This window comes from Hippoglossus hippoglossus, chromosome 14, assembly GCF_009819705.1.
Source record: "Hippoglossus hippoglossus isolate fHipHip1 chromosome 14, fHipHip1.pri, whole genome shotgun sequence".
Classification (NCBI taxonomy): Eukaryota; Metazoa; Chordata; class Actinopteri; order Pleuronectiformes; family Pleuronectidae; genus Hippoglossus; species Hippoglossus hippoglossus.
In genome coordinates this window covers 16,371,186-16,481,131 of record NC_047164.1, presented here as the reverse complement: position 1 = coordinate 16,481,131, position 109,946 = coordinate 16,371,186, and the positions used below count along the sequence as shown (strand labels likewise).

General features: G+C 42.1%; 3 protein-coding genes across 13 annotated transcripts; 1 reads left to right on the top strand and 2 right to left on the bottom strand.

Annotated features, from left to right (window-relative positions):
* Positions 1-10,700: 10,700 nt before the first annotated feature.
* On the bottom strand, positions 10,701-88,576 carry LOC117773948 (unconventional myosin-XVIIIa-like). Of its 10 annotated transcripts, none has more exons than XM_034605871.1 (48): positions 75,382-75,510; positions 74,527-74,593; positions 74,364-74,387; positions 72,187-72,972; positions 69,527-69,619; positions 69,282-69,359; positions 67,736-67,762; positions 65,526-65,585; positions 64,272-64,359; positions 63,771-63,877; positions 63,508-63,684; positions 63,171-63,381; positions 62,649-62,791; positions 61,948-62,048; positions 61,671-61,734; positions 61,004-61,148; positions 58,095-58,265; positions 57,171-57,261; positions 56,480-56,672; positions 52,799-52,885; positions 48,405-48,543; positions 46,860-47,019; positions 46,555-46,741; positions 44,779-45,004; positions 44,048-44,157; positions 42,972-43,037; positions 41,388-41,516; positions 36,419-36,562; positions 36,108-36,197; positions 35,614-35,733; positions 35,384-35,498; positions 34,041-34,168; positions 33,713-33,867; positions 32,402-32,525; positions 32,061-32,261; positions 30,692-30,802; positions 29,673-29,777; positions 29,318-29,464; positions 29,014-29,127; positions 27,961-28,077; positions 26,918-27,001; positions 23,896-24,033; positions 22,545-22,730; positions 22,302-22,441; positions 21,600-21,644; positions 15,861-15,983; positions 13,960-15,369; positions 10,701-11,945 (listed from the first exon to the last, which is right to left on the bottom strand). In XM_034605871.1, exons 2-47 carry the CDS (start codon positions 74,563-74,565, stop codon positions 13,968-13,970), a joined length of 7,491 nt encoding a protein of 2,496 aa, XP_034461762.1. In that variant the 5' UTR covers positions 74,566-74,593; positions 75,382-75,510; the 3' UTR covers positions 10,701-11,945; positions 13,960-13,967. The 10 variants fall into 10 exon arrangements, with proteins under 10 accessions (XP_034461762.1, XP_034461769.1, XP_034461766.1 ...); XM_034605873.1 differs by having other exon boundaries at positions 11,809-11,945; positions 13,955-15,369; XM_034605872.1 differs by having other exon boundaries at positions 11,823-11,955.
* On the top strand, positions 75,738-107,844 carry LOC117773949 (vascular endothelial zinc finger 1-like). 2 transcript variants are annotated; one of them, XM_034605883.1, is made up of 5 exons: positions 75,738-75,927; positions 100,540-101,291; positions 104,271-104,340; positions 104,435-104,597; positions 105,435-107,844. In XM_034605883.1, the coding sequence occupies exons 2-5, from the start codon at positions 100,579-100,581 to the stop codon at positions 105,797-105,799; spliced, it is 1,311 nt and encodes a 436-aa protein (XP_034461774.1). In that variant the 5' UTR covers positions 75,738-75,927; positions 100,540-100,578; the 3' UTR covers positions 105,800-107,844. The 2 variants fall into 2 exon arrangements, with proteins under 2 accessions (XP_034461774.1, XP_034461773.1); XM_034605882.1 differs by lacking the exon at positions 75,738-75,927 and adding an exon at positions 94,387-94,519.
* Positions 89,567-93,460, bottom strand: LOC117773950 (gap junction delta-2 protein-like). The gene is made up of 2 exons (XM_034605884.1): positions 91,377-93,460; positions 89,567-91,307 (listed from the first exon to the last, which is right to left on the bottom strand). Exon 2 carries the CDS (start codon positions 90,993-90,995, stop codon positions 89,901-89,903), a length of 1,095 nt encoding a protein of 364 aa, XP_034461775.1. The 5' UTR covers positions 90,996-91,307; positions 91,377-93,460; the 3' UTR covers positions 89,567-89,900.
* Positions 107,845-109,946: the final 2,102 nt, after the last annotated feature.

Here is a 109,946-nt window from a genome sequence, read left to right as displayed (position 1 = left end):
TGTTCACAATTCAAGGATAGATTCCCTCACCTACTTTTGGATTAGTGGGTAATGTTTTAGTATTCAGCTCCCGTCATTGCCTTCTAATATTTGAAGAGGTTAGAGGAAATGGTCAAATCTGCAAACTGCTCAGAGGATTTCAGGTGAACAGTTTATTTTAAGCCGAAAAAAGTGGAAGAAAAAAAAAACACTGCAGTCACAAAGTTGCAGATCCCCAGGGGGAGAGTTGAATGACCTGCCAAATCTAATTTCTCAGAGTGTGTATTTACCAGAGTTGCTATAGCGGGGGGGGGGGAAATGTATTGTGTCAGCGCCTGGCAGTTCTCTATGTTATGAAAGTTCAGTGACCCATTATTTAGTGGTGTGGTATGCACTGCAGTGCATGGCAGTGAAAGTAAGAATCATATGATGGCAGACTGAGAAATGACACATTTGCTATGGTGCAAGCCGGCCGCTCAGCCACAATAAAGGCTAATGCTTTAAAAAGGATTTTACGTGGACTATTGTGCAGTTTATGGATTAGTTTTTTTGTGACTGAACGTTCCCATTACCCCCCGGTCTTAAAAAATTTAATATAATTGTTCTGCAACAAAAGATATTAAACCCAGGTTTATACATGTAGGTACACAGAGCCAAATAAAGGTAAATGCTCTCTGAATAAATGAGGTATTAACCTTCATTATGAGCATGTAAATAGACTTTTAAATAATAATTTTGGGCACTGATCACTGTCATCAATCTCTTAGCAGGCTCAGGCAGAAATAAAGGTTCACTATATATATATCTATAATATATATATATATATTGTTGCATTGCTCTTTTACTTAATAGGTTTATTTATCCTGTAAACACGTGTATTCTGCATGACACTGATCTATGCACTACACTAATTCTGTTCAACTTAACACTGTATCACTCACCGACCAAATATAAAGGCAGTGAATCCCTGGTGCACTGAGGAGCGCAAAAGGCTGCTGGGACAAAGCCGGGAGAATCTGATTTCCGTCCCCCGGACAATGAGGCCCATCACTCAGCAGCTCCTGTGTAGAACCCATGGATCATATTTACACCCGGACAGCCAATCTGGGCTCCAGGGACGAGCGGCGATGCACAGGAAGCGGAGGTCACTTGACCAAACACAACCCATGCGGCCCTGTGGGGAGAATGCAACGGCTATACATCATGCCAGAGGCCATCCATCAGCCGGCGCCGCTCGATTTGAGGCAGCCTCTCTGAGATTTGCAGCCGCCTCTGGTCCTTGAGGGACTGGCTGTGGTGACAGAGCCTACACACTATATACCTCTCACAGGCCGTACTCTTAATACACAGGTCAAAAATATCTGGGGGTAAACTGTCCCCACACACGTTTAATTGAGATGGTTGTTTGTTCATGTTATTCTGTGGTCATGGGAAGATAGTAAAAACCGAAAAATATGACCTAAACTTTGACATTAAAATTACACATGATGCATTAACCCACAAAAAAGTGGTGTTTTTATTCCCACATGGGAAACTATAGGTAGGTCCGGTTGACAAATAACATTGTATAAATAGTGACTGTAGCAGTGAACCAATCAGGAAGAACCTGGCCGGGGTTACGAAAATTTTATTTTTGGATGAATGGAGATGAATCAGTGAGTGAAAACAATGTTCCCAAAAGGCATTGTGATAAAATCCAGCAGACATCCTCCTGCGCTTCGACATTGAAGGTGCTTGTGTGTTTTAAACATCAGTCAATTATTCATTTTCTCTAATGATATTTCAGCACCGATTTCTAGCTTTCGTTTGTGGCAATTACAACGGTAGTGTTACTGTGTCTCTCTCTGGCAAAATGAGGATTTTGCTAGAAGCCAGAAACAGAAAATGTTTTATGCCTCTGCTGGTTCAACAGCAGCCCACATTTTTTACTTCTGTCTGGTTTGGTGAAATAAAATACGCTGCAAATATCCTGCAAAATCCAATAGATGCCCTACAAAGTGAAATCCAGCCAAATGTCGTAGCGTGCTATAGTAAAAAGCTCTAAACAGAATGTGAAACTCAATTTAGTCGTCATGTTATGAGTCATATGAAAGAATGTCTCCACCAAACAAAATCTGTGTTAAAATGAACTGAAACGGAGGTATCATGTTTTCACTGCACTGATAGTAATATTGATTATAATGTGGCAACAGAAATAGAAGTGCAATACATCCAATTTAAAAGTCAGTGGAAATCTTCATGTGTAAACTCAAAATACACAAATTTAAATTTAAGTCTAAAATTTGTCTCCTGTTAGTACTCCTGTTATACCAACACAATACATTTTAATGGGAAAACCTACAACCTATGGTTGATAATGAGCAGAAAAGGGATACTAACCAAACTGGTGCTGCTGCTGTTGCTGGTCCTGCATGGTGCAGGTGCTGAATCTTGCTGGTCCTGCATAATGGTGCTGCATGGTGTTGCAAGCTACTGCTGCTGCAAGGTGCTGGTGCTGCATGATGCTGCATGTTGCTAGTGCTGCATACTGGTGATGCATGGTACTGCAAGGAGCTGGACCTGCATGCTGGTGCTCCATGCTGGTGCTGCATGGTGCTAGTGCTGCATGGTGCTGGTGCTTGTGCTGCAAGGTGCCGATGCTGAATCTTGCTGGTCCTGCATGCTGGTGCCGCATAGTGTTGCAAGGTACTGCTGCTGCAAGGTGCTGGTGCTGCATGTTGCTGTTGCTGCATACTGGTGATGCATGGTGATGCAAGGTGCTGCATGTTGCTGGTCCTGCATGCTGGTGCTGCATGGTGCTGATGGTAGTGCTGCAAGGTGCTGGTGCTGCATGTTGCTGGTCCTGCATGCTGGTGCTGCATGGTGCTGGTGCTACAAGGTGCTGGTGCTGCATGGTGCTGGTCTTGCCTAGTGCTGCATGTTGCTGGTGCTGTACGGAGCTGGTGCTGCATGGTGCTGGTGCTGTACGGAGCTGGTGCTTCATGGCACTGGTGGAGCCATTTTTGACCAAGGAGAAAAATTGGCACTGGTGCTGTGTTGGTGCAAGAGCTGACTTTGTTGGTCGGTTCAACTTGCAAACCTTTTAAGACCCATTTTGCTTTTCAATGGGCAAGCTCAAGCCACGATGACTATTATTACATCACTGTATACGTCTATACATCTAAACATGTTTTACCAGCAACATTATCACCGACTTCGTGCTCAACAATCAACAATAGCCGATTATAGTCTCTCCTTTATTGCAAACTAAGCACGACACAAGCTCTGTTTATTTGAAAATGTTTGGAGATTTGGCACTGGCTCCGGCCCTTGAACTGCCTCGGTGAAGAAAGGCTGCACGGTGCTGGTGTTGTGGCTGGTGATGATGCTGATGCTGGTGAATTTGAGTTGTTTTGTCAAATGCATGTCTGTCACTGATGAAACTACAGTGGAATGGGAAAATGGAAAGCAGCAATCAACTAGTTTAGCTGTACTGGGAGCATGCCATCGCTCCAGCCCACCATATAGTTCTGCCTCTTCAACAAATCCCTTCACCACTTTGTTTTGTCTGTACATAGTGATACTGCCTTAATATAATAACCACTTAAAGGCTTTTGTGAACCTTGAAGAGTCCTTCAAGCTGTAGTTTTGAAATGGTCTGTATTTATATAGGGGTTTTCTAGTCTTGATGACTCAAAGCGTTTTACAGTACAGTTATTTGCCATTCACACACACACATTCATACAGTGCATCTATGGGCAGCACTTTTTCTATGAGGGGCAATTTAGGGTTCAGTGTCTTGCCCAAGGACACTTCAGCATACAGATGGGGAAGACTGGGATCAATCCAAACCTTCTGGTTAGAGGACGACCGCTCTACCCCCTCGGCCGCCCCGACATGTCTGCCTTTTCTTATTTTCCTGAGCAAGGCCACAAGCAAGTTACCACATAGAGAATATACTGTTGCTGCCACATGACATCAATAGGACAGGTACTTCTACTCATCCAATAATTTCTAATGTTGAAGATTTATAGAAACATCTTGTAACGCTTCATGAAACCAGCTTTCTCACACATGGGGAACAGTGCATAAAGAGGATAGGTAAGTGCTTACTCCTCATTGAAACGCTGTATTGTTTAGACAAGGAAACAGCCGGCAGTGAGAGGGGACAGCTTTAAACTATACATCTCTGTACGTTTGGCCCCCGCAGGAAGAAGTGAAATAAATGCATGTCCTTGCCCTGTATAAGGCTCGTCGCAGATGGACAGGCACTGTGGATTAATTTGTGCTACTTGAATATGGGAAGGTTTTGTGCTCAGTAAAACTTAAGCAGCGGTCTGTAAAAAAGAGAAAAACACAGAATAACTCCTGACTGCGTGCCCTTCGATGAGCGCAGCAAAAGATGAAGGTGAGGAAATTATACATGACTGGACTCGGCTGAACTTCCAATGACGCGGCTCATTTTTACCCTTGCAAAGGTCTTGGGGAGAAAATAGACCTTCCATGCGGGTTCACTGTTGTTAACAGCGTCACCTCCAGTACTGTTTTTGAATAATTCAGCGCCTATTAGTCGACCATTTACCTGGACACAAAGTATCCTAGCAACGTCGGTCCGTGGTCAGGTAGGTGTTATGTCACAAAGAACACAGGTTTTGGGAGGACATGCTCGTGTATAGTCCCAGAGAAAAGTCTGTAGTGACACTCCTGAGTGTCCACAGGTTTGTGATCGGATAGTCAATATCATTTCATAGCATGTTATATAATTTAATTTATAAAACTATTATGCCGTCATTATAGGGTAGAATTACTGACATATAATTTTGTTAAATTTGCTTCATGATGCCAACACAAACATTTAAATATACATGTAAATTACTATAACCATGTATTTCTCTGTATAAATGTGATAGCTCGTATCAGCACTATAGAGCTTGCTAGACTTCATTTTCGGTTTTATTTTGTTAAATCCTCCCTTAATGCAGTTCTACTTCCTGTTATTGTTCATTTTCCTGTCAGTTTTTGTCTGTTCACCTGTTTTCAATCAACCTATCAGATACCCTTGTATTTATACCACCTGTGTTCCACTTCCTGTTTGCCAGATTGTCTTTGTTCTACCAGTAGACATGCATTCCAGACCACTTTTTATTTTTTGAGTATTTCCTAGTGCATGACCTCTGATTTTAGCCCTAAGTCCTTTTGTTTGCAAGTAAACTTTGGAATGTATCCTCCTTTTCCTTTCCTTTCTTCTTTTCTTTTTCTTTGCTACTGAATCCGATTCTGTATTTTTGTCATCACGATAAATAGCCCATAATTAATGCTGCGTCGGGTTTGACCCATAACAAAAGAGATATAACTTTTGGGCATTAAAAGTGAAGAGAATTATAAAATATCTTTACATTATTATGTAAATCAATGTTGATCAAGTAATGAACTCATGTTTGGTCAGAAATCTGTGTATAAATATGTGTGTATGTGTGCATGTTTCTGAATTTGAAAATTGAACACTTTTGACCCTAACACAATAAGATTACTATTATTCGACTATTTTCATATCTCCACCATTAAAATGCTGTTTGTTTCACAGACTTCATTCCTGGTCCTTGAGGTATCCTTACTGGCTCAAACACTTGAATGTCAGGGTGACAGCTACATGGAGTAATATGCTTCTTTTTTATTTACTGTATTTTATCTATATCTGCTCAAATCATTCTTCTCTGACGACCAATGAATTAATCCGACTGAGAGCACAAGGCAATGAGCCCAATATGAAAAATATCAACAGAGAATAATAAACGAGCCACAAAATTATGATGTATGTGCATAATGTATGAAAATTCACAGATGATGTGTCCGACCATCCACTGCACTCGCATTTGGAAACGGCCAAGCTTTTCCCACACTTTGAGGGCGAGAGATTGTAAATGTCAGCGGCTTGTCACTCAGACTCAGTTCCACATGAGCAGTGAGATGGACCCTGCTAAAAAGGGAGGACGGGACGACAGAAGAGACATTAGTATCGTGTCCGACTCGCTCACTGTCCGACTGTCAATCACTAGACATGTTTGAGGGACCACTTTATCACTTTATGCATTTTTTTTTTTAATTATTCAGCCCCTGACCATCTCCATTCAGTGCCTCGTGGCTGGTTGTTGATTGGTTCTCCCCCCCCCCTCTTGAATAACTGTTTAAGCTCATCCAATTGGCTGCGGCCTCAAATTGCTTTCCCCCTATTTCGGCGAGGTTAAGTTGAAATGGAAAAGAAATTATGTTTTCGATTCAGGGATCAGATGGGAGTGAAAATTACTTTCTTTCAGTCGCTGCAGAAAGGACACAATTAAACCTTCAAAAAAACATAACTCCAAATATCAGACACCCTGATATATAGCTATTCAGATGGCTACATATAAAAACACTACACTTGATGTCTGAACTAGATTTTGACACTTAAATCTGATGATTCTAAGACTTCACTGTTTACTGGGTTGAAAATATGTCACATTATTTGTTGTTGTGCAGAACTTGACAGCACAAAATTGTTAAAATACCCTTCATTAGAATTCAGTTACAGAGAATTATACTGTAGAATGACACTATAAGGGTAAAGATGTCTCCGCCACCTGACATCGGTGATATGCAGATGGTCTTCGACAGCCATCCGACTCTGCTGTAGATTCCAGCAGAGCATTTCCACCCCGCACATGCCAGGCACAATGGCCCAACACCGGTTCAGAGCCAAATGGCCACTGGGCTTTTGTGTTTGTTGAAAATAAATCTCACTTTGGAGAGGAGCATGCTCCTCTGGACACTGATGCAGTGCGGTATCCTGAGGTTTAAATAAAGTGACTCGAAAATGCTCTAACGACTTCCATCTGCTCACTGAGTTATGCTTATAAATTCTGCAATCAAATGCATAGTTAATTCCGGCTATTTATCAGTTTATTGGTGTGGCGTTGGTGAGTTTTGTAGTAAAGACCACCAAGCTGTCGGTTGCTGGCACCAAGACGAGAACATTTTATCTCCCGGCGCAACGACTTGTGGAGTGACAGACCTGAGGAATTTATTAAGTGCCTGGTAAAGTCACAATGATGCATCGTTTTTTTCCAACTTTAAGACCTCGGCATTCTAGAGGATGAATTAATCTTAAGAAAAATGCTCTTGCAGTGAATGAGTGTCTGGAATACTCAGCGCAGGGATCTTTTGGGACAGGGACATGCTCATGTGCAGAACGTGATGACCATGAAGTGGAGCGGCACAGCTTGGCAGCAGGAAGCAACATGGCCTCCTGGCTGGAAGTAGGACCTGGAGATTCAAGGATCATTAGAAATGGACCGTTATACATGAACATAGCTGCAGGGAGAACGGGGAGCGGCCTCGGTCAATAAAATCTGCAGCAAATGCAGGAGTGCGGTTCTTTGCAAAATGCAGCTGCAAGCCTCCTACGCAAGTCTCTGTCACCAACCCCGCCCATGTCAGCCCTCCCATCTGTTTGGCCGCTAATTGATATGGACAATAAAGTTGCATTTTCTCAATAGAGATGAGCTGAGCAGAAATCAGAGCGATGCAAAAAATACTGTTGTTATAAAACTACTTTCTTGTATTTTTGATTTGGCAGCGGATATATTCTCTCGCTTGTGCCGAGCTGAAAACAGAAGTAGGCCTCACAGTGGGTGGGTTTCGAAACAGGTGGGGTATCTGTCATTCCAAATCTGAGAGTAATCAGCCAAATCTATAAATCTCAGCATATGACATCACAGCTGATTATCTGTATGTATATACTGTATGTATGTATGTATATATATATATATATAATATCCTGTCTATAACCATATAGCAAGGGAAAGTCAAAGTCGTGAATGAGATTGCAGCAAAGTGCAGTAGCGAGCGCTAGAGGCGTTTGCGAAACAGGTAAATGATCTTTCCAACACTTTCCCACTGAGAGAGGCCAGGGGGAAAGACCATTTACACCCCTTTCAAATCCCTTAGATTTCGCCGACTGCCGTAGAGTACATCCTAAGTCCTCATTTCCCCCTCACACACACACACACCTAAACACACACACACACTAACCAGTGACAGAAACTCTCCTTTGGCAGGACACTAAGCACTGAACAGCTCTGCGCACAGCAGGGCGTCTTTGGCCACCTGCATACTCTGGAGAGGAGATAGAGACAACATCGAAGTCGCTGATGGACACTACAACGTTTTCATTTTTCCACTCCTAAGCTTTTAGCAATTTTTTTTAAAGCTTAACTATGTTTGCTTTATAGGCACGGAATGGCATGAAATATAATAAATCAAAGATGTCCCTTCCTTCTGCTGAGTGCTCAAAACTGATATACTTTAATAGCAAGTCCCACACGGGAAGAGCGAAAAAATGCTTTCATTGTTCACCAGGCCCCCGCAAAGACCTATGCAAAATGTAAACAATGTTTGAGTCTACCTTTGAGCTTTGTTACAAGGGCCCACCACTGTGCAGTTTTCAATACAGTGGAAATGATATGTGCAAACAAAGAGAGGCGCCCAAGTAGCAAACTCTGCTGCGTCTTCTCATCTCAGAATTGCAAATGAACGCTGCCTCCTCACCTGGTCCCTGCAGGCAGTGTCCCAGCGCCTCCAATCAGTGCTTCATTGACAGCAGGCATCCAACAGAAAACTGGGCGTGCTAATAGCTGCAGATGATGCCTGATAAACAGGTTCTCCCCGTCTAACTGCACCCCCTCATACTTCACTGCCTGGCAGGGTGGCCTCCAGCCAAGGTCAATATGTGCAGTTGCTCGGTGAACGGAGCTGCTTATGCGAAAAAAACAAAAAAAACACTGGCACACAGTCTTATTTAAGAGTCAGCTCTGACTCAGTTTGGCTATTCTCAATCTGCTTTGTAATTTTAAGAGGTGCATCTTCGTCCATACTGGCGCATGAAATTGATGAAAAAACCTTAGGATGCTTAAACCTAAGGATATGCGGAAGCAACATATTCTACTCAATAAGCAAATGGACCATGCACTAATGGTAAGCCTATGGGCATTCTGAATTATTGTGCAGGGCAGTGTTGTCCATGGAAACGCAGCATTAAACTTCCAGTGCAGCGAATTTCTGTGGCCAAACCCATTCTGTCTAACTAACAGGGAGGGTGGCACCGTAAACACAGACTTGCTTGGCTTTGTCGAGCTAATGACTTCCTGCTCCAGTGGCTTGTGAAACAGTGTTAGAGCCAAAATAAGTAAAATCGGGAGCAGAATTTAATCTGTCACTCAATGGAAAGCCTTTAAGCAGAAGCATACAGCCACCCAGAGGATGCACGCAGGCGAGGTGAAATTACAGCAAAAGCTCCCTGGCAGAGAGTGAAGTACCAGAGCAGGTTGTGTGTAGGAATGAGGATTACAGATTGGTTGGATAAATAGGGGGGGGGATTCTTTGAAGAAAAACACACTGAGTGTGAATGTCAACCAAGGTGGTAATCTAAAACCATCAATCCTTCTGAATCTAGGTAAGCTTCACCTATGTAGAATAGAGATTGATGTGGAGAGGAAGAGTGCACTTGCTCTCACCTTTTGATCTCCCTGAATTTTGCCCCCAGCTTGGTTTTGAACTGCGTAGCTGTGCTGCAGTCATATTAACAACCCAAGTGTTGCAAGGTAGCGTGCTCAACCTTCAGTCTGTTCTTTTTTCAACCACCCAGAATTAATCAGTCCTATGAATTGTTTGTTCCCTCTGTCGTCTCCCGGGAACCCTGGATGGGTTTGATGAGACGCTTCTCTGGGGTAGATGAGCTAAAATTAATCAAAAACATCAATGAGTTGTTTTGCTCAAACCGTCCTGCCTCTTTTCTAACCTCCTGTTCTCCAGCTGTTTGTCTGCTGGTGGCGAATATGAAACAAAGCTGCGTCCAATTCATACCTCGGTGCAATTACACCGAGCCAACACTGACTCAGTGAGCAAACGGCTGAATTTATTTACGAAAAAAAAACTCCAAAATCACTGATATTACGATTTCACCAATAATGAAAATAGACAAGCTTTTCCAAAAGATATAACAACATGTAGAAACTTCTAATGCCAGCAACTCCTACTCAGAGGCAATGAAACTTGCGATAATTTTTTTGTTCTCATTTAACAAGTTGAGTCTGAATCACTGACATCAAAGTTTCCTGTGTTCCACATTAATATTCATGTCTGAAGCAAAGAAAAAAACTGAGAAAAATAAGACGTGAAATGCAGATTAGCCTCTTCTGAGAAGATATGCAAATGGAGTGAGCCAGACACTTGGAGCCTTTCTTTGCACATGAGCCGACAGTCCACATGCACATATACTTTATATGCTCCCTTATTCAAATCTATATGCGTAATTATCATTCTGTACGGCTAAATATAGAAAATATCCAGCAAGTTTCCGGACGGCAACATGCTGAAAGTCTAGCTGTTACTGCCACTTCTGCTCTGAAGAAGTACATAAAGGTATTTTATTATAATAGTAGACTGGCGTTAATACAGAGTGCACAGGTATCTGAATAAAATAAACCAGTGTCTGGGGGGGGGGGGGAATTATCTACATAATACCTCTGCATAAAACATCATATTTAACATATCTATTCTATATCAAAATATGATTCTGAGGGCTGCCTATTGTTTTGAATAAATTAATTAAGTAAAGGAAAAGATCTGCCTCCATATATGAATTTTTGCGATCTGCAATAACAACTAAATCTGCAACTGAACCATCAAAATGAACTTATTGTACAATATGATGTTTGAAGGAGCTTTAATTTCACAAACACAGAAAAAAAATCCAGTGCATTTGAAAAAAACAAACAAACAAAAAAACACCATACATTTCTGCATCTCTCAGATGCTCAAAAGAAAAGGCTCCTTTATAAACAGCAAAAACATAAATTCCCTTTGAACCTTCAGAAATATGACACAAGTGGACCAGCCTCCAAACAGCCAAACCCATTCCATCATGCACTCCACTTAAAGTTAAAAATAAAACATGAACATGACATAAATCTTATCTTAATAAAATCTCCCTCTTGATAGCTTTAGAAAATCTTATTTTGTCTGAATATTGTGTTCATGTAAAGGCTTTGATTCCACATATGTTACGCAGACTATAAATATATATATATATATATATATATAAACTCTTAGATCAGAATTATCTTAAACCCATTTCAAAGCATTTCAAAGATATAAAGCCTTCAACGTTTAACATCATGCGTATAGAAACATGTTTCCTGATATTGTTTTACTATCATGTCTGCAATCATGAGCGAGCATCACTTCACTCAAGCGATGGGTATCGCATATGTGGAACAAGAGCCACATGTAAACTTACAGCGAGATAACGAATTGAAAATGGGTTAATTCCTCCCAGCACGGCCGTCCACATTAATGGGGGGAAGAGATAAGAACAGTCTTAATAGTTGGTCGGACCTTCTTGGAGAAGTCCAGCCAGAGTGGGCTTATCTAAATCCTCTTGGCAGAGATATCTGACTCGTCGGAGGAGAGTGCAGGGGAGTGCTTAAATTTGCCTGAAAAGCAGCTCTTAGAAATAAAGGAGCAGCAAGAAGTTCCCCAGAAAGTGCTTAACTTTACTGTCCTGCGTTGACTGACTTATTCAATATGTTCTATCATTAAAAAAAGGAAATAGAAAAAGCACAATCTAACCATCAAAGCAAAACCACGTCATAATGCGAGCTATAATAAGTTAAGTAAGATAAAAGCGGCCAGACTAAACTAATCAAAAAGGTTGTGTTCGCTTTACAGCGTGTTTTGTTTTTGTCCTTGGCAGCTGGGAAGCGGCGGTGGTCCCTCCTCTGCGTTCAGTGCCACCGAAAGCACAAGGTCGCCCGCCTCCGGGTTACGTCGCGCTCTCTGCCAATAAGCCATCACTGTCTCTCTGCCTCAGCGACTGCCTGCTGGAGCCTCTGTCTGCCTCATCTTCTCCATCAGATCTGCCAGCGCCCAGGTGTCTCCGGTACACGGGAGGGCTACAGGGGTCAACACACACATGGACACACCCTCAAATCATTACTATAGAAGAAAGTGTGATGGGTGTAAAGATGGCAAAATGGGTTTCATGCAGATATGGGAAACTACAAGCAAATTACACATCACAATGTTCTCCAGGCAGAATCCCCTAATGCATGCATAGTGTGTGTGTACATTGTTGTCAGGGTTGCTTCCAATTTTTATTTCAAATTAGTGAAGTGATATGAGAAAATTAATATCTCAGGTGGATGACCCCATGATGAAACAGGGTTACTTGGGTTAACACTCATATTAGTAAATCAAACTAAAAGTACAGCTGCGGCCTGGACTGTACCTTCTGTCTGTGCATAAAAAATACTCAAAAAGGCTGCCACCCTCTACGCTCTAACAAACTGCTGCTCGTCACCCTTTTGGAAGGTTCTGATATCTCTGAATTGGTGTCATGAGATGTGCAGACAGATAAAAATCTAAATTTACAGTCAAACACTCAACCACTTTGATATAATTTAAGGCTATAATTGAGACAAAGGTGTCCCAATAATGGGGGTAAAGTGTGATTTTAGAAGTACGAATAAAAGACCCTGTCCAAATGAATGTGAATGTTACAGACAGGGTAGTGGTTTCCGTTTCTAGTTTGACCAATCACGCTTGAGCAGGCTTTGGTTGCCGGCATGTGAACAGTTTGTGTGGAACACGTTGACCAAAATGCATTGGCTGTCTGCTTTTTAATTTGTCTGCATTCATGCAGATCGCTATTTACAGAGATGAGCCAAAATGTGTCTGGACCTAAAACACCTGCGAAAAGCATCACTGTTTGTTTTGTGTGGAGAATCGTTTGACTGAAAACTAATCCGTGGTCAGATGATAGCTATTGGGCTCCGAGATTGACACATAAACAAGACATCAATATTTACTGTAATGGTTTTCAGTTACTTGTGTCACCCTGGTTCTCTGAGGTATCCCAATGTGGAACATCAAAATGCATCTTTGAATGAAAACTAAAATGTTGTAGTTTGGGTTAAGCTGTTGATGTCAACTGTGTGCTAAAGAGCAGCTCTCTTGGCAAGTGTAGATGCTTTTAAAAGTGGTCTTGGGTGAAACTTTCAATAGAGACTGAAAATTGAAAGCACTTATTTTGTTAACATGCACACATATGAGCTAGTGCCATGTTCATCCCACTTAACTGGCCTTAATTCAAGAGTTCACACAAGAGCTAGTGTGCAAGTGGAAAGGCCTATTCACATTCTAGTAGAACAACCAACCAGCAGCTGTCTTACTGTTTTTTCTAATCACACAGGAAAAAGATGCTGTCAGTGAAACTACTCTGAAGCTAATTTTAGCGTTTTAATTAGGATGCAAAGTGTCACGTCTCTTTAAACTCCTCTCAGTTTACACATGGAGGCAAAAAATGATGTAATTTAGTTTTTCCTCTCATTGCCAACATCTGTTTGTTGTGAAGGAGCGGCCACAGACAGACAACTCTCTCTCAACACTATGGCAACATCAAACACAACATTAGGAGAAGCACTTGCGTTTGCGGAGATGTAATCCATCTTTACAGAGACGGAAGTGAAAAAGCAACACTGCTTTACAACACTCGCAACTCCGATGACACGTAATTACAATAATGGATTACTTTGTACAAGAACTGTATCAGCAGTTGTTTATAATGGAATTTAGAAATAAAATAGAGAAACCCGAAGAGTGTCAGGAATGCAGACTAGAGGCAAACTACAGTGTACTGTAATAAATTGGTGATCTTTTAAATGAAGACAGATGTTGGCAAGAGCAAAGAAAAACAAATAGCCGCGTGCTCTTATTAGCCAGTGTGACATTTGAAAAATGCAGCTATGGCCGATCCAGTACAAGTCGACATTAGTGTATCCTAGAGATTATTCAGTGTCACAATAAACAAAAACATTCATACTAAGTTAGTACATTAGGTAAAGGATCCTGAATCAGTTTCACTTATTCCAAGCTCCTGGGTTATTTTCACACCGAGCATCACCTTACTGTTGGTATCAGTCACTGTCAGGCTTGTAGAGATACTTCATCACCATGTTATCCACCTTCTTCTGCTTCTTCTTGGATTCCTTCTTGCCAGATGGCCCGCGACCTGCCGCCTCCTTTTCATCATCATCAGACGGGTGTTTTGGGGCCCTTTTGACACTGCTGGAGCTGCGGTAGGAGATGGTTGAGTCGGAGGAGGAGGATTCCGATGACTCTGAGGAAGAAGAGGAATCCTCGGACTCGCTTTTCTTCCTACTCGATCTCTTCTTGGACTTCTTGTCCTTCTTCCTCCTTGAACTCTTTCTGCTGTGACGATCGTCTGAGGAGGAGTCATCTGATGGAGAGGCTCTACTCTTTTTGTCTTTGCGACTGCGGGTTCTGCTGGTACTCAGGGTACTGGAAGGCCGGTTGCCGTAGTCCAGAGCAGAGCCTGATGCCGAGCGCCGCACGCTGGATGAGCTGCAGCCGAGCCCCTCTTCTTCTCCCCTCTCACTTCCTGGCGCCTTCTTCTCATCCTCCTCCTCCTCACCGCTTGAGTCATCAAGTTTGCTGCGCTTGAATTTAATGGGTTTGAAGCTCAGCACCTCATTGATCGCAGCCTCCAAGTCGGGATCTAAGTAGTTGCGGTGGGTGACTGTTTTAATGTCGGATAGATCTGTTGGGTTGCTGCTTGACGATCGTGGCTGAGCCGGGGTAGAACAGCTGCGACTTATGGATCGAGGACTGTACGCTGAAGTTCCCCCTTCACTAAAAGCTACACTCTTGGCATCATCATCGTCATCTTCACCATCACGAACATTCAGACCAAATTCACTGAGGCCGCAGCTGCGGGCCAGGGACAAGCGGGAGCTACTCCGCCTGTCTTCTTTCCAAGAAGTGCTGCGATGTAGTGATCTGGGGCTAGTGCGGCTCACACTACTGATAGTCGATTTATTGTCATCGTCCATGTCCAACATGCTCCTCCTGGTGGACATCCTGCTGGGAACCACAGATGACACCATGGAATCCTTATCAAACTCTGGGCTGGTCCGGGAGGTCCAGCGGGACTCCAGGCCCTTCCTGGCTCTGCTGGTCGCCTCCGAATAGGCCATGGAGATGACAGAGCCTTTGTCGTCCAAGTCTTCCTGCGCCTGGCTCTTCCTCCTATCGTCCTGTAGCTCTCCAGACTTAGACTTGGCTTTACGGATTGAGGCGTGGTCTGGCGCGTCAGGCTGTTCTTTGAGAGTGCTAAACAGGAAGTTCTCGTCACCTGTTCCCCCAATGGAGTCTTTCAGGTTGGCGCGCTTCCTGTAGCTCAGGGAACTCATGACAGACACAGATCTGCTCTGCTCTACTTCTTTCCCATCTTTACCGATGTCACTCATCTTCTCCTTACCTTCTTTTACTTCCTTGGCATCTGCATTTGCGGAATATCTGAAGGGTTATGAAGTAAAAATTGACACCGGACACCACAGAGGACAAAAGGAAAATATCTGAAACTACCATTAAGTGGAAACTCATTCGTTTTGTCCTTGGAAACAGTCAAGAGTCAGGGAACATACAGTTTTCAATACCTTTGCCCATTGCTGTTATGTACAGTAGCCATTGTAGAAAGTGAGGCAATCAACCGGTGAGAAAATCTAGCTGTGGCAGAGGCGTCATTTAGCAGGGGTGCCAACTGGCCAGGGGCCACCTCAATAAATTTGACAGCAGCCGTTTCCCCATTCCGCCTCCTGTCATTAGACAGATTACTGGGAGAGAGGGATGACACCTAATCACACAAAATACCCATCCTTCTGTTGCAAACGGCCCTGGGTAATCCTGGGCCTTTTTTACGGTCGGGGATTGTGGGTCGTTTTATCGCTATGTTGCCACAGGGACATACATGGTAATCTGTCATGATGCAAAAGGATGAGACCGCTAACCTGGTACTTTTCAGGCTTCCCTCGTCTGACAGCGTCTTGGTGGAGCCTTTGTTCTTCGAAAGCCAAGACTTAACTCCATCCACACGGTCCTCCACCTCCGAATCTGTGTCTGTCTCATCCCCACTGTGATGAAACAGAATCGGCGAGAGAGTTTGTGACACTCCAACATTACACAGTGACAAAATATTCCCCGTAACAAGTCATTTTTACATTCAGAGCGAAAAACTATCAAGTGCAGTAATTTCCTTAGTTTTCAATACAAGTCAATTTCTTTTCTCAGCCTCTTGATACTTTCCCCTAATCTGCCTTGTGCGACAATTCCGACAAATTTTCAGACGAGAAATTGCACCAAATGACTTGTTATGAGAATATTTTATGTGGTGTAGCATCACAGTCCTTCCAGGGGCAAAATAATAATTAGTTTTCACATCTCAGAAGTGTTTTGTTAGTCATTTCAAAATTGAAGCTTTTTGTTAGTAATTGTATCCGTGCTCCCGTAATAACGGGGGTCAGTATGATGCACAGCAATCCAGGCAGGCCACACATGAGCATGAATGTGTTATACAATGATATATACAGACTCAAAAGGTTTTTCAACAGCTGTAGATGAGCGAAGCAAAAAAAAAAAAGCATCATCTAGCCAGAATGTAGATGAGGCTCTTGGAGGCATAATTAACTTGTTTGGCTGGATCCGGGGCTGCTCGCATCTGTGTGGCATGTCACCTGCTCCTGGTGATTGTTATTGGAGAAGAGCCATGAGGGCCCAGTGGCCCTGCGCTTGACATAACAATCAATATACAAAGACCCGCGGATCACAATGAAAAAGCACGCTGGATCCCACCTGCACGGCCTCTAAATCTACAGTGCGTTTACTGAATTATAAGCCCCATTGTCCCAGAAGCTTAATGTGACAGGGCCACGGCGGGGAAGAGGAGGGGGGAGAGTGGCACAACCTCAATGCTGGCAGTCGATGCTGCCATCATGGTCAAAATGCAATGTGAAAAATTCTCTGTTTTGCCTGAAACAAAAGCTTCTGCAGCTGCATGACATGGGGAAATAAATGTTCTGCTTTCACGTGGACAGATTCAAAAGTGCACAGAGGCACATACTGTATGTTCTGAAGATATATACTACACTTAACCTGTGTTGCCATGGCAAGCTCTGTCAGAGAAAATTACACTGTCCGTGAAATAGTTTATGGTCTCAGAGCGAGACAATGCACTGTATATTAATATCAGAGATGACAGGGTTGTTGAGGATGAGGCGAATATTTCAATTCCTCTTGATTTAGAGCAGACTGACTTTCATCTCCGCTGTTATTCATAGCCTCACTTTCGGTAACTTTCAAAGAGCCGCGCTTCATCAATCTGAGATGTTCGCCTTGTATATCACTGAAACGCAGATATATTTCATCGAGTGTCCACGGGGGAGCTGACTGTCATTAAAAATGAAAAACAGGGAGGCAGGTAACAGCTCTTGCTTCTTGGACAAGCTTATCCATCTAAACCTTGGAGCGCGTTGAAAAATGCTGGGAACTAGCAAACGCGGGAAGGTGTGAGATGACAGACACACTGCTGAGCTCGATCATTTGTCCACATTCCACATATCCATCTATGTAGGTCTCCCAGTGAGCAGTGTACAGTCGCTTTTGTCACCAAAGCTTTGTGTCACATTTCCCCAGAGAACACGGTGTCCTCTCGCCTCTTTTTTTGGTAATCTGCCTAAAAGCATTTTACTTTTTTTTAAAATGATAAAGGTGGTGGCGGAGCTGAGAGCGAGCGAGCACAGGCAGAAACGAGCCTTAGATTCTCGGACTAAGCAATAATCAGGCTTTTAAGGCCTTTTAAGAGCATTTACATGTACTTAACATTCTCGCCATCAACCTTACAGCCAGGTTTTCTTAAGGGAGGGTGATAACAATGATCATCGCAGAGAGAATAAATGGCCTGAATACGTGATGTTCCACACAAAAGCCTTTAAATTGTACAGTTTAAGAGGTGTTTCATGAGGCGGCGAGCTAAAACTGTGAGTCCAACTTCATGCTGTTATATGCCACCGCTTTATTTTCCACTCCCTCTCTTCTCTACCGCATGCTTTAATACAACTGATAAAAGCTCACCGGCAAAAAATAGAAATAAAAAAGATAATAGGTTCATTAACACAAGCGAGTTGATTACACATGCTGCCCATTTGTCAGCTCTGGTGATGCTTTGACTTTTTAACATGATCTATTACACAACAGAACACTGACGCCAGCCCACAGCGATATCATCACCCCCTACCTCTCGTCACACACACACACACACACATATAAACACACAAGCATGAAATAAAAGGTGGCTCGCAATTGAGTGCTGTGCAAATGATGTCACAAACAATTTGTCCTTGGCCCCACACTACTAGCTAACCAGTCCTGAGGCTCGCAGATACAAACAACCCCCAAGAATTTAGAAGTGAACATTAATCGCTTCTGACAATCGGCCTGCGCTGGTTGTAAATCTTTGTCAGAAACGCTCAGAATCAATGTATATATGGCTCGGTTCTATCACTTTAGCACTCGTGGTCACAAAAAGCATATTTTTATGGCGTCTGTTCGACATGAGCTGATTGCATAAGGGCTAAAATGTGCATATAGGCTCTCAATTAATGTTATTGAAACAGTGTGCACTATACAAACTGTGATGTAATTCATAATCAAGGATAATCAGCACCTTGTGCTACAGATATGTAGAACATTCCAACCCTTATGGTCAGTCCACTGATGAAAGCATTTTCATAGTTTGCTTTAAAGCAGCTGTCGGTACTTGAAAAAGGCTCGACCTTTGTTATTTTACATTATAAAGATCCAAAAACAATACTGATCCAACTATTGTAACATCTGTTTTGAAGCAACCAGTACAAAAATATTGAATAATGATGCAAATCAATTGGAAAATCCCCTTCATAATTAGAACTAAAATCACCTCCTCGGTTATTGCTCATCCATGCTGCTAATGCAATGATGTCGAAGGAGGGAAAAATGCAATTAAGTAAACACGGCGTGTCATTGTTCTTTTCCTTGAGTTGCACAAAAAGAAAGGCAGGGCACTGATACACACACAGGTTTCCTGATGACAAACGGATAACAAACTGCATGGTGATAAACACGGGTGGTGCTGTGTGTCTCCGAAGAAGCGATCAGATGTTAAAGTGGGGAATGTCGGCTGGGTATATGTGCGGAAGACAACATTTCTTTATTATGCTCTGATGAAGGTTTAAATGATTTAACATGCCACAAAGATTCTTTTCATTGTTAAAAAAACGCAATAAAATGGGGATTTAGTCAAATCAACATATTTTACATTCGCAATCACACATTTAACAAGCAGGACAACACTATGAAATGAGATTGGATTAGTGGAGCATTTGCATGCATGGAAATCAGCAGCAGAGCTCTGGGTGAAAACGTGTTTCCGTGCACTGCTTGCTGACTGTGCAGCCGTGGAGTCACAGGGCGCTGCAGCCATTTCATCGTCACAAGCATCGCTCACACAGTTGCACTTGAGTATGGAGCTCAATTCATGCCAAAACTTAAACAACCAAAACACGTTTCACAAATTCCCTACATTTCACTTGCAAACACAGTTTGGTTTGCAAATACAAAACCCCACTAACAAACTAATGCATTTTGTTTCCCGAATACAAAACGCACCTGACAAACAAATACACTACATGTTACTAATAAATAACGCTTCAGAAACAAAAAGCCTTCCCCATTTCATACAAGTACAAAAAAATAAATCAGGTACCAAAAACGTATTCACTTTTGGCATGAATGTAGCTCCATACTTAAGGCCTTCCAAAGCACATGCAAATGACTTCCACAATGCTAAGAGTCTCTTCATGTGATACTTAAAAAATCTATACAAGAACAAGTTTCACTTTACTCCAGATATTGGCACATTTTCAACACTATTTTCAACTGTTCATTGAGCAAAGTGCAAGAAATCCCTTATTCTAAATAGCCCCATCCACTTTCACTGCACTTCATTTCATCTCTCTCCTCTATTAATGTCCTATGGGTGTAAAGTTGTTCTTTGTTTTTCTTATTATTCTGAGTTATTCTTAGTTTGAAATATGAAAACAACTTATTACCTCAGCCAAGGACATTATGTTTTCGTCTGCGTTTGTCTCTGTTAATTAGCAGGATTATGGACGGATTACCACCAAACTTGGTGGAACGTTGCAGAATGAGTCGGCGAAGAACCCCTTAAATGTAAGTGCGTATCCGGATTGGATTCTTTCACTTTCTTAAACATTGCAAAACAGGGCTTTTTTTCAACATTTTCGTTGATTTCTCAGAGTATAATTCATGGATCTTGATGAAGAAATGTATGAGTGTGTGCAATTTGGCGCAGATCCAAATTAAAATTGTGGTGGTTTTATGCTGTTTGTCCATCTGTCAGCAGGACTAGGCAAAAACCAAATAAACAATTTTAATGAAACTGTGTGTAAGGGTTGGACACGGGCCACAGAAGAACTCATTATAACTTTTGGAGTGATTCCGATTAAAGTGGCAGATCCACGATTTTTTGTGAGATATGACGTCTTTCGACATTTTTGTGAATTTCTTAAGAAATAATGCAGAGATCTTGATTAAAAAAATATCACACAAACATATTTATACAGATATTTTTGAGTGTCGGCAACTTGGTGCGGCTTGATTTACCTAAAGGGACTGTTGTGCCTTGGCGGAGGCAAACACTCTACTGAGTCACATTCTAGTTGTAATTGCTTTTGACAAAATCATTTAGTGAATTTTCTGCTTTAAACTGTTAATAGAGATATGTTTCAGATTATTGCTGTGGCACACCTACGTGAAATTGTTAAGGGGCTTTGATATTGAAATTTAATTAGTGCAAAAGTAAACAGTATCCATGAACGTATCAAAATTCATAACTTTTATTTTATTTAAGTTTTACTTTCAGGCTGTAATGATAAAAAGTTTCGAATTAAATCAAAAATAAATCTCAGACTCAAGTCTCATCAGAAAAAACTCAGACAGAAATAGATTTGATTCGTTCCAAACTGCCAAGAAAAATTATATTGGAAATATTGGAATGTCTGTAGAGAAGGTTCAGGAGATTAACTCAGTGAGTGGGATGACGAACAAGTGATTTGGAGACGCCACACAGAAAAACTGAAGTTCAGTGAAACCAGCTTTTAACCCGAGATCCAAACCAGTGCATGGTGGTTTATGATGAGGCTTCAAATGATAGCAGAGGATGGTGTTAGACACAGAGCATTCGTGGAGACAATGATGCAGTATTACCAGGGGTCTGTGACGCTTCGTCGTGTTTCAGGTTGAATCACATTTACTGAAGCAGCGAGTAGAGAGCGTTGTGCTCTATTTATCAATCTCCAGTTTACGTTGTGCAAAGCATCTTGTGCACCATCAGATTTTTTTTCTCCTTGTTTCTCTCGGGAAGAAAAACAAGCACTGAAACCTCCAATAAGTGCGAAGGTGTCCAGACGCAAAATAAAATTAAACTGAATGAAACATCAGGGCTTTTAAGCATAGGTCTTTTTTTTTATCAGAGATCTATACCACAGACATGAATTTCCATTCTTTTTTTAAATTGCTTCTCCTCACTGTGTCAGTGTGAACAACACAAACTGAGCGGTGAGGGAATACTGCATCATTCTCTCCTGCTGGTCCAAATGGGACGAAAACAAAGGATGCATTTTTCCCATTCTCACGTTTTGTTCTTTCTTTTCTGATATTTTGTCACCATGTCTTGCAAACTGTGGAAAGTGTGGGAAACACCAACAAACGGAGAGGAGAAAGAGAGAAGGTGAGATACACAAATAACAGTGTAAAAAGAGGACAAAATGAGATATCAGCAAATAAGTCGTTTTTTACACCTTCTTCCACACACACACAAACACGGAATTACTATCCTTTGCAAATCCGTGGCTTGATAAATCAACCCGTGCTGCTGCCGGCATTCTTCTCAAGCGGAGCCGCTGTGTGAAATGTCTTCCTTTTAGAGATCTGAATTACTGCAGTCAGTGTTTACCTCAGTGGGCTCAGAGCTAGTCTAACCCTCAACCCCGCTGCAAAGAGGGAAGGGGGGGTAAACCAAACAGGGAAAACCAGCGCTGAGACAAAAAGATCAGAAGCAGGGAGCTAAATTAAACCGTGTGAGAGGTATCTGGGGAACACAGTGTAGTATGACTCACAGGGTAACAAAAGACGTGAGAGAGGAATTGATGTCGGGAGATGTGGGAGACTGCGAAGACCGAAAAGACACGAGTTGTGATTGACAGACTCAAACTCTTTTTGGTAACTTCTCTCGCAACTTATGACGAGAACACGCTCGCGCAAAACACACATTACAGATCAAGTGAAGCAAAGGTAATTGTACCGTCTATTGCAGGAATTCTAAATCCGTCAGGTACCTGTTGATTAAGTCGTCATTGTCATCGCTCTCCATCTCGTCCTCGATCGCAGCCTGCAGGTCGCCTATCCTCTTGAAGGCCAGCTTAAGGTCCACTTGTAAGCTCTGATTCGCCGCCTCCAAGCTCTCGATGTCCATTTCCTGGCGAACGGATCGGAGCACAGAAGAAGTGGGAAGTTAATCTTCTCTAGAGCGTAAAACTCCAGCGAACCGCTACGACTCTCCCCGCAGCCAAAGGTCTCACCAGCTCGTGCTTCTTCCGGCTCGCCTCGCCCTCCTTCTTGGACAGCTCGGCCATTTCCTCCTTCATGTCCCGCACCTGCCGCTGCATTCGCTTGTTCTGGTCCTTCTCCCTGTTTTCTGCGGCGACGTACTGGGTTCTCTCCTCCGCCATCTTTTCGAGGTTCTCCTTCAGACGACCCGTCAGGCTCTGGGGAGGAAACCAGGTGAACTGGGTGAACTTGTCCTTACAAAAGGCCACATAAGGACAAATGACATATGTGCACAGCTCTTAGTTCTAAAACTGTATTGATGCAAGTGCTGTGCACAAGGGATATCACAGGTAGGACTGCTGGAGTACACAGCACCAAGAACCCAATAAAACAAACTCCAAGCCTGTTTCCCCCCCTAAAATACATTAATAAATAAAGTACATAAGGCCAATGTTAAGGTAGTTAATTACGACAACGTACACATATTTTGACTAGTGGACACACCTGTTCAAACCAAACCTATTTCCCCATAGGTAGTTTATTTTTAACCAAGATTGTTCATAAAGATGGATGACATGACAGCTTCCCAAAAGTGAAGCCAAAGCCTCCCAATCGACCCTAGTGGCTGCCTGCAGTATAGGTCATAAACCCTGCCTCCTCCGTGTTAATGGATAGGACATGGACCAGACAAAAAAATCAAAGTACATAACAAATACATGTTTTCTTGTATTATTTGAGGTAGTCTGGTCTTTTCATTCTGATATTTGTTTAATTGCTCAATTTCAGGTCATTTTGGTTTCAATTAGTCATTAAAATCCAGTGAAGCATTATGATTGACAGCTGAAACTGGAGGAAGCGTAATCACGTCCCCATCGTTATATAAAGTCTTAAGATTTCTAACCATTTCGTATCAAGAGTGGTGTAACAACTGCATACGAGTTTCAAGCACTACGTAAAAAATGTAACCATCCATCTATTTTCTATTCAAAATAGGCCCAGCCAAACCTGAAATAACAAAGCCTGCTATAAATTTACGGTCTAGAAGGTGATCTTCAGCAGCAAATGTATACACACACTGCTGAGGTGCAGTCATTTTGACCACTTCATGTGGTCAAGAATTTGCCTTCAATGCATGTAAAAACATCAATTTTTTACATGCTTCTATCTTCAATTATTAATCAAAAAATACACTTATAGTGGTTGATGGATGCTTTTCTTAACCAGCACCTCAATGATGCGGAGCTTTGCAAGCAACACCATACTGTTCCCTCACTTTATATTATCCCCCTCTCTTGATCAATAGAATATTAAATACCAAATTTGCATTTATAGGCTCACAAAGCCTGTCTTTTAAATTTTGTGAAGCACGGAGGATTAAGTCACCTCCAGGCGTTTGATCTGTGTCCTCTCGTACTCCAGCTTGGTCTCCAGCTCACGGATCTTGGCCTCCTGGCGGCTCACCAGGGACTTCTCCACCATGGACTGCTCTTGGAACTCGAGCTGGCTCTGCACGGAGTGAAGCTGGGGGAAGGACGCACACATAACATGCACGTTAACAAACCCAGGAGCGGTACCCACACGCAAGCTTCTTGACTCGACTTTCCCACCTCTTCTTCGGAGAGAACTTGGATACATTTTTTTACCTCTGCCAGGAAGGTTCTATTTTCATCTGCGTTTGTTTGTCTGTTTGTTAATTAGTAGGATTATGCAAAAACTACAGGGCGGATTACCTGGAAACTCGGTGGAAGGATGCTGTATGGATCAGAAAGAAACCATCTAATTTGGTGTGGATCCGGATCAGGGGGTGGATGTATGTTGTTTTTTTCTGCTTATTTTAATGTTGCAACATAGGGCGTTTTTCAACATGGATCTTGATTTAAAAAAAAAACAAATTACATGTTCAGGGGACTGATATTTATGAATGTTTGCAATTTGGCGCAAATCCAAATAAAAATCTGGATCTACTGAATTTAAATGTTGTTTTATAAGGAGGCTGTTGGGCCTTGGTGGAGGTACGTGCTCTCCCGAGTGCCATTCGAGCTGCTGATGTTGTATCTATGTAAGAACACTAAATTAGCCTTCAGCTTTTCACCCTTCATCCTGCTACATGTAAATATTGTGTATGCAGTCTCAATAATGAGATCTAGATAAGCCCTCGGTCCACAAATAGTCAGGGGAAGATCAGGCTGAGGTACATCGCAGGGCTGAGCTTCATGCAACGCACGTTCGCGCCATCCAAATCTTTTTTCTGCTGACTGATAAAAAGAAAGAAAGATACGTCACAACATCACCAGCCCACAAGGCAGCGTGGCACCTAATGAGGGAGTTTGCATCTAAGACATGGAGGATTTGGAGTTCTCCTTTGATATTACTACAAAAGCCAACTTTCCCTCCCTTCTGGTGATGAGATAACCACTTCAAGGTCAGACGCTTTAGATGGCTATCGCTACCTTCTCTGGCAGGTTTTAACAATGCCTCGCAGCTTGTGTGTGTCTCTCGTGCGGCCAAAAATATTCAGATGGGTGAGTGGACCGGAGCGTTGGCACATGGGGAGCTTAATATAATAGATCCAGACTCTGCTGTTAGGGAAGTGGTGAGAGATCATGCTGAATTATATTTGAAATAAATTCTGTTCAATGTCAGATAAAATCCCGCACATCAGCACCTGCAAATTAAAGTGTGTGTAATGTGCCACAGCTTCAGAGTCATTTAGCACGCAAATGCATCACAAAAAAAATGGCCATACATTAATATGTGACACACGACATGTTAGATGTTATTCTCTAAACAAACAGCGGTCCATCAGAAAAAAAAACACTTATCATAAAAGCATTATTATTTTCACTATTATTATCCCGAGGCTTAAATCAGGTGCATTAACCTCTTTACATAATGAACACACTTTTATTCTGAGCCTCAACCATTTAGCTGACAACTCAAACACAGCCCACAGTAACTACACCCATCTCCCCAGAAACATGATGATGATTTGTCGGTTTGACCACATTTGCAAAAGATTGAACTAAACACAATGGACAGCTGATGGTACGACGGAGCACAAGGCCCACATTGAGTAGAATAATTTAGTAATATAATGAGAATAGAGTCGTAATTGTGAAGAAAGTCGTAATATTACCAGAATAAAGTCTAAATTTAAAGAGAAAAGAGTCACATTATTACTAGAATAAAGTTTTTAAAAAATTTGGGGGGGGTTAAGAAGCAAGGACAACCAAAATCTTTAACCAATCTAAATCTAAATCCCTCTGAATATCACACAGATGTAAGTCCACCACCACCCCCGCTACCAAACATTTCCTCCTCCACAAAAGATACAATTTCCTGATACTTATGATAATGTGGTTCTGATGTGACAAAATATTAACATTTCTTTATTTGTAAAGCCTGACGAATGTAAAGTTACAACTTTATTCTCGTAATATTATAACTTTATTCTTGTAGTTCCGACTTTATTCTCATGATAGTTCGACTTTATTCTCCCTTCAAGGGTATGATGGTGATAGCACCTAAGTTGGTCATGAACCAAAGTTAAATTCAAGTTAAAAATTAGAGCTAAGTAAAAATGTTGAACAATGAATTTCAGATTAACTTGTAGCTGTAGGTTAAGCAATGGCAATGGGTCAATTTTAAAATGTGGATAATGATTCTGTGCATCGTGTACTTGGTCAAACACACAAAGGGCACGCCCATCTCTACACTGTAGTGTTCTGGGTGTGTGTGAGTGAACAAGGCAACTAGCAGGTACAATAGTCACAAAGAGCAGGAGGTTGACTGACTCCATTATACTGTTCATGTGTGAGAGTTAAATTCCTACAGGGTCTTTCACTTGATTGTTCCAATCGTGCAGAAAATGCTCAGCGTGCAGCTAGACCAATCACGTTTTATCACATTAATAGAGGAGTCATCTGTTGAATTAACAAACCTCACCACGTGACACTGTTTTTATACTTATTTTCAACTATCACCCTGTTCATTTACCTGAATTTGTTCTGATCTTTTGAAATAAAATGATGTGTTGGCTTTGGAATGTCCACACATCAGATAAATAACTGAGACAGAAGCTGCTGCATCGAAAGAGGGCTTTCATTTCATCTAAATGCTTAAACCATGGAGTGGGACTGCTGAGTTCATGTACATAACCCTTCCTTTATGGTACGAGTAATAAAAGGCTAAAGAACTATTTCTTTCCTTGACTCTAAATCATCTATTACTATTCAAATGCAAAAAAAAAAAAAAGAAAACCCCCACGGAAGTTATATATATATATTTTTTTTCTTTTTGTTGGAATAATCAGAGGGAGTCCAAGGTCTGATCAGAGAGCAGTGTCGAGGCAGCGAGCAGGTTTCTGATGTAGCCGCTGTAAAATCCGCTGCTTTTTAAAATCTACCTTCTCTTGGATCTCCTGCTTCTCCTTTGTGGCCTCTTCCAGCTGGGCCTGCAGGTCAGTGATCTGGCTCAAGTCCCTGGCAGACTAGTACACAAAGAAACACAATCACCAGACAATTAGATAAAGAATTACACATTTTATCTTGTGGTTGAAGTGATACTGCCCACCTGTGTTTCTTAACCTTTAAACTAAACTATATGACTGTTCTTTGATGAAATACATTAATGCTGGTTTTAATATCCCATCTATCAACACATTTTCTTTTAATATCTCAAAGCTCTCAAGCTCCAAAGGCCACCTAGTGTTTCAAACCGTATTACAGGGCCAATGTCTACGTAGAGTTAACTGTTTGGGACGTCTCTACGTCATGGTATTTACATACCGCCACCAGCCAGTGCTCGTGAGTGAGAATCTGGAAAGCTGCGCACATTGTCAAGTCTATGCTGAAACTAAACACATAAACCGCCACACTGTCTACCATTCAGAGACGAATGAACCTCAGCTGTCTCTCTCTCTCTCACACACACACACACACACACACACAGACACACAAAAGTACCCTTTTCTATTCTTTTGCGATTGAATTTGTGTGTGTGTGTGAGAGAGAGGGGGAGGAAGGAAGTGTGATTGTCAATGCATGCTTCAATTATCAGGAAAAATATCACATTCTTTGTAAATGGTTACTGAACCAAACGTGTTTGTGCCAAATACTTTGTCATGTGATCCGCTGTAGAACAGATTGCATCTCCCTGACTGCAGCGCGCACACTGTGTTCAGAGGAGACTTTGTCCTCCAAACCGAAAAGCCACAACACTTTCCACACGCAGAGAAGAACAGAATATTAATGTCCATGTTAGAGGTGGTTTCCCACAATTTTTCAGCCTCATTAGGAATAAAGAAATACAAATATTCAAAGGTCTTATGGACAGTGTTGCCTATTTCCTTCATATGGCTCCTGGTTAGAGCTTCCTACCTGAAGGGGGGAAGTGTTAGTATTGATAACGGAGGGACTAATGACCGAGGCGTCAGGCAGGATGAGTTACCTGGGCGACTGAAGCCTTGTGTTTTTTCATCAGCTCATTCATGTCCTCCTGATCCTCCTCCATGCGAGACTGCAGGTCGTTCTTCTCCCTCTGCAGCCGGCTGAGCTGCTCCTCCAGCTGAGGGACGGCGAGTGAAGAGAGAGCGAGAAGGAAACACACACACGCGCATTAGTTTAGAATGACAGGATTTATTCATGAGCTATTGAATATGATAAATGGTCATTAGCCGGCCAGGCCGAAGCAGTCCTGGAATCTCATCTAATGGCGATGAAACACAATCTGGACAGGGTTCTGGCTGGAGGACGAGACCAATTGAAGATAATCAATTGGCTCATTTAGGCTGGAGGAAAAGTGCAGCCAGTGCAGCATACTGGTGATGTCCTATTTAGAGTTCATCCTCCTGTGTTCAGGGGAGGCGGAGGGGGAGGCGGGGGCCGGGGCCCTCAATATGCATTCTCTAATCTAAGACATTTACGAGACCTTCCCTTGCCATAAATGCAGCAATTAACAAGCAACACCCAGGCACACAGCACTCCCATCATCCCAGGAGACACAAACATCCCCCAGCCAACGAATCTGAAATGCAGGCGGCGCTCTCATGAGACAGCCATTAATGAGCAGACATTTTTTCGACAAAGCTTATTTATCCATTAGTGCAAAATGTTGAAATCAGACATATGCCAAAGGCCATTTATTATTTTAATACCTCACCACGGCTTGATGATGTATGCATATTGATATTAGAGCCCCCCGCTGCATTTTGAAGAGTGGGACATTTTGATAGGCACAATCCAACATTAATTAAATACTGTTTGTTGCTTCTGGTTTCATTTGCTCACCAAGGGAGGGCTATAGAAACATTTCCACAAACAATTTCCCCCTTATCAATGATGTGAAATGAAACAGGCGCAAAGGTATATTTCATTATTCATAAATGCGTGTCATTACACACGCTTTTTTATTGTGGCGCAGACAAACAAGCACACACAGAACGATCGAACCCACTCGAGTGAATAATTGGAACACGCAGCTCAACAGATGTCAGAAACTCACCGACATCTTAGCTTTGACCACATCCTCCATTTGGATGTGCAGGTCCTCTATTTCCAGCTCCATGCTCTTTCGAGCCTTCACCGCCGCCGCGCACGTGAACTCTGACTCCTCCAGCTGTGAGAAACAGGAACGGGAAGAAAAGTGGCAAACGTAAGTAGGCCAAGATTAAGAATCTCTCCTGGATATGCAGAGGAGTGAGGATTTATCAACCCGTGCATGTTTTCATTTTGCCAAAAAGATGTGTTTTGTATGTGTTGAATCGTATCATAGATTTATCTGCTGGAGCACAGCGGTGTGTTCGTACTTGATTTTTGAGCTGGGCGATCTCTCTCTTGCTCGGGGCGTTGCTCTTCAGGTGGTCCAACATAATCTGTGCATCAGCCAGAAGGACTTTGGTTCTCTTCAGGTCTTTCCTCAGCCTCTTCTCAGTCTCCACGTCCCTCTGGCTCACCTGAACGAAAAAAAACACTCCTCTCTAGCCTCAGTTGTTACACACACACACACACACTTGTTTTTCCGCCCTCCTTCAAAAACTCAGAGCGCCCTTCGAGACCCGAAAGCCGTTTCTTTCCAATCAAAAGGAAGTGGCCCTGCACTAAATCGCACACACTTAGCTGCACTGCACTGACAGGGACCAGAGGGCGGAGTGATGGGACTACCTGGTCCTGGGCGGTGAGCAGTTTGGACTCCAGCTCTCGTCTCTCGCGCAGCACTTTCTGCTTGTCTTCGTACTCCTCCTCCAGCTGCACCTCCATCTGCTTCAGCTGCAGGACACACGCACGGTGTGTTGGGACGCACAGGCAGATGATCAGTGGCAGACAAAGTCAGACATAACACACCGTCAAGCATCCTGTTCGACATGGCTGCTCTCACACATCAAAAACAAATGGTTCCCCTCCTGAGTGGTTGTGCCAGCCTCACAACACAGCTTTGAAAATCCATTCAATGTCATTATCTATATTCAAAATACAGAGACCAACGTTGCAACATGTTGTCCTGTTTCAGTGTGGTGGCTGATAGATATGACTGCAAACACTGCTCGGATTCTAATTTGTATTTATTTTGTTTTTAAGATGCATCTGCTCGCAACCTTAGCGGTGCATAAACCATCATTTATACTGTGTTAAAATGAATACAGTGTTTATGTAAACTGAAGGACAAAATTATAAAATCAAAAATAAATGCAGGAATTAAATATATATATTTTTTTACATGTATTGATTTATTTATACAACACACGTTTTTTTTTTTTGTATTTCTGTGTCCAGAGGTTAATTAGTTAGGTGGGCGTATGTCCCTCTAAGGAGTTGGTTGTAGCGCTATGATCATCGGATCTACTACTTCTGTCTCGAGTTGACTTGTACACTGTATACAATAAATGTAGAAATACAGAAAAAGCCTACACACACTTTGAATTTATTTATATACTTAATTATTTATTTCTGCATTCATTTATTTATATGTATTTTACATTCATGGGACTGAGCATGGGATACATTCAACAAACTCAAAGCCTTAAAAAAATGGACTATGCATTCACATTGAACCCCAGCACTCATATCAGAACTCTACAGTGTCTTTCAGTGATCCCTGACCAGGCCTGATTAGCTGTTAGTTCAGGATAGCAAGGCGATGTAAAGGAACATGTTGGACTAATCAACTAATAAGCAGTGCCTACCTTCTTACTGCAGGATCGCCTGATCTCATCCACTTCTTCGTCCTTACTCTCGATGTCTTTGGAGTGGGTCTGCCGCTGTCTCTCCATCTCCATCTCCAGCCGCAGCTTTGCCTGAGAACACGATGGAGACACATTTCAAACGTATTGGATTGTACGTCATTTTTGTTTGATATTTACTATCTGTCTAAAATGAGAGAAAGGTCCTTATGATATTAAATTTTGTACTTTTGTAGGATGTTAGGGTAGATGGAGGATGTTTGTGGAGTTTTGGGACTTACAGAATTACAATTTAGGCATCAGAATGTTGGGTTAGCATTACATAGTATTAATAATAATAGCTTGAATTTATATAGCGCCTTTCAAGAGACCCAAAGACGCTTTGGATGTGTCAGTGGGGACAAAAAGAAAAAAAAACAGGACAGAAATAAACAGCGCTAATGGCAGCGTGGAGCGTTAAAAGAGGTTTGAAGTTTTTTAAGTGAACAGGTGGTGTTTGAGGACATTTTTGAAGATGTCCAGAGATGCAGGTTTGCGAATTGCAGCGGGGGATAGAGTTCCAGAGGGTGGGGGCTGCAACACAGAAGGCTCTTTCTCCAAAGGTTCGCAGTTTGGTGTTGGGGATGGATAATAAACCTGTGTTTGAGCACCGCAGCCTTCTGAGTGGAGTGTAGGGATTGAAGAGGTCAGTTAGATTTGGTGGGGCTAGGGCAAGGAGGGATTTATAGGTGAGAAGGAGGAGTTTGTAGTTGACGCGGGCCTTGATGCGGGAGCCAGTGGAGGTGGATGAGGGTCGGGGTGATGTGCTGCCAGGGCTTAATGCAGGTGAGAACCCTCGCGGCAGAGTTCTGCACATACTGGAGTCTATATAGGACATTGTCTGGTACACCGGACAGGACTAAATTGCACTAATCCAGGCGGGAGGTGATGAAGGCATGAATGAGGGTTTCTCTCAGTCTGGAGATGTTTATGAGATGAAAGAAGACTGATTTGATGAAGGATTGGAAAGAGAGGGCGGAGTCAAGAATGACACCCAGGTTGCGGACCTCGCGGGATGGGAAGATGGAGCAGCTGTCAACGTCGCGGAGGAGATCTCCAACCTTCCAGAGCAACATAGGCTGCTACATAGGCAGCTTTCAGTAAGAACCACACTGCGGTTGTATCCCTACGCCGAACAGTGCAGTTCCACACTATATCATTTTTGATACACTGAACTTGTATACCAAATTTAAAGAAATTCACTCAAGGCGTTCTATGGGATGGATGGAACAACTGAAAACATAATGTCCCCAGCTACTGGCTACTGTAGGCACGGAGGCATACTAATTTTATCCAGACGCATATAAAATACAACATTTGCAGCACCCAGTACCTGCTCCAGCATCTGGATGGTTCCGGCCTGTTCGTCCAGCTCCTCCTCCTGGTCTTTCATCTTTGCCTCAAGGTCGCGAAGCTGCTTCTTGACCTTGGACAGAGAGGCTTCATCCTTGGACTCCTGGGAGGACACGTCCTGAAGCTCAGCCTCCAGCTGCTGCACCTTCATATTTGTGGCGCACAACTCGCCGTCCTTGTCCTGCAGGCCGGAGGAGACACGGTAAAGGAACACATCTGGACCAGCCCAGTTATGTCATACAGAGAGCAGGGAGACCTGACGTGTCGTCCCCTGGAGAGGACATCACAGTATCTGGAGTGTGGCTCTGTGCGGTGGCTCACCTGCAGCTGCTGGCGGAGGTTAAACATCTCACCAGCCATTATGTCTTTCTCTCGAGCCAGTTTCTCCCTCTGGCTCCTTTCTCTTTGTACCTCGGCCTGAGACTGGTTCTGCTCCATGTCAAACCTGGAAAACACACACACACACACACACAGAGAGAGAGAGAGACAGTAGAAAAGCTCAGCAAAAATGTTACTTTCACATAAGACTAATATTTCATATAGCTCTTCTAAAATTGCAGGTATATGCAAGTTTTTTAAAAGGGAATTGGCTCCTTCCCTGTTACCAGCAGAGGAGAGGAAACCTAACTTCTTAACTTCGGTCTTGCCAAATTAGAGTGTTCACCCAGGTGTTACGTTTCAATCAATGCCGATCAGAGCACGGAGGATAAAAGCATAAAAAAAAGAAGCATAAATACAGAGATCTACTGCAGAGACATTTGACCCGGGAATGAACTCAGATTGTATCCATTCTGACTGCAGACAAAAGCCAGATGTTAGTGGGTGCGTTTCTTTGACCAGTGGATAAGGGCCTATGTATTATAATAGTAAACTGTGCGGGATCTGTTATTGCCAATTGACAAAAGGCTGCAAAAGATAAAGTTTACCAGCAACAGCAAAGTGTAATGGTCTTGTGTATTGATACAGTGTAGTTACTCTATGTATAAGGGTTAGGGTTAGAATAATAATAAATAATAAAATAATACAATTCTGAGCCTGTTAACTAAATATCTAACCAACATGCAACTTTAGTTACTTTCTATTTTCCGCTTAGAGCCCAGCATCAGCTCAAAACTGCCTCTATTACAGTCTCTACTGTTATCCGCTGCCATTAGCCTTCAATTTACAATTGGGTTGTAATAATGTACAAAATGTTTTCTTCAATTGTCTAGGTCAGAAGCACTTATGGTTAGTGAACTTAATAGCTAAGTGTTTCATGCTGTCAGCTCGTTGTAATTCCCTTTCTTTCTTTTTTTCCTTCTTCTTCTCTCTGAAGCGAAGCCGAAAATAATTTCACCCACAGAGCATCTTCAATTAACCACAGGGGAGAGATCACATTCTGCCACAGCGATAGCTTCTCAAGTGCTTAAAGTCTGAGTCATTTTCTCAGCTAATGCAATTCCGCAGATTACAGAACATCTCAGTCACTATTTGAATTAAACGGAAACTTTTGTGTTCCTGCCAAGTGGCAGCAAAGACACTGAGGAGAGGGCAATATGTTCCCTATAGTGTGAGTATACGAGGGACAGAAGGACAGATAGGACGGATCAAACATGTGGACAGACAGGGGGACAGAGTGCAGCTGAGACTGACTTCCTCTGCTTCTTCTCCAGATCGTGGTTGCGGCTGTGCAGTCCCTCCAGGTGAAGCTTGGTATCCTGCAGCTCCGCCGTCAGTTTCTGGCACTTCTTCTTCAGCTGCTGCACAGAGCGCTGCACATCCTCATTATCTGTCTGCAGATCAGCCAACTGCAGAGCACACACACACACACACACACACACACACACACACACTTATTATTATTTTTTATGGCAGTTTAATGCATATCATTATCGCATTTATGCAACTAACAGGCTACAAGTGTGTCGTATATTAAATAGACCATTTTTTAAGCGATTGAATATTATAAAAAGTGTCTTGCCCTCCTCTCAGCATGTCTCTTGCTCTGCTGCTCCGTCTCCAGCTTGTCATCAAACTCCTGCTGGAGTTTCTTCTTGGTGAACTCCATTTCCCGAACGGCTCTGTTGTATTTTATCTGCCACTCGCCTCCTGCAGGAGAAGACACAGAATACAGAGGGAAAAGCCTGTGTGTGACATTCTGGTGTCTCCTGCCTTTAATGCAGGCCGAGCAATGGCATACAGGCTCAACAGCTCAGGGATGATGGATGCTGTGGATTATGAGGCCCACTGCACTGGTTGCAGTGGTTATCACACTCACGGACCAAAATAATATAATCTTTTGGAGGGAACAAACCAACTTCTTCTGTCAAATCCTGAACTTATGAGGTCAAAAAAGAAAATGACAGGAAACTACAAAACAGCCATTACTTTTCAACCCTAATCTTGGATAAACCGGAGGTAAGAATTCCGAGCACACCACAATAGTAGTTAGAGAAGGACATGTCTAAGTGGCACTTTCCACAGTTCTTAGCCGACCCTAATTCTGGAGCTGTCAGAGGCTATCAGAAGTATAACAGCGGCCGGGCGGACATTCAGGTTCAGGTTCATTTCCAAGCCTTATCATTTTAGAGGCTGTCCATTTCTCCTTCACATTCCAACACCGGCTCTTCCATCAGTGCCGCTCATTAGCATATATATAGCATAATGACAACTTGCAGGGCCACCGGCTCTGATCCCAACGATTATTTTCTCGTTCGTCTAAGAATTCTGAGATGCTCTGTAATGGCCTGTCTGGCTGAGGTGGGTTGAAGGGGGTAGGAACACAGGGAAAAGAAGAAGAAGAAAAAAAAAAGAAGCCTCATGGACAATATGCTCGAGGCGGGAGCTCTCTCTCCCAGCAGGGGGAGACCAGTCAACAACAGGCTTTAGTTGTATGCCCGAGAGCAAACATCTTAATCCCCTCGTTGTACATTGCAAACTTGGACCAAGTCTTACTGCCACGTCTCCTCCTGGAGCAGTCAAACTAAGACAATCATCCCTGCCGCTACGCTTAGTATGGGGGAGATTTTTATAAACCGTGCACATAATGCTGATATGAGTGGTTCAGGGAATTATGCTTCCGACCTGAAATGACATACCCATCAGGCATGCTTAGGAAAGTTGCTGCAGGTGTCGTAAGGTGCAAAGAATTCTGGAATTTAATGCAAACGTTAAGAAGGATCCTAACAAGTGAGTAAAGGTCACAGGAAGTCACGTTATCAACATCCCCTTTTGTTTGGTTCTTAATTTTCGGTGTAGAATTAAATTATTGTGAAAAAGAGATTCTCTGGTGGCTGCGGTGTCACAAATGATAACTCAACCAACCAGCATCATCGTCGCTGTCCATCTCCCCGTTGAGATCGGCCGTTTTCATGAGTCGAGCTTCCATCACCTCCATTTCCTGCGACTCTAATTGCTTCTTCATGGCGTCAAACTTGGCCTGGAACCACGGATTTACCCACCACACAAACACAGAAGATGTGAGTCTTATTAGAATCCGAATTTTTGAAATGCGAAACGATGATTTTAAATTCATTTTTAGTGTGTGCATTTGCCTGCAGATCCTTCATGTCCTTCTCCAGGTGGAGTCTCTCTGAAGTCTCCGTCTCCAGCAACTGCGATGCCGACTCACTCGTGCTCCTCTCATCTGCGAGCTCCGCCAACAAGTCTGCAATCTGGACAAAAGCACAGAAAGCAAAAGTAGTTTGTAAAGCAAAACAACAAAATACTCCCACCACATTTCTAGTGCGAGTAAGCAAAACAAATCTTGAAGTGAAATCCATTACACTGGATATATTCTGCTCACACTGCACAAATTTCACACTGTATATTTTATTATATTTTTACATTTCCTTGTGTTAATATTCCGTGTTTACTTATGATGTCTATCTTTTGACTGTCCTTGCTGCTGCAACCCAACACATTTCCCCGATGTTTCTAGTAAAAGATTATCTTGTCTCTTATCTTAACAAAAATAAAGGGTGCAACTCCAATGCCAATCTCGAACACCATCCTCCCAGCATGCATTGCCACATGCAAAGGGACCCACCCTGCTCTCCAATCGATCCGTGTTCAGCCTCAGCTCATTTCGCTCTTTCTCCACCCTCTCGAGCTTGGACTTCTGCAGCTGCATCTCCTCCTGCAGGACAGAATATGGCGACATGTACTCTAAGTTTCATGTTGTGTCACAGGTAAAAGTGTAAAATATTCAGTTTTACAAGAAATATTAAGCATTGATGACAGGGAGTGTCATGCTGCCGCGGCCAGGAGTGAATTCTGAACGTGGATTAGAGGTTGTCTATCTGAGTGGAATCTGTAAGGAGGGGGGGGGGGACATCAGACAGAGAGAGGTCTGCTCACGTCTTTGCTTCGCATCTGCTCCTCGGTGAGCTGGACCTTAATAAGTGGCTGGACTGTGGTGAAGAGCTTCCACCAGGGCCAGTGCTTCACACCGCGGTTCTTCTGGATGTTCTTCTGGATGCAGCGGATTGCTAGATCCTGAACCTGAGCACACGGTCGAGACAGAGGAGCAGTCAAAATATGTGCGCACACTCTAACTATATTAAGGTTATTACTTGTAACTAGATTGGCAGATACGAGCCCTTCAAAGAAATATCATAATCATGGTTTATTTCATTTGTGGATATGGGCCGATATGAACTGTTTTAGTTTACAGAATAATCAATGCAGAAATGACTTTACAGTAAAACAATATTTTCAAACAGGTGCTTCATAAAAAGACAGAGAACAATAATTTTCCTGCAGCGATATGTTCAATACATGGTTTTAAATGCAGTACATAGAAAGAGATTGTGGTACAGTGCACAGGTATCATAGGGTGGCAGTGTTCAGAGATCCCTGGAACGATCTTAATCACTAACTGGAATCGATGTTCTACAGAACTCGTCTACTGTCACCGTATCATCCTCACCACTGATGAAAGGCATGTGAAAAATGCTGCATTTCTCAGTTTGGTGTTGTATCGCTTTTAGACGAGCGAACAGCAATCCCTCCTCTGGAGACTTTCTGCAGACTGCGTTCCAAGGCTGGGAGCAAATTTTTGATTAATTAAATCAAACATGTTGGCAGCTAATTCCGAGTATTACACGATTTCCGTGGCGCTTATGCATGAGGCTCTCTCGAAGCAGCAGATTATGGGCAAACCCAATTAGAGCGACACAATTCTCAGCATCAGGTACATTTCGCCCTGAAGGTACTCTCTATGACCAATTAGGATTTGTCACACAGTGAAAGCCTCAACGTGGACCGGAATGCAGCGAGTGTGTAACCGAAGATTTAAGCAGGTCTCACTTGTCATATTTAGTCTTAAATGAAAAGGGAACAAACAAAAGATCGTGCTGCATGAGCGGCGTGGATAAACATGTTGCTATTCATTTCACATTGAGAGCGTGTGACAACAGTAAGACAGCCCGGCGTGAATGAAGACTCATCTCACACACACCTCAGGTTCTGGGGATTTCCTCGACATGAAATCTTGGCTCTGACAGCAGCCCCCGATTACATGTATGATCTCAGCAGGAACAGAATGGTCGGTCATGCCTGGCTAATATCATTATCACACGTAAATACAAATATATTTCCAGGAGCTATAATAGGAGAAGACGTGCGATAAAGAGAAATCAACCTCATCCCAATGCGGAGCCTATATACGCTTTCACAGTGGGAGGTTTTAATGTTTTCTTGAGATGGAACTTTGGGATTGCATGTTTTAAAAGGAATAAAGTTACTTTTGTAAGAGTGTGGCAAGAGAAAAGCTAGATGCTTGCTTCTTGTTGACTTCAGTGATAATGCAGATAACTAAAAACAACAGCTATCTGAAGGACACAACTCCCAATGTGGTAAATGCCTGCTGAGCCAAAACAACAGACTTTTAAAATGCCAGGGTTGTCCCCTTGAGGAGACATTTGAAAGAGAGAGAAAAAAAGAAAAAAAAAGAATAGAAAATTCTGCTTTTGTCATTTAATGTCACATGGGCTTGGCGCAGCATCACAAGGTTAACATGCCAGGGTGTATCAATCAAAGGAACTTGTGACTTTCTGTCACATCCATATATATCACCCAGCAAGTGTCTGAGAGGCTTTGCCACAACTCACCCGCACTGATCCACAGGCAAATTGCCACGTATCTGCTAAGACTGGATACTTCATGTGCAAGAGGCGATGGAACAGGGTAAAGTCAAGGACACAGTAGATATTATTGTTATATGTTGATTATAGCAATACACTCTAAATCTTCCCCTGTGGAGAGAGAGAGAGGGAGCCGTGTTCACATATCCAACACGGCCCTGCTACTGCTGTATAACTCTGGTGTTGAATAATATATATAAAAATATAAACATAAATAAGGTTCAGTGGGGAAAATGCCTTCCAATTTAATTGTAGTAATGAATCTAATATGCACATCTCAATCTCACCTGTGACTGCAGACGCTGACCTAACACAGTTAAAAGCTTTGATACAGTATATACATCTGTATATATTTTAGAATTGCACGATAAAGTAATTTTGTAGTTGTGTCCAAAAATATGATTTCTATGATTTGACACAACTCATCATCAAATTATTCAATAATTGAAGGGACTGGAGTTTGGCGATGACCGGACCGATGGTACTGTAGTGACTCTCTGCACCAAACTGCACCAGGGGCCGTGCACTGTATGTTTAGAAGCACACGACATCGTAGCTCAGCCCAAATGACTTTTCATAAGCTGTTTCAACTACTTTTTGGAAAACCTGATATCTAATATATTCAATACAAAAACGTTTTAATTTGCCTTTGCAGTAAATGGCCTCCAAACTCTGTATGAATAGCTGGGATCAGGAATGCTCCATCTGTTATAGCTTTTAAAATTGCTCGAAAACATATATTCATATATCTGTGTGTCTTATCTATCTTGTATGTCACTTTCTGTTGTCACCATTTCACAAATAAAAAATGAATTGCTTTATAAAATGTTGTTTTAAAAAAAGCTTTCATCTCAGGGTGAAATGTAATTAATTTTGTCCTTATTTTATCCTCTTGTGAAGCAATTTGTACATTTGTTAAGAAAAGTGCAATACAAATAAAGCTAATACAAGTACAGTTATTAATTATTGCCAAGGGTGAGATGAGAAGATCGATTCCACTCTTCTATCTTTCTATTTAGTGTTACATTACACTAAGACGTTAGCTAGCTTAGCTTAGCTCAAACACGTTTTTGTCTTGCTGCTAACCTAAGCCCCTGAAGGTTTTATATACACCACACAGACATTACAGTGGTATTGATCTGATCATCTAACTCTCAGTCAATTGTTTTACATGTTTCCAAAATATTAAAGTATACTTTCTCTTAAGTATAACTATTGGTCCTTGAATTTGGAGCTTCATTTGTGTTATATTGAGTGTATACGTGTTTGTGTGTGTGTGTGTGTGTGTGTGTGTGTGTGTGTGTGTGTGTGTGTGTGTGTGTGTGTGTGTGAACAGTTTGAAAACGCCTCTACACCGGATCGTCCTGTCCCGCTGACTCGACAGAATCTCTGCTGGACCTCATCACTATCATAATTGCATGTCACACCTTCCATCATATCCCTAAATAGAGTGTAAGCACAATGAAATTACAAGATAATGTAAAAAATAAAGTCTTACCGTTCTATTATAGATACATTTGCAAAAGATAGGGGGTATGAGAGTGCAGAGGGAAATAAATGCCTCTTCGCTAATGGATTTAGTAATTGCGCAGTTGCCTAGCAATTTTGAAAGGCTCCTCGCTGTTGATTCATCTTAAGTTCTTGCACATAATGAAGCATCAGGCTTTTAGTCCGCTTCACTGTATGAATAATGAACTTTGAACCCAATATATAAATATCTTCCCCCATTTTCAGCCAATATCCATTTCTAAACCTCTTATGGGAAGAACCGTTATAGCAGAGGAGAGCGAGAAGTCCAGCGATATAAAAAGGTCATATTGATTTACCCTATAGCAAAGATGACAATTTAATAGTTTTACCGACATTACACACAAGTGAACAAGATATCTGCTCACTAACAGTATGTCACAGCGGATGGATACCAGCAACATTGATTCTGTTTCTGCGGGTTCATCCCTGGCCGACTGAGGCGACACATTCACTTAAACAGTAATTGCAGAGCGGGAGAGGGACGGCATGGCTCCATACATCAGAAGGGGGATGTATGAGGTCCAGAGAGATGGACCCATCACACGCTGCAAGAAAACTGGGTGATGGAAGATGGGTGCGGCGGCGGATGTGTGTGTGTGTGAGTCAGCAGCACGTTTGATACGGCTGAATTTAAGGGGGGGAGCGGTTTGATGAAATGCAACAGGAGTGGACGTATCAAATATCCCCCTGGGAAAGCTGACTGGATGGATTACAGTACAGGCGGACAGGGGGAAAGGGGCAATAGATTTAGAGAACACATTTGTAATTAGCTGAAGATTTACAGCAGAGAGTGTTAGATCTACCCCTGGAGCAGAGCAAACAGGCACTAAAATGAGCTCAGAACAGGGAACTCTCAACTCCTAGTGGACTGCGAGGCAGCAAGACCTATGGAGCTCCCATTCTTCAAATGAAATTTTTTCTTCGCAAGTATAACATTTATTTTTCAATAACAATATGTCTTTTTTCTCATTCAAATGATAATTTGGATAGAAATTGTGACGGATAAATATTCGTACTCAGTTTTGATGAGTATTTCTTTGGTGTTTTGAAACCATAACCTGTACCATAATACGCATCCCCTCCCATTGTACAAAAACTCAACTAAAATACCCTGGATACTGCACAGTAGTGATCGTGGCGCGGAGCCGTGGTATTGAGGTCCTGTGCTCAACCAATCAGTCAGTCTCAGCTGTCAATCATGACGTCTCACCCGATTTTTATAGCATCAAATAATTAACTAGAAAATCCAACAGTCTCCTTGAAAAACCACGTTTAAATTCACTAGATCCAGATTTTTATTTGGATCACCAAATTGCACAAACTAAATATCAGTCCCCTAAACATGCCTGTTTTTTTTTTTTTAAGTAATGTTGATTAAAAACCCCATACTTAACAATGTTAACAAAAGTGATGAATAAAAAGTCATGGATCTGCTTCTTTATCCTGATCCACACCAAAATCTTTCGGAAAAATGTATTTGATGTGTTCTTTTGTTTATGAGCTTTACTGCAACCAGCCACCAGGGGGTGATCAAGATGATTTGGCTACACTTTGGGGGAGCTTTGATGTCATCCATCTTTACATACAGTCTATGATTGAACCTCCATTAACTTTGGACAAAACCGTTCGCCTCAGTGAGACGTCTTGCCTACCTTTCTCTTCTTGAAGGCCTGCCGTGCCAGGTATCCTCGACAGGACGCTTGGAACAGGGTCAGATTGCGCTTGGTCTGCTCATCCCTCTGTTCCTCCAGTTTAGCCAGAGTGCCAGCTCTGAAGAACAACTGGAGCGAAAAACACACACACACGCACACACACACACAAGATCAAATTAATTTATTACTAAAGGATAAAATCATTGAGAGATCATGTCATGCTAATTTTAGCCGTGGGGGAAATTAGATTTAGAGGCTGTGCTTTAATGTGAAGCAGGGCAACGAAATAAAGAAGACGAGATGGAAAGTAAATAAAAACGCAGTGAAGCAGTAAATCAATGGGAAAAAGTGTAATCCTCGGACAAGTAGTCTTATCTAAGTGAGAAAGCTGTGATTAAGTTATTATCTCAGACAATCAGCCTGCTCTGTTTCTAATCTGGGCCAAAGGTAAAACACAGGTAAACAGTAAGCAGCTCACGTCACGGCCCATCTATACCTCAGCGGGATTAGGTGCTGCGAACACATTCAAGATATGACGGCAGCGAGCTATAAAAATGGATGGATGATGACAGGAAAACTGTCTCCAGCCCAGGTCTGCCTACATGGGTCTTTATAATTTACCAAATCCATATGTGATCTGTTAACAAAGCGCGAGATGGAAACGATCAAACAGCTTTAGCGGGAAAAATCTGCGAAACCATCAGGGAGGAGTGATGCATTCGGCAACGTCAGGGGATATTACTTTTAAAAAAAAATGTCTCACGAAGGCTTGGGTAGAAGCTTTATGTCTTTCATCATCATCAGGTAGTGTTTTCTAAAAGGTATAACGCTGTGCTATTTTCAGACATAGCTAATGGCATATTTTATCTCGAGCTTTGAATCCATCACCATAAGGTTATTTGGGGTTGGTGTAATTGGCATGCAAGGGAGGCAGGTTGCTAAGACGCCACTGGAATGCTTTGAGAATGGCCAAATGTGCTCGTCGACTCTGAGCCCATTTCACACCCCAGAGTGTGGCTCCACGCGAAGCTGCCTTCAAACCGTTCCCTCGTCATGTGTTCTGCGCTGCACGTATCTGAGAGCATGAGTCCCACTCTTTTCTACGTTATTGTTTCCCTTCTTGGCGGATGGCCACTTTTTTTACGACTGATAGGATTAGACATCGGCGTGCCAGCCAGTCTTTACTCTGATTACTTTACGATGGCTGTGGCGGAAAACAACGAGGGCCATCAGTTGTGAGAATTTGCTCTAATTACCTGAAAAGAAAAATTACGCTCACGTAGCCGGGCGGGATAGAGACATGCTTCTCAGGTAGTCACTGGCTAAGAAAGAAGACTGGAAGAAGGGGAAAGGCTTGGCCGCTCTCCAAAAGGATGGTAAACAAACTTCAAGGAGGGACAAGTGTAATGAAAGACACACTCCCCCCAGACAGCAAGTGTCCTCTCAGAATACAGAAGAATAAAAAAGAGCTGTGCACCGCAGCAGCTCCGTGAAGAGGAGAGGAACTGGCAGCGATTCACAGGAACGGTTTATTTAATCATTTTAAAGCCGTTTGTTTATTTGAGTTGCGGCAGCGATACTCACCCTGCTCAGACCCATGTGGTGGCTGCTCTTCTCCAAATCCAAGGACTCGAGGAGCTCCTCCACAGCCTGGGCAGAGGCACACATACACACAAACACATCTGTCAACTGCTGGATCCAGTGTGAACTTCTATCAAGCAGTTCATTAGTCCACAGTTCCCCCGAGATGCCATGTGGAACTGACGGCCCAGTGACGTTTTTCCTTTTCCCTCTCATCCATTCCTGACTCCGCAGTGGGCGCGGGGAAAAAGTTTGGCTCTCCGGAACCTCCCAACCCCAACAAAAAAACCAATTACAACTAAAATCAACTTGCTTCTGGCTTATTCCTCGTGATCCCCCACTGCAGCGTATGTGAAGGTTCACCGCCATCCATTGGGAGCCTCTCCTCTCCCTATCCGTCTATCAGCCTGGGTACACTGTAGGCGTGTCATCGTCTTAGCCTCGTCTTTCTACTTGAGCCTCCAGCCTGAAACACTACGCCGAGAATACACCACGAGAGGTTTTGCCGCGAGAGCACTGAGGGGCTTTTGTTTGCCGTGTGTTTCCACAGAAACTCAGCCCCCAATATACGGACACAGGGGGAAAGAGCTTTTCTTCCCCTTAACCCCATTCTTTCACTCTTTCTCTCATTTCAATACAGTTCGTTTCTCTCTCCATCAATACACCCTCCGTGCTAGTTGACTCCTACGAATAAATCTCCCACCAGCTTCATCCACAGGTCTTTCACAGTCATGTTTTTAAGACAAAAGCCCTGAAGTGGTAAAGCACCAGTGCTGTCGAGGGGAAAACACTGAGTATGTCAACTTGGATGTTATTTGTGTAGCTTTAGATGCAAGGAAGATTTTTCGGAGCCGCAGAACCGATCTGCCTCCTTCCCGAGCATGATACTGATGAGGTTAAGTTGATTGGGTCATTACAATGGCTCTGATGAATGGAGGTTTATTTCTCTGTCAGCCGACTGCTGACAAATCAGAGGCAGATGTAATGAAACTGCCTCCTCACGACATTAATCTTCACCGTGCTCGGCCACTGGTGGAGCTGTGTTTTTTTCCACCTCCCTCTCTCGCTGATTTACTTACTCTCCTCTCGTCCTTCACTATGTAGTTTCGGCCGTGCTTCTTGGTGAGGTGCGGCGCCAGCACGTCGAATCGTCGCCGGAACTCGGAGAACACCATGTGATCGGGGTAACCTGTGAAGGTCAGAATTGGATAACAACATTATATTCGACAAATACTTATACAGAGTCATGGGTGTTTTGCTGCGGATGTCTCTGATACACATTGAGAAAGTTTGTGCTTTTGTAGCTGCGTCTCAATTCAGGGGCTGCATCCTTCGGAGGCTGCATTTGAAAACTGATTACGCCACAGATGTCCTTTCATCCCAGAGAAACAAAGGTCTACAAAGTGTGTCCCTCCCAGACCAACCTATCCCGGGATTCATTGCGCTTTTGTGATGAAGAGGTAATGGCGAAGGCAAGCGGTGAGACCCATGTGTAAGTCTCATGCTTCAAGTTAACCTAACATGTGACAGTACAGACGTTAAAAAAGCAAGGGCCATTAAAACCTTCTCGTCATGTCCAAATTCAGCTATGTTGCTAGGCAACAGCAATAAGGGGTGGGACACGCTGGTGATGCCAGTCAAGGAAAGCCTCTGTAGACCACAGCCTCTCATTTCGGTTCCACCTTTGCAGTCTACGCGTCCCACAAAGACCGCCTCCTTCTTTGTGGCCCGGGTGGACCGCATCCTTGTCCCCTGAATTGAGACACAGCCTTTACCTGTCTTCGGTTTGTTATTGAAGCAGCTACCTCACCTTGCCTGTAGATCCGGAGAGAATCAAGCAGCTTGGAGCCGCGCAGCTGAGCGCGCAGCAAGGCCACATCGAGCTGCATTAGGCCCGGATCTCCACTCTCTCCTTGAGCCTCACTTTCCCCTGCTTTGTACAGGGATCCGCTCAGAGCCTTCAGGGCATCGGCCTTGGGCAATATGCAGTGAACAAAGTGAATCCTGGACCTCCGCACCATGTCAAGAAGAGCATCCTGCAGAAGGGACAGGGAACGCTGGTTGGAACCGGCCAAACAGCCAAAGCAATATCTTCTATCGGTGTTTCTACATGCAATCGGCAGCTTAGCGTCCTTACTTGAAACAGACAAACGCATGTACATCTCACGATATTACACAAACAATTTCTTTAACAAGTTAAATCTGTTCTGTTCAGTCTCTCTCTCTCTTCCTACTCCCCCCACTCTCTCCTCTTTCGCCCCTTTCCACCCACCTCTCCTCTCGCCGCAATGGGCAGATGGCCGCCCACACTGAGTCTGGCTCTGGTCGTGGTTTCTCCCCGATAAAAGGGAGTTTTGTTCTTTCCACAGTCGCCAATTGTCTATATTTTCACTATAATATTGTTAGGTCTCAACCTCACGATGTAAAATGCTTGAGATAATGTATGTTGTGATAGAGTGCCATACAAATATAATTGAATTCAAATCAATTGGATTAAATCTACAATTTACTCTGACAACGCTGGAAGAGAATACAAAAATGTTCTATCATCTTAAATGTACAGCCTACCCTTTAAGTGAATATATTTTTCTATAAACTTTGTGAGCTTCATATGGATTCATTAGGCAAATTTCCATTTGAGGCTCATGGCTTTAAGCTTTGATCAATCGCTATTTGAAAAACACCAATCTTTACAATACAATCTGAAACAGTACTCTGCATGTTGGATAAGTGCCACTCCTATTTCTGTATTATGGGTTATTAAGGTATTATTTGATACCTCTTACTTTTTCCTCTCTCTTGGTTATTGCCACTTAAACCTAAACAACCTCAATTGGGTATTAAAGAGCCCAATATCCCTTTTAATTATGTTCACACCTCACAGTTTACATCCCTAACCACACAATATTTCACCCTAATGTATTTGCCATGACTATGCAGTGTGTTAGTATTGGAGTAAGCAAAAAACTTTTTTAATGGCATTGTACCGGATTTAAAGTTATCTGGGCTTTTGCAGAACTATTCAATATCGACATTTTCGTCGAGCAATGGGGTTGGAAGCAGAAAAGCAGCAGAGCTGTTCTTATAAAGCACACTAACACCAGGCCCTAATATCATTTTCAGATTGATTTTATTCTCTGGCTGCAGCTCAAACACCGGCCTTCATCCCATCCATTTTCTTTATAAAGCTGCATCGAGCTATTTGCGACCGCTACGTAGATTTCAAAAACAAATTTACAGCTATGAGCCCTCATATATTCCATCAGCCTGTCAAGCTTCTGGAGCTGAACTGTTAGCAAACAAGAAACTGAAGACTCAGGGGTTGACTCTCAGTGGGTCTTGGCAGTGCTACTACATCACAAGGACTAAATTAATGTTTAACATCAACAATGTTGACAACAGCAATGGTGATGTCTTCATTTTCCTTCCATTTTCATATTAAAGATGGAGTAACTCGTTTTTGTTCCGGTGCCCAGTTGCCGTCCCAGGTCCCCAAATACGCTTCCAGCTCACTGCCTTTGAAACGTGGACGAACACATACAAAATAAATTCTGACAGGCTGATATGTCCCATCCTCTCCTCTCACCACTTGAAGCTTTATCTGGATGCACAAGGACTTCTTCTTGATGGCGGCCACCCCTGTGGTGAAGGTCTTTCTCATGCTGGTGGCCCGTCGCAAGGACAGCTGGGAAACGCCCTCGAGGCCGGCGATGGAACCCGACAAAACAGTGGCTCCACCTGATCGGCCCATTACCAGCGAGTTGATGATCTTCCTGCAAAAAAACAAACAAAAACGAAAAAACACCTTCGCATCTAGTATAGATCTTTTGCAATACTCCACTAAAGTGACAGTTTATGCCACAAAACTCCTCGTGCGTGTGTGCCGCTCACTTCTGGGAGTCCTGCAGGAGGCTGGTGGCGTTGGTCGAGGCAGGATTCTGTTTGGCGTAGTTGAGCCACCCGCAGACGTTGTACTCCACCCAGTCCGTCCCATGACTGTGCCCCAGCAGGAAATGGTTGTCCTTCTCACTCTTCAAGAGGAAAGTGTGACCTGATACAGATGTAGGATATGAGAGATCCACTGGTTGGTTGTGAATACAAAGAGATGAGAAATAGAGTCTGCATAGGGTTGATCCAACCGTCCGTTAGCCTGTCCATGCAGTTTTCATATGAAATTATACATCCATGAAACTGTACTCTCATAAATAACACTGATGTGGGTGGTAAACCAGAGAGGAGAGCTCACATCTGCTCTGCTGCATCTGCAATGTTAAAACCTGAAGCTTTCAGCTGTCGTTTTAAAGACTAAAATGGCCCTTATGTTTTCCTGAATAATATATGGGGGATGTTTTTTTTATTAAGTGAGGTAAGTGTGGATAGAGATGGCACTGGTCAATTTGTCATATAGTGCTAAGTGCACAACAATTTACATTGATATGAGGAGTCCTTTGTCTATAATACAATACAGTGTACAGTGTCCCCTCCTGTTTGCCACTGCCTTTTATTGAGTCAAATAATTACACATTTCTTACACCGCACCGATATTTTCACTCTCTTATTTCTTATTTTATTCTCTATCTAACTTTTAATTTCTGTTTAAATGCTCCTTTTTTGTATTGTCTTATGTTGTTTTTACAATTTGTTATGATGCCTTTTATATTTTATGTAAAGCACTTACAAATAAACTTAACTTGCCGACTGATGTTAAATGGTCAAATATCTCAAATCAAGCCTATAGGCAGAGTTGGTAAATTCTGTAAGAGTATCGTGTATAGAGTGCAAAATAAATTAGAATGGTACTCAGTAGAGCGTTTACCTAACAGTCCCCTAAACTATGTTTAAATTATATGATATCATATGATATCGATGTGAATCAGCACCAACTTGTACACACAAATGTGCCTGATATTTCTCATCAAGATCCATGAATTACTTTCTGAGAAATTGACAAAAATGTTGAAAAATGTCTTGCAATGTTAAAGAAAGTGAAAAATAATTTGTGAATCCACCCCTTGATCCAGATCCACACCAGATTATTTGGTTCTTCCCTGACCCACGTTACATCCTTCAACTAAGTTTTGTGGTAATCTGTTCAGTTGTTTTTGTGTAATCATGCTTACAAAACAAACAAACCACTAAACAAATTGACAGGGGTGAAAACACAACCTCTTCGGTCGAGGTAAGAATGTCTCTTCTCTAACAAATGACCAATACTAACACATTTAAAGCCACAACAACAGAGATGAAAGCTACAAACATCAATATATTAATATAATATGCTTATTTGGATCAAATATTCATATTGGGTTGTTTACTCTGTCAGTTTCTTTAAAAACCATTAGGGAAATGCTTGCCATACTTAATATTAGCTTTAACTGTGAGGTTAGGTGTAAGTGTGTGTGTGTGTGTGTCTGTGTGTGTTTGTCCTCTCCTTGCCTTTACTCTCCCCCTCGGCAGGTCCATAGTAGCTAAAGAGACGTCCCAGCAGCGTTTCCTCTGATCCCCCGGGCTGCACCGCCTCCTCCTCCATCAGCCACAACAGGCCCCGCGCCTCGTCTGTTCGAACTGTCCGTACCTGTCATATAACGGCATATGAACAAATACACATAGACACACATGCACAAAGGTCATAGGTCATTAGTGTGATCCTAATGAGGACAGAAGATGCTCAGTTTTACCTTCAGTCCTTAAAGAAGAATAGTATGTAAGAAGAAATGACTATCTAGTCCTGACTTCAAGCATCAGTGTTACTTTAGCTGACTTCCTATTTTATCTATTTACTATTAGGCCCCCTGTCATGATCCCGCTCCAGTTAAGGACTTTTGTAAAGCCCCTTTTCCACTGGTCAAAAAAACACTTTCACCCGCTAACATCTGGCTTTTGTCCGCAATGGGAATGGATAAAGTCGGATAACTCCCAGGTCAAATGACTCTGCACTAGACACTGGTGTTTATCGACTCTGGTTCTGATCAACAGTGATGGAAATCCACAAGAACGCGTTAATTTGGCAAGACAGAGGGAAAGGGTGCCTCAGTTGTCGTCCATGATGGCCAACATGAAGCCAAGAGAGAGGACAAAGATCCACCAAGGGCCAAGAATCTTGGTGTAAAACAGGTATAAGACTTTTGCTATCAGTTGTGTTTTTTTTGCTGTTTCCCTGTGGACTCTGAATAGCATGTATTCTTATTCTGTTATCTTTTGCGGACTTTGCATTTTCTTGAAAGACACTTTGGGGTTCTTCTAATGGACTCTTGTGTTACCATCCATGTGTGCCCCTGACTGTTTAGTTATGTTATCCCTCATTTTGTCTCACTTCTTATTTTATTTTGAAGCCCCCGTCCTTATGTCTTTTATTTGCTTCACTTCCTTTTGTTTGTCTTGTTTCCCCTTGACGTTGTCTGAACCTGTTCCTGATGTGTTTCACCTGTGTCTAATAAGCCCCGCCTCCTTTGTGTATTTATTCTCGTTGCTCCCAGTCCTCCGTTTCGTTCGGCTTCAGTTCAGTTCGGTTTTGTTCGTGCGCTGATTCCCGGTTTTTCCTGTTCATGTTTCTGAGTTTTACGGATGTTTTGATGTTTGAGTTTTTAGTTTTAAGTTTTAAGTTATCTGAGTTTATTTTTTTGTACCAGCCAGAGCCACTATCAAACACTCATTTTTCTGCACAACCTGCCTTGTTCTGTGCCTCGCTGTGGCTGCATTTGTCTCAAACGTGACGCCCTAACACATAAAACCCACCACATCAGAAGAAACAGCCTTGCGACCAGGACAGTCGAGTTGCTATTAGATGAAAACAAACTGCTGAATCCGAGGATATCCGCGCTTCAGTGTTTATCCACCTCGGGATAAAAAAAACAAGATATTGCTCCTCATAAAAGATTCAGAAAATGATCAGACAAATGCGGAGGGCTGTCTTCCAGAGTCAGCGTCTCATGAAATATTAGCCACTCTCCAAAATGTCAGTAAAAGCAGTTTGGTGAATGTTTCCACAGCGAGAGCCAGTTGTGACAGGCCTAATATAAATATTAGCGTCGGAAATTAAAGTTCCAAAAGCATTTGTAGTCTCTGTGCCCTTCAGCAGTTGCCGCCATAATAGCATCATCAATTTAGCGTTTCCTTATAATCTAAATGGAAATGCAGAAAGAAGGAGTTCATGAGTATGAGGAGTAGCAGGGGAGAAGGAATTAAAAAGTAATACAATTAGTATTTTAATTAGCGTGAACGAGGGGAAGAAAATAAAACCCACTCCAGCACTTGTGATGCTGAGAAAAGGCTTTGGTTGCTTTCTTTCATGATTCCAACAACAATAATGTGACTTTATTGGACAGTGCAGCGCAAATATTCTCACCTTTTACCATATGTTTAACCTTCCTACACAAGACGTGTGCTAATATTCACCATAATATAATCATAAGGGTTCTATTCTCCAATCCTTTGGTCTCCTTTGAAAGAGATTTAGGACCAAAAAGTCAGAATGGGTGAAAGAGATACTGAACCAAAGCTACAGACAAACGTGGTAAAAATACAAACTACTTTTTGGCATTAAAATGGAACATAAGATCTCTAGTACTGGTTCTGAGAAGTGCTTTTGTTAGAGCCATTTGTAAAATACTTGTGTTTTTTGACTTATTTGATTTCATAGCTACAATGCAGCTTAATTAGGACCAATAATTACTACAGTCAGCCCCGGCCTCTGATTGGTTACAAGCTATAATGCGCTGCCTGTGCTAGTTAGATAATTTAGTTGAAGCTACAGAGCTTTGAGAGCACACTAGTCTTTGACCATGCTTATATTACTACCCGCGGTTCTTGATGTGTACTTATTGTGCTTGTGTATTTTGCATTTGAAGAAATAATTTTCAGTTACATTTTGAAACAAAGTACCTGGAATACAAAGTTTTGTCGAAGCACACGTCAGCTACATGTGTGGACTCTATAGCTTAACTGGGCATTTTCAAGGAATAGACGGAGCCACACTAACAGTTTTTGGAGCCACAAGTCTGAACACGTTCTGTTTCCACAGCTGCTGCAGGAGCATGTAATCCTCAGCTCCTTTACACATATAGAATCAGGAGACTAGCAGCTTTCAAACAATGTATGATTGGCCGAGGTTGTGAGGAGACTGTATGACGTATTACGTCAATATGGAAGAAAAAAAATCAGATACTTCAAGGATAGAGTTGTAATTAAGAAGCAAGTCTTAATATCACGAGAATAAAGTTGTAAATTAATGAGTAAAAAAGTCATACGCATGAGATTAAAGAAAAAAACTATTTAGGAAATAAACAGCGAGTAGAACCCATGCTCTGCAGATTTCCTCTTCGTCTGGATCCAAAAACCTGATAACCAATCTCATGATTTCTTGAGAAACCACAAAACCCTTTTGAAGATCACGCAGATGTAACGACAGCCACAAAGTCAAATTCCTCCAGGTCCATGTGGCTTTTCTTCAGACTTTTCAAAGTCCTCAAACTTATGATAATTTGGTGCTGATGAGCAAAAGATGAAGTATTCCATTTTTTTCTGAAACTTATACAAAAGTCAAACTTAACATGAATGCTCCACATATCTCATTTTAACCCACTGGCGACAGGCTGATCTTTTGATATTCCCCCTGCAGAATGACATGTAGCCTAAATTATGAATTCACTCTCATAAAATTATGACTTTATCCTCAGAAAAACGTAATTTAAGTCTCGGAAAATTACGACTTTATTCCCAAAATATCTCCTTTTTTTCTGATCGATTAGCCCAAATACTCAAGAGTCCACTACAGACCAAAATACATCTTGACCAAAGAGTGCCATGGTCGGAGAAGTGCATTTCAAATGTTTAGTTTATGTTTACAGCATACTTACACATACACACACACATAACTACCAGGGTCAAAGTTTCATTGGTAAACTTTTTGGCCAGCGACATTTAGAAAAGGTCACAATTATTTTGTGGATTACAACAAGCTCCAGAGAAAACCACCCCAACATGAAGGTGTCCAGCTGGGTTAACATGGCTAAAGCCTGAAGCCACCCTGGGAAACCCTTGGCTGAGGAACCAAACCCACAAAACTAAAAACGGTTTCAGCAGCTGTATGGAAGTTCCACTGGAGACGCGCTTATCAGCAGCACACACTACACTGGCTGCGAATACAACAACACACAGTATCAGTATGGAGGAGATATATACGACGGCCATGAGGCCTGCAATGAATTGAGCATTAAGCCTGTTTGTGATAATGGACATCAGGGCTGCAGCAGGAAAGAAAAATATGAGAAAAGAAAGGACGTCAGTGGAATCCGTGTTTCTTCCCCTTTTGGTTTTTAGTGTGATGTAGTACAGTTCACTGCTTCGGATGCCATTCCCATTAGAGCGGGGGACCATTTTAAAAGTAAAGCACTCAAACCAAACACACTGGAATTATACCAAAGTGATCTATGACTCTCTAAACTCTGCCATTTCTGTTTCCATGGTGCAGTTCACGGGCTGCAAAGGCCAAACATTGATTTTCTTTCTCGAAGTCAATTTTATAACCTTTCTTTTCCTGCTGCTTCCCTCTCTTTCTATAGCCTCGCCTAAAAGATGAGAACAAAAAAATCACAATTCGATATTTGAAAACGCTGCTTAAAAAGCGATATTCATCGTCCGAATACAAAAAGGGCGTCCCGAGAATAGCGTGTGAAAATAGATCACGAAAAGGAATGCAAGTCCCTTGGGTGGTGATTTATACATGAAAAAAACAGGAATAAAATGTGTATAAGTGGGGGTGCAGTTAAACAGGTAACTTAAAAAACTGAAATGAAATGAAGAGCACAGACACAAAAAGGGATTGATCTTACCAGTGCTTGGCTGGAGGCTTGGTCGACCACTGATACGGAGAGAGATGTGCTGGGCTCCGTGTCATCTAAAGCGAGCTCTATGTTCTCCTACAGGAAGACAGACGAGCAAAGTGACAGGGTCAGAGTATGAATATTGTTCCTTCTATTGGGGGGGGGGACAAAGACATGATTCAGTGTCTACTATAGACTTCAGCACAGAAGATAGTTTGGAATCTTTCCATGGCCACGGACAAATGTATTTGATTGAGAAGAATGGTCATGTAGAAGATAGTTACATGTGTAACCATGTTTCTCTGAGTGAGGAGTCGACTGCCACTTTTTCAAGCATGGGACCTTTTCCCAGTAAACCCAGGAAACTGTAGCTGCTTTCATTCATGCGGACATTTTCCTGACATTTTCTGAAAGTGCTGTATGTGAGAATGCAAATTTCCACTGAGAGTGAGGCCGTAAGAGAATACAGCAGGAAAATTCACAGTCAGCGAGCGGGTGGGCGTGTTGATGTTTCTAACATGTGACGGACAGGCAGCTGGAGGAATACAACTATCTGAGGGCGAAAAAAAGATGAAGATGTCTACTCGGAAAGACAACGAGAATCAAGAGCTTTTGGCGATAAGGGCCGACTCCAGTGTCTGTGCTGTAAACCAACACACTGCTTTCCTCAGCAGAATATATACATCATGTGCTGCCTCCTGCATGCTCTACTCAGGGGACAACCCTTACATTCTTTTCCTGGACGACCTCCTGCTGCATTCATCACACAAGAAAAGCTACCAGAAAATGTCATTTTCTGGTTCATGTAAAAAAAAAAAAAACAGTTTATGGATCAACAGTTTGATCACAAGAAGCCAGTTCCTGCTTCTTTTCCTCAAACAAATCCATGGTCTTCTCTTCGTAGTTCCAGATTATCAAAGAACGATGGTGTTTGTGGGACTGAACATTGTTGACTTGTCCAACACAAGTTGTTTTTCCAGCTTCTCAAATTGAAGGATTTAGTTTGCGTCCGTGCCCTATAATGGAGTCGCAGGCAGCTTGAATTACTCCCAAGGATTTTTATGGATATTGAAAAAAAACAAAAAAACAATTGCATATTAAATGTAAGAAAAGCAAAAGCATCAACAAATCTATTATAATAACAAGGGAAGCTTGGCGTTTACTGAGGCTTTTTTTTCCCTGTGAGTAAATCGAAAAAGCTAAAAGATTTCATTACTGCTGAAGATAACATTTCGAGAATAAAGTGGAAATAAATACAGAAAATTACCTCCACCGGAGCAAAACAGGCATATGGCAGCTCACGGTGACAAAGTGCGCGGCGCACTGGAAATGTGGGTAAATGTTGGCGGTGCTAATGGTGCGGCCGTGACAGATGCCACTGTTCGAGTCGACTGTGTATGAGAAGTGGCCTAAATGATTTTTGTTCTCTGCCGCGGAGAGTCACCATGCGGAGGAAATGCAAAAATCCCATATCCACACAGAGCTGCAGCACACGGCGGCGTTTAATTTGAAAACACAAAGCGTGCGCCTGCTGTTGTGTATCACACTTTCACCTGCCTGTCACTGCCGTTGTTGATACTGTGTGCCGTTTCAAATGAGTTTGACCCAGTTTTCAAATGACACTTTCCCAGACTCTCATATTTCCAGGATGCACCGAAAAGAGAGAACTACACCGCGCCGATTTTATGCAAAATTTCCTTTAGCTCAAAATCTCTGCCTCCCAGGCGGAGGATGTGGGTGGGAACGTGGGCGGGAAAATCCCAAGATCCGTCTGCACTGTATTAAAAGTAATATGATCGGGATTTCTGCTTAACCTAATTGTATAAACAGCCGTGTTTTGAATAAGAAGAATGCTTCCAAGGATTAGAGAAATCAAATCGGATTGTTTCAAAAGAAAATTATCGAATATTAATCACAACAGTCTTAAACTCTCACAATAGCCAGTTATTGTGGTCCGTCGACGCTCGACAGAGAGGGAGGACAGAAGAAGAAGAATGGCTCCTTCATCACGGAGCAGCACCACCGCTGTGCATGTGGGTGTGTCTCCCGACGGCGGCAGTGAGTGACTCGACTTTGATCTCGGCAGAGGAGGTGAAGACTGGCATCGCTAATGAGAAAGTCTAACACATGAACTAGTTTGGCTTGTCACAGCCTGTGACAGGTGGGAGGGATAGTGCATCTGATGTGCGAACACATACAGTATCGAAGTTGATAGATTGGTGAGAAAGCCGCAGACAAAAGGGGGAGAGAGAGAGAGAGAGAGACACAGAGGTGGGAGGAAGAGAAGAGACGGTGAGGATGACACTGCAGTGCTTTCAGAAAGTATTCACACCCCTTGTACCAGATACTCGAATCATTCAATTAAATGTATTAGTCTTCAGACTGGCTTTTGGCAGCAATAACAGCCCACAGACTACATCCCTACTACTTCGTTTTAGTTTAAAATGGCGTTTTTCAAACTAACACAATCTCTGTCCACACGACCATTTTGGCTCCGAATCAGTTTTAATCCCCGTCTGTACTAACAAGCCTGAAAACGTACATCACGTGACAACCCCCCGTACACTGGGCATGTGTGTGCCGGTTTAAGAAGGATTTGCATGAATAACAGCTCGTCTCCTACACATTTAAGAGGTTGTATCATTGTGAAATGCAGAATTTGAATGTACAACAGCTGTTTGCAAAGACAACGGGGTCAGCAACGCTTGTAATTCATTATCCATGTTGCGTTCTACACTGGTAGCCGAGGATAACGCCGGTTGTTTTCTTCCGGAAGGGCAAATCAACGTTAGTGACCGAAAAGACAAGATGTTATGAACTAAAACAGAGCCCGCTGCCTTTCCAAACTTTTCCATTGTAGCACCTCTAAAACTTTATAGTAGTGTGGCTGATAGGTTGATGCATTTTCAAACAAAAACATAGTAGTAGGGATGTAGCATCTGGATTTGGGAATTTTCTGCCATTGCCCTCTGAAGATCCTATCAGGCTCTGTCAGGTTGTACAGGGACATTCATTTTCAGTGGACGTTTGTTTTCAGGTCTCTATAAAGATGTTCAATAGAATTCAGTTCAGGGCTCTGGCTGGGCAGAGATAGGGACGACACCAGCAAAGTACAGAGATTTTCCTTAAATGAAAACCTGGTCCAAAGCACTCGGGGCCAGAGACCGGGCCAAGGGTTCACCTTGCATCAGGACAATAACCTTTGTCCTTGAGTGGCCCAGCCAGAGCCCGGACATGATCCCAGTCCAACAATCGTCTCTGAAGAGACCCTGAAAGACCGTCCACCGACTGTCCGCATCCAACCTGACAGAGCCTGAGAGGATCTGCAGAGGAGAGCGTCAGAAAATCCCAGAATCCAGGCGTGCAAAGCCTGTCGCGTCAAACCAGAGAAGGCTCAGGGCTGTAATCGTTGTCAAAGGTGCTTCAACTAAGGACTGAGTAAAGGGTCTGAATACTTAGGTCTATGTGATGTTTCAGTTTCTCCTTTTAAATAAATGTGCTAAAAGCTTGCAAATGGTTTGTTTTTGCTTTGTCATTATGAAGTGCAGAGAGATGACATCAATTTAAATTTAAATAACTTGTGCGTACGGCTGCAACAGAACAAATAATGAAAAAAGGTGAAGGGTTCTGAACACGTTCTGAATCCACTGTTTTTGCGTGCACGCTGCATTATGGTTCACATATCGTCACCTCCTTGTATCTCTCCAGCTCCTGGACGAAGGTGCGTTGGTAGAAGAGAGCTTGCAGACGTTCCTGAGTGTAGTTGTGACAGAGGTCCTCAAAGGTTGCGCCGCACTCACGCTTCGCCAGCCTGGGGTTTTGAAAGCCTGGTGTGTCCACAATGAGCAGAGAGCACAGGGAGTTCTGGCTGCATTTCAAGGCCCTGAAGCACACGAGACAGGCGCACACACACACACGCACACGCACACGCACACACACGCACACACACGCACACACACAAACATTAGCACTGTTGATACTTGAGGTAACGTTTCCTCGATCACATTCACTGCACATAACCCCTGGCTTTAACCTTAGCTCTCTCCACTTCCATCCATTACTTCAACCTTCACCACACATAATACAAATTCTGTCCTAAAAACTAAACTCAAATTCCAAAAATTGAAATAGCCTCTCATACCCCATTACATCAATTAGAAAAAATAACATTGTCTCGACAGTGTTGACCTCCCAGAAATTACAGTAATGTAAAAAGATGTAGAAAGAAAAGGTTTTGTTTTGTTTCATATTAAAAAGAAATGGATAAAATGTTGTGCAAGGCCTCTACTTTTGTCCATTAAACTGAATAATACCAGCCGAAATGAGGACACATCTTCAATTTGACACGGCTTAAGTAAACAACTGGAAGAGAAACACTCACCGGTTTATTAGAGAAATGAGGATGGTGAAAAGTTCAGAGTAAAGCCCAGATGCCAGAGCCTCCAAACACTCCATGGCTGTAGCCTTGGATCCTGGGATGAGAGCACAGAACCAATCAGAAACAGGCAGCTCACAACAATCTCCTTCGTGAGACCAGATGAATTAAAAAAAGGACATTCTATGTGTTTGGGCTGTACAAGTGACAATAAAACAAAGGTCACTGAATGGGCTTCGAAAGGACGCACAACATTTGAATTTGAAGTATTCGAACTGGGTCGGAAATTGTCTCGGTAAAGCAATGTCATTTAGGGACTCAGGTGTTTCCGAATTTGTCAGATCAGACAGCGCATACTTATGTCCGTGCCCGGCAGCGATGGCCACCTGTTAAGCTCACCTAATTCATTCCGTGTGTGTGTATGGCGCTCAGGGGGATTTTCACGTGTGCACACACATCTATGACAGTAAATTCATGTGTAAGGGGGGGGGGGCGATATAGAAGGAGGGTGAAACAGAGGTCAATTCTGTCCATCGCTGCATGTGATAGTTTTAACTGTATCCCCCTGCCCTTCAAAGTATGTTTAGATGGCAGGGAGAGGACGCGCACATGTGAAAAATCAATGTGAGGCAATTATGATTTCAAGGACAATGAATGAAGAGTGGATCCAAAATTGCTTGTCCCTACATAGCGTGTGTACTTATCTATCAAAAGCCATTGTGAAGCTGTGGTATTCATTACTAAGATAAGCTTTACTTTCTCCCGAGCATGCAATTTCCCTCAGGTGATGAGCGGAGGCGAATGTGCATGCATGCGTGTGTGGAAACAAGAGGGGAAGTGACAAAGAGAGAGAGAGAGAGAGAGAGAGGAGGGGGCGTGGGGCTGTGAGGAGTGAATGAAGAGGAGAGGATGTTGGTAAATGCAGAGTACCTGCATCTGCTGTGCCATTTTCGTCAGAAGCCTGGCGGGCGGCGCTGGCTCTGGGCAGGGTGCCCTTGGCCTGGTGCTTGAAGATGGAGGACGAGAGCTCCTCCAGGGTGCAGCCCAGCAGGTAGGCCGCCTTCTGGGCCCACTCGTGACGTGCAAATTGTCTCCTGCCAGCTGAGACACGAGAATGAAAACGTCCATTAGCCCCGCTGCCAACTAACCCCCGGGCACATGGCTATTATATGTAGCTGTGTGGGGAAACGCTGACAGGGTAGAATTACGTCTCTGGTCAAGCTGACACTGACACAGAGAACATGCAGTAAAAGCATTCTGAAAGGAATTGTGACGTGAATACATAAAATTATTGTTGGGGGGGGGGGGGGGGGGGCCCTACTAAGTAAAAGTTTCTATTTTATCGTCTTGAGAATGAAAGCAAGAACTTATCACGAGTGGAGACAATTAATTTATTTACATAAAAACCTCTGTTCTTTCTCTCTGGGGAAAGACAGGCTCCTCTTTAATCTATTGGCTGACTGATGGAAACACGCAGATATGAGGGCAAACTTGTGTTTTAATCCACCATGAAGTGGTATCTTCTGAGACTTAAGAGAGAACCTGGGGGATTTCTCTCACACTCACACACACACACACACACACACACACACACACACACACACACACACACACACACAGAGTGGGCTCTATCTGTTTCATCAGCGCTGCAGAGGCCCTGCATACTTCTCATGATGATAAGCTGTGCAGAACGCTTGTTAAGACGAGCAAAGACATTCAAATATTTGCTTTGATAGATATTTGCCACCACAATTATTCTAGTAAAACATCAAAAAGAGGAAATTGGGTTCGCCAATACGACTGGATATGATTAATTCAAACATTGAGTGTGTGACTCACACGGGTTTATATATATATATATATATATATATTTTTTTTTTTAAAACATATGTACAAAATTTGAACTTGAAAAGCATCCAGACTTTTTTTGTCTTCACTTATCAGATATTAGTTTGGACAGCAGAAAGCAAGTTCATTTCAAATGGCTCCTGTAATTAGTTCTGGTGGATAAGAGATCACTGCTGCCCTCTTGTGGTTTGCTACGGAGCTGCACTGCCAATCAGCATCTTTTACACGCTTCTTTTATTTTGTAGGTGGAAGCCAAAGCACAAAGTAAATCCTGGCAGAGGAGGCATCATTTCAAGTCAAAGGGTATTTTCTTGAATGAATACTCTATGTGCCTGTCTCTTGGTTGTGACTTGTATTCCCATAATGCACTGTTTCTTCCACTTTGTATGTCAAAGCGTCCGCAAGTCCATAAGTCACCCGGTAATTCACCGACGGACAAAAGTTGTTTGGCGCCGGTATTCCCAACAGCAGATGTTGCGCAGGACAATAGTCGTAGCAGAAAACTGTTCCTGGATGCTGTTATACTGCCATCAAAAAAGATTGGCAGCCAGCTGGAGGGGATCACGGTAAAATAATTTGGCAAGAAAAGAATTCTGCACAAGTGACTGGCAATTACAATGCAGCCTGAGAGCAGGAAGTGAACAAATGTACGAAAAAAATACAGAGATCCTGTCACTGCTGCCGCACAGTCATTAAAAATGTTATGTTATAAGTTATTCTAGTATGGTGGTGTTGTCAACGGCATCCAAGAACAGAGGAAGTGAGACGCCACGTTAACTAATTTGCTTCGCAGTGTCACTCAGATGAAGATACTTTTTTTTCCTATCCTTAGTTTGATTTTGTTGAATTTTAAAATCTTAAACCCACTGAAGCACCTGAAAGACAAACAACGAGCTTTACATCTCTGTTTAGAAACACGTTTATTTGAACAATATAAATAATTCCATCCTTAAAAAGCCAAACTGCCTCAACATTCAGGGATAAAATATGACTACCACGAACCCTCGCTGATTATAAAAATCCTTTTGACGGTGTCAGCCCGTTTTAAATGGAAGACATCTAATTTTAAAATGAAAATCGTATGCTGCGAAAGGCAGATCTATTACTTCAGAGCTAAAAAAAAAACAATCAAACACTCTTACGGGAGGTTTCATCACGCTGCTTCAAAGGCAGGAACAAATCCTCGTGTTTAAGGGAACAGTTGTTAAGTGCTTTGATACATTCTTATGACGGGACAAAACTTTTATCAGACATTAGGGTCAGAATGAAACCTCGTCCCCGAGTGTTTCCAAACAATGACTCAGCTAATTTATCAGTGTTTTCAGGTACACAAGCAGTGCTTTGTTTATTTTAATATGATTTTTCTGTGAGGATTAATAAAGTGAACAAAAGAGCCAGTCCAAACTATAATAATATGATAATTTCAGTCAGTTAGTTTTCATTTGCATGTCCTATCACTTCTAAAGTCGAACTCTTAATATATGCAGTTGTTCTTTTATATGTTATTGTTAATTCTTATAATTTTTAATAATTAATATTATTGGAAGAAGTAGTAGTATTGTTATTAGAATTATCTGTAATGACCAGAAAAATGTCCTGGATACTGATCAACACATCGTTCCCTCCTTTATTTGTATTTTACAGCTCCGTGTGGTGGAGCAGTCCAACAACCTATGAGCTGACTCCTTTGTGCAAATGCATAATTCAGTTATCCGACTTACAGCTGCCTTGCATCACACCGAGGATGTTACCTGCGGTGACATAATCCAGGCTTTACGCGTCATTAAATTGATTTCCGCTAACGAGGGGAATATTTGGCCAATTTATCAGCCGCGGGGTGAGCGTGTTATTCTCAGTGGTTTAAACAAATCGAAAAGATTATCCTTTTGCATCCTTTGTGACCGGTATGTGTTCTATGAATAACATTAGCCACACCGATAACTGGTGCAGATCTAACATTGTAAACCATGTGACGGGTTCAGTAATCTCACCCTTGGTAGCTCCTGCAGCTCCGAGATGGCAAATGGCCCCGAGGACGAGCCAGAAGGCCCTTTGCTCGTCGCCGCTGATCCCCAGAACCTTCATGGCTGCCTGCAGCTTGGAGAACTGCTGCGAGGCCCGCTGCTTGTCCTCAGTCTGACAGATGGCACACATTTTCTAAATTAAATTTCCTTTTTCAACTATTAATAATAAGATTTCCTCAAGTTTTTTTTGACCGACCTGTCAAAAAAATAAGCTAAAACAAGTTTAGAAAAACTATTTGTAATGGTTCAGCAAATTTCAGAACACAATTGTGTTGTGACCTATTTTCATATCTACTGTGAAAATGCTATTTTAGCATCTCCCTGTAACAAGCCACGGCAAATTGTGCCAAAGTTTGCCGGTTGATGTCATGGCCTCTGGAAGCTAAAGGTTGCTTCACGCTCTTTATAAGGATGATCAACAGATCAGGAAAGGTTAATCAACCTTTCTTGGTACTTTTCATGCCACTAAATCCATCATGATTGGAAGTGACAAGCATTATGCACAGTCGAAGGACCAATCACAGAGTTACAGAGTGTTTGTGAATTTAAAAAATAAAATACATTTAATAAAACAACTTTTTAATGTCTAGATGTGGAAGAACTGGCGAATCTCTCATCACCAGGCAGCGTTTACCTTTGTCTGAGGCATGATTCCAAATGCATTGTTTTCAGCAAAGTGGTTGAGGTGCAGCTCGGTCCTGATGAAAGGAGAACGACAAAAGACGACATCAACATCTCTCGTGTCTGTTTCTATCTGCATCATTAGAACTACAGTATATAGGTAAGAAATCGGCTGCATTATCCAAAATCATGAATATATCATTGTGACCTATCAGCATAATAATCCAGTGGTTAACAGTTTAGCTTTGGTGTATTGTGTATTGAATTGGTTTAACATGATTGATCCTGACCTAAGAGAGCTGTCAACTCCGGCCATCAGATAGTAGAAGACGTTAAAAGTGGACTCTCCCTCTGGTCTTCTTGTCACCCTCATCTTCTCCAGAAGCATTGTCTGCAAGGCCAAGGCAGGACAGGATATGTGCACGGTAGACAATAACTAATATTGGCAATACTGTGATTGTGTATTCACGTGGTGTCGGAAAAATCCATAATTACCATTTACCATAATTTCACAATCGGCTTATGATGTAAACTTGTCAACTGTTACACTATTGTCATTTGCAAACTGCATGTGTATCTCTCACCAGCACCAAACACCACTTTTTAGCCAATACAGACGTTTTTTTGATTAATGCAATTTAGATTTTTTTTTTATATTTATGTCTGGGACACACAATCCTTTTCCTTAGCTCTTCATTATTTTGCAAATATTTGAAAGATGTGTCAAATTTGTTTATAGCGTCCATCTTGGTTTTTTCCTCCTTCCGACTTCAGAGCACATGAATACACCGAAGTCAGACTCAGAACGACTTTAGAACTTAGGAAATAGGATCCTCTGAGGAGCATGTGAAGATATGGTGAAAAAAAATATTTCAAAACCTATATTAGTTTATGACACATTGTCTGAGATCGTTGCAGATGTGAACACATGATAGCTTTAGCCATGGAGTTCCACTTACCTAAATAAATGCATAAAAGTGTTCATGTGTACCTGGATAGAGGCGGAGGTCACCAGGCCCGCCTGGTCAAAGTCCAAGGAAACAATGTGAGAGAAGCGACTGGCATTCCCATTCATACACGTCGAGGCATTTCCAAACGCTTCCAAAACTGTGTAGACTGCCTGCCACTTCTCCGCTACGGAAAAAGAGAGAGAAACACGGTCGTTTGGAGGAACCAGCACGAAATTGCAATTATTTTTAATAATTGAACTCTTAATATACCCTGTCCGTTTGTTTGTTTGTCTGCTAGTTAGCAGGATTAAGCAAAAACTACTGGAAAGATTAGGATGGAAAGATGTGCTATGTGTCAGGAAATAACTTTTTTCAACATTTTCCTTGATTACTCAGAATAATTCATGGATCTTAAAGACAAAAAACAGGCATGTTTAAGTGACTGATATTTATGACTGTGTGAAAAAAGGTGCAGATAGAAATAATAATCTGTATCTATGGAGTTTAGATGAGGTTTCATAATGGGACTGTTGGGCCTTGGCGGAGGAATGCACTCTACCTACTGGAAAAGGTTTTGTTGGCGCTGCCAGCGACGGTAACCAGATATTGGATGATGTGCTGACAGTTGGTGGTCTTGCCACTGCCACTCTTGCCCAGCAACACAATGGACTGATCCTGGCGAGTTGTCAGCAGGCTCCTATAAGCGGCCTGGGCCATGCTGTAAATGTGAGGGGCGGTGTCCTCCCTCCTGCAGCCCTTGAACATTTGCATCACCTGGAGTAGAGAAGCGGTTATACATATCAGCTGCAGTCATCACGAGCTTATTTCATTCTGATTGCACTCTCACACTCTAATGTCCTGTGGGAGATGTGTGATTTTATGCACCGGCTGCAGCCTCACCTTCTCCGAGTACATGGAGGGGTTGCTAATGGGGTTAACGACCACCATGTTCGGCCCGGCATGGGTGTGCACCAGGTTGCCGCCGTAGCGCTGCCGCAGGGAGTGCATCACGCTCGACTCGTTCAAATACTGCAGCGAGGCCAGGTCTTCCACTCGGTCAAACATCGGCGGGTTTGCCTGAGGTTCAAAGTCAGATCACAAAACTCGCCCCGGCGCCGTCGGTAATTGATGAGGGGATCAGATTTGATTTGATGATTAAATACCTTCTCCACATCGTCTTCATCCACGTCCAATAAAGATCCATCACTCTCCAGGCGGATTTTCACCTTCCCCTCTGGCAGACTGCCCGCCTCTGTCTTCAGGAGAGTCGCTGCGTCGCCAACAAAGCGTGCAGAGTTAATTTATCGTGACATGTGATCTCACCCGGTGTGCAGCCGACTCATCTTATCTCACATGTCTGATCATGTGTGGCAGTTGCATCTTTTTTAATACTGTCTCGGATTCATTAAAACTACACAAGCACGCAGCCCGAGGTAGGACGGAGCAGTCTAATTCAGGTGTAAACATTTCGAAAGCATTTTCTAAAAGCTGCAAACGTCCACTTCTATGGGTTTGTAATAAAATATCAAATATCAAATATAATATATAATAAAATATTCATAATATAATCAAGAAAGACATAACAGCACCAGCAAGAGACAGGGTTGATGATTCATTTTAAAATACATATGAACAGGTACAAAAACACTGAAGTTTTTACTGACCCAATGAAAATCCATCCTTGTGGACGAGCCATACTTTCTCTGTGTTGTACCAGACTCTCTCTGCTGTTATCTGCTCCTCGGTCTTTCCCTGTTAGAGAAGGAACAGTCAGTATGATGATATACAGACACTTTATAATTATAATTAACTTTTTTTTTCCTCACAAGCGGTGGATTTGCAGGCACATTCACATGAGACATATTAGGGGGACTGGAGTCATTCAGGTAGGGGTCTTCTCTCACTGTGAAAACGTGCATGATTTTGCATGAAGTGGTTCTTTTTTTTTTCGTAAATCACGTCCAGCATAGAACCAAAGCTCCCACGCTTCCTCTTTTAATGCGTCTCTCCGGGGATCACTAAGTGTGGACTGAACTCGCTGTGGGTGCGAGTAATGTGCACACTAAAAAGATGTCACGGATGGAAGGTGAGAGCGTGGGGGGGGGTTTCATCACAGCCGAGCAAATCACACACACAAAAACACAACGCGTATAAAAGTGTCTGCAGAGGGATGCAACAGCTACTTTTAAATGTTAACATTAAGTTAAAGGTTAAAGAGAAGGGCCACGCCTCAACCACACCTCTAATCACCATCAAGCCTACATCTACCCACTCAACCTAGCACGTCTCAGATTTTAGGTCCCACCCTTAACCCTCCCTGGAGAAAGAGAAAAAAAGATGAGAACAAGCAGAGAGAAAAAGAAGAAACGAAAGAAACAAAGAGAAATAAACATACCCACTTCCCTTCATCCTCACTTCACTCATCCCTTCATTCTCCCTCCCTCATCCCGATACTGCATCCCTGTCCTTCATCCTCTCTTTCCTCATTCCTATCCACATCCCCTCATCCTCTCTTCCCTCATCCCTATACCTGAGTGATGCCTGAAACCAAGTCCCCACACTGCGTCTCCCTGCATCCTCTCAGACCAGCCCATCAGATGCATATTGACCTCAACCCCTTCCCTCAGCGTCCATACATTTTCCCTGAACATCCAATATGTAAATTTCCATTCTAGTCTTTAAATTACATATTGCTGAGACGTGGTCCTTGCTGGTGAAACACAGCATAATAAAGACTCTAAAAACGGTTTCTCCACATGGTATAGAGCTGCAGGGAGGGTACGCCCTGGGCTCTTCTTGGGCCCCACGTGTCTTCATTAGTCCATCACACATGGAAAAACCACAACACAACACATTCACACTGTGAAACACGAGAGGGATGCAAGCAGAACTGCAATCATTTGTAGCCATGGCCAGACCTTTGCTGCAGCCGAGTGCGCTGCCTGAAGGATGGCCACGGGGTCTTCCACCAGCTTGGACTGGGGAAGGGAAGAAGCAGAAGTCAGCTGAGACCTTTAGCATCTTTCCGACTGATTGGATTTAACAGCTTAACATTGCATTTAACTGACATTTCAAACCGAAACAATGCAAATTACGGCACGATGGCGAGACAGTGCAAGTCACAAATTATTTCAAGTAAAAAAAAAAAACTTATCAAACATTGACACCAGCCACTTTAGGGAACGATGCACCAGTGAGTCAAGCATTTGCAGCAGGAGTGAGCCGTTTGAGTAATTCACCATAAAATAATTATAACACAAATGCATTAATGAGCCAGGATTACAAGGTGCCTTTAAGAACAGTGTGTAGGTCTGTGAGCACAAAATCCATGTTCTGCCATATTAGCAGTCACAGTTAACAAGATCTTTAGCGCACAGCGAGGTAGAAATGCCGTGCACCGTGCAGCCAAGTGTGACAAATGTAATAGTCAGTGCTAATTAATTCAGCTATAGAGGTGATACGGTACAGCATGCACACAATGGTAGAATGTAGTACAAGTAGATACTGTATGACTAGTGGTTGTTAAAGTACATTTAATTCATTACGGTACATTTTTCATGTATCTGTACTTTATTTTCAGGTACTTTTCTCTTTTACTCCCACATATATATCAGCAAATATCTACTTTGCATTCCTCTACATTTTTACAATGCAGTAAGCTACATTTTCACTTAGTTTTTTTATGTTTTCAGAAATTATTAATAGCGAGAGGAGAATTGTTCCACTGGTCCAATCAGAGAAGGGAGGCAACATTAGACCCCTCCTCCTGCAAAAAAAAAATGGATTCAGAAGAGGCCACCGCTGAGAATAATGATGCAGTAGACTATTGCATTGTCATTACATTATGACACCTAATGTATTAGGATACACTTTTACTTTTAATATTTTAAGTATATTTAAAATGAAGTACACTCAACATTAATGTGACCCTTTACATTAAACTTATGTGATAAAGTTACATGGAAATGTAATATGTAATTTAAATACATAAAGTCATTTTTTTTGTATTTGAATATTAGTATTATGATTAATATAGTATAAGTACTTTGAGTACTGTCACTGCATACAAAGTCAGGGGTTCCTGGAGTTTTTTAAGTCACTCACACTTTTTTTAAGTGCATGGTATTTAAGAAACTGTAGATACAAAATCAGCTCAGCATCTATATGTGGCTGTGGGGCTAAAAAGCAGCAGAACCATTGCAGAGCTGCACATTGTATTCGAGGAGACATGTGATGCTATGATTAGAGTTAAAAAAGGTTTCCTTGCTCTAATAATGATTTGGCAACTGGTTCACTCGTGTGACGACGTCTCAAAGCAGGCCTCTCTCTGCAGGAGCCTGATGGGAGGAGCTTGGTCGTCAGGGAGATTCATCTCACTTGGTTTGGCTGCAGCATATAAGCTGGTGACATTCAGCCAGTGTCTCTCTCCCCAATGGCTTCCACAGCATTTGGTTTTGGTTGTATATTGATTTCTACATTTACATTTCCTGTTCATTTCTTTAAATAAACGTTTTTAGGTTAAGCTTGTGTGTGGCCTTCACTACTTTGTCCAGCTTTGAGCCAGGTTGTGACAACTCGGTTGTGATTGCTTAGCCGCTCATGGTACCATGTAGGAAATGTTGCTCTCCACTCTCACTTTACCGGGCTTTGTTAGTAGGCGTGCCGGACTAGCCAGTAGGTAGGCATTATGCGAATGCATCATGTGACACATCACAATGGGGCAGAAGCATCGGCTGGACTTCCAACAAGGCAGCTTCAGGGGCTTCAGGTGCAGCATTTTCTGTTCAGCTCTCTTAACAGCTAATTTTGAGCTTTTTGACTTTGCAGACTTTTATTATGTTAAAAAAACATAGCACACTATAAAGGAGATAAGGGAAATACTTAAAGTTAATTAAATGAATGCAGCATTATTAAAACAAAACTTTTTCTCCATTTTGCCAAGGACCTCTAAAGTTGCCCTCGCATGAACCCAGACTCAACCGCAGGGAGCAGCGAGAGGACAAAGACAAACCAGGCAAGCACAGACAAAGTAGGGCAGAGAGGGGTCAGTAGACGAGAACAGGCTTAAACTCCAGCTCTCTACAGGCAAGAGAAGGTGCGGTGAAACCCACGACAGAGCAGGCTGTACCTGACGGGATTTGTGGCCTCTGGCACGCTAGCCATGCAAGCGGGCAAAGAAGACAGCAGCGGGTCAGGATCCAGTGACCCACACAGAAGCACGAGGAGAAACACAGGACGTTAGATTTCAGACAACAGGACGTAGGAGCGAGGAGAGGGAATAAGAAGAGGAGCCTTTCAGTAACCAGACATAATCCAACACTGCCAAAATAATCACAAAATGCCAGCGGGGTAAAGTGCAGTGTCGTACAGTGGGGGCTCCTCTCGACCTGATAAAAAAGCAATTAAAATACTACAGATTGAATGAGAGGAAGGCAATAAGCAGGAGAGACACTGAAGATAAAGCTGTCTCTATAAGGCTGTGTGAATTCTTTATCAGAGGGGCACAAGTCAGCTGCAGGTTACCAATAAATCACAGCATGCAGCCTAATCCATACATATATATATATATACAGTTATGGTTCGGAGAGATTATAATCAAGCCGAGCATAAACTGTGCGATTTCAGCTCGACTTTGAGCCGATTACTAGGTCTCGCATGTTGGGGTCGGACTGAATTTCAGCTTTATCCGGCGTCGTTTGCCATGGAGTGTACAGGCAGGTGGGGGGGAGCGATCAGATGCTTCCAACCGCTAGTTGACCAACATGTCCATTTTGGTCGGCCTTCGTCAAGCTCTCCCACAGGTGAAGCACAGTCACAATTCGATTTCTTTTTCCTCACTGTGTCAGCGCGAAATGGCAAAACACAATAGTAGGAAATGTAGTTTACGGCTGGAGGCAGTTGCACATCAAGTAAGAAAAACGGGGAGAGAAAGGGGTTCAAAAATCAAAGTGGAGCTAGGGATCAATTTATATCAATTTTAACGAAGTAGCTTCAAAAGTACTTCTTCTTTCTGCGAAACAGCCAAACCAAAATGCCCACGTCTATAAATCCACCTACGTGTCCATTTGGCAAACGCCTCATCTTTGGACGAGCTGACACACGGATCATGGCAGCATGTTTCTCCCTCGTTAGCATCGTTAGCAAACAAACTTTGACTTCTTCTTCTTTGACAGAAAACCCCCGAGCTGAGGAGCCGACCCGACGCACAGTGTGAGCAGTCAGGTCACGTCCGACAATTAGAGCGTACAAATAAATCGTGAGCTTTGGCCCCCTTGGAAGATTTACTTGTAAAGTGTGAGCTGGAATTTAACAACATTTCTAAGTTAGCACAGTGTGTGCCCGGCTTCATTTTGATCAAACTATCCACATAATACATACACAATAGTTTCCTCGGCCACAAGCTGTGTTCACTCCAGCTTTCCAAGAAAACCTTTATTTTCTGCTGAACTAACTCTGCAACGGTCTCTGTGGCCTCAGAGTTTCAGATTTCAGGGGGCCCGACAACCCAGGGGACTGGACGTCCATTGGCAGTGTGGAAGCTTGGGACAGCCCCGTCGAGGACATGGTTATAATAATTGGATGCATTTCCTCTCTCTTGGGATCGGAACACTGGACTCAGGCTTTGTAACGCATGACAGGTGCAAACAAAACAAACTGAGGGAGAGACATGTTACATCGTTGCCGGTGGCAGTGGCGGTGAAGATCCTCCTCACACGCTTGTAATCTTGCTCAGTGGGAATCAGCTCTGGGACCTACAGTCGGAAAGTGGACCCAGCGATTTAGCAAAATGGGAAGCAAGAAAGTAAAATCAATGAACCGGAGGTTGTCGCTAACCTGAAAACTGAAGAGGCACACAGAAGCTTTTTAATGAAGTAAAAACAAAGTCGACTGTTTCTGAATGTGAGAATCATGCCAGTACCTTCACGTCATTTGGTGCAGACTGGGCCTGAGGCACAGCAACAGGGGACGGTTTACCAGTGGGGGCCACAGGGGGAGGGGATGTCTCAGTTACCTTCACACAATGTACGTAAATATCCACAAACACACACACACACACACACACACACACATAGAAGAAATGGAATGAAATGGTGATGACGATGAGCATGAAATGTGTTTTCACACATCCACAAATGCAGCCAACTTCAAGGGATGATTGCTCGCATTAATTTAATTTTCCAGTTAATTCAATCAGGAAATGAGTAAAGGAAAATTATCGTTTAAGAAAATTGAGGATCATTAAGCTCTGCAGGAAAAGAGCAGCAGCTTGAGTCCGTGTTTTTATGTAAGCAACAATGAGTTTTAAATTATTTGAAAGCAATTAAATAATTTGGCACAGCTGAACTGACGTACGACAAAAAAAACAACATGCAGGGAATCTGAGAGAGAAGCTGAAATTAAACCATCAAATGTTCTGAGGCATTGTTTCGCGGCTGTGGGACTTCAGTTCGATTTAAGTACGAGTTTTCATCTGATTAAAAGTTCAGGTTGTGGTGCTAAAAACATTTTTAATCATGATAAAATGAATCTGTGCCTGATTTATTTTCTATTTTTTAAAATGATAGTCAGGCCCAGAAGGACTGAAGTGCAGGGTTTATCTTCACCTTTTCTCTGATATGTAACATGTTAGAAGTCCAAATTTAACACACTTCAATGAAACAAAATATGAATCACATCACACTTTATTTATTCAGGGATAATATTGTGGTTATTCGTCCGTTTCGATCTCTGTTTGCTTGTTTGTTTGTTTGTTTGTTTGTTTGTGGGCAAGATTACACCAAAATTACAGAAAGGATTTCCACAAAAGTGGTGGAAGGATGTGTTCAGGGAAGAATCAATAAAATGTTGGTGCAGATATGGATCCAGGAATTTGTTATCATTTTGCTAACATTGTGAAATAAGGCGTTTTTTTAGACGTCTTCGCTGATCTCCCAGGGAACAAATCATGGATCCTGAAAAAAAAAAATCTGAAACATTTATAGGGAACTGACTTCTTTGAATTTGTGCATTGAATTTAAGGAGACTATCTGGCCTTGAGTGACATTGTAGTTTATAATGGTACAGGCTGATGTCTGCCATGTCTACAACAGACAGATAGATATAATTGTAGCTCCTGTGACTGCTGAGAAAACAGGAGCGTGAAAGAACTCCCCAGTATAATCCTCCAGGAACACTTAGTCACACATACTGTAAAGCTACATTTCCAAGTTCAGCTGAAATCTTGATCCTGCCCAGAGCAGTTAAACACATATTGTCCCTCAGCAAAAAAAGTCTCTAAAAATCGAATCCCTTTCTCTTTTTTCCTAAAACCCGACCGCTCCCCCGATGTCACAGACATCTGTAGATAACATTTTCACATTTTCAGACGACCTGCTGACAGACATGATGTCAGGGAAACTAAATACGGGAGAAAAACATAACCTTGTCCGAGGTACAAACTGAAACACAGAAAATGAAAGTATACAAAGGTTTAAAAGTGCAACAAACAAACGTGTATTGTATAAGTTCAAATATAATGTATATGCAGTGTAGCTAGCCGATACGTCCAAAATGTATGTACAGCTCTTGTTCACAAACCTTCACGCTCATCCACACTTGTGCATCTAAGCTGAACAAGACCTTTCTCCCTAGTTCCCCCTCTTGTTTTTTGCTGTTTCTTTGTGTTGTACTATAATACATTATATTACTGATGTACTATAAGTAATAAGGGAAGTAAAAACTATCATATAAGTTAATATTGATACTCATCACCATAAATGTCACATTATTTCTTTTAAGTTTAAAGAAAACATTTTACAAATCTGAGGTCGATCAGTTATGTGTTATTCCTCCTCACTGCACAATGTATAAGCATTGTATTGATATATATTTGATATTATTGCAATATTTAATGATATTGTTTTATATCCTAGGCCTACCTGAAGCTGATTTTAATTTTTTTTTATGCATCTGCATGACAAACCTGGATTCCGGTTCTCAGATCTACTGTTTTTGGAGAAAAGGATGTTTAACTGATAAAGAACCAGTTTCATGGTTAGTTTCTGAATTCCCATTCTGATTCTTTTTTCTTTAACAGCTTCCAAGAAGATCCTTAAAGCTGCCGCCTCAGTGGTCTACGGCAGGAACAGACGGAGCACAACTTCAAAGCTCTGTCTGCAGAAAGTGACAGTAATGAGTCCCAGCTCGGTGCTCGTAGGACGACTCCAACTGTGCAGACGAACAGAGTGCGGGCCATGAGCACGCTCTTATACCCACTGATGGAGTCTGATCATGAGGCTGGTGCAGGCACCCCACTTCACTTCACTTCACTCATGCAGGCTGGCTTCATTGTATAAAGACTTTTTTTTTTCTGTCCGAAATCACGGTGCACTGGTGCTTTGGAGAAAATGCACTGAGTTCCATTCATTTTACAGAAATTAGTCGTAGCCTAATAATATTCCCAGTTGTGTTTTAAAAAGAAAAATATAACATTTGTCATGAGGAGGTTTTATGGACATGAAGGGATGTGTGTGTTGTTATCACTCAGCATGCTCCACCCCCGGGGTTAAGTAGCACACATGCACTTCTTTCACACGGTACCTCCGGTTTCTTCACAGCCACTATACGAGGCTTTGGGATGAACCCCGCAGGAGGAGCCAGGGGGTCCGTCTTTGTGATGGGGATGAATCCCGGAGCTCTCGGCAGGGGAGTCTGTCTCTGCGGCACCGGACTGGGCTTTCTTGCAGGAATGAACCCCGGCGGAGGAGACAAGAGATTCTGCCTGGAGACGGGGATGAAACCGGCCGGCGGGGCCAAAGGGTCCGGCTTGGGTGCAGGGATGAACCCAGCTGGAGGGGTGAGGGGGTTCCACTTTGGCGGTGCAGGGTTTGGTGCTGGAGCAGTGGGTGCAGATGTGGGTGCCGTGGCCTCCTCTGGTCTTTCCACTGTAGGTTTCTCCTCCTCTTCCTCCACCTTTCCTTTCTCATCCTCCTGCGCCACCTCTTCCTTCTCGTCCTCTTTGCGGTCTTGGGTGCGGGTGCGAGGCCGGTGCTCCTTGGTTCGACTTCGGCCCATGAGGCTGGTCAGGCCCATGGAGATATCATCCTTATCCACCCCAGCAGCTTTGCTGGTTTTGGGCACAGCCCTGGCCGACACGGGAACAGCCGGCTGGTTCTGCTCTTCGGTCCCGGCAGGAACCACACGTCTAACGACCCTTCTCACCACCCTCATCACCTTTTTACCGCTGGAACTCTGCTCCTCGTCTGGGCCGACCATGGTAACGTTACTGTTGGACGCTTCAGCTGTTGATGCGGTCAACTGTGGACCACTTCCTGTGTCCAGCCCAGGTTTAGTGTCTGCCTGAGGCTGACTACTCTCCGCATCAGACTGGATACAAACAGAGCGAGGCAGACAACAGTGCGGATTATTCTTGTGGTCGATGCAGATAAACACTCGAAGATTTCAACAGCAGGTTCTGGGCTCAGAAACTCCGGCTGGAAGATTATTCAAATATGTATTCTATGAGCTTATGTATGTTAGTGTATGCAATCAGGTCATGAACACTGGAGCACATCCCGACTCCTTGTGGAGGAGTAGGAGGAGGACTGAGCTTAATTAGTTAGGCTGCGGAAAAAACGAGCGTGCATCTAAAATCTGTAATGATTCTATCGTAGAGCCAGTCTGAGGTCAAATTAGAAACTGAAGTCTTACTATGGAGCAATGTATTTTTATGTTATGTAAATATGGATGCCGTGATGCTTACAGTATCTTGCCACTGGCTTAGTGCTATTCTGATTATCGATAGCTGGCGGCAGTATAAAGTAGATCCCAAGCTACCACCATTTCAATCTTTAATTACCTGGGTCACATTTGATTACCCGGGTGATTTGATCAATAGTGTCCAGCATCAGCCGAAGTCAGCAAGTCTCAAAGACACAGGCACAGCAAGCAACTTGTTATGTGTAGTACAAACATGCCAGAAGGCTGAGTAGGTTGCTCCTGCTCTGGCCACGACTACCAACTGCTACCATCCACTGTCTCCAAATGGTCTCTGTGCAATGAGACCATTTGGAGACAAACTCTGGTATTTTGTCCTGACTCTCAGACATTTGGCGTCGATGTCTGCGCAACATAATCAGTTTTCATCGTGTCTCTTCCGATCACTCTCGCTTGGCTGGCTAGGCAGCATTAAGCGTTAATGTTGCACATTTGATATGGTGTTGGCTCTATTATTATTGTTATTAATAATAGATTTTAATAATACCACAATAATACTGATAACATGAACATTTTGGTCACTATAATCGTGATATCAAATGTTCACACCATTTCATCTCTAATCCCAATAAAGTCATAAAAATAGGTTAGCAAACATATGGATATAAAGTATGTTTTAACTATTGGCTTTGCTATCATTTGAAAATGAACACGATGCATTTTAGTAACACTGAATGTCTATATATATATATATAAGAAAACTTAACAGGATGCCATTAAGACTTAAAGTATCGAATCTAAATTGCGAACATTAAATATATTTTCTTATATATTTGTTTATATATATTATATCTTAAGCTCTGTCAGCCTAAACTTTAATAACCATTAAGAACTGTACTTGTCATCGACTATTCCAATATTTACTTGCTAACTTTCTGGGACGCGGTGAAATAAACTAACTAAATCTTGCAGAAGGTCGTGACCATGATTAGTAGAGAAGTTTGTTTCCGCACACAAAACTGTTTATATCATTGTTCAAGATCATGCAGGTGAAAACTTACATCTGGCTTGTTCTCAACTTTAACCTACACAACAAAAAAGCAACACAAAAGAAAATCAAACCACATATTCAGACCAAAGCTTTTCTATATCAACATAAAAATACCAAGCAACGAGATGCAGATATGAACTAGAGTAAAGAAATCCCGAAAAAATAAGACTTCCCTTAGTCTCCCAGAATGAAAAGCGTGATCTGTATGCCATGGTGACGGGCCCGAAGTCATGGAACAAGCTGTGCGACGTGGAGAATAAGAATATATGGAATAATGAGAGAGAGAGAGAGAGAGAGAGAGAGAGAGAGGAAAAGAAAAAAACAAAACAAGACAGCCAGCAATGGATGAAGAATGGGAATTAATGTACGAGCGGTGGGATAAAGTGAAGCTGCGTTCTGCCCACAACAGGTCAGACACCTACAGGTTAGTTGGACCATGCGGCACAGAGGACGGAACAAGTTAGCAACATCATGAAATGGAAGGATAGTTTGCTTTCTCAACATGACCAGAGACAAGAAGAAAAGTCCTACACTCTGGAAACAGGACTATAGATATGTTTTATGTATACTTGGAATAATGTCTGTAGTTTTAAATCAGTTATTATAACTTTGTATGAAGAGCTACGCTTTACCTCAAACAACACACAAAACATTATTTCGTAGAGGTGACACAAAATTCCATCGCAAAACATGTAACACACCACAAAAGGTTTTGCCATGAGCTAAAAACAAACATACACATCATCACTACATTTAACTATGAGTCAAACATGCAACTTGCTAAACTTCATAGAACCCCATGACATGACTTTTCTTCAACAGGCCTTTTACTCAGTGAGCAATGTTTCACTATCTCTAACCCTGCTTTCATCAGTCAGGAGACCACTCCTATAAATAGTTTCAGCAGGAGGCCATTCTGAGACGCCATCAGAGCCCCAATGGATGTGCTAACCAGAGCATGTACACCTCTAGCAGATCACGCCGCTCGCCACACACCGAGTCCAGCGGTGGCCCCCGGAGCCCATTACCTTCTCTCTAAGCCTGGTTAACCTTCCAATCTTCCGAGCTCTGCCGCCGGAGCACGGTACGACCCGGGATCTGCAGCACGGAGCACACACACTCACTAGTCCTGAGTGAGTGGGACAGCAACACGCGAGGGAGGGGTCACAGTGGGAACAGCATGGTAAAGCTGGGGTGGAGGGGGGGTGAGAATGTGAGAGGGGCTGGGCAGGGAGATAGATGAGGGACAGCTGCAGAAATACACAGAGGCTATAAATAGGATCTGCACAGCCACATTAATTACGACCGGCACTTTCCCCTCCCCGCTCCTGTCGGGATCAGAGAGGGGGGGCTCCCCCATCAGGTGATCAACAAACTTTTGTGCATTTTATTTTATATGAACACAATAACCAGAGTCATTCAATTTAAAGATTGAGAGATGATCTGTGGCTCAGTGCAACATTTTTTTCTCCATAAAACAGATCACAATTTGTAGTAGAATGCAGACCTCCACCAAGACCCAGGGTGATTTCGTCCGGGTCTGTCTCTTTAACTCTGGAAGATAAGCCAAATCTGTGAGTAAAATACTGAATTAGCATCACGTCAGTTGCACACAGGTATTTAACTGTAATGAAATGAGCAAAATTTTTTTGATTTTTTGAAAATAATGCTGATTATAGAGTATTTTCTTCTTTTGAAATGGGAAATCGCACATGGGGACCCCCAATGCTTAGTGGCTCAAAATAAACCATGAAGGCAGTACTGTAATTCATTTCTCTGAGGTAAAAGAAAATCTGAGAACAAGCTTTGTGGATGCAAATCTTATCACAAAACATTTGTGTCGTCTTTCAGCACCTTATATTTGTTGTAGTAGATATTTTTCCATAACTATCAGAGATACTAAAGAAAACATTCATACCTTGCTGAATTCACATTATCGCAGCTACACATTGGTCATAGTTGTAGGTTTCTAGCCCTGTTTTGTTTGTTTTTTTTCATTAAAATCCATGCATCACTCCCTGAGAAAATAACGAAAATGCTGAATAACAAAATCTCGCAGTGTTAACAGAAGTCCCTTGATCCGGGTCCGCACCAAAATCTTACGGGTTGTTTCCTGACCCATACATCATCCCTCCACAGAGTTTAGTTGTAATCTGTCCATTTATTTCTGCTTAATCCTGCTAACTATCAGACAAACAAACAAATAAACATAGGGGTGAAAACATAACCTTCTTGACTGAGGTGATAAAATCTTATTTAATCTTCCATTCACCTCCATAATGACAGAGTGAGAAATCTGTGTCCGTGTGAAGATGACACTTTAACCTGCACATCAAACAAGATACCAGTATTTCAGTACTGACCTAAGGCCACACCATGTTTTTTAATATTTGTGGACGTTATGATCGTCACCATGAGTTTTACACCACAAGATGGCGCTGTTGAACAATGTATTTCATCAGTCTAGTTCACAGACACTTCCTCTACTGACCTAAATTCAAAATGTTGTATTGTGTGATGGCAATCCATTACATGAGCATATATCACCAGCAGTGGTGCAAGGTACAGCAATATACACTCATTTCATGTAGATCTGCAGTAACATTGTAAATTGACACACAGAATTTCAAATATTTTCCCTATTGAAACAAAATGTTGTTTTTTTACAAGGCTGAAAATGAAAGAGTTGTCATGCTGTAAAACCAGTTGGATATAAACACATGTTACTGTGAGTTATCTTTAGGTATCGGCATTCAGCTCACTGCTCCAAGGAGGAGCATCACAAAGAAAACACATGAAAGTAGCAACAGGCCTGGCTGGGAGGGGAGGAGTTAATCGAATCCTGGGAGGGACGCTCTCTTCCTTGATAGATTTAATTATTAAACAAACACCTCTTGTGTACAAGGTATCCTGTGATAGTTTGTCTGTTGGACTATTTTAATCATAAACTAAAAGGCATCCCAGACTTTTAAATTTTACTTCAAATGTTCAAATATTTTGCCTTTCTAAACAAAAAATAAAACCCCACAGTCTGATATAAGGCTCACACCACGAGGTCACGTATGAGCACACACACACTAAGCAAGTTCCAGCCAAACACAGGGCCGAGCTGATCTGTCTAGCACAGTCGGCTAATCCCCAGCGTCAGTTACTGGGACACATCATCACGTCGACTGTTGGTCCACACAGTGCAGACCAAAGATTAAGGACTCTATACATTCTAAACACTGATGATTGTGACCCAGTTAAATGCTTCCATAAATAAATCATACTGTGAATTGTTGTGTACTATAAACAAGAGTTTATTTTGAGCTTGATACGCAGTTTTAAGAAAATACACAATGCAGGATGGTTTCATCGATTCCCTAAAACCACAGCTAATATTTTCCTATTTACTTTTCTAAAAGCATCTTTTATTTGTTCAATCTTGGAATAAAAGTCGAACATTTATTCTGAGACGCTCAACATCTCAGATCTTTACTGTGTATGCGCAAAAAGAAGGGTCACAAAAGGACTGATCCATACTCTGGGACCAGGGAGCGGATGAAATGAATCCTGGGATCCCACTCCTTTGCCTTCCTCGGCAAATTCCAGGATGTGACCCAGATTTTATTCAGTGCGATTAAATGGGCCTGAAAATCAGAACTTCTCCCTGAAAGTAGGACTCGGGATTCAGGAGAAGGAGCAACATTTAAACTCTTACAGGTGCATGATCACCTGCGTCTTCTGTGGTTTATATGGAAGCAGAAAATAATGTAATGAAATGAAAAATATGTATAACAGCCAAGGACAAGTTCCAGCTCAAACAAAAACCACATGTGCAGACACCAGGAGTGACACTGGGTGTGTAGATGAAGAAACTAACCACCCATTGATATGAATACACTAGCATTGAGCACCAAGGACACAGCTAAAATGCATCATGTATTTAAAACAGCATAATAAACATATAGTGTATGTGACACAGATATATATAGTATCATGAAACGAGTATCAATGCACAGGTAAAGCAGCCCATCCTGTTGGCTGACATGCTATCAGTGACACACCCAGGAATGTCAAGTATGACCGGCCTTAAAAAAACACTGTCAAAATATTTACAGGTCCTCATGTCAGCTGACAACGTTACATGAGACAAGCTCAGACACTCCGTGGGCCAGAGTATCGAATGATGAAATATACACGTAGAGAATGGAGGAAAAGGAAAAATAACATCCCAAGCGTAGCCGCTATCAAAAACCAAGCCGCTTAATCCTCCGAGGCCCCGCCTCTTTCTAATCCACCCCTGTGCTAATACTCTCTGCTCCTGTAGAGTCACCCCACTGGAAATGAGGATGATGTAATTTCACCGGGCATCTTGGAGGGAGGAGGCGATTACAGCATTTGCTAATTTGCTGATAAAACTGCATCTGGTCAGAAGACAGACAGGAAGTGTATGAGACAAGTAAATGGCCTGTATTGATGACCACTCAAAGCCCTTTACAGAAACAGTTTTGCCACTCACACACATTTATACACTGCCTCTATGTACGGCACTTTGACTATCATCGCTCTGATAACACTGCTGGCACAGTCGCAATTTTGGGTTCAGTATCTTGCCAAAAGACACTAAGGCACATGGAATGAGGAAGATTGGGATCTAACCGCCAACCATGGATGACCCGCTCTACCTCCCGAGGGTGATGCAGGGAGGTTAGATGAAACATTTGACTACATTTAGGTTGCCATGGGAGAATTCAGGCTCCTTTTCTTATTGTAGAAATAAGAAAATCCGCTCCCGGAGGGTACGACCTGGGATATTTGCTGATGGGATTTAAACGATGTTTTCAAAATGAAAAAGTGGTGCTGCAATCTTGGGTGATTCATCTTCAGCCAAAACAGGCAAATGAGATGAGTTATAAAATCTTTGCAGATAAGAGTCTAAACACTTCCTTATTAAATATAAAAATTTGACTGTCATTTAATGAAAGTCATGTTTAAATGGAGGGGTCAGAATTTCTCAGTTGTTTTACATTGTGGACATTGGCAGCCACCAGTGGAAAAAAAAGGGTGCTCAACTATGCATATATACCACAATGAGAAATGTCATGTAACAGCACATTTAAGCTTATTTTTTTCCCCACAACTGACCTTTAGAATAGCAAATAATCAAATATTTGACAATGTATTCATTTAGGGCCAAAGACCTTTACACTGGTAATTACTTTTTTATGCGACCAAGACAGAATCAGAATGTAAAAGAGAGGGGGCCTACTTAACAGCCTCAGAGCCAACCACCTGACAGTATTGTAATCAGATCCCATCAAAAAACACAGCCACAGGCAGATGGAGAGCAGGTGTTTAACTGATACAATACCTTTTTGTTCAGTAACACACTCCTGTGTATTGATGTACTCTATTGTACTCACTGCCATTAGACAGATCTCTTGCTTTGACAAAGTGCTCTATAAAGTCATTGCCCAAGGCCAAGAAATAGTGCAGCACGTGAACTCCTGTAAAACCATGACTTTTAAAGGTTTAGTTACATTAGTGTTTAGTTCATTAGTGAGCTTTAGTGGTGTTGAAAGAAGGATTTTGCTTTTTCTTTGGACGGAGTTAATCTTTATGTTAAGCTAAGCTAACGTCATGCAGGAGCATGGAGAGGCATGAGAGTAACGGCGACTCTCTTACAGCAAACGTATTCTGAACACATGTCCGGTTATTGCTTAGTTCAAGTAAATTCTTAATCTTGCACCACACATGATGTCCAACTGTGTTGCGGAGCTCTAGATCTAGAATCCAGACCTTATTATAACCACCTATAAATAGTGCGGCAGCTTCTAGGTCAGCCTCACTCTCACATTTTCTGCTTTTTCAAAATGGCCTGTTTTATGATGATGATCAAGGTTAGGGGAATGTAGGACAAAGTAAGATGATGAGACGAGGGTCTCCTCTGGGGAACCAAATGAACTGTGTCCCCGGCCGAGTACACATTCATTCCCACCATTCGGTGGAATTCTAAATTACAGTTTTATGGGTAAAAAGTTTAGATGGAGGATACATACATCACACCTGATGTTTCACCGTGCACTGCGCATCACACCCTTTGTGATGGATCCATTGTTTACGGCCTGTTCCGGCACACATAACACAGAGCCACACATGTAAAGCATTCCTCCTTCATTTCTTGTCTGTCGGTGATCGGTATCATCAAAAATGGATGAGTGATTTTCTGATAACCATATAAGCCCACAAAAGACCAGTGAGCCTCACAGAATGACGCTTGGTAACACCAGTAATGTTAGCGTCTCCTTTTCCACTGATGTCTCAGGTTTACAGGCCTCGCACAGTGCAGCTTTTACATCTTACTCATCAACCAGAGCAACAAGTAAAGCCCAGAACTTTCACATCCAACTACATCTGACCCAGGTCTGAGAGAATGGAGAGAATCTCCTTCAATACACGTAACATTAGTTAGTTTAGGACATCTTCTAAATAATTCTGTATCCGACAACTGACCCCCTGTTTATATTATTATTACCATTATTAATATTGTTGTTGTTGTTATTATTATGATATACACAAACCATAATTATACAAGGGGGTGTAAATAGGCAAAAATACTGGGTCATGACATTTTCTTAAATCCATGGTCCAGTGATATCTTTTCATATTCAAATTTAAACACACACTGACGTGCGGCCCTTTGCACTTCTTATTCTATCCTTAAAATTTAGCTAATATGATATATCGTATGATGAGAGAATTAAGCCTACATCTCAGAGTTGAGGACATTTTTTTCTGTGAAGACACTGTACTCATGCCTCAAATAACCGTTTACTTCTATCTCACCCCCTCTGTATACCACAAAGGCTGTATAAAGAAATACAGGTGTTTGTTGTGCAGGCTAATAAACACTTCAACTTGATGCTCCTCAACTTGTTGCACTTGATTATCCGAGCGAGAGAGAACTGAATGAGCAGCCAGCACAGTCTCACACGACCATATGGCCGGGAGCCGCGGTGGCGTTTGGGCCATTGTTTCCTCCAGCATCCCTTTGTTTACTGTCAAAGGACGGGGGGTTGAGGGGTGGGGATTATATACACCCCAGAACACATTCTCTTTTTCAAAACACACACTCCCCCATACATGCAAACACAAAAGCACTATGTATGAGTGAAAAAGAAGAAAGAAAAACCCCAATGTTACCAAAATACTGGCATGTAGAGAAGATTTAGGAGATAACGTTTAAATTCTAAACCCACGTCTGTGTGAAAACCCAAATAACAAAGATACAGAAATGCCTATTCATCAGCAATACAGATATGGAGAAAGAGTTAAAAAAATCTGAAATTTTCACAAGATCCATTAAAAAAAGCAGCATTTAAGATGTAGGCACTTCTAAGTATGAGATTATCGATCTACTAACTCCAGAAATCGATTTCTGTATGTGGAACATATATCTCGACAAGCATTCATCTTACCGCCTTCACACAGGATCCAAAGAAATGCAGCGCTGACTTTGGTTTGATTTGGACACGCGATACATTCAATATTAGTAAACTTTAAAAAGTAGCGACCAGCGCTCTGTCGATCACGACAACAGCACATTCACAACAACAGCGATAACTGATTCTCCAGTTCGGGTTTCTGCGTAATGAGTCGAGCTTCACCCAACTTTGAAAAAACAGCTGCTCTTTATTTGCCGCAGAGACAGAAAGCTACAACCAGCATCACCACAGGCCAAAGAAACAGCCCATTCCAAACAGGCAGGTTTAAAACTGGCACAATGAAGAAACCGAACAAGTAGAGGTAGAATGTGTCTCTCTAAGTTTGAATCTGTCCACCCGATGGACTGAAAATGATTCAACAGTGCTACTTACGTCAAAGACCTCTTTCTGCAGGCCTTGAGTTGTCCTCAGCCAGCTGCGGTTCAACTCACTCAGCTCCAGAATCGGCTGCACCTTCAGCCGCACCGACTCTCCAGACTGACGGATCATCTCCACAATCTCATCCCTGCTCTTCTTCTCCACGTTGGTCCCGTTAATCTCCACCAGCCTGTCTCCTGGCACCAGGCCCAGGGCCCGATCCTTGGTCCCGGCGCCTGGTTCGGCAAAGTGCACCACGTGCCGCCGCACTCCTCCGTCGGGGTGCCTGTCCAGCATGGTGGTCCTCCGCAAAGAGAAGCCGAAGTCCCCAGTGTTGCGCCGCTGTATTTCGAGCTCTCTTGGATCCGGTATCGGCGGAGCAGCAAGCACGGGCAACTGTAGGTCAGCCCCAGGGAAGGTCTTCTCCACCATCTCGGGAATATGAACCATGATTTTTGTGTTGGGGTGGGACCTCAGAGATGATGTATTCCAATTCCACCCAGAGGCCTCCAAAGCATTGTCCTCTTTGCTCCTCTGGGAAAAAGACGTTTGCCTCTGGCCCGTCATTGAATTCAACCTGGCCAACTCCCCAAACTTAGCTGCTCTCTCCTTCACGGAGCTGTGGTGATGCTCCAGCTCATCTCCCTGAACGTCTTCACCAGAGACGCTTGCACTTAGTTGCCCCACGTCCTGCTGTGTGCTGTGGAGGCACTCGGCCTCCAGGTCCGTCAGGCTGAGCTCTGTGCTGCTGGCCACCTTGATGGGGATGGGACCAGAGATCTCCAGCTTGCTCCTCGTGTCCCTCTTAGAGCTCCCTCGATTGAGGTGGAAAAAGCCTCGGCGTATGCTCATCTCTTCCAGGCTCCTGAGCTCCGCCTGAGACATGCGCTCCTTCTTCTCCTTCTTGTCTTTCTTTTCTTTCTTTCCCAAGTCCTTCTCCTTCTCCTTGTCTTTCTTAATTAGGTTAAACATGCTTGCTTTCTGGAGTCTTTAACCAGAATGACTTGATTAGAACAAAAAGGGAAGTTTTATATAAACTTTTATGAGAATTGTTTTTTCAAAAGCACCAGGGAGCAGGAAGAGCAGATGGGGTCCAGTGATGTCATCTGTAGGGAAGAGATAAAAAAAGAATAACACATTTAATTTCACAATACAATCGGATCTTAACTGAAAACCCACCAAGCTGATTATTTGCCATTATATCTTTACTCACATCTGTATTGGGAAGCAGTAAGTTGACAGATGTAGAAAAATAAAATTCAGCTGACCAGTGAATGGAATATATGGTATATAAGCTTCATTTTTGCTTGTTTCAAGCTTCATATATTTTTGCTACAATACCAGATTCAGATTCCATAAAATACTATTGAACTACTGACAACTTTATCTAAATACTTCACTCCAATATCACACAGTATCACAAGCAAGCATACATACTTGTGTCTTTTGATAGAAGAGGACAGTCATTGTGAATTCCCAACCCCTTACCCTCACCTAATCTTTGTGTTGTTTGTTGGGTTGTGTCGTTTTAAGATGTTAGCAGTTATTTTATTCAAAGCACTTTGAATTAATCCCTTATTTATTAAATAAATGACATAGTATTTCATATAACCAAATATGTATTTACAATTTTTTTAGATTTCCCTTCTTTCCAAATTAAAACTATCTTCTCTCGTGAATTTTAAAAAAGGCCTCAATCTGGCTTTGCTCAAATTTATCAAGGGAACAGTCAGACAGGGCCCTTTGGAAATCTGGTGATATTAATAAAGCCATAACTTCCCTTTTGCCCCATCTGGGTCTGTGTCATTTAGCAGCTTCTACTCTACCATTTTTTTCACTGTTCTTTAATGCCAAATGAACATGGTTTTCATAAAGAAGCCTTTCAAAGTATTATTACACTTCCTCCTCTTATGCCCATGCCCCTAACTCGGACTGTCACTCAGAGAGTTACATTTAAATCACACCTAATAGTCCTATACAACCGAGTCTTAACTCTCAAAAAGCCCATTAAAGTTGTGAGGACTGGAATAAATGTCCTCACAACCATAGATTTCTCGCAAAACTCTGCAGCAGGAAAGAAACCAGCAGCCTGAGATCTCGATCAGTAGCACCAAAACACCAAAGTGTTAGAAACACCAAAGTATACAGCACGCACATACTATGGTCATTATCTACGGTGTGGTGTCTGATAATAATATGTGTCTACATGGGCGATGCACCGTACACACAGTATTTGAGATTTGTCATAAACGTGGACAGACTGTTGTGATACTGTGGGCACGTCAGGGTGAAACTGTGACGTCTGTGCCGTCTTTGTTTCTTGTAAAGCTGACGTTTCCTCATAGTGATGTGGGGAATTCTCCTTATCAGGTTTTTTGGGGGGGTATTTTCAGAATCATCAAAGATTAACCTGTTGCCCAAGTTGCAACTCCAAGCAGCCATCAAATGGCTCTCTTTTAGTTTTGGACTCCGAAACATTTACTATTGTCAAATTATTTAAGAGAGACTGAAATTCAAGCGACAAGGGTCTGCACCAACAACACCATAACAAGCCCATCGACAGTGTGAACAAAATCCCACTGACCTTCACACACTGAGGGAACGTGGAAGAAACATAAGCAGAGATTTTACCGTGCACAACAAATTCACAAGAGTTATATTTTCGGTGTAGAGTTACTTATACTCTGGACAGAGTCAAAACTCTTATATTTAACTCTCAGTTGACAAATAGTTGGTGTCAAAATGAAGTGTCTTTCAATCAAATCTCTAAGGGTAAATGTGAAAACTCTTTACTTTCCACTCTGAACTCTGAACCTGGCTGTGACACCTCAGGAGTGAATTTCAGTAAATTAACTCCGCCCCCCATCATCGGACACAGACACACACCGAGTGAAGCAGAGACAGAGAGAATCCTTGACTTGAGTGTTAGAGTGAAGTGTTAAATTTTAACTACGAAAATAATTATACTAAACTAGTGTTACGGTACTTACTCTCCAAAAAGAGTTAAATTACCACCTTGTGGTTTGGACCCATGCAGACACTTCAAAAGAGTAGAAATCGAATCTGACAGAGTTAATTTGGGTATGCTGATTTTGCTGTGTGGGTTTAAGGCCTTGACAACATAAAATAAAATTCCTGTTCTCATGTGAAAATACAAGGGTCACATGGAGGTGGATAGATTTTCTTTTTTTAAATATTCACATTAGTGTGGACCAAAGGCCTAAGTCTCCTGGGATCTGAGCGTGTAAGGATATTATATTTTCAACATAACATTAACAACTGTAAAAGACAATACAATCCGTTGGTATAAACAAAGCTGTGTCAGCACTTCTCCAAAACAAATTCAATAATACCTGCACATTATAACCTTCATGAATAAGGATTTACTGCGGGATTGTTGGATTAGTGCTGCATTAGTTTCAGCTTCGTGCTGCTAATAAATTCCTAACTGGGATTCAGGCTCAGCTCAATCTGATTCGATGCAGCGGGAGCCACAAGAGAAGGAGTTGAAGAACCTCTTCCGACGTGAAGGCCTCTTCTTTCTCAGTGGGTCGTCCACAGCTCCTGGTTCACTTCCTCCCTCTCCTCCTCATCCACCTCCTCCTTCTTGACCTCCTTAACCTCCACACACTAACGGTTAGGAGTTGCAGAGCAGCCATATTTGCAAAATGTATCTTGTCGATGGTTGAATCAACTCCCTCTTCTCATATTGCAAAGCTTTCATTTTGTCCGTATGCTGTTAGCTGCTCTGTGTTTTGTTATCTGTCTGATCTTCTCCGCCTGACTCTCTGCTTTTTCTTTGAGGTGGTGGATCTTCACCCGAAGGGCACTTTGATTTGCTCTCACACTTCTGGAGTCCTTTCTGCTCAGTGGACCTCAGCTGAAGCTCCTCAACGAAAAACTTCTGCTTTGTGATCCTATAACGACTCCATGGTCTCGATCCCCACCTTGAGCATCTCATTCAACCTCACTTCTTTTGTGATGAGCATTTTTCTCATCCTCTCTTGTCCCTTCCCTGAAATACTCCTTATTCTTTGCCCTCAGATTTTCTTTTGTTCGAGAGGTATAGTGTTAGGAATGCGGCCGTTTTTACTCTGAATGTGTGTTATTTTCTAACATTTTGATTTCTTTCAGCTTCATTTTCCTCTGCTTCACGTCTTTCCCCGGCTGTGAAGCCTGCACTTACAGGTCTTTCTTTGTTGCTTTACCATCATTACTTCAGCTTGCAATGTTTTTCAGCCATTTATGTTTCCCTTAACCAACTCTGCCCCTGCTTTGTCTACCCTCACAGTTAATATCCATCTTGTGAAGCATGAACTGCTTCTTTTTCCCCCCAGTGTGCTTCAATACGACGAGCACCAGTGAACTGATTGCAGCTCATTAAACACTCGAGAGCCTCTCTTGAACTTTGTATGCATCAAATCAATATTTGGAGCTCATTACGCCCTGAGAAGTTGGATCAAGTAGTTTGTGAGGAATTAGGTGCGAGAGTCATTTTGTTCCAGCAGTTATTTCACTGTGTCACAACAACCGATAATCAATATTTCAGATGCGCTGCCGCTGGGCTCAGATTGTCACCACTCATTAGTCTGTGTAAATGTTGATTAATTTAGTAGTTGTAAGTAACAACTGTAGGGTTCTGGCTTCAGCTGATCACAGATGTGAGCTGAATCTGTTACATATTTCATAATAACTGACCCATGACAAAATATGAACTTGATGATCTTTGATTTTTTTTTTTTTAATTAAATTTATTGACTTGTTTTTGATTATTGTGCACTTTTATGATAATCGTCTTAAAATATCAAGCATCAGTCATGTTCCTCTGACAAATTCATACATCAATTCTCATAGGGCGGTTGTGAATAGAGCGGGTCGTCCACTAACCAAAGGGTCGGTGGTTCAATCCCAAGCTCCTCCAAAGTGTCCAAAGCGGAGGATACTAAATGCCAAATTGTGAATGCTCAGCGCTGTATGAAAGTATGGGTGTGGCTTGAACTGTAAAGTGCTTTGAGTGGTCAATAAGACTAGAAAAGCAATATATAAAATACACAAGCCATGACACATCATCAGCATAAGTTCACCCTAAAATAATGATATCCATAATCCATATCTTCCTAGATGTTGTTTTTCGCAAAACGTATTTAAAAAGTGGCTGGGCTATAAAATTCTTCCATTTTGTAAATTCATCAAAATACATTTTGTTTGCTCTGGGGGAAAAAAATCGAATATATTAAAGTACATCTGATGAAGTATGATTCTTGTATTATTCTTGAACAGAAAATAGCAGGATTATGGTCGATATGGTAATCACGGTTGTTTTTATCAATATTGAGATGATTATTTAAGATGATTATTAGTACAGTATTCTTACTGCACACTTACATAACAGAGCATTGATCTCCCTTTAATGTTGTGCTACGTTCCTGCTAATGTGCAAATCCGGCTGTAGGCCTCTGAGGTTTTGCTAAATCTTTAGACGGGGCTCAAGTCTCAAGAAGTTTGGGAAGCTCTGAAATAGTTTATTGCATGACAACAGCTCATGGTTCTTCTTCTAAAATGTAAGTTTTCTTAATCTGAATCTGAATTTTCTCAAGCAAAATCAATTAAAATCAGAGGGACACTACTTTGTCAGCAGTGTGTCGGGGAATTGACAACACCTATCGATGCATTATAAAAGAAATAGCCTAAAACCATAAATACTACATACTTGATTTGGATTGTGTCCACTTGGTCCTTTACACTGACACGTGTGACATTGCCCTGCGCACTGGAGGAGCTCTGACCTCACCTGCTTTGCTGCCACACGTTCAGCATCACCATTACACCCGTGCACCTGCTACATCTCAACACCGGTGCATGGCAATCTCCATTGAACGTGCACAGCCATATTAACCCTGCTTTGTTGTGGAAGCCATCAATTCGCACTTAATCCTCACGTGTCCTGAGTTGAGAGAGGCAATGAAACAGCCCGAAAGCAAATTGCAGTCGCTTCCCATCCAATGCATATTCTCATGGTAACTTGTTTTTCTGCAGGAAAGCGTTGAAAACCACCTTGTCTTTCTGCTTCAGTGAAGTCACTTCACAGCACAGCTACGTTATATGTGCTCCTAACCCACAGCTTGACCATAATGCTCTGGCTTTAAGCTGCTTTGCCCTCATTCTCCAGCACCTCAGGGAACAGCACAGGCAGTAAACATGTCATTCATATGAAAATATTTAGGGTAAACACTGTGAGCAGATGTGACGGGGACTTACCTGGAATGACTGTGTTGTTGTCTTACCAGAAGTTTGCTGCATTTTCTTCCTCAGAATTGACAGGAGGTGCAAGGAAATGTACTTGTGATGCGTTCGAGGGGCTCATTGTAAGCTCCGATTTACCAAACCCGACCTACAGCGAATGCAATCAATCTCTCCTTTGTTTAAAAAAACAAAAAAACAAACAGCAGAACAATAAAACATGTATCAGATCATGACTTTAACAACGTAAACACTAAACATTAATAAAGTATATAACATATGTTTATACTAACGCTTGAGTAGGTTTTAAACTTTTTCTTCACTATTTCACAAAATGTCTCTAGTACCAAAAATTATAGTATAATATAAGTATAATTAAGTATAAATCGGTCTGCACATATGATCTGTGGATAAATTCAATATTTTTTGGTTCGTTTGGGGTTTAAATTTAAATTGTTCCAATAGTACTTGAATGCAGCATCAGTGTAAACTGGACGGCAGTGACCCCTCCTGGTGTTTTGACATAGAACATAGGATGCAGTTACAGTAAAATTATCCTCAGCCTGTAAAGGTTTTATTGTTATATGTTATATTTTATTTTATTGATTGGATTGTGTACGTTTTTTTGTTAGACTTTTATTTGTAATTGTTTTTCTGGCTTGTTTGTGTGATTGTAGTTGCCCCAATTTGTTCCTTCCATGTTGCATCAGACCTATGTAATTATCCAAATTATCAAACATAAGCATATCCTATTGATTTGGTTTACTATGTGATATGACTCCCAGCAGGAGGTTTACTCAAGTACGTCTGACCGTGACAAGCAAATTCTGGCCTTTTGTCATACTATGATACAGACATGTTGCAAGTTACACTCCACTGCATTTGATTAAATTTGGCCTCCTGCAGCACAATTAAGAAAGACAAAACGATGAGAATCAGACACAACATGGAGACCGAACCACATCGGAGTCCTTGTGCATTGCTGCTTAACAGGCCCACTAAGGTACTGGTGCTTAAACGCATCATCTGCCTGTTTGGATACGGACCGTGTTTTGTCAGTAATGATAGTGTAAGTGTAGCAGAGGGTAGGTATGAATAAATCACAGCAAATACTGTACAATGGTTTGACTATATTTATAGAAAAGCTTTCAAGAAATGCTGCAAAACATGTTTACACAGTTTCTTCCCAATACAGTGAATAGGAAATTGCAACACCTCCAAATCCATAAAGGCCTAGTAAAGCTAAGTACACTTACACAGATGATATCTTTTGAGGAAATAAACACACTGAAACTGTTATACTGAAATTGCATGGCTGATCGCAGAACCTTTAATTTTCACCAATTTAGCCGATTCTACGCGATGCAGCTTGAAAAGATTTCCGTTTAAATCAACACAAATGAAGTCAAAGATGGAAAGAAAATATATCTACAGTAAAACACAAAAGAAAAACTAGAGCTTTACAGCCAGGACTTCTTGCCCCTTCCTATCTTTGCCATATTGTGCTGTCTAGTTTTGCCGCGCTCCTTCTCATCTACATTTCTCTTCGACGTGCACTCCAGCGTAGAGTCCGTCTCGAAGGAGATGGCCGGGGCCTGGTTTGGGACGCCACCGCTCTTGTCGCACGACGTGGCCGGTGAGGTCTGCAGGACGACCCTGCCCCGCAAAGAGTGTTTGAGCTCCAGCAGCAGTGGGTTGTTGTCGGAATACAGTTCCACCTGCATGGGGTCCCTGTTTGCGTCGCAGCACGTGCAGCATGCAGAGAAGAGCACCCGGAAAATGTAGATCCAGCCGAGATAATGCAGCTCCACAATGTTCAAGATGAAGCAACCGAGACTGACACTGAACATGAAGTTGAGAAAGATGGTTTTCTCTGTGGCTCGAGACACGAAGCAGTCAGTTCGGTTTGGACAGGGGTAGGTTTCACAGCGGAAAAGGTGTGGGACTTCGAATCCAAAGAGGTAATACTGCCCAATGAGGAAGATTATCTCCATGATGGAGCGCAGCAGCACATGTATGATGTAGATGAGGAGCACTTGGCTGGAGAGCTGGGTCGGGTCCTTCCCTACTTCTTTCATTTCCTCCTGCAGATGACTGTTCTCTTCACACTCGCCCTCCCGAGAGCTCCAGGCCTCATTTGTGTTGTAAGGGACGCCGCTCTCCTTACCTCCCTCCATATGTCTGCCCCGTTCGAGTGCAGGCGAGGACCTGGGCACCACTTCGATCTTCTTCACCTCCACCTTTTCATTCTTGGTGATTTTTTGCAAGACATAGACAATGTAGAAAATCGAGGGTGTGGATACGAGGACGATCTGAAAGACCCAAAATCGCAAGTGGGAGACCGGAGCGAAGGTGTCGTAGCACACGTTGTTGCACCCGGGCTGGAGGGTGTTGCAGGTGAACTTGGACTGCTCGTCACTGTAGACGGCGTCACCCACCAGGGCCACGAGCAGGATGCGGAAGATGAGCAGCATTGTCAGCCATATCTTACCGATGACTGTGGAGTGGTTTTGAACCTCTGTTAGGAAGCGGCCAAGAATGGACCAGTCTCCCATTTCTGTGGAAACACAACAGTTAATACATTAGTTACACTTGTCAGTCGTGTTTCTTTCTTTTCATCAATACCTCATCTATATTCAAAGTGTAGAGGTTACTAATACACCCTGCGCTCCTCAGAAATGTGCCGAAATATGACCCAGCAGGAAGCAGCTGCATGAAACCAGATGTATCTGCCAAATGTGTGACATTCACATATTATCTGAATTTAAATATTGCCATGGAGAGCTTTTGTAACTACCGTAAAGACCATAAAATAGCTTTCTCAGTGTGTCATCCACTCTTTTTCGTATGTCACAATCTAGCATGACCTTCGGTTTAAATTTACACTATGGATTGTTCAAACAGAAACACAGCATGCAATATAATTAAGTGTGTACTTTATATGGTCATAATATTATTAAATCTGTAGTAAGCTGTTTATTTTAGTAAAGAAAGGCTCAAAAACCATGAGTTTATAAATACATTCTCATATTACCCATTAACTAACTTAATTCAACGTTTCATTTTGAAATTAACCAGAAAAATACATTTAAAAAGATAAAAGAGCCAAAAACATGATCAGTTTTACAATGTTTGTTCTTTCCCGGAGGTGTTTACCTTTGGAGAATCTGCGTCTTCCTTATCCAAAGCTGGAAAATGATCAGAGGAAACAATCTGCATAGCTGTATTTTCAAGTGGAGCCCATTGCCGAATGTTGTTGTATCTTGTGAGCTGGATGAGAGAGACCAGAATGGGCTGACCACACATATTCCCTAACTCTAACTGAAACGTGCATTGCACTGTATGTGAATAAAGGCTTTCAATGTACAGTGGGACAAAGATGGAAATGCACAAAGGGGGCACCTTCCCTGAACAGCCATTCACCGACGAGCAGAGGGTTCAGGGAAGCTACTGGAAAGAGTGGGGACAATATGCTGGCACATGCGTGGATCGGTTTTCACTTTGATTTCAGAGCTGAAATACACGGTTCCGAGTTCCCAGAAGATTTTCATACTTTTGTCTTAATGGAGGCTCTTTAATGACCTTCAAATTATAATGTGAAGAACCCCTGCAGCACTGTAAATCAATTTCCTCTCTTGTAATGAAGTTTTACAATTCAGTGAAAGACATTCTGAAACAATGAGGCAAAAGCTGGAAATTCCTCTTTGGAAAACTAAAAAAGAAAGTTTTAATGAAACCACTAAATTCACTTGATGTGGAGTTTTGTTTGTTGTTAAAAATTCACACTCATAAATAGCAGTTCCCTTAAACGTGCCTGATTATTTATTTATATTATCACAAGAAAATCAAGGAAAATGTTGAAAAATGCTTTATATCCTAATGTTAAACAAAGTGAAAGGAAATCCGTGGATCCACCCCCAGATCTGGATTTGCAACCAAAAATTTAACAGGTTCTTTATTGACACATGCCGCATCCTACCACCAGGTTTTGTGTTCATCCATCCAGTAGTTTCTGAGTCATCTAGCTCACAAACAAACAAACTTTAAAAACAACTAACAAACAGACAGGGATCAAAATATAATCTCCTTTGTGGAGGTAAACTCTCCCCTGGTGGTTCTGCACACTGGGGATAGTTATACGTGAGGGCTGGAAAGAAACTTCTTTCTTTAGCTGAGGGCTATGCTCCACTTGATTTGAGAAACAGGGATAACTATCACCGTATCATTATTTTGATGCTAAAGCGGAGAAAAGTGCTATATGGTTGTCATTGGAATAAATGATGTTATATTTGGCTGATGCAGCGGTCCAATAGTCATAATGCAAAATAATTAACATGACGTGCTACTTGTCTAAGTGTGCAATGTGCACATTATCTGTTGCGGCCGGGTTGCTTTGGTGACCACAGGTATCGTTTGCTGCCTTAACCTAAATGTTGCAACCTCATAGACCACCATTTTCAAATTTTACAGCAAGTATGAGATAAGAAAAGGGAAGTTATCTGTATGAAGCTACAGTATTCATGCCTCCCCAAGTGTGAATGAAAGATGTTGCAATGACATGACAATGAAACACATTTGTGTGTGTCTGTTATCTGAGCTTTGGTGCTCATGAAGGTCATCTGGCATCACCCATTGTTCTTGTAACTCCAGAGCCTCTGTACTTGTGTACTTTTCTGTCTCAGCTGTCCAGAGAGTTGAAAGTGTCATTTGACCACACATCATCATATTGTATTCCCGGTACTGTCTGCCTGCGTTCTGAAAGACTTGTCACAGAGACGGTGGTTATTTATTGATGTTCATGAGAATATGCCGTCATATTTTCTTTAAACGCTCATTTGCGAAACACCTTTTGAGACAAATGCGAAACATCAGGATAACACAATGCAGATGTGTGTGTTTCCTGTGTGTGTCGGTTGCTATTCGTTCTCAGGGTTGACTCTCTTACATGTTAGTTAATCATTTGTCTCACTGTTTGATGACAGAAAGATTTGGTTTACCACAGTGAAGGACAACACTGCACGTACTCCTGAGAGTAATCATGAATAAACCCACATGTAGAACAATCATTCTGACAGGATATGGTTTGCGTAATGTTGAGACACATCCCTTCTTATCTCATGAGAAGAAAATGCATTAATTAATATTTTTAAGAAATCAGTAACCTCAATATGTCAACAATGTAGTGTGGGGGATGATTTAAATAAACATAAAAAATAGATTAGAAACAATTTATTTTCTATTTATTGGTCTTCCTTGTTACATGAAAAACAATGGGGAGAGGCTCAATCATCAGGAGTTTTTTTTTTTTTAGAGAACCTATGGAGTAAATGCACACGTTTCGAAATGCACAAGAAATTAGACACTAATCTATAAAACAAATATATAATGTATATAATGTATTTATATAATGCAAGTGTTGTTCTTGTGTAATGTAGGATATTTTTAGTCCACTGGAGGCAATCCGCTGAATTTACGAGCTCTGGCGGATTCATTCATTCACAGCCCATGAATGAAATTGAACACGCGGATCCTTTCTTGCCCCGTTTATACTGAAACACTTCACATCACAGGAAAAAAAATAAAAGCTGTGTGTTTTGGAAAGAACAACAAACAACTTCCCGGTTTCATTTTCCCATTCAGAAGAAAGATGAGTGTTACTGAAAAACCCACCACATGCGTCAGTAGGCCACTATAACAAATGCCCCTCGCGGAATCGGCGATAACACAGTCAAGGGGTGTTTGAAAAATCTACACCAAATTAAAGCCGTCCCGTGATTGCAACCCAATCATCCACATAACATCCAACAATAATATTTAATTTATTTTAAACCTTTAAGCTTTATTTGACTCCCTAACGTTTTAAGAGCAGCATAAATGAAACGCGTTTACATCACAACAAACTAAATTTAAACCCGCCTCCCCCCCCCTGACTGGTGCGCGCAGTGGTGTGGCCCTCGAGGTAACCGGAAGTTGTTTCAGCTGCCATGTTTGGTTGCTTTGTTGTAGGCTTCTACCAGGTTTTCCTACAGAATTAGTAAGTGTGGAAATGGAGCCGAGCTGGAGTACGTTTCTTTTCCAAGTAAGTTCACTCTTATCCGGGGCGGGGGGGGGAACCGGGCCGGCTCGCCGAGCAACCTTTCACTCGCGTCGGGGTTTTGTGCGTTGGCGGCAAAAGCAGTTTTTAAAACGAGTAAAGCCAGGAGCAAGTAACCCCGAGCAAAACAATGGTATATGAATCCAGGCGTCCAGCTGTGAGGCTCGGGAATGACGCTAGAACAAAAAAATCAATTCATCCGAACCAGGGTTTTCCAAAAGACGACGATCGCGTGCACGGTTCTTTGTCCGAAACACAAGGTATCTCGACAGTGAATGTGGGTTTTTGTGAAGTTTGTTTGCCAAGTCGGAGCCAGCGAAAACATGCGAGACCGCTTGGAAGTAGCGTTAAAGCTGGAGCCGCCGCCGCCGCTGCACCGTTAAAGCCGAGACAGACCTGTTTTTTTTTTTTCTCCCCCGCCGAAGAAGGGCTTCGGTCGGACTCTCGTTAGTGAGACGTGTAACCCCGGCGATCGCGCCCCCCGTAACGCGGTTCACCCCACGGATGGGTTTGGGTTCCGAGCGGATCGCGTTGGTAAATGTTGAATACGCGCTTTGAGCCGCTGAGATTTACCGACGACGACTCGCAAGTCCGCGGTGAACTTTCCGCTCGCCTCCGCCGGTTCCACAGTGACTAGCCAAGTTGGCTAACGGTGTTTCGGCTGCCTTCATCAAAACTCGCTAGCTCATTTAGCTTAATACGGGCGAGGCTGCTGCGATCATCAGCAGCAACAACAACAATAAAAAAAAAACATCGTTACCCGACTTGTTACCACAGCTCGGTTTTACTCTATTTATTCCGGTTACCGCGGCGGAAAGGAATGTGAACTATGTACATATCAGCAGCTAACACAAGAAGCTTGATTAGAAATTAGCAGCAACATTACGCAATTATATAAATATATATTTATCTATATTCCAGTGAGTAAAGTGGGCGCAGCAGTTGGGAGCGATGGCCTGATCTGACACGGTTAACTGTTTGTGTAAAGATGGAAGGCTATTGTTCCAGACATGAATGAAATATCTTATTCCCATGGCCTTTCTTAGCATGGAAGAATTAAGCTAGTGTAACCATGGGAGACCGAAGACCCCGGATATTAAACGGAAAGGCTATATTTTAAATGATGGAGGGTTTTCCCGCGGATTCCACTGATGTGTTTCACATGTTGTTCACTCAAGCTTTTAATTAGAATAAAAATGTATCCCTAAAATATCCCCATTTAGCAATCACAGGTGCATCACCAAGTCGTAAATCAGATTTTTCTCTGGATTATTAGCAACAAAAGTTATGTTTCATTTGCTACAAACTCCTCATGGGAACTAAACCTCCTCAATGAGCTTTGCAGTTCCAGTCACATAATACCTTTTAAAATTATTACACTGCACCCAGTCGCAGTCTACGTCCCCAGAGAGTACAGCAGAGTTGGTGTTCGCTGTGTTTACTATTTTACCTTCCTATGAGTTGACTGTATTAAACCTAAGAGAGTCAGGTGCAGAGTTCTTGCTGGCAGTCAGCCTTTATGATAGTTTTGGCGAATATGTGCAGTCTGTGTCTAATTTGGATCTCTAACCATCTTCTGCACCGTCTATCGACCATGTAAACATATTAAAGTGCAGATAAAACCAACAAATGAATGTACTCCCTGCTTAGTGTGAGGCAATTAATAGCTAAGAAGAATATGAATGGTGCACCATGGGATGCTGTAGAAAAGTTACACACCCGAGCTTTAAAAGGGTGCATCTGTTTTTTTTTGTGGCACATGGATACTTTTGCTCTGCTGTCAGAGATTGATGCTCACATCTCTGAGCACTGTTTCTTCCTGATGAAAAAGGCAGATGGACTTTGTGGCTTGTTATGCGGGTGTTTGGCGTCTTGCCAGAGGCCCTGCTGCATGTATCGCATACCTCGCACTGTTACTATGTAAAACTGTGTGCGATGATCATTTGGAGAGCAACATTTTCATTCAGCCATTATCAATTGCTTTGAAGCAATGTAGGTTTCTGCTGTGTTACCTTTTGTCAAAAGGAATTTTATCAAAAGTGAATAACGTATTCTTGTTAAAATGCCTGGTCAGGTGTTTTAATTTCTCTATATCGTTTGTAAATGAGCTTGAATATCACCCTACGTACGGTTGTATCTCCTATTAATATATATGTTCAGTAAATTATGCATGCGGTATTCATCAGGCTACAGTTGAGACCCTATTGTGATTCATGTTTTTTTTATTATGGCCTGGACTGCACAGTCATACAGTGGAGTCATTAAGTAATCCTTCGTTGTCTGACATTATTTCAACTAGATTATATTATAAGACAAAAATTCATAGCCATTAAATCTAGAAGCCTTAAGCTTGCTATGCTCAACTTTGTTCACTAACCAGTTACTTTCTGGCAACTGATTTTTGTTTCTGATTTACTGTACGTGTAAATATATTGATGAATGGAGCTTTAGCTTCAATCATAAACTTTAGATTTAAGTCCCAGTGTTTTTCCCTTGTCTTTTGCCACTCATTAGCACAATCCCCCCATTATGTAGTTTTGATAATTCTTAAAAATAATTGGTATCCTATTTAAAATGGTGGCTTAACACAATCAGTGAGAAATATTTCATCAGTGTCATGTATTGTACTGGAGGCGGCAGACATGGGCTTGTCATAGCATGCAAGGCTGGGATGAAATGCATTGTTTTAATAGTGGCTCAAAAACATTTACCAGGGCCCTGAACCAGTTTACCTACCTGGACTTTAGGTTTTATTGTTACCAGTTACATGTGTGCTTTGCCTGATTTAACAAGCCAAAATGTCTACTATGATATAGGTTTGTTGCCTTGCAGCATTGTGGTAATAATGCATTTTAGAAAATAAAAGTGTATAACAGTCGAACGTTTGTGAGATTACAGCATGGATTCAAATTATGAGCGACTCTGGGGATGAGTGTTTTACGTCAATGTTACAAATACCTCTCACCTGGTGTTCTCATGCCTCTTTGTAACTGCAGTGGTTATGTAGGCAAAAGGTGACTTTTTTAGTTAACTATTAAAGAGTTATTTATTTGACACAATTTCCTAGAATATCCTTTGTGACATAGGGGTTTTGGTGTTGAACTCCCAAGTTCATCAAGATGATCAACTTCATAGTAGCTGTTATGCCAAAAATAACTTACTCGTCTGTGCCATATGTATCCTTCATCAGACTTGTCCTTTATATGAGCTGGCTTACTATTTCAAAACAGTTAAAATAAGTTGAGATAAAGGTAGCTCTTACCTTCCACCTATTTATAGGACAAAGCTGTTTGGAGGTTTTGGATTTATTCAGTTCAGTTGTTTTGCATTTATGGAATGGTGATTAGTTTAGAAAAGGCTGATGCTGTCCTCTTACAAGCTGCCGTCCAAATCCAGGTGAAGGAATTGGTTCATCAAAACAAACTTTGAAACATTTTCTAACTCCTCGCAGTATCTAAAACACCCAAATTGCAACAAACGGGGCACTGAATCCCTGCAGTCTCCACATACTTTCACAGGCAATGAAAAACACCCATAAAGATGAAAAACAGTACAAAAGGGATGTTTTGCAAGTACGTGTCAAGATTTCAGTACTTATAAAAACATTAAAACAAAGACTTGACGCGTACCAGAAAAATGAATTGTATTCAATATTTTAAGCTTTTGTTCCTTCCCCTTTTAATGTAACTGTGGAGATGCAATCGAAGAAACAATGCATAATCTAAATCGAACCGTGAGCTCAGTCTACAGTGGCCCGCAGAGCCACCAGGACCCTCCCTCCATTTTGATGTTATTTATGAGGGAGCAGTCCCAGTTGTCAGAGCACATTTGTGTCAAAATGGTCAGAGCTGCATGAAAGCACAGCAGCTTACAGGCCCTGCACCTCTGTATAGAGACCAGGCTGTCTGCAGCGACTATGTCTGCTGTTCACAAGCTTCACAAAGAGGGTTCCCGGCTGGTACCCCCCACCCCCACCCCCACCCAAACATAAAGCCCCCCACTCTACCCCACCCCTGGTGTGCCAGTGGAAGGGTTAGCATTGGCATGATGATGGCTAATCCTCGAAGGTGGCAAGTGTGAGCAGGTGCTCGGACAAATGGATGGGTGGGCTTGGTGGCATTCCCCATGAGTTCCCAGGTCCCATTGCGTACAAGGGAATGGTGGCTAGTTTCGCCGAGCAGTGTGGGGATAAACAATGTCCCTGTCTCATGAATAGATGAGCCAAATCAATGAAGATGAGCATACAAAGATCCCCTGCTGAGGCCCAAGTGCATCACTGCTCAGATTTGTGTCTTTCACAATAGGCTAGATGACATAAGGAGGACATTGTGCGGTTCATTTTTCTTTTCTATCCCCTGCCTCCTCCTTTGCATCTTCTTTCTTGGCTGGCCTTCTTCGATGGATGATTGAACCTCAAAGGGAAAGGTCAAGTATTTCACCTTGCCCTTTCTGGCTGGTGGTTGACAAACCAGTTGTGAATGTGTCCGTTTACTATAATACAATTTTTATATACAGGTATGATATGTACAAAAACTGCTGTCTTAAGTAAACACAATATAACAATAGAACTACAGAGAAATTTGAACTAACAGGAATCAATGAATTACCATTAGCATCCATCCTTTCAGGGTGTTTGCTACTCTGTGTTTGGCTTCTCTGTTCATTTCTGTCTATGCAGGCAGAATAGTTACTGGGTCAACAAGAATCTATGGCAACTCACTGGGGGGTGACTCATTAAATACTGATGTGAGCTGTGTACTTGTCAAAATGTAGATGGAAGGCAAAACCCTGGTTAGAACATAACCACCCTAAGCTGAAAAACACAACCGATATAAATTGCTTGCGGCAGCCTGACAAAAAAAGTGATCCTTTGAAAGCAGCAACAGGATGGGTTGAATTTGTTCTATATCGGTGTTGAGTACATGGTTATCAGGATTATCTTATCTCTGTAATACAATTGTGCTGTTGTTTTTGTTTTGTTTTTGGGACACTTACCTTAAAAATACCCAGGCTATTAATGGTTAGGTAAGAATGTTATTGGAATTCTCTGCCTTTGGCTGTCGTTAACCCTCTTCCTCAGTGGTTGTTGCCCACACAAAATTCACTGAATCATTTTTAGTAAATCCTTTTTTTAGGAGCTGCCTGTTTGTTTTAGCAGTCTCCCTTGGGTAAAATGATCTTGTTTTAGGTCAGGGCTTAGGCAAGCGATGCAAATAGTGTCTGATAAACTATATGAGTGAAATCCAACTTAAAAAACAGTTGTTTGTGCTGCTGCTAATTGCACCTAGCCCCTTTATCCCATTTCTGCCATGGCAGTTGGCAACGATTAGCAGCAGACAAAACCACAATTTCACAATGTAGATGGCCAAATAGCCAGTGAGCAGTTGTGCCACTGTGCACCCTGTTGATTGTCTACATGTGTGCATTATTCACTCCAACACTGAATCGCAATCTAACTTCAACGTATCCCCTAACCGATTTCTGTCACGTAGCTAATGGCCTGCTCTTTAGAGCCTTCTTGGAAGTTAAAGTGTTCTCTGTATAGCAAATTAGAGGCATGGCTACAGGGTCATTTTTCATCCAGTATATCTGGATTCTTTAGCATTACTGGCATGCTGCGTCAACCTCTTTACTGACAGATCTAGTGCTCATTGTGTATTCTTCAACATCTGAAATATCTAACCCTCGTTGTATTCATGTCCTAGTTGACTCCTGACAAACTCCCAGTGGTGGTGGTGCAGCTATCAGCAACACTTGATTTGTTGTGGTAATTCTCATGTAGAGCTATGCGTTTTGACACAGTTCTGTTGCTTTAAAGCTACATTCTCCAATATTAAGGTGTATTTTATATTATATATGTTTTTTCCCCCTTGGATCAATAAAGTATTTCTGATATAGTATCTGTTCACCAACAATAAATGATTACCCTTCTTAAAAGCTCATCCTGTAATTAATCATGACTTCACCAAAACCCAATCTTTGTATTTGTGTGTTTGTTTCAACAGCAGGCAAATGAGGCCCTCCATCACCAGCACCAGCACCATATGGCCCAGAACAACCTGCTGCCGCTTCTCAATTCAGGAGCAGATCAAATTGACCAGAAGCCTATCCTGCCCATCCAACTTGACCATAAGCCACCCACCAGTGCTGCGGATCTCCTCAAAGATAATGTGGCCAGCGGAGGTGCACGGCCACCAATGCCTGTGATCAAGAAGGAACACAAAGGCAAAACACCGTTTGTCTGCGGCTACTGCAACAAGGCTTTCCGTGACAGCTACCACCTGCGACGCCACGAGTCCAGCCACACCGGCATCAAAATGGTGTCCCGGCCAAAGAAGACAGCCCATACACCGCCCACCATGGTACCGATGATCTCCTCCATGCCACGAGAGAACATGAACCCTCCCTACATCTCCACGGTAGCAGGCCTCCTCTCCACAGCAACCACCTCGGTTTCCTCAGGCACGAGTATCATGACGTCGTCCGCAATGGGCAACATGCCACAGCAAAATATCATCAAGAAACCCGCCAAACCCGTCAAGAAAAACCACGGGTGTGAGATGTGTGGCAAAGCATTTCGTGATGTGTACCACCTGAATCGCCACAAGCTGTCCCATTCCGACGAGAAGCCTTTTGAGTGCCCCATCTGCCAGCAGCGCTTTAAAAGGAAAGACAGAATGACCTACCATGTTCGCTCTCATGACGGTGGAGTCCACAAGCCCTACGTATGTTCTGTGTGTGGGAAAGGCTTTTCCAGGTAAGGATCATTTTTTTTGGGTGGAGGTAACTGTTAAAGTAAAGGTTAAGCGGCCTAAAAATATCAAGACTGACACTGTTGTATTTATATTGTTGCACAACTTAATTCTTTTTAATACCTTTGGCAATATTTGAATGGTTTGTAAACTGTATGTTTCACTCTTTGGTATCTCTAATGTAAAGTTATTTTCTTCTCTATGCCACCAGACACACTTGTCATAGGGCGTCACACTGGCAAACCCTGAGCAATGATTGGCTGTTAACTGCTGGCAGCAGATTTCATGGGGAGATTACATTACTCGTTTCAAATGTCTTTGTACATTCCTCATATAGCTCTTAAGGTAGTGGAATAAGTTGCTATGCTCCCTCTTGGACCAGACTGACCCAGCTAATTCAGTAAACCTGCTCCTTGAGTTGAGACAGGCCCAAAAAACACACAGTCTTCTCCAGCAGGGTCCAGCTGGGAGTCATGTCCTCATCGCTGCACTAGACACTGGTTTGTTTGGGATGGGATGTTTTCTCGGCCTGTGAACCTCTGCATGTTATACTCCAGAACAAAAGGAGGTGGCTTTCAGCTCTTCTGTATGTGTATGTGAGGAGGTGTTAGTTGGGCAATGGGCTGAGCAGCATCAGGGACGATGCATAATGATAGTTGCAAATGGCGGCAAATGCCCAAAAAGATTTCTTACAACTGCTTTTGGAAACTCATATGCTTTCAATCAATAAGTAACAACCGTAAAGAGGAAATGTGCACGTAAGATCAAATTTATTCATATTGGAATGGAGACAGGTTTCAGGTTTCAGGTTTATGCATTCCAGGATTTAGGAGAGATGACATGACTTGTTTGCGTTGAATTTCAAAATAGCACCGTGATAATTGTAACACACATACAACTTTCTGATTAGCACTCGAGAATCAGCTCAAAATAAGACATGATCGCTAAACTAAAGTCTAACCCCATAAACTCATAAATTACCACCTTTTATGTTTGGTGTTGTTTACCAAATGTTGGCTGAATAGCGACCCATGACTTGTATATCAATGATTAAGTAATTGGTGTTTGGTTGTCTACGCCCACAGCATTATTTCCTGCAAAGTGACCATCTACTCTCCACATAGCGTCCCATTGTCTGTGTTTTTTTTTTTATTGTTTATAGTTGTCCTAAGTAATTTCAGACTTGTACTTGCACTGACCCCCACACCACTTCAACCACATGCTTTAACTGTCGCACAAGGAAGAGCACTAGTGGTAGAGTATTAAGGGAGGGGAGGCGTCACTTGTCACTTTGTGGTTCCCGCCAGCATGTCACAGACTCGTTCCCCCGGGAATTCAGTGAACCTTGCAGTAAAGTTCAGGTCAACACACTGACTATGTAGCCAATAAGTAGTTTGTCCAAGGGAGGGCTCAACGTGCCTTTTGTGTTTTTAGATTTATCAACACAGCAAACATCTACTTGTCCTCCAGTGAGCTGAAAGATCTTGTTTATGTAAATCAGCAACAAGTGAGCAAGGACTATCGATTACAGCATAAGAGTTGATGTACAGCAACACAACTTTAACAGTGTGCCCTGGCCAAGCTGTAACACTAGCACCGTGCTGTGTAGGGCACTTTCAGGCATGCCTCCATCACAGTGACGTGGGGCAGGGATTCATCAGCATACTGGAAAGTGAGAATGGGGACTGAATAACAGTGCACTGAGTCACTGCCACTCGGCCAGATCTCCAAGCAGACGCTGTCTGGAGTTTGCCCCTCTGCTCGTCAGGAGGGCAACAAAAAAAAGCCTTGATTCCGGTTCATGGCCCAACTGAGAAAATTCTACTTGGCTCTTCTCATTTGTATTTTAAAAAAAACAATCTATCAGCATGAAACTTTCCGGTTAGGGGGCAGCTGCCAGTGTTGTAGCCCTTACAAGCTCCAATATGGCACTTCTAACATGATTCAGCTCACAGCTTCACGAGAATTAACACGCAAACTAAGACGGAGCACTGCCAAGAAGAATTTGTGAATGCTGCAGTTTCGCTGTAAAGGTCAAGAGGCAGGTTTTCTTGCAAGACGGGATAAGCAGGGAATTCTCATAAGTTCTACATCAGATAAACACTGCATGATCGGTCCTGCATGTTTGTTTGTTTGTCGGTGTTGTTGGTGTAACCTTCAAACAGTTCAATACACTTCACAGCTCACTGTTTTTGTACATACCCTTACTTAAGTATACCATTGTCAGAAAAACTAAAATCGAACCCCCATCCCATGATGTTAATGAAGTTAAGTTAACATTGTGGCCTACATAATCTCCCCCTAATGCTCAGAGAGAGAGATGTGTACCTTCAGTCTGTTTTAGTCAGAAACTATCAGGCAATAACTGCAAACTCTAAGTAAGTAAGTAATGTCGGTGATGTTAGAAAAATAAACTAAAGCAAATAAAGTAGCTTCATAGTAGAAAAAAAAGTGGTCACTGTTGGAAAAAACTATCTGTGTGTTGTGTTTTTGAAAGTAGGTCAAACTAACTCACGCGCGATTGATCATGGAGAATTAACTGCCATTGACTGAAATTTTGGGTTTTTTTGTGTGCCCAGCCCCTCATTATCAAAGTAAACAGAGCACATCAGCAAGCTTCTGCAGATACAGCACTTGTAAGGTGTTAAAAAAAAACAGAATAGCAAATATTTTTGAAGTATATGTTCACTTAATAGCTGTTGCATTGTTACCTAATTAATTAGGTATCTGTGGCAGACAACATAGTATTATAATTGATGATGGCACTGTCTGTGTTTTTAAATGTTTAGTTATTTTCAGTTCAAGGACCAACACTATTAAATTGTCAATATGAATCAACAAATTTGCTCTTTCCTTGTTCTTTTCTTTTGAGTTTCCTTAGAAGCGGAAACACTGTCAAGAAGATGTTGTGTGACTCAACTGCAGCTTGCTGCATCACTGTCCAACTGTGATTAAACATGGCTTTGTTTTGTTTTGGAATCTAGGCCAGACCACTTGAGCTGCCATGTGAAGCATGTGCATTCCTCAGAAAGACCGTTTAAATGTCAAGTAACGGTAAGATTCATTACCCTCAGCTCCCTGCTATTTTTATTATGATTGTTTTTCGTATTATCTCATTCCACTGACTCTGTCTGCTGTGCGGCTGCAGGCCTGTACCTCTGCTTTCGCCACCAAAGACCGACTCCGTTCCCACATGATCCGGCATGAAGGCAAGGTCACCTGCAGCATCTGTGGGAAGATGCTGAGTGCAGCCTACATCACCAGCCACTTGAAGACTCACGGACAGACCAACTTTAACTCCTGTAACAAAGGTACGTCATAAACACCACTAACATCACAACAGTCAGACATGCACTCATATGACAATGTCTTGTCTTAACTAAAGTCTGTCTATACAAAGATGGACAACATGTCTTCACTTCTTCTCACTTGCTCTGGGCACTGTCCAACCTGCAGTTTCACATAAAATAAAGCCTCTCACTCATTGGCCTGTAATACTTCCATACATATGCCCCAGTTCACATATACACGTACACATCTGCCGACAATGACGACATATTGCACAACCCAGGAAATGGCCCGGGTCACAGAAGTTCAGCAAGTGCAGCACAGTTGACTTTGTGGAAAACACTCAGCCAACCAATCACAAATCAGTTTCAATCATGAGGTCTCCCCCCCAACGCTCGACATCAGTGTGAAACGAATGACCAAAAATGACAAAAACACCTTTAGGAAAATTTTATTTGGCCTATACTTAAATAATTTTTATTTTTGCCAGCCACCAGGGGATGTTTTTGGCTTCCCTATTGGGAGCAGTCATGTCGTGCATCTTTACAAACCACAATCAGATATCTCGACTACACTGATTTTTTTTTTGCTGCCTTTTCCACCAGTTTTCTTTTGTTGAAACATGAGCATCATCTTTACAACATCTTCGGTGTGTTTACTTTGTTAGTCGAGCCTTCCGTATTAAAGCCCACCAGCCTCTTCTAATCCTGGTTGTTTCTATACCGTATTTTGGTACTATTCAAATGTTTATACTTCATATGATTGCTGTTGGATAAAGTAGCATGGTATTTATCTATTTATCCTTACAGTGAGATGCCGCAGAATTTAAATCAAACGCTCTTATCTTGTGTTTTTTCCAGACGGCAACAATGTCTGCAATTCTTCCTCAGCTACACCTGTGACCATTTCTGCCCCCATCACCTCGGCGATGAACCGGGGACTCTCCCACCTCAACAACCACCCCATCACCATTGCTGCACAAATGAACATTAGCACCAACACGGTCAACATCACATCTCAAATGGGCCTCCAGCATCCAGTCACCATCACCGGGCCCGTCAACATCTCCTCCGTCAACATCCCCGGCACGGGGTCCATGAATATTGCCCACCCGGTCGCAATAACCTCCTCCATGCCTATGAATATAGGCCAGCTCAACATTGCCATGAGGTCCGTCGATAGCATGCCTTTTCTGTCCCAAGTCTTGCCTTCCCAGCCCTGGTAAAAAGCGGAGAGAGAGAGAGAGTTGAACTGGCCAGAGAGAAAGGGAAAATGAAGCGAAACAGGAGACTTGTGTCCTCATGATTTGCACCTCCAGCCCGGCTCTTCCTCCCCCCTCCGAACCCTGTTTACTTCATCACACCACAAAGTGAATATTAACCCGAGCTGTGCGGCCGGCAGGAGCCCCCCCCCCCCCCCCCCCCCCCCCCCAGGTCCGCAGCCACGTCCCAAACAATGTTGAGTGACTGACATGAGACGCAGGACACTTTGAGTAGGAATCGAGTAGGATTTACCTTGAAATCAGGACTTAGCGTAGTCAGTTAGAGAGAGATGAAACTGTGATTTGTATGATGACAAATGAGAGGAGAGGATTCCTCAGACACTCATGAGGACTCTGTAGGAAGACACACCTGTGCTTTTTTTGTAAAAGGGAGATGAGAAATGGACTGAAGCAATAACGACGAAATTGCTGTTTTTGATGTTTTACAAATTCTCTCCCAAGCCTCTGGGTGTTGCTTTGTATGTCGTTTTCTTTTAACTATAGCCTGCTAATCACTATTTAATGTCATAGGAAATGAGTCTAGTAAAAGGGACAGCCGCTTCCACATACATGGAAGACTATTTTTTCACAGTGCATAGCTTTTCTTCTTCTTCTCAGATAGTAGGATGCTCTCGAGGTACAGTGACTAACTTGTACAGTTGACATAGTAATGTATTTTCATGTCAGCATTTCAGTTTTAATTCAAGTGGATATGTGGACACTGTCCTCCTGACTATGAAATGTTTGTGCGTTGTTTTTCTGTTTGTACGGAAACACAAAGGTCTGTTTTTCTTTGCCTATCTGTAGTGTTCATTTTTTTTTCCTCCATGAAGTCAGAATCAAACAAGTCTTGCACTGAAAGCATATCCTACATACAGGTGAGCAGCAGTATTATCAAAGATCAAATTGAAGTCTTTAGTGTTTTGGTTTGCCAGCTGACACTTGAGGGCCATCTAGTGGCCGAAAAACGGAAAGGCCTGGCGTGTAGTGAAGCTTTTTCAGTCTGTTACCGTCATCATAATGGTGACTAATTTCTTTTTTTTTTTGTCTGACTCTTCTGTACACTTTATTTTGTTTTTAATTATCTATCTGTGACAGCCCCTAGATGATACTAAGGATCATTCACTCAGGATACATCACATAAATCCCATTACACATGAACTTTTTAAAACGTGTTGTGTTAAACAACCAGGTTTCCCATCAGGGACGAGAAGTCCAATAATGATTGATTTTTAAACTTAGCCGTCCATTTAAATGATCAAATACATGCTGTACCTTTTTAACTTTTCTTTTAAAACCTAGTTCGATCTCAGGCTGCATCGCCATGTGGCCGGGATCCGGATGAGTTTGATCAAATGCAAGTTTGTGTCCATTAAAATAATGGGAAACGATTGGTGTTGCATGACCCCAAACGCTAGCTGTTGAGTATCAGCCGTTTTTTGAATGAATGCCATGTGATTTCGACAGTGTTGCAGCTCTTCGAGTTGATTCAGTTCATACTGAAAAATGCAATATGCATGTTTGCCATTTTTCCCAAGTTTTGTTTTAAACAAAATGATAGTGTAGCTTATTTTTTTTGTTGTTATGCATTTACGTAGATACACTATGATAGCCTGTTTGCCAAATTTGATACAATAACAATGTGATGAACTGAACATTTCTCGTGGAATTGAACAACTCTTTATTTTTAAGGGAAAAAATGGAAATTCCAGGACCCTTGTGAAAGCAGTTGAATGTATATCTTTGTACAAAACTATTTTAGTTCCAAGAAAACGGTAGTTCAGATAGATGTGAAAGATAAGATAACCTTTTTTTATAAATCTTTTGTATTAGAACATTAACAATGGTAATTTTGTATATATGAGAGGTTAGGATTTCTGATTAGCAGAGAGATCAAACATTCCTACATTTTTTTTTAAATGTATGTTTGTCAAATTATTACATAAACATGCGCAATGTTATGTGCCTTTTATTTGGGTTGTCTAAATAAAAGAAAACTATCAAATGTGTTCCTGTATGAAGTACTGCTCAGTATCAAGTCATCATTACGAATCTTGGGACCTTTTTACTATTTTACACCATTTAACAATTCTTACGGCTTTAGTTTTAGTTTATTAATAGTTTTTTAAAGCTTCTAAACTCTTCATCCTAAAATGAATCATTAATCATAATTTAGAGTCAACTAAACGGGTTTACCATTAAAATTTGTAGCCTGCATATTGGGGCCAATGAAAAATGACATTTCTGACAAATATAGTATTTGCATGTTCTGATTTGACTAATTGTCTAATAGAGAAATTACAAAGTTCGCTTGCATCCTGGTTCATGAACTGTTTGCCAGTAACGTATTTTGGATGAATAACAAGAGAAAAATATCTCCACATTGACCATTTCAAGTCAAGAACAATGGCTCTCCTTGCTGCCAAAAAGATCCACTGCTCTTTCTACTGCTCTCTGTCTGGTTTTTTTGTTGCCGTGAACCTGAAATTACAAAGAAATCTGGTAAGAACATGTATTTTCCATTCTCTTGGCCAGCCTGATTTTCCCTGTCCTGTTTTGTCCAAAGCTTAAATACATTTTCATATAATTTATTGAGTTAATGCAGCAGACGATTGTGTTATGGCTGCAGTTGCGTTACTTGTGGGGGTAAAAAAAGTGCCAATGCAGATGACTTTTGCTGTCAGTGTCTCCAATATTCCTTATTTTATCAAGTATACTTTATTACCTGGAAGTGCAAAGGCAATAGTTAACATTTTATATGTTCCATGAAATAAAAAAGAAATCCACCTGTAGCACCTCATCCATCTTTAACTGATTTTCCCTAAGTTGTATTTCAATGTGTGCCTTTTGCATTTGCAGCCTCATATGGTTCATTTCTGTATCTGATGTTTGAATTTATTTACAGCTGTTTCATAAACAAACACCAGAAATGACAAATTGGACTCGAAACGGTATCATTTACACTTTGTGTTAAGCCTAAAAGTCTGCTACCAGAAGTAGCGATGCTAATGTGCACCCTGGTGAGTATATGATGAGTGAATGAGGGACCGTCGGAAATAATAATAATAATAATACATTTTATTTATAGAGCGCTTTTCAAAATACTCAGACACTTTACAAATGTTAAAATCCATAAAAAAAGCTACACACAAAAAAAACATGGCACACGACATACATCACACATTGAAAGCAGTTCTGAAAAGGTGAGAAGCTGTGGTTGCATGTTACTCTCTGTTTCAACGAGTCCTGTCTTTGGACGGAAGAAGATTCAACAGTAGAAATAAGTGCACAGGTCATGTTAAGGTTAGACTGGAGTTTTAATCATGAATTTCATGTTTCTATTTTTCAGACTTGTGGACCTCTGCTGTTCAGCACTTCTTCATTTGGCCCAGCTCGTTTCCAGCTGCAGAACACAGTGGAGGGGCTCAGGAAGGTTCTGTTTAACGCCATCACAGAGAACAACCTTCTGAAAGAGGCCAACTGAAATAAATGATTTGGAAAACTAACTTTCTTTTCATTTTATGTCGCTATTTAAATGAACCTCCCAGGAGGTACTGGGAGATAAGGACGAGCTCATAAAGACAGAAACAACCTCACCTATATACAATATAGTATACAAATTTAAAACATTTTAATTTTTTGTATATTTGGTGTGACTATAGGAAAAGCCATCAAGTGTGTATGTAAGGGTTAACTGGCAAATTGTGGGACTAAGGACTAAAAAGGATTATTTTACACACACAAAGACAAAAGCAACTATAAGTGTTTTAAAGAGTTTAACTTTTTTTTTAAAAAATTTATTAAATAACATTATTTTAAATGTAAATAAAATGTAGTTATCAAAATAACCATGAGTTAGAGTAAAAAAAAGTATTTACTGAAATAAATGATTGGGAAAACTTCCTTCATCAGTTGGTGATTCCATCGCCATAGCAACCAGATGCTAAGATTTGAGTTTGAAGCTGATTTTGATTGACAGTGACATGACATCATAACTCCGCTGTGACAACAGGACGAATCTGATTGGACACCTTCGACAGGAGACCTCTGATTGGCTGTTGTCTTTTTGACTCTGTCATAGTTTAAGACAGTTTGTTATTGCACTCTGACC

What these genes read in the sequence shown, in the direction of transcription:
- LOC117773948 (XM_034605871.1), bottom strand. Translation starts at nt 74,565, where the DNA reads ATGGCATACAGATCACGCTTTTCATTCTGGGAGACTAAG. An exon ending in TAGTGAAGGACGAGAGGAGA is followed by an intron (nt 43,038 to 44,047) that starts GTAAGTAAATCA and finishes GCCTCTGCCCAG; the next exon opens with GCTGTGGAGGAGCTCCTCGA. An exon ending in ACAAGGCTTCAGTCGCCCAG is followed by an intron (nt 27,002 to 27,960) that starts GTAACTCATCCT and finishes TTTGTGTACTAG; the next exon opens with TCTGCCAGGGACTTGAGCCA.
- LOC117773950 (XM_034605884.1), bottom strand. Translation starts at nt 90,995, where the DNA reads ATGGGAGACTGGTCCATTCTTGGCCGCTTCCTAACAGAGGTTCAAAAC.
- LOC117773949 (XM_034605882.1), top strand. Translation starts at nt 94,487, where the DNA reads ATGGAGCCGAGCTGGAGTACGTTTCTTTTCCAA. An exon ending in CGTTTAAATGTCAAGTAACG is followed by an intron (nt 104,341 to 104,434) that starts GTAAGATTCATT and finishes GTGCGGCTGCAG; the next exon opens with GCCTGTACCTCTGCTTTCGC. An exon ending in CTTTAACTCCTGTAACAAAG is followed by an intron (nt 104,598 to 105,434) that starts GTACGTCATAAA and finishes TGTTTTTTCCAG; the next exon opens with ACGGCAACAATGTCTGCAAT.